At 35.2% G+C, this 144179-nt stretch overlaps 1 protein-coding gene across 1 annotated transcript; it reads right to left on the bottom strand.

The window, feature by feature from the left end:
* Positions 1–25339: 25339 nt before the first annotated feature.
* On the bottom strand, positions 25340–124728 carry LOC142230156 (uncharacterized). The gene is made up of 2 exons (XM_075300785.1): positions 124143–124728; positions 25340–26492 (listed from the first exon to the last, which is right to left on the bottom strand). The coding sequence occupies exons 1-2, from the start codon at positions 124297–124299 to the stop codon at positions 25651–25653; spliced, it is 999 nt and encodes a 332-aa protein (XP_075156900.1). The 5' UTR covers positions 124300–124728; the 3' UTR covers positions 25340–25650.
* Between the last annotated feature and the right edge of the window lie 19451 nt (positions 124729–144179).

Genomic DNA, 144179 nt, shown 5'->3' with positions numbered 1-144179 from the left:
CACTCGAGCCAAAAATAATCTACCAAAATTTTATTTTTATAGAAAACATTGTCAAAATGTTATTTCTATAGAAAATTTTGTCAAGATTTTATTTCTATAGAAAACTTTGTCAAATTTTATTTTTTTCAAATTTCAAATTTTATTTCTATAGAAAATTTTGTCAAAATTTTATTTCTATAGAAAATGTTGTCAAAATTTTATTTCTATAGAAAATTTTTTCCAAATTTTATTTCTATAGAAATTTTTTTCTCCAAATTTTACTTCTATAGAAAATGTTGTCAAAATTTTATTTTGTCAAAATTTTATTTCTATAGAAACTTTAAACTTAATTGTATACGTATTTAATCGGCCTTTTTAGTTTAATATTTAGCACGTATGGACTATGTGGTATATATTACGGTGTTAGGAAGTTTTAAGATACCTTCACTGGTAGAAAAAGTTTCGTTATATTAATGAAATGTGTCATTAAAATTGAGCCAATGAAACAAATTCATTGATATAACGAAATTTTTCGTTATTATAACGAATTTTCTGTTAGTCAACGAAACGTTTCGTACTATTAACGAACATTTTCATTGTCTTAATGAAAATTTTTCGTTGTATCAATGAAAAATTTTCGTTGGCTCAATTTTAATGAAATTTTCTTTGTGTGTTGCCATCGTCAAGTGTTACCGCAACCCAAGTAATTCGATTGTGGATGACAGTCTTCAGTAGAAGTTTCTACGCAATCCATGGTGGATGGTACATAAGCTTCGGCCTGGCCGAACTTACGGCCGTATATACTTGTTTTACATCACTTACTATGCGTTTCACATACACGGACGAAAAAGACTGTTTTTCATATGTTTGGGTGTAAAAATTATATGTTTGGAACTCAATTTTTTTAACACAATATTTAGAAAGAGAGACCTAGAGAGTATACTGCAAGTAAAATAATGGAAGTAACCAATTGGCGCCTTAAAAATATATCCACACAAAGAAAATTTCATTAAAATTTTGTTCTACCAGTGTATGCCCTAAGGTGAAACAAAATATGTTTGAATAATACAAACAATATTTTGTTAGGACCAATCCTGAAAATATATATACTTGAAGCAAAATCTGTTTGGGGTGTATGTTTCAGAAGCGATTTTTTTTGAGGGTGTATACATAAATATATTTTTAATAAACATAATAGTTAGACTGACTGTCCAATGATTAACATTTATTGATTAATTAATGCTAAACAGTTTGAACAAAAGTGTACAATAGCAGATAGCGACCACAGAAGCCAACTAATCGCTTGATTCGCTTGAATTAATTAAATATTTACAGTAAATAGCAAAATGACTATTAAATTGAGTATGAAAACAAATAAATCATTTATGAGTTATTCATAAATCATTGAATAAAATCATAAAACTTTTCCTCCTATATTGACATTTGCCTTTAATGAAATTTTTAAATTGAAAAACTTCATTGAATAATAGTTGAATCTGAAATATGATGAATTTAAAAGTGATAGAGCCATATTAAATTCTATAAAATGTGGGAGCTATATAATTTCATTAGAAAATCATACGTTTAGGCAGCATTAATTTGCGACAATCACCAAGGAACAAGGTACACTGACGTACATTAGACTGAGGACAAGTCAACCCCACGAGCAATATTGACAGAAATGCTATCCATTTTGACCAATTTTTAATCAAAAAGTCAATAATACGTTCTTAAGATTTTGGTCCCGCAAGTGGCGATTTTTCACATCAAAGATTTTACAGTATTTTTAGTACAATGGAAAAATTAATGAAAATGCCTCTGAAATGATGAGTGATTTGGATTGAGTGCATCGAATGTTACTATATGGTCCCTTTTTTAGGTAGTCCAGAATTTTATGATACGCGAATTGAACTCGTCGGGTTCAAGAGAAAAAAATTAAACAAGCGAAGATTTCGTTGGTTACCAAAAATATTTCTTTAAAAGCAAATAAAGAAGAAGAGGCAATTGTTGAAATGCTTGTCATATCTATGGGCTTGTTTTGCTCCCAAAAATACTGCAAGAAAAAGGAGAATTTTGTTTGTCTAAAATTTTGTTCCGGAAAATGCACCCAGAGAAGGAATATGATCACCTCAAACATGTTTCAAGAGCAAAATCTTATTTTTGGATGGTGACCATGTAACATGTTTGTCGCATAAATGTTGTTTTCTCGTCAAAGATAACATGCTTTCCGAAAACCGATACATAATTTCTGAGAAAATAACATGGTTGCAGTGAACATGTTATATGGTCACCATCCAAGAATAACATTTTGCTCTTGCAACATGTTTGAGGTGATCATATTCCTTCTCTGGGTGTGCTTTTTATGGTGCGATTCTGCATAGAATAATTGGGAATTGTGAAATCGAAAAATAACTACAAGTCCATAGAGTGTGGCTGACTTCGAAACTGCGCGTCTGACTGTTGACAGATTTATTCCAGTGATGCTTCATTTTATTGTTCATTAGTTTACAAAAACATTTTGATCTATTGCATTTATAATTATAGTTATTCGTGATTGTATTTAAGCGTGATATTTTGATTGATTTATATTTGACTGAAAAATGGCGAGTGGATTTCGTTAGAGTTTGATATCGTGAAACTATATTGTAACATCAGGTCTACACCGAAAAAAAGTAAACTGTTTTTATAGGAAGAATAAACTAACTCATACGAAAATTGAACTAAATTTTACTTCACATTTTAAGATTTCCACAAAGCGTTGTTAAAACCAGGAAAATTTAATGCCCCGTTGTACTTTTTAACTGCAGTTCTCGAAATTACACCCTCTCATAGAAGAAGAAATTAACTAAAATTAAAGAAGAAAATCATTGGTGCCAAATCATAACCATTTTAACCATACAGTAGTTCATTCTCACTATTTTTGGTACGAAATCGTACGAAAATTTTCGTACGAAAATTTTCATTTGCTTTAGTTCATATTGAACTTATGTGTACGGTCATTGAACTTTATACTCACGTTTAGTTTTTAAAATGTTTGAGACATACTTAAAAAACGAAATTTTCATTGGGCTGTGGAAAATTTTGCAAAAAATAATAAAATTTAACTACAAACATATAATTTTTCTGCAATAAAAATAAGTTTAAATTAGCGTTAGTTTACGGAAATTATTTTCTGTGTAGAAATTGGACAAAAAAACGGTTACAACACCAGAAATGATCCGAAAAGTGAAGGCCAGATTTGAGCAAAATCCACTCCGAAGTGATAGAAAACTAGCTCGTGAACTGAACGTATCGCGAGAATGGATCTCAAGACGGCGCTTCACGGGTAAGGGACCAAAATACCAAAGACCCACTTTTGTGTAGCGTGTGATAGCTTTGTTTGTTATTTAAGGTATAAATTTCAAACATTTCTAAACGGATTCTAAAATTTGATGTTATTTCCGACATTGTTTCTTTTAAACAATCTGCTTTTTTAGAAAGCCAAAAATTCTTGCCTTAAAAGAAACCATCCCAACAAGATAACCTACCGATAGGGCTGATTTGAAGCAGGTTCTATAACCACTTTTATTATCATGCAAATAAAAAGAAATCATTCATATAAAATTAGGTATATCTCAATCTTTCATAAAGGTATACAAATAATATTGCTAATGCACTAATCGAACATCTTCATATATTGGCCCTAAGTTTTCATTAAATCATATTCCCGAAATGGCTACGCTTAAATATGCGAATAGTTGAAAAATAATGAAACTTTACAATACATTCGTAATAGCCTTTTGATTTAAGCTTTAATATAATAATATAAAAAATCCTACGCATTTAGTATTTTCTCACACTTCTTAGTTTCAAGCAAACGATAATATCACTTCCTTCATTGTTCGTCAATGCTAAATAAGATAAAAATGGTTAATTGATGTTTGCTGTTTAATGTTTTTTGAATTTTCTATATACGCGACTAATTAGAAAAAAAAAAGTATATACGGCCGTAAGTTCGGCCAGGCCGAAGCTTATGTACCCTTCACCATGGACATAGAAACTTCTTCCAAGGTATCTCAAAACCTGCTAACATCGTCTTCTAAATTGCAAATAAGTCATACGTATTATATATTAAATTAAAAAAGACCGATTAAATATGTATATAATTCAGTTTGACAAAATTTTCTATAGAAATAAAATTTTGACAAAATTTTCTATAGAAACAAAATTTCATTTTGTTTGTTATTGTTGGCTTCTCTTCAATCGTTATTGTTGTTTTTATACCCTAAACCACATAGTGGTCAGGGTATAATAAGTTTGATCGGCCAAAAAATGTGCCTACCAGAAATATTGATTTTAGACCCCATAAAATATATACCGATCGACTCAGAATCACCTCCTGAGTCGATCTAGCGCTTGGTGTCCGTCCGTCCGTCCGTCTGTCCATGTATTTGTTGTTCACAGGATTCCGGTCGCAATTATTAACCGATTTTGATAAAATTTGGTACAGGGAGGTTTTTGGGCATAAGGACAAACGCTATTGAATTTGGAAGAAATCGGATCGAATTTAGATATAGCTCCCATATATATGTATCGCCCGATTTCGACAAATGGGGCACGTTGCGCTTTTTTTTCAAACGGATCGTCACCAAATTTGGCAAAAGGTAATCTTTTCCATCGCCCTTCAAGGCTGCAAAATTTCATCCACATCGGTTCAGATTTAGATATAGCTCTCATATATATGTATCGCCCGATTTTCCCAAATTTGGCCACAAAACCTTTATTTATCAACCGATCTTATTCAAAGTTGGCTAAATATAATCTTCTATAGCACTAACTATATGTGCACAAAATCATCGAAATCGGTTCAGATTTAGCTATAGCTCCCACATATATGTACCGCCCGATTTTTCTACATTTGGCCATAAACCCCTTATTTATCAACCGATCTTACCCAAATTTGGCTAAATGTAGTCTTCTATACCACTAACTATATGTGCAAAAAATCATCGAAATCGGTTCAGATTTAGATATAGCTCCCATATATATGTACCGCCCGATTTTTCTAAATTTGGCCATAAAACCCTTATTTATCAACCGATCTTACCCAAATTTGGCTTAATGTAGTCTTCTATAGCACTAACTATATGTGCACAAAATCATCGAAATAGCTTCAGATTTAGATATAGCTCCCATATATGTATAACCCAATTTTGAAAAATTCGCCCCCAATAACTTTATGTTTGACCATACAGGCCTCATTTCTTAACTAATCTTACTCAAATCTTGCACAAGGTAACCTTTTGTGGTATTAATCAAAACCACAAAATATTATGCAAATTGATTCAGATTTAGATATAGCTTCCATATATATGTATCGCTCTATTTTCCCAAATTTGGACATAGTACTCTTATTTATTAATCAATGTCACTCAAATTTCAAATTTTGATGTACTAGCCGATAGTATTTATACGTACTTGTAGCTCTTACATAAGAATATTCCTCGATTTTTACAAATTTACCCACACTAATTGAACGATTTTCTCTTTTTTAATAATGGGTTCAATATTAGTGGCCTACTAACTCCGTAGGTGCAATATCAACACAGCCAGTGTTGCTAGAAGTAGGGTAAATTCACTATATGTAGGGTTTTTATAAAATTTAGCGTTTTGTAGGGACGTAGGGCCACAATGTAGGACATTTTCACTCAACACAATTTGTAATAATTTTTACATTTTGGTGGCTCTAGAGGAGGAAATTAGAAGCCGGCAAGGCTTGATCTTTAACAATGTGTGGTAAACTTTATTCCTGAAGAAAATTTTGTCAAAATTTTATTTCTATAGAACATTTTGTCAAAATTGTATTTCTATAGAAATTTTTTTCAAAATATTATTTCTATCAAAAATTTTCTCAAAATTTTATTTCTGTGGAATTTTTTCTCAAAATTTTATTTCTATAGAATTTATTGTCAAAATGTTATTTCTATAGAAAAATTTCTCACAAAAATTTGTTTATAGAAACTTTTTCCAAAATTTTATTTTTATAGAGATTTAACATAAAAGATTACTAATTTGGGTAGAATTCTACCAAGTGTGGCAAACGTGGTAGTAATACAAATTTATATTCCAAGTTATATACGTTGCATATTCATGTTTTAAGATAACAAAGTACTTAGAACCATTTTTGTTTTGTATTTTTTTTTTTAAATTTAACGAAAAATATAGTAGGGAAATTGTTTGGGAATGTATGGGAAAGTAGGGAACTTTTTTTGTCCTTGTAGGGTAAACCGAACATTTTCCCTGGCAACATTGACTATGAGCTATAGTCAGATTGACACAAAGCACCAATAGACATGTACCACATAATTTTCTTAAATATGCAACTGCGGTTTATCTCCCAGACCTATATGTTACCCCACAAATGCTTATGATTACTAATTCTGTAATGGTCGTTTAGGGTATGATATAGTCGGCCCCGCCCGACTTTCTACTTTACTTACTTGTTTTGATCTCAGCTTAAAGCCATGCATTGACTAAACTACAAGTGTAGCTTAACCAACAGAGGAAAAGTATACTTGTCAAATTTATTTGGGCAAAGCCCTATAGACTGCAAGATGGTTGGATGTACAGCTGTTTCGGAATTACCACATTCCTCATCAGCATCCTCTACTTGCAGCAATACTATCAACCAATTATCAGAATAAATTCGGGTAATTCACTTCACCAAAAGTGAACTACACTTGAACCTCCCGAAAAAGGGTTTGATAGTCGGCTACTGCCTAAACAAATTTGCCAGCATATCTCTTTTCCTTTGCCAAACTCAAATCATCGATTTGAATGTATTTGGCTGGGTTTGTTTTTGAGCGTGCTTCCTCTATCTTCATTCGTTTTGTTTGTTATTGTTGGCTTCTCTTCAATCGTTATTGTTCAAAACTATCAACCAATTATCAGAATAAATTCGGGTAATTCACTCAACCCGAAGTGAACTACACTTGAACCTCCCGAAATAGGGTTTGATAGCCGGCTATTGCCTAAACAAATAAAAAAATTTTGGTAGATTATGTTTGGCTCGAGTGGCAACCATGATTATGAACCGATATGGACCAATTTTTGTGTGATTGGGAGCGACCATATACTAACACCACGTTCCAAATTTGAACCGGACCGGATGTTAGAGACCATATACCAACACCATGTACCAAATTTCAACCGGATCGGATGAAATATGCTTCTCGTAGAGGCTGAACGATAAATGCAGCATTTTTTAGGCGGAGATATTTGCTATTGCAAAAGCTTCAGAACTTCTATCGATGAGGCCGTTATTTAGATGCGATATCGGCATTTTCATCGATAATCAGACAGCTATAAAGACCGTGGGCAATGCGAACGTAAGGTCCAACGTAGTCAGCCGCTGTCGTAGAGAGCTTACGGTTCTCACTGAACAGCATAATGTAACTCTGTGCTGGGTACCTGGACATTATGGAATAACTGGAAATGAAGAGGCAGATGTACTGGCTAAGGAAGACGCAGGTGGCACAGATAATGTCATCTCGAACGTTTTTCCTCCGCTTCCTTTGTTTATTTACTGGATCAATAGCAAATATGAAGATGTATGGAAAAGACGATGGCTTCTTCTGTGGGCTGTGAACAAACGAAACTAATATGGGACGAAAATAATATTAGGAACTCAACCGTCGAACGGAACGGACGTGTTTTTTAATAGCGGATAAAATCATCGTAATAAGTACCTACTACGAATTTCAAGTGTGGTGGGATATTAGGCCACCATGCAGAGAAATTCAAAGACATCCACTGGGTTGCTAACTTCAGGGCCCAGTGGACGGGTATCGACTGAAGTTATAAATTTGGGCAATGACCAAGAGTTAGGCCCAATTAGTCGACCTGTAGACGGGTCGACAGGTGGCGACAATTTGACAAGTCGGACCTTTTCCAAGGTAACGGCATCAAAAGGAGGTAATCCCTCACGAAAGAGATTCAAAGAACGCAGAAATGCTTTGTTTATCCTAAAGAAATTAGGATCAGTCGACCCAAGCACGTTGTCGGCTAAACAAAGCGATTCCTTAAAATGGGCTCAAGGAATTCTTGAGGCTGGAAAAAGGGAACGATCACCGGATGAGCTGCCATCCTCCAAAAGGGATCAACGATCGTTTGCCTCAGTTGCTAAAGACAGCCTTGTGATGGCTATCATAAATAAAGGAGCATTGGACGGTATGGTTCCAAAGCAAAAATGGGGGGAAATTGAGAATGCTTTGTCTGGCGTCTACTCACAGGTGCTGGAAAAGTTTCCCGGCCCAGATCCTCGACACCAAGAGGCTGGTTGGTATCAAGGACGATTTAAGCTAGTCGCATTTGAGGACCAGAGGTCTATAGAATGTTTTAAAGCTGCTCTGATATTAATTGGTGAAGTTTGGGAAGGAGCTGCTCTAGAGTTAGTCGAGAAGAAAGACATACCGGCTAGACCAAGAGCACATGCGTGGATACCTGCAAACCCTCCTGACCCTGAATCTATTTTAAATAGACTGAAACAATGCAATCCAGATCTTCCAACAGCTGATTGGAAGGTTGGCCGTTTGGATGAAGTGGATGGGCCAAGACGGCATGCAGTGTTTATATTGAACACTCAGTCTTTGCCACATCTAGCAAAGTCCCAGGGCCGTGTATGTTATGGCTTTCATTATATCCAAATGAAGGTGTATAAAAACGATCAGCTAAAGGATTCAGAAATGAACAAGCCTCTGTCTGAATCAGAAGTAAGCGGATCCTCTTGCGAAGTCGAGGGGGATACCAAGACATTTGAAGACATGGATAGATACCGTATACGTGAGGAGGCTTCTACTGCCTCAGAACTCACCAAAGTTGAACCTATGGTTATTGCGAGAGTCACCGATATCTCTGAAGAGGACATTCTTGATGACTCGATTGAAGCGGCTGATGTGACGGTTGTTGAAAATCTCGATGGTCCTACGGATCCTCCAGATAAATCTTCATCATTGTAAGGCTGCATGTGCTGCCTTAAAAGTTCTCCTGATGAAAGGGGACATAGATATAGTTCTTATTCAAGAACCATATGTTTATAAAAACAAAATATGTGAATTAAGTACTCCGGGGTTCAAACTATTGCAGTATACTGGTAATGATATAAATCGAGCCTGTATAATTGCTAAAAACGAGCTCAATTTGTTTCTGCTTCCTTCAATGTGCAATACAGACACTGTCGTTGCAAGTTTAGAAATAGCCAAATGCAAATATTGGGTATCTTCGGTCTACATGGGACATGACAGGGAGATGCCTCCATATGCCGTTAAGACCTTAGTGGAGGAGTCACTGAAAACAAAGACGAAACTCATTATGGGATGCGATGCGAATGCACATCATAGTATATGGGGAAGTAGTGATACTAATGCAAGGGGAGAGTCGCTAATAGAGTTTATTTTGCGTACTAATCTGGTAGTTTGCAACAAGGGAGATGTCCCAACCTTTGTCACTAAAAACAGGCAAGAGGTTTTGGACATCACCTTGGCCTCGCAAGAACTGAATGAAATGATATCTGAGTGGCAGGTTTTAAGTGAACACAGCTTCTCAGATCATCGCTACATCAGTTTCAAATTTGATGTTCATATCACCAAGATCATATTTCCGCCAAATGTTAGGAAAGCTGACTGGAATAGGTATAGGGAATCGTTCAATATGATGATACCGGAAATAACAGAGACAAATATGAGAAATGTGCAAGATATCGAACACGCAGTGGAGCGGATTACTAAGGCCTTCAACATCTCACTGAAAGCTGCATGCCCTAGAGGAAAGCCAAGGGGGAAACATCGACCACCATGGTGGTCTACGGAATTAAGTAATATGAGGAAATCCTGCAGGAAGCTCTTTAACAAGGCAAAGTCCACCAGAGCCCCTGAGGACTGGGACGCTTACAAGAAGAATCTGAGAGGATACAAGCGAGAACTGAGAAAGGCTCAGCATAACTCTTGGAATGCTTACTGCAGCAGTATTGAGAATACGTCCGAGGCTTCCAGACTACGGAAGGTTCTAGCATCCACCAACTCCGCTCCAGGTTTCATTAAAACATCGGAGGGCAATTGGACAACGTCCAGTGAGGAGACGCTGGAGGTACTATTGGACACACATTTTCCTGGAAATCAGACGGTTGAACCATGTACTGGCGGTGCCACAGTTGCTCAGCGGTCGTTTCCTGTCGAGGAAATTGTATCGGAAACTAGAATAAGATGGGCGCTAAATAGCTTTGGACCATTCAAATCCCCTGGACCTGATGGAATTACTCCGGCGGAGTTACAAGCTGTAACTGACAAAATTATCCCCTGGTTGTCGGTGATATATAAAGGATGTATCAACTTATCATATATCCCAGGAAAGTGGAGGGAAACAAAAGTCGTTTTCATACCTAAAGCGGGAAAAGCCTCTCACTCGAGGGCGAAGGATTTCCGACCAATCAGCTTATCCTCATTCCTACTTAAGACTCTGGAGAGGATGATAGATATTTATCTTAGAACTAGCATCGATTCAAGTTTGTTTTCGAAACGACAGCATGCATACTCGAAGGGCAGGTCTACTGAGACCGCACTACATGAACTAGTCAGCTTTATTGGAAGCTCACTATCTGTCAAAGAATACACAATCGTGGCGTTTCTAGACATCGAAGGGGCGTTCAATAATGTCCATCCGAGCTCGATATTAAATGGACTGACAACTCTGAATGTTGATCCATGTATACTCAGGCTGTTAGACGAACTGCTAATGAAGAGACGTATTTCAGCCACACTAGGACAAGCAAACATACAAAAGTATGTGAACAGAGGCACTCCTCAAGGAGGAGTTCTATCACCTCTTCTTTGGAATGTTGCTATAAACGACCTTCTGGTTTCCCTAGAAAAAGAAAGGATACAAGTGGTGGCATACGCAGATGATGTGGCGATAGCAGTCAGGGGAAAATTCCCATCAACAATTAGAGATATTATACAGAGAGCCCTCCGGATGACTGAGAAATGGGCGAAAGATAATGGTCTTGGGGTAAATCCTGCAAAGACAGAAATAGTCATGTACTGCAAAGATCGCAAAACTCCCACGGTTAGGCCCATTTCCTTAGGGGGTATTGAAATTCCCTTTAGGGAGTGTGCAAAATACCTTGGCGTTATTTTGGACAGGAAGCTGAACTTTAAGCTTAATATTGAAGAAAGGGCGAGGAAAGCAACGGTAGCTTTATACTCGTGCAAAAAGGCAATAGGGAAAAAGTGGGGACTAAAACCAAAAATTGTACATTGGCTATACACGGCAGTGGTTAGACCTATAATGCTATATGGTGTTGTAGTCTGGTGGCCGGCACTTCACCAGCCGACAAGTTTAGACAAAGTTCAGCGTATGGCGTGCTTGTGTATCTCAGGTGCATTCAGCAAGACAGGAACAAACTCCCTTAATGTCATACTGCATCTATTGCCTTTAGACATTTTGGCCAAACAGTCAGCTGCAACAATGGCTGTGCGGTTGCGCGAGCTATCGCTGTGGTCGCAAAAAAGTTACGGTCACAGTTCGGTCCTCAAAATAATGCCAGATGTGCCTAACGTAGTGGATTACACTTTGGCGAGCCCACTTTTCGACAAAAAGTTTGAGACTCTAATTCCCAACAGTGAGGCGTGGTGTACACGGACCCCGGGGAATAAAAGATATATAGATTTCTACACTGATGGCTCCAAATTGGATGGCCAAGTGGGTTTCGGAGTATATTCTAAAGATCTGGAACTTCGAATAGCGAAAAGATTACCTGATCACTGTAGTGTTTTTCAGGCTGAAATATTAGCAATAAGAGAGGTGGCGAATTGGCTGAGAAGTAATGTTCCAAAAAATGTGGGCATTAATATATACTCAGACAGTCAACCTGCAATAAAATCCTTGGACTCTGTGTTCCTCAACTCAAAAACGGCCATCGATTGCCGCAAATCTCTCAATGAGATGGCTGAGCAGTACAATATTCACCTAACACGGATCTGGAAAACGTTAACTTAAGCAGTCTGCTAATATTTTTGGAACAATCTAGTTGGTTCAACAAAGAAAAATAATCAAGAAGGTTCAGCGGTTAAAACTAGAAGTGCCCATATGTAATAGGTACTTTTAGTTAATGTGGTATCACAATGGACTGAATAGTCTAAGTGAGCCTGAATCTTAATCGGGCTGCCACTTTAACCTAACCTAACCTAACTCTGAAATCCTGTCATTGCAAAGAGAGGAGTAATGGGGTGGAGGACCTGGGCGCATCCGAAGGACGCACTATCATAGGATGGACTCATTCCGGCTGGAGTGAGTCATACTCGAAGAGGAAGATGGAAAGACGTTTGAGGAACCGCAATGGATCAACTATGGTCTAAGTGGACACAATTCCGCTTGCTCGGATTAGTGTCATACTCGATAACCTAACCTAACCATGTTGACCTTCGTCAAACAAGATTTTCTTTCGTGTAAAGATACCCATTTTTAAGTCGAGTTACTTAATTTTAAAGATAAAACAATTTCATTGAAATGTTTATTGTCTTTTCGACAGCTAAAAAACTTTATACCAGAGAAATGCATCTTCTATGCCAAGTAAAATTCGCATTTGTATTTTAAAGACACGAAATCTTTGGCTTCGCGATCATATTTGTTTCAGTGTGCGGGCATTGAATATACCCACGTTTATAAAATGTCAGCGATAAGGAAAATTGCATTGGGCTCCGGAGAATTGCTAAGCATACCAAAAGTAGAAAAAAGAAACCCCCAAATCCATCTAAATTAAATTTTGTAATCTTTGAACCACCACACCTTTTTATATGTAAACCATTGCAATAGATCGAATAAAAACATGATTTTCAATGGATAGTTTAATAAAGACTAAGTAATAGCATAAATTTAAATACTTAGAAAAGATAATTGAAATATCATTATTTGTATTATAATTCATACATATGATATATTTATAATTAAAGCAAATACTTGGCTCCCATTGTAAATTTATGGGCATAGCAGTCTATCTCAATTGTCGTTTATGGTGATCTCATTATTATACAAAACATGGTCTTAAATTGATTTATATCATTACCGCGCATGCGCATATATTTTAATTATGGGTTCTTGTGCTGGCAGGCATTAAATTATTAATTTATCTTAGATCTACGCATAATTTGCGTTAGTTACACTATCCACGATGTCTGGAATATGGCTTTGAGGGGGATAACATATGCTAATAGCTGATAAACAAGAGATAAAAGTGGACACCATTTAACTGTGATTAAATTTCAATATGTTATTATTAATTAGAGCTCTGACCATAATACAGTGGCATAGATATTTAAAGGAGATAATTGATTAAAATGTAAATTAAAACCACAGGAACTAAAAACAAGCATTTTGGGGCGTTACAATTATGGCCTGCAATTATGGCATATAGTAAAAAAAATTAGTAATTACAATTTAATTATAGAATTGTTTAAGAATTGCAATAGGTACGATATATTATTAGCATGAAAGTTTCGACGATATGTTGATATTCCATATCGAAATATTGCAGTCAAAAAAAGCATTGGAATTTATTTGACAAACATTTATTTTTAAGTGTATCTAGCGATCTTCTATTAATTTTTTCCATTGCCGGTGGAATTCTTTGGGAAAAGTCTTAGGGTACACTCACACTAGCAAATATTTAAACCGTTAGAAAATACGATATTTTGCAAGTAAATAGAATTTCAGGTGGATTTGATGACAGATCCTCTGCCAAATAGATCGTTACTCGAATGAGAACGAGATTTAAAATCGGGAAATTTTGCTTCTAGTTTCATGTAATTTGGATAGTCTGTGCGGCTTTTTTACCCTCAAGAAGTTAAATCGGGAGACCAGTGTATATAAGGATTATATCAAACCCTTACCGATATAAACCAAATTTGACATATATTTTATTATTCTAGCATACCTCAGCAAAAAAAGCGTCGCCAAAGAAGTTGTGAAAATGTTCTCTTTGGATCCGGAAGTGGTGCAAAATTGACGCAGAAGCGATAAATTTAACATGGGCTTGTCATAGGACGGATGTCCACGATTTCAACATCCGCTGCACTGAATTTGCATCACTTCTTAAGGTGTGAGGCGAACCTATTTGTGGACCTACGGTACCTCTACGTTTTGAAAACGGACGCTCAGATTTGGCTTGCGGAGCCTCTTGGGGGAGGAAAATTCATCAGATTCGGTTGAAATTTGATACATGGTGTTAGTATATGGTCTCTAACAACCATGCAAAAATTGGTCCATATCGGTCCATAATAATATATAGCATCGGTCTATAGTTATATATAGCCGATCCCCAAAAACAATCTACCAAAATTTTATTTCTATAGAAAATTTTGTCAAAATTTTGTTTCTATAGAAAATTTTGTCAAAATTTTATTGATATGGAAAATTTTGTTAAAATTTTATTTCTATAGGAAAATTTTTCAAAATTTTATTTCTATAGAAAATTTTGTCAAACTGAATTATATACGTACTTATTCGGCCTTTTTTTTTGTTTTGTTTAATATGGACTAACAATTGAGAAGGCGGTGTTTAGAAGTTTTAAGGTACCTTGCCATTGGCTAGTGTTACCGCAACCCAAGTAATTCGATTGTGGATGACAGTCTGTAGTAGAAGTTTCTACGCAATCCATGGTGGAACTTACGGCCGTATATACTTGTTTTTTATACCCACCACCATAGAATGGTGACTGGGGTATAATAAGTTTGTCATTCCGTTTGTAGCACATCGAAATATCGATTTCCGACTATATAAAGTATATATATTCTTGATCGGGGAGAAATTCTAAGACGATATAAGCATGTCCGTCTGTCTGTCTGTTGTAATCACGATGCAGCCTTCAATAATGGCGCTATTGTCCTGAAATTTGGCACAGATTCGTGTTTTGTTTGCAGGCAGGTCAAGTTCGAAGATGGCCTATATCGATCCAAGTTTTGATATAGTCCCCATATAAACCGACCTCCCGATTTTGCGTTTTGGGCTTTTAAAACCCGTAGTTTTTATCCAATTTGCCTGAAATTGGAAATCTAGAGGTGTTTTAGGACCATCAAAGAGTGTGCCGAAAATTGTGCCTATCGGTCCATGTTTTGGTATAGCCCCCATATAGACCGATTTCCGGATTTTGTTTCTTGGGCATCCAGAAACTGTATTTTTTATCCAATTTGCCTGAAATTGAAAATCTAGAGGTATTTTAGGACCAAAGATTGGTGTGTCGAAAATGGGGTGTATCGGTCCATGTTTTGGTATAGACACCATATAGACCAATCTCCCGATTTTATTTCTTGGGCGTCTAGAAACTGTTTTTACAACCCGATTTGCCTGAAATTGGAAATCTAAAGGTGTTTTGGAATCATAAAGAGGTGTGTCGAAACTGGTTCGTATTGATCCATGTATTGGTATAGCCCCCATATAGACCGATCTACCGATATTACTTCTTGGGCGTATAGATACTGTATTTTCTATCCGATTTGCTTGAAATTGAAAATCTAGAGGTATTTTAAGAATAGGTGTGTCGAAAATGGGGAGTATCGGTCCAAGTTTTGATATATCTCCCATATAAACCGATCCCCCAATTTGGGGTTTTGAGCTTCTAAAAACCGACGGTTTTATTCGATTTGCCTAAAAATGGAAATCGAGATGTATTTTAGAACCACAAATAGGTGTGCAGAAAATGGGGTGTATTGGTCCATGTTTCGTTGTAGCCCCCATATAGACCGATCTCCCAAATTTACTTCTTGGACTTATAGAATCCGTAGTTTTATCCAGTTTTCCAGAAAATTGCCTGAAAATATAAATATACTGGTATTTTAGATCCTCAATAATTTGTATCGCATTTATTTCTACCGGTCCATTATGTAAGACATTGATCGATCGACCTATTTCACTTCTTGAGGATATAGCGGGAGCACTGATCATATAAATTGCTTGAAACTAAAAGTAAAATTTCCAGATTTTACTCCTCGTTATTATTTAAATAATTGCAGTAAAAATCTACGAATTTAAGATTTCAAATCAAGGCTTTTTCATCATTTACACGATGTATTTATGATTTCGCTAAAATTCAAACAAACTTGGTTCTTATAAATCCAGAATCTGATCTAGTCTTCATAGGTAGAATCTTTAAATTTATTTTCGGGATGTGTACTGGTTGAATTGATCTGCTTGGGAGAATATCTGTCATCAAACCCCCTTAAATCCTACATATATTATCATGATACCCGCACCGACGAAGAATTTTCAAAGGAAACTATTATATTTGGTGGTGGGTATTTAAGATTCGGCCCGGCCGAACTTACTATAGTATATACATGTCTTTATACCCACCACCATAGGATGGGGGGTATATTAACTTTGTCATTCCGTTTGTAACACATCGAAATATTGCTCTAAGACCCCATAAAGTATATATATTCTGGGTCGTGGTGAAATTCTGAGTCGATCTGAGCATGTCCGTCCGTCCGTCCGTCCGTCCGTCCGTCCGTCCGTCCGTCCGTCTGTTGAAATCACGCTAACTTCCGAACGAAACAAGCTATCGACTTGAAACTTGGCACAAGTAGTTGTTATTGATGTAGGTCGGATGGTATTGCAAATGGGCCATATCGGTCCACTTTTACGTATAGCCCCCATATAAACGGACCCCAAAATTTGGCTTGCGAGGCCTCTAATAGAAGTAAATTTCATCCGATCCGGCTGAAATTTGGTACATGGTGTTGGTATATGGTATCTAACAACCATGCAAAAATTGGTCCACATCGGTCCATAATTATATATAGCCCCCATATAAAACGATCCCCCGATTTGGCTTGCGAGGCCCCTAAGAGAAGCAAATTTCATCCGATCCGGCTGAAATTTGGTACATGGTGTCAGTATATGGTCTTTCAGAACCGTGCAAAAATTGGTCGACATCGGTCCATAATTATATATAGCCCCCATATAAACCGATCCCCCGATTTGGCTTGCGAGGCCTCTAAGAGAAGCAAATTTCATCCGATCCGGCTGAAATTTGGCACATATTGTTAGTATATGGTATCTAACAACCATGCAAAAATTGGTCCACATCGGTCCATAATTATATATAGCCCCCATATAAACCGATCCCCCGATTTGGCTTGCGAGGCCTCTAAGGGAAGCAAATTTCATCCGATCCGGCTGAAATTTGGTACGTGATGTTAGTATATGGTCTCTAACAACCATGCAAAAATTGGCCCACATCGGTTCATAATTATATATAGCCCCCATATAAACCGATCACCAGATTTGATCTCCAGAACCTCTTGGAAGACCAAAATTCATCTGATTCAGTTGAAATTTGGTACGTGGTGTTAATATATGGCCTCAAACTCCCATGCAAAAATTGGTCGATATCGGTCCATAATTATATATAGGCCCCATATAAACCGATCCCCAGATTTGACCTCCAGAGCCCCTTGGAAGAGCAAAATTCTTCCCATTCGGTTGGAATTTGGTACGTGATGTTAGTAAATGGTATCCACCAACCATGCAGGAATTGGTTCCTATCAGTCCATAATTATATATAGCTCCCATATAAACCGATGCCCAGATTTGACCTCCGGTGCCTTTTGGAGAAGCAAAATTCATCCGATCTGCTTGAAATTTGGTACGTGGTGGTAGTATATGATATTTAACAACTATGCCAAAAGTGGTCCATATCAGTCCATAATCGTACATAGCCCCATATAAACCGATCCCGAGATTCATCCGAGTGAGTTGAAATTTGGTACATTGTGCTAATATATGGTCGTTAACAACCATATCGGTCTATAGTTATATATGGCCCTCAGATAAATCGATCCCCAATCACACAAAAATAAGCGACCCCCATATTTCAATTCTGGCTCTCTACGTACAAAAAGTCCATATCGATTCGTAATTATTTGTAGACTTAACTATACATAACTTTTTTTGTCTAATATATACCATGTATGGACTAAATCACAATTTTGAAAACGATGTTAAGAAGTTTTAAGATACCACAACCCAAGTAATTCGATTGTGGATGATAGTCTTTCGTAGAAGTTTCTACGCAATCCATGGTGGTGGGTACTTAAGATTCGGCCTGGCCGAACTTGCGGCCGTATATACTTGTTTTTTTATATAATTATGGTCCAATATGGACCAATGTCTGCATGATTGCACTAACGCCACGAACCAAATTCCAGCCGGATTGGATAAAATTTTCTCCTTCACAAGCCACTAGAACCATGCAATATTTGCATGGTGTTTAGAAGCCCTATACTAACATCACGTACCAAATTTCAAACGGATCGGATGAAATTTTCTCGTCCAATTTTTGCATCGTTGTTAGATTTTTAACCAGATCGTATGAAATTTGTTCCTGCAAGAGGCTCCGCATACCAAATCTGGGGCCGCTTTATATGAGGTTCGATATGGCCCATTGCAATACCATCTTACCTACATCAAGCACAACTACCTAAAGTAAATTTCAAGTCGGTTCGAACCCTATCGGAATGGAAAAGTATAATCTACGAATACTCAGAATACGGCAGGATCTGTAAACGTAAAGCAAATGAACTGGGGATAAGGGCTAAGGCACTTAGGGAAGTGAATTTAGAGAACGCAAAGAGGCAATGCGGGCCAACTTGGATGAATGGGATGAATGGGAATGGGACACGGGAGACACATAAAGCTATGATGACCAATGCAACGAAATTAGTATGTTATTTTTGAGGTGACCCAGACCAGAAAAAGACTGCCGAACTACTCAAGGAGATTAAGACGATAGTCAGGAGGCCGTGACAATAATGACCGGGCACCTAGAATTAAGAGCACATCTGTACCGAATAGGAGCAGCATAAGATGGTGCATGTATGACGTATTTGAAGAATGATGATGTAGGACGTATTTTATGGATGATGATCTTTGCCATTTCCTTGCCTTTACTAAACAAAACGTTAAACATATCGATGAAGAGGTGATTCGAAACCTGACCCAGTAAATAAATGGGAATTTGTTAAGGACAGAGTTCCTTATAATAAAAGGAGGGTACGATGGAAAAAAGAAGTTATAGCGCACATCTATCCATATACTGGCTTGGGTGTATGTCAAACAGGGATGGAAAATACAATTCTTAAGAAAGTACAAAAAAGATATTTTTTGAGCGAAAAAGTAATTTTTACTAAATTTCAACAAAAAATCCATTAGAAAATTATTATCGAGAGCGCCTTTAGACTGAGTTTTTATGAAAATAAAATTTTGTTTTTCCTCAATTTTAAATATTTTTTTTTATACCCTGCGCCACACTGTGGAACAGGGTATTATAAGTTAGTGCATATGTTTGTAACACCCAGAAGGAGACGAGATAGACACATGGTGTCTTTGGAAATAATGCTCAGGATGGGTCCCTGAGTCGATATAACCATGTCCGTCTGTCCGTCCGTCCGTCCGTCTGTCTGTGAACACATTTTTGTGATCAAAGTCTAGGTCGCAATTTAAGTCCAATCGCCTTCAAATTTGGCACATGTTCCTAATTTGGGTCAGAATAGAACCCTATTGATTTTGGAAGAAATCGGTTCAGATTTAGATATAGCTCCCATATATATCTTTCGCCCGATATGCTAATATGGACCCAGCAGCCAGAGTTTTATACCGATTTGCTTGAAATTTTGTACAAACATTACACTTAGTCGTATAGTCAAGTGTGCAAAATTTGATTGAAATCGGTTCAGATTTAGATATAGCTCCCATATATATATTTCGCCCGATATGGACTTATATGGCTCCAGAAGCCAGATTTTTGGCCGAATTTGGTTGAAATTTTGCACTAGGAGTACAATTAGTAGTATAGGCAAGTGTGCAAAATTTGATTGAAATCGGTTCAGATTTAGATATAGCTCCCATATATATCTTTCGCCCGATATGGACTAATATGGTCCTAAAAGCCAGAGTTTTGGCCCACTTTGGTTGAATTTTGCACAGGGAGTAGATTTAGCATTGTAGCTATGCGTGCCATATTTGGTTGAAATCGATTCAGATATGCACTTATATGGACCCAGAAGCCAGAGTTTTATCCCGATTAGCTTGAAATTTTAAACAAGGAGTACAATTGGTAGTATAGTTATTTGTGCCAAATTTGATTGAAATCGGTTCAGATTTAGACATAGCTTCCATATATATTTTTCGCCCGATATGCACTTATATGGCCCTAGAAGCCAAAGTTTTCGCCCAATTTGGTTGAAATTTTGCACTAGGAGTACAATTAGTAATATAGTCATGTGTGCCAAATTTGATTGAAATCGGTTCAGATTTAGATATAGCTTCCATATATATGTTTTTCTGATTTCGACAAAAATGGTCAAAATACCAACATTTTCCTTGTTAAATCGCCATTGCTTAGTCGAAAAGTTGTAAAAATGACTCTAATTTTCAGCGTTGCCAATTTAGCTTTTTTCCCGCTAGATTTGGCTTTTTTTGAAGACGTTTAGCGGGAAAAAAATGCATTTAGCTTTTAGCTTTTTTTCTGGCTTTTTTCATGACCCTTTTAGCTATTTTTGGCTTTTTTTATTTTCGACATGTTTCTATTGAAATATGGATAAATCGGCGTTTTTATCTAAGCCTTGCTGCAAGTATAAGGGTTTCCACATATTTCAAAGCTCAGTTGAAACATTAATAATGAGTCCAGCCATTATGCGGGCATTCTTGTAGCAAATACACCTTGTAAAGTTTTTTCATTATATACATAAAAGTTATCGTAAACTTTAAATCTACTATTACCATACAAATTTGTTAGATAAACTGTCAGCAAATTATTGGGAATATTATCATTTGACTCGTTTATCCTTTTTATGTTATTATAATATTCTAAAGTTATTACGATATTACTAAATTAAAATAGTAGATGTGAATAGCTTTGTGCACTGAAAAAATACGAACGCGAATTTTGGTTATAATAGCATTTGTGAATTTCTTTTATATAAACTGTTTTCCTTGTCCAAAAGACGATAAAGTCGTTTTGTCCTTATAATTAAGTGATTCAACTTAAAAATGGGTATGTTTTCATGAAAGAAGGAAGAATTAATGAAATAGTCTTTAAATGTGAGGAGTTTTTGCATCTTAACCACAAACCAAAATAGCGTTCAAAAAGAGAAGATGTTTTTCAACACTTTATTTTAAAAACGTATACATACAATAATTTCTAATTGAAGTCGAGTCTGAATTTGGAAATTTAAGTTGGCGTTAGCACGTTTTTAAAGCACTTTGATTGCTCATGAAGAAAAGGAAAATGTTTTTACTGGGAAATGTAAACTATAGGTATTTTCTACAATTTAAATAAAAATAATGTAATTCGAATTTTTCACAATTTCAAAACCAAACTAAAATTTTATTTCAAAAAATGACAAATCATTTTTTTACCAAATCCAAAGCATGCTTAGATCATTTAATATTTTAAAATAACAAGTAAATAAAATAGAGGTGTTGGGAAGGTAGCTCCCACAAAACGAAGGACTTCCAGTAAAAAATTTGTGATAGTAATCAAAATGTATCGAATACGCAAACAGAGCTAAATGCCTTAGATATTGTTACAGTCCCACAGAAGTGAAATTAAAATGAAAATAATATGCATTGTAAGTGAAATAAAGCATTTAAGTTTGTTAAATTTCAATCAAAAATGTGACTTTTGATACAAAAAAATGTAGCTTTTTTTCTAGCTATTTTTTTTAGCATTTTTTAGCTTTTTTTTAGCTATTTTTTGGGCAAATCTAGCGGTTTTTGGTGAAACAATTCTGGCAACGCTGCTAATTTTCCTAAACTTCTAATACATATATATCGAGTGATAAATCATAAATAAACTTTAGCGAAGTTTCCTTAAAATTGCTTCAGATTTAAATGTTTCCCATATTTATACCCTGCGCCACAATGTGGAACAGGGTATTATAAGTTAGTGCATATGTTTGTAACACCCAGAAGGAGACGAGATAGACACATGGTGTCTTTGGCAATAATGCTCAGGGTGGGTCCCTGAGTCGATATAACCATGTCCGTCTGTCTGTCCGTCCGTCCATCCGTCGGTCCATTCGTCCGTCCGTCTGTCTGTGAACACATTTTTGTGATCAAAGTCTAGGTCGCAATTTAAGTCCAATCGCCTTCAAATTTGGCATATGTTCCTAATTTGGGTCAGAATAGAACCCTATTGATTTTGGAAGAAATCGGTTCAGATTTAGATATTGCTCCCATATATATCTTTCGCCCGATATGCACTAATATGGACCCAGCAGTCAGAGTTTTATACCGATTTGCTTGAAATTTTGTACAAACATAACACTTAGTCGTATAGTCAAGTGTGCAAAATTTGATTGCAATCGATTCAGATTTAGATATAGCTCCCATATATGTCTTTCGCCCGATATGGACTTATATGGCCCCAGAAGCCCGACTTTTGGCTGAATTTGGTTGAAATTTTGCACTAGGAGTACAATTAGTAGTATAGTCAAGTGTGCAAAATTTGTTTGAAATCAGTTCAGATTTAGATATAGCTCCCATATATATCTTTCGCCCGTTATGGACTAATATGGTCCTAAAAGCCAGAGTTTTGGCCCAATTTGGTTGAAATTTTGCATAGGGATTAGATTTAGCATTGTTGCTACGCGTGCCAAATTTGGTTGAAATCGGTCCAGATTTAGATATTGCTTCCATATATATTTTTCGCCCGATATGGACTTATATGGCCCCAGAAGCCAGAGTTTTGGCCCAATTTGGTTGAAATTTTGCACTAGGAGTACAATTAGTAATATAGTCATATGTGCCAAATTTGATTGAAATCGGTTCAAATTTAGATAAAGCTCCCATATATATGTTTTTCTGATTTCGACAAAAATGGTCAAAATACCAACATTTTCCTTGTTAAATCGCCATTGCTTAGTCGAAAAGTTGTAGAAATGACTCTAATTTTCCTAAACTTCTAATACATATATATCGAGCGATAAATCATAAATAAACTTTTGCGAAGTTTCCTTAAAATTGCTTCAGATTTAAATGTTTCCCATATATTTTTACTAAAATTGTGTTCCACCCTAGTGCATTAGCCAACTTAAATTTTGAGTCTATAGATTTTGTAAAAGTCTGTGAAATTCTGTCCAAATCGATTGATATTTAAATGTATGTATTTGGGACAAACCTTTATATATAGCCCCCAACACATTTGACGGATGCGATATGGTATCGAAAATTTAGATCTACAAAGTGGTGCAGGGTATAATATAGTCGGCCCCGCCCGACTTTAGACTTTCCTTACTTGTTTTTTTTTTGGTTTTATATCCGTTTACAAAGACTATCGTAGTAATGTAACCACGGTTGCCACAGTTAGTAGAATTCTACTGTTTGTGGATTGGTAGAAGTCATGGTACTTCATAAATTTTTTGTAGATAAATAAAAATACATTTTTGACAAAATTTTCTTTATATACAATTTTAACAAATTTTTCTACAGAAATAAAATTTTGACAAAAAATCGTGTAAATGATGAAAAACCAGTACACTTCCCGAAAATAAATTTAAAGATTCTACCTATGAAGACTAGATCAGATTCTGGATTTATAAGAACCAAGTTTGTTTGAATTTTAGAGAAATCATAAATACATCGTGTAAATGATGAAAAAGCCTTGATTTGAAATCTTAAATTCGTAGATTTTTACTGCAATTATTTAAATAATAACAAGAAGTAAAATCTGGAAATTTTACTTTTAGTTTCAAGCAATTTATATGATCAGTGCTCCCGCTATATCCTCAAGAAGTGAAATAGGTCGATCGATCAATGTCTTTCATAATGGACCGGTAGAAATAAATGCGATACAAATTATTGAGGATCTAAAATACCAGTATATTTATATTTTCAGGCAATTTTCTGGAAAACGGGATAAAACTACGGATTCTATAAGTCCAAGAAATAAATTTGGGAGATCGGTCTATATGGGGGCTACAACGAAACATGGACCAATACACCCCATTTTCTGCATCCCTATTTGTGGTTCTAAAATACATCTCGATTTCCATTTTTAGGCAAATCGAATAAAAACGTCGGAATGATGATGTAGGACGTATTTTATAGATGATGATCTTTGCCATTTCCTTGCCTTTACTAAACAAAACGTTAAACATATCGATGAAGAGGTGATTCGAAACCTGACCCAGTAAATAAATGGGAATTTGTTAAGGACAGAGTTCCTTATAATAAAAGGAGGGTACGATGGAAAAAAGAAGTTATAGCGCACATCTATCCATATACTGGCTTGGGTGTATGTCAGACAGGGATGGAAAATACAATTCTTAAGAAAGTACAAAAAAGATATTTTTTGAGCGAAAAAGTAATTTTTACTAAATTTCAACAAAAAATCCATTAGAAAATTATTATCGAGAGCGCCTTTAGACTGAGTTTTTATGAAAATAAAATTTTGTTTTTCCTCAATTTTAAATATTTTTTTTTGGTTTTATATCCGTTTACAAAGACTATCGTAGTAATGTAACCACGGTTGCCACAGTTGGTAGAATTCTACTGTTTGTGGATTGGTAGAAGTAAAGGTACTTCATAAATTTTTTGTAGGTAAATAAAAATACATTTTTACAAAATTTTCTTTATATACAATTTTGACAAATTTTTCTACAGAAATAAAATTTTGACAAAATTTTCTATAGAAATAAAATTTTGACAAAATTTTCCATAGAAATAAAATTTTGACAAAATTTTCTATAGAAATAAAATTTATAGAAATAAAGTTTTGACAAAAAAAAATAAAATAAAATTTTGACACAATTTTCCAAAAGAAAAAAATTTTGACAAATTTTTCTGTAGAAATAAAATGTTGACAAAACTTTTTGAAGAAGTAATTTTTTGCGAACTAATATTTTTTTGGTAAGATTTTCTCCGTGAATGTAATGATTCGCATTATTTTAGTACGCGATCGATAACATCTCATCTAGAAAGTATTCGTGTGGAAGCGTAATATAGAAACACATGCTTTATAAAATCGTGTTTTCGACTATGACTTTTACTGTTGTCTGTTTTGTCAAATTTGTATAAGACTATTAGCAAATAAGTTTGTTAAAGACTTTCTTAAAACATGAAAATATTTTGTCTAAACTATTGTACCATAAATCTGATATCGACTCAAAAATGTCTAAACAAAAGGTACTAAATCTGAACAGGATGAAAAAGTATTGAAAAAAGTACTATAGTACTGCATTTTCCATCCCTGATGTTAGACGGCATAAGTAAGGGCAACTTTAATCCTCTTTTCACCCTAACCTATCACATTTATATATAAAACAAAAAGGCGTTTAGAGTAGTACAGATCAAATTCATTTATTATCTCAAATTTCTTTAGCAAATTCGATTCATTAAAAATGTCGATCTTCATATTTACATAACATTGTAAACTTTACATTTGGCAGTACAAATTAAATAGTGAAATGAAAATGTTTTTTTTTTTTTTTTTGATTTAGTGAGAAACATAAAAATGATAAAATGCATAAAATGGCTGAATGAGTTTTATGGATTTCCGGTGAAATATTTAAAAAACGAAAAAAAAAAATGAATTTCGAAATTCTTCTGCTAAAATCCTTCGGATTTGCTTTACATTCCCAAATTCTAACTTAACGCCAGAAGTGGATCTTCTTCAATAACTTTAGATCGTTTTGGATTCCATTTCTTTTTTATGATTTTCGTTTTGACCAATTTCAATTTCTTTTTACTTAAACCAGAGCCATGGTTATTGGCATTTCCAGTCTTCTCCTTCTTCTTTAACTTTCGCTCCCTCTCTTCGGCTGCCTTTTCTTCATCGATTTGTTGCAATTGTTCGAAAATATTCTTAGGTCCCTTAATATCTTCCTCTGCTCGTGTAGAATTCTTGGCTGCATACACTACAACATATTGAGAAAAATCAGCCTCTGAAGGTGTATTCAAATCGGCGAAATCGCGAAAATGTTCAAACTGCTCTTCGGGGTATGTGTATTTTTGTATGAATCCTTCAGTAGCAGGCCCACTATGAGAATTACTAGCTTCACCAAAATAAAACTCTCCATGTTCATCGGGCTGGAAACTGGTTTGATCTTCACCCGAATAGAAAGTACCTCCACGCAAAATACCAAAATCTCCTGATCCCAATATACTGGAATCATATTGGCTATACGATTGCTGTCTGGCTTGGGGCGCGAAATTGTTTTGATGTTGTTGTTGAAGGAATTTTCTAAAAAATGGTTCTTCCGTTGGCTGATAAAATGGCCGTGAATGTCCTAAAGGTTGTATGCTCGGTTGAAAAAATGTGGAGAAATAATTTTGAGCAGCCGGTGTTAATGAATCCACGGATGAAGAGGTACTATGATCACGAGAATTTTGAAAACCTCGAGGCTTCAAAGTTGTCAGAATATTTGTATGTTTTGCCCTACGCTCTGTTGATGATGGCAAGGAATCAGATAAGCTGCTTGTGGATTCTGAAAGTAGAAAATATAAGAAAATAATATTTTATATTTGCTATATCAAAGGAAATGTGATATCAAGTATGCACTATAGGTGGGTGGTTCTACATGTTATTAGCTTCAACATGTGATATAAGTTTAATTTCCCAGCAAAACACTTTGAAGTTCTTCCGAAGTCATTCTTTTAACATAATTATGCGCAAAAATGCTCTTCTAGAGCTTTCTAGAGACTTCAGTTGCACTTCACTCATACCACCACTAAGTGTTGCTAGTATTTTTCTGACTCTTGTCCTCAAATCAGGACGTTCTCATCTCCAAAAATACCCAATTTAATTTTAAATTCCTCATGAAAATCCCCAATGAATTTTTAATTTGAAAAAAAGCAAATCAGTAAAAATTTAAAAATTGACAAAAATATAAAATTTTAGTCATACCAGTTAGCGAGCTACAATAAGATTAAGATTTGGAAACAAAACATCAGAAGTCCGGTGATCGTCTTCCAAATGCTCGAGAAAAGACAAGTATATACGGCCGTAAGTTCGGCCAGGCCGAATGTCATGTACCCTCCACAATGGATTGCGTAGAAACTTCTACGAAAAACTGTCATCCACAATCGAATTACTTGGGTTGTGGTAATACTTACCGATGGCAAGGCTTCTTACAACTTTTTAACATCGTTTTCTAAATTGTGAGTTAGTCCATACGTGGTATATATTAGACAAAAAAGGTGTGTATCGGTAAGTCTACAAATAATTACGAATCCAAAACCAAATCTCGGGATCGGTTTATATGGGGCTATATATGATTATGGACTGATATGGACCACTTTTGGCATGGTTGTTAAATATCATATACTACCACCACGTACTAAATTTCAACCAGATCGAATGAATTTTGCTTCTCCAAAAGGCACCGGAGGTCAAATCTGGGGATCGGTTTATATGGCGGCTATATATAATTATTGACTGATATGAACCAATTCCTGCATGGTTGATGGATACCATATACTAACATCACGTACCAAATTTCAACCGAATCGGATGAATTTTGCTCTTCCAAGGGGCTCCGGAGGTCAAATCTGGTGATTATGGACCGATGTGGACCATTTTTTGCATGGTCATTAGAGACCATATACTAACACCATGTACCAAATTTCAGCCGGATCGGATGAAATTTGCTTCTCTTAGAGGCTACGAAAGCCAAATCGGGGGATCGGTTTATATGGAGGCTATATATAACTATGGACGGGTGTGGACCAATTTTTGCATGGTTGTTAGAGACCATATACTAACATAATGTACCAAATTTCAGCCGGATCGGATGAAATTTGCTTCTCTTGGAGGCTCCGAAAGCCAAATCGGGGGATCGGTTTATATGGGGCCTATATATATTTATTGACCGATGTGGACCCATTTTGGCATGGTTGTTAGAGACCGTATACTAACACCATATACCACATTTCAGCCGGATCGGATGAAATTTGCTTCTCTTAGAAGGTCTGCGAGCCAAATTTGGGGGTCCATTTATATGGGGGCTATACGTAAAAGTGGACCGATATGGCCGATTTGCAATACCATCCGACCTACATCAATAACAACTACTTATGCCAAGTTTCAAGTCGATAGCTTGTTTCGTTCGGAAGTTAGCGTGATTTCAACAGACGGACGGACATGCTCAGATCGACTCAGATCGACCCCCCTGGGTCGTGGTGAAACTCTAACACATTGAAATATTGCTCTATGGGGTCTTAGAGCAATATTTTGATGTGTTACAAACGGAATGACAAAGTTAATATACCCCCATCCTATGGTGGAGGGTATAATATGTTATATAACGGTAATTCTAATGATTTTTCCGTTAAGGAATGTTCTTCACGAATATTTCATAATTATTGTGTTTTAAACTAATTACATTACCATATTATGTTTTAAATAAATGCTTATTATACCTCATTCACATTACACTTTCAAAACCGACTTCACTACACCGAAAAAAAGGTAAACTGTTCTACAGGAAGAATAAACTAACTCGTATGAAAATTGAACTAAATTTTACTTCACATTTTGAGATTTCCCCAAAGCGTTGTTAAAACCAGGAAAATTTAATGCACTGTTGTACTTTTTAACTGTAGTTCACGAAATTATACACTTTTATAGAAGAAGAAATGAACTAAAATTTAAGAAGAAAATCATTGGCGCCAAATCATGACCATTTTAACCATACAGTAGTTCATTTCATTATTTTTGGGAATCGTACGAAAATTTTCATTTGTTTTAGTTCATAGTGAACTTATGTGTACGGTCATCGAACTTTATACTCGCGTTTAGTTCATAAAATATTTGAGACGTACTTAAAAACACGAAAATTTCATTGGTCTGTGGAAAATTTCGCAAAAAATAATAAAATTTAACTGCTAACAAATATTTTTTTACAATAAAAATAAGTTAAATTTAGCGTAAAGACGTTACGGACATTTTTTTCTGTGTAGATTCAACTGTCATTTGCCTTATAAAAAGGGATATATAAAATCCACTTATAGTAGATTTCCAACATAATGTGAATGGGCTACTACCCAGCAAAAAAATTGGAAGTTCTTCTCAAGGCACAACTTTAAAAGAACTTCCCAAAATGCCCTCCCAAAGATGTTCTTTATTTTAACTGCACAGGAAGTTCATTTGAGAAAATTTTTTATAATCCGCTTTTTTCATATTTTTAATGGGATTTTTTTTTTGTTTCAAATCAGTTAAAAACATATTAAGAATTAATAAAATGGTACAAATTATTTAAATTTAGCCGAAGAAAATGAAAAATCCTTTATAGAAAAATTACGAATTTTTCAAAATATCTGATGCCAAACGTTCTAGATAAGCTTTATAATGCATTAAAAATCATAAAAAAATTAAAAATTATTTATTTGTCAAAATATCACAAAAATTGTTAATTCACATCCAAAACACTAAATTCACCTCACACCTTAAGAAGTGATGCAAATTCAGTGCAGCGGCTGTTGAAATGATGGACAAGCCTATGACAAGCCCATGTTAAAGTCATCGCTTCTGCGTCAATTTGGCATCACTTCCGGATCCAAAAAGAACATTTTCACTACTTTTTGGCGACGCTTTTTTTGCTGGGTAGATATATTATAATGTAATTCACGAATCCAACTCCCTTAAACAACATTTATTTCTATTTTAAATGTGAAATGAATTTGCGTGTAATCTTATTTAGATGATTTGTTGCATTTTTGATTATTTATACAATATTCGTTTCTATTCAAGTTATGTTCATATTACAGCATTACTCGCCATATTTTGATCCATTGTAATCGGCTAGAGATGTCAATATTTTCGAGATTTGGTTGCCTAAGACAGTAAGTGGCTTTTTTGCAAACCTTGGTATATCTACGAATAGAAGATTACACCCTCAAAAAAATCGCTTCTCTATCATATGTTCCAAACATATTTTGCAGGAAGCACATATATTATTGGATACTGCCGATACATTAATATGTTTGTTATATGAGAACATATTATATGTTTGGAAGCGTTTGAACCCAAAAATATTATATGCTTGGAAGAATTTTCCCCAAAGAAGATTGTGCTCATTCCCTAACATAATTTTCACTTCCACGAAATTTTTAGTTCTTGGTACCTTTTTCTGTAATACAAATAATGTTGAAGAAATTATTCAATCTTATAATTTTTTTAAATTTTACCTTTCGCCTGGACGGAGAATTGAACCGAGGACCAAACAGTTTGTAAGCCAACACACTATCCACTGGGCTACGTAGCAGTTATAGTCACCAGTAGACAATTATCGTTATAAGCATAGTTTGCAGCGCCCACGAGCCCATGCAAACATAACATTATTTAAAAGAAACATACATGTGTTGGAATCGTGGATCAGTGGTTAGCATGTCTGCCTTGCATGCAAAGGGTCGTGGGTTCAATTCCTGCTCCGACCGAACCAATTTTATTTTTTTTTTTTTTGTAATTTACAAATTTATACTATATTAAATTTTTATAATGAAACTTCGAATTGTGGGTTATTAAAAATTTACAGTCAGAAACAGTGCTTGATATAAACGAAATGGACTGAGCTTTTGAATAAAATATTATTATTTTTTTTGCAAAAACAACAATTTTATAACAAAAAACTGTTTTTGGTATAAAAGTTTGAAATTTTGGAAGAAAATCAAAAACTCTAACAAAAAAAGTGTATAAACATACATAAATAATTTTATAATGTACACATATATTTATTTTGGCGTAAACCGTTTTTTACTAGCATTTAATACCATTTTAAATGCCTTTAAAACTTATCGTGTTTTGTACTTAATTTCATTTTTACCTTTAAGGCCGTTAAAAAATGTGTGTCCATAATGCAAAAATGATAAACAAAACACTTGTCCACACATACATAAAATTCTCCTCTCAAGGCGAAAACACATGCTCAAATCTCTATGCTCTTGGTTCCGAATGTCTATTCTCTTTACTCCGAATACTCATTCTAATATTCAAATTAAATAATATTTAGACTTAAGCATATCAAATTGTTGTCCTTATCATAAAGCAGCTTTCCGAAACAACATACAACCGTTTCACAGAAATTGTAAACATATATATGTTTACTCGAAATTTATATACGTTTACATTCACACATATTATTTTTATAAAACATTCATGCCCCAAACATAATATATTTTAACATATTAACATATGTGTCTCAAACATTTAGTGTTAGTTTAGGAACATTACATGTTGGCACTTAAATATATTGTGTTTAAAAATTGTGCCCGAAACACATCTTGTTTATATCGGAACATATGAAAAACATATTTTTCTAATAGTGAATATGGGTCAATTTTTGCATGGTTGTTAGAGACCATATACTAACACAACGTACTCAATTTCAACTAGATCGAATGAATTTTGCTCCTCCAAGAGGCTCCGGAGGTCAAATCTGGGGATCGGTTGATATGGGGTCTATATATAATTATGGACCGATATGAACCAATTTTTGCATGGTTATCAGAGTCCATATACTAACACGACGTACCAAATTTCAACTAGATCGGATGAAGTTTGCTCCTCCAGAGGCTCCGGACGTCAAATCTGGGGATCCGTTTATATGGGGACCAGGGCTGTGGAGTCGAGTCAATTTTGCTCGACTCCGACTCCGGCATTTCTTAGTAGCCTCGACTCCGACTCCGGAGTCCACTCCAGGTGGTGTACCTAAACCTCATTTTAACAGTTTTCCAATTGTAATTTTAAGGTGTAGTGTTCCAAAAATAGACCGATTTAAGTATTTTAGCATTTTAGGGGTGTAAAGAACTCTACATTGTAATTTCGGGCCAATAAATTAAAATCCGACACAAAGTTATATAGAGACCACATCAAAATATGGGTAACAACAATCTCCAGAATATGAAGTTATAAAAACAAAAAAATTCAAAAAATAATTAATCTTCAAGAAGTTTAAGAAGTAAAATCCTGGTATTGGTCAATATAGGCATTTTATAAAAAAAAATAAATCTATATAAAAAAGAAAAATACACAAACATCAAAATGTCGGGCTATTCAGACAAAAAGTTTAGATGTTAAAAAATATAATGTGCCGGATATATAAAACAAACATAAAATGCCATAACTTAGGACGGGCAGAATTTTAAATAACCACTACCATACAACACACGCAGAGAAGAAACATGATTGTCACAATCATATTCGAAGAGCAAAATAATATGATAGGAGCTATTTTTGCGGCGACCATGTAACATTTTAACCTGCAACCATGTTGGATCAGTGAGCATGGTTCTAAGAAAAATATAATTGTCCTCATCTAAAATGTTATTATATTGATAAAAAGAATTTTGTTTGAATGAAAAGACAATGGTCACGATTTAAAATGTTATGGTATTCATTCAAAATGTTTTTCTTCTAGTTAAAAGAACATGGATGGCCACAACCTAAAATGTTTTGATCTTTATGAAAAAACTTTTTTCATCGTCGGATGCCAAAGGACGCCACTTGAGAAAAGAAAACACAAAATTAACTTTATTTATTTGTTTTTATTTATTTATAAACTAATTCATTGTTTATTTGTATTTATAATGCCGTTCAAGCAAACATCATATATTTTTACACATTCTATTTTATTTCAATTTCAACAATAAGTAATTATTCCATATTTACATCGTGCGCATCAAATGTACAAACGCAGACACCATGTAACTGCAAATAAAAATAAATGATCCATATAGCAAAATGCAGAACAGAAAACAGGTACATTTTTCAATTACACTTTCCTTTTTTGTGTTCACATAAAACCACGTGCCACTTATGAATAAATAAATTAACACAAAACACAGTAAATCCGTATTCTCCGTCCATTCCAAGAAACAATCAACACACGACTGACGCGCAAAATGAAAATCGTGTGTACCTGCGCAATGTTTTTATAAAATTCTTTTCGCTGCAAAAAAGTTAAAAAATTAAATGGTCACGAAAAAAATGTAATGGTCTTTATGGCCATGTAATGGATCTAGACATATCTATACTTAACCTATAAAAATACTTTTTTCCCTGTAAAAAGTAAAAAAAAATGAATGGTCAGGTACATGATTTTCCCGACCATTTAATGGTCTCAAATTCTATCATTTAAATGATAGAATATGTTTGTGGTATTTGATAACCATTCAAATGCTTATTGCCACCATACATTTTTTTCCGCTCGAAAACTATTTTTACAAAGACAAAATACATGGTTTTCGCGGCAATTACATGCTCTAGATAAGCATTAAATGGATGCGGCAACCATGTCCAAACATGGTTTTTCTGTGCGTGCAGATGACAGTTACGAATATTGTTTCTATAGAAGTAAAATGGTGAAACATCGATTTATAAATGGTCTACTAGTTATGGACATTAGAGGCCATCAATTTAATGTAAAGAATTTCGAGGGGCTTTGATGAAACAAACTTTCTCCCAAAAGACCGGCTCAGATGGCAGTTTGGTAGAGGTTTAATTTAAAATTATAGCTGCCAAGGACATCGGGTGTATATGGAGATTTCTCAAGTAATTATCTCCATATACAAAATATGGGCCGACAGGAATTTTCCGCATTTGTTTATGGATCTCAAATAAACTCTAAATTCAAAATTTCTGACAAATCTTATGAAAATTTTAGACTGGGAAAAAATTGTCCGGTATGACCCATCTTCGAACTCGACATGCCTGCAAAAAAAAAGAAGGTTAGGTTCTTCTGCTATATTGCCTTAAAATTGTACCTTTATCAAGATTATATATAGGGTCATAAATCTGTAGTTTAATATGATAAAAATGGACAATACAATTGATCATTTCATCATCGTGCAATTTCACCCACACCCAGAGAAGGAATATGATCACCTCAAACATGTTTTAAGAGCAAAATGTTATTTTTGGGTGGTGACCATGTAACATGGTTTTCGCAACCATGTTATTTCCTCGGAAATCATGTATCTGATTTCGGCAAGCAGGTTATATTTGACGAGAAAATAACATTTTAGTGACAAACATGTTACATGGTCACCATACAAAAATAACATTTTGCTCTTGAAACAGGTTTGAGGTGATCATATTCCTTCTCTGCGTGCATATAAATACACTTTGAATGGCCTGAAATCCAGTACTTCGTTTTTCGTTGTTCGATTAAAAACCCTAATGGAATCTAATTTGTGATGTTTTAAGGTTCATTTAACAGAAAAATTTAATTCGGAGAAACTGAAAAAATGTTACAGCTGTTCAAAGCTGCTTTCAATATTTTTCATTGGTGGCTGGAATGATATTATTCCCTTTCTAAAAAGAAAAAAAAAACAAATCAAAATATAACAGATCGATTATAAATGCGTGTAACAAAATACTCAGAGAATGCATATTGAAGTCTATTCAAACTCCATTCCACACTTATCGAAGTCATTTTTTGTAGTTAACCCCTTTGTCTATAGATAAAAGTGACGGAAATGTTTAAGCCAACGATTGCATTGCATTTTTTTATGACCAGCAAACTGTTTACGCTGACATCTGATGCAATTTACTTCAGTCACAACATCCAAATTGATTCATAATGTTCAGTAAATACTTTGAGAGAAGAGTTTTTATACAACCCCCATGGACAATCTTTTCCTCGAATCATTAAACTTTTTGCCATAAAAAATGATCATTATCTCTGTTGAAGTTTAATCTTTTTCGAAAATCTCTGCATAGCTGCATCTTGTGTTGCAAACGTCAAATGCTACAGTTGCACAAAACTACCGATGACTTTTAGTGATCGCACTGATCCATACCGATTGATATCATAACTTTAAGAGTCTCATTGAAGTTAAACATTGGTTTCAAGCCGTCTGACAGTTTTTCCTCCTCCATGATTACAGGTGAACCCTACTCTAGGTTAAGTGGTGTATTGAAATTGAATTCGTGGAAAGCATAAATGCGAACTATGATTATATTTTTGAGGGCAGAAAAAAAGCAAAACTGGGAGTACTTACATCAATTACAGTAACTAACACAAGATCAAAGTTAATTCCATTGTAGGAAGAGAGGTCATAACTGTCCCACAATCGACATTAAGAGACGGCATAAAGTCTCGAATGGTACACAGAAAAAAATGCCGTAATTAAACTAACTCAAATTTTAACTTTTTTTCTTGCAAAAAAATTGCAAAATTTTCCACAGCCCAGCAATTTTCCACTTTTTAAGCATGTCGCAAATATTTTATGAACTAAACGTGGGTATAAAGTTCAACGACCGTACATATAAGTTCAATTTGAACTAAACCAAAAGAACAATTTCGTACGATTCCCAAAAATTGTAGGAATGAACTACACTATAGATAAAATGGTCATGATTTGGCGCCAATGATTTTTGTTCTCTACTTTTAGTTTATTTTTTCTTTTTAATTTCATGAACTGAAGTTAAAAAGTACACCTGGTTTTAACAACGCTTTGTGAAAATCTCCAAATGTGGAGTAAAATTTAGTTCAATTTTCGCACGAGGTTGTTTGTTCATTCTTCCTAGAAAGCAGTTTTTTTTTTCTGTGTAAGAAGTATAATTCAGTTCATACTAAGAAAATGTGTAACGTGGATAAATGGCTTAAATGGGAAATGTCTGTCCGCACTGTCTGCTTGCTTTCCATGACAATTCTCTAGAGAGTTGACCAATTGCCCAGCAAAAAAAGAGCTTCCAAAAAAGTAGTTTGGATCCCCAATCTGTGATCCGGAAGTAGTGCAAACTTGGATCATCTCCAATGAATTTTACATGGGCTTGTCATAGGACGGAAGTACTCCCTTTTTGGATCCTTTGCATTGCTTTAGAAGTTGTGTCCTGGAAGTTAATTTGAATGAAGAAATTTAAAACGCAAAAAAAAAAAATTCAACCAATTTCTTTTTTTTTTTTCAACCATATTTTTTATTACACTAATATTTTCCTATTATCTAATTTTTTACAATTTGAAAAACTTTTTCGCTCCGACCAGGGGTTGAACCTGGGTTTGATGGCACCATAACAGAACGCCTTAGCACACTCGGCCACAAACGCCATTGAACATAAAGCGTCGAAAGGTCAATTCAAATGTTTGTGATATGATCGTAATACGACACCAAAGAATAACATTATAATTGCTTCTCGAGATGTTCTTTATTAGTATGAACGAAAAAATAAGAAACGCAGGTTCAAATCTCACCAGAGGCAATTTTTTTATTAAATATTTTTCTAAACAAATATTTTTTTATGTTTTGCATCGTTTTTATTTTCGGCATATTTTTTCTATTAAAAATCAAAATATTAAAAATCCTCGTAATTTGCAAACTCTTCTCAAAAGAACTTCCATGGAAGCGAAAAAGTCAAACGGCACAGGTTCAAATCCCAGCGGGGATGCAATTTATTTTTTTATTATTATTTTTTTACTTTTTTATTAATTATACCCTGCGCCACACTGTGGAACTGGTCCGTCTGTCTGTGAACACATTTTTGTGATCAAAGTCTAGGTCGCAATTTAAGTCCAATCGCCTTCAAAGAACCCTATTGATTTTGGAAGAAATCGGTTCAGATTTAGATATAGCTCCCATATATATCTTTCGCCCGATATGCACTAATATGGACCCAGCAGCCAATGTTTTATACCGATTTGCTTGAAATTTTGTACAAACATAACACTTTGTCGTATTGTCAAGTGTGCAAAATTTGATTGAAATCGGTTCAGATTTAGATATAGCTCCCATATATATCTTTCGTCCGATTTAGACTCATATGACCACAGAGACCAAAGTTTACTACCGATTTTCGTGAAATTTTGCGTAGAGAGCAGTATTGGTATTCTACCAATGCTTGGTAAATTTTATTTAAATCGGTTCAGATTTAGATATAGCTCCCATATATATCTTTCGCTCGATGTGGACTAATATGGTTCTAATAGCCAGAGTTTTGGCCCAATTTGGTTAAAATTTTGCACAGGGAGTAGATTTAGCATTGTAGCTGTGCGTGCCAAATTTGATTGAAATCGGTTAAGATTTGGATATAGCTTCCATATATATTTTTCGCCTGATATGGACTTATATGGCCCCAGAGGCCAGAGTTTTGGCCCAATCTGGTTAAAATTTTGCACTATTAGTAATATAGTCATGTGTGCCAAATTTGATTGAAATCGGTTCAGATTTAGATATAGCTCCCATATATATGTTTTTCTGATTTCGACAAAAATGTTCAAAATACCAACATTTTCCTTGTTAAATCGCCACTGCTTAGTCGAAAAGATGTAAAAATGACTCTAATTTTCCTAAACTTCTAATACATATATATCGAGCGATAAATCATAAATAAACTTTTTCGAAGTTTCCTTAAAATTGCTTCAGATTTAAATGTTTCCCATATTTATACCCTTCACCACTACTGTGGTACAGGGTATAATAAGTTTGTGCATTTCTATGTAACGCCAAGAAGGAAAAGTCTGAGACCCATCGTTTAGTATACCGATCGTCTTAGAATTAAATTCTGAGTCGATATAGCGATGTCCGTCTGTCTGTCTGACCGTCCGTCTGTCTGTCTGTTCATGTATTTTTGTGCGCAAAGTACAGGTCGCAGTTTAAGTCCGATCGTCCTCAAATTTGGCATAGGGTCGTTTATTGGGACAAAGACAATCGCTATTGATTTTGGAAAAAATCGGTTCAGATTTAGATATAGGTGCCATATATATTTATACCCGATCTGGTTATAATTGGCGTGTTTATCAACCGATGTTCTTCAAATTCCGTACATCCGAATATTTTATGAGTCTCAAAAAACTTGCAAAATATCAGCCAAATCGGTTCAGATTTAGATATAGCTCCCATCTATATCTTTCGTCCGATTTAGACTCATATGACCACAGAGACCAAAGTTTACTACCGATTTTCGTGAAATTTTGCGTAGAGAGCAGTATTGGTATTCTACCAATGCTTGGTAAATTTTATTTAAATCGGTTCAGATTTAGATATAGCTCCCATATATATCTTTCGTCCGATTTGAATTTATATGGCCTCAAAAGCCAGAGTTTTGCCCTGATATGCTTCAAATCTTGCACAAGGAGTACGTTTAATAGTATCGGTAAGTGTACCAAATTTGGCTGAAATCGGTTCAGATTTAGATATAGCTCCCATATATATCTTTCGTCCGATTTGAACTTCTATGGCCTCAAAAGCCAGAGTTTTGCCGTGATTTGGTTCAAATTTTGCACAAGGAGTACGTTTAATAGTATAGGTAAGTGTACCAAATTTGGCTGAAATCGGTTCAGATTTAAATATAGCTCCCATATATATCTTTCGTCCGATTTGAACTTATATGGCCTCAAAAGCCAGAGTTTTGCAGTGATTTCCTTAATATTTTGACCGAGAGGTACGTTTAATGATATCGTTATGTGTGCTAAATCTGGTTAAAATCGGTTCAGATTTAGATATAGCTCCCATATATATGTACACCAGAGGTGGGAAAATATGGTAGACTATTTCATATTTTGGACCCATTGTCAATGGGATTTTCCTCCAATTGACGGGATAGTTTCCACAGAGAATATATTTAATATGATATTTAAGTGTGTCAAGTTTGATCTAATTTGGTTCAGATTTAGATAAAACCTCCATATATTCGTTCTTCCGGTTTATACAAATAAAGCCAAATTCCCACACTTTACACAAAATTCTGTGATGATTTCCCCATATCATTGTCATATCTTACACACTGTAATGCCAGACTTCCCACAGAACGGTTGAGTTTTAAATAAGGCTCCAATTCGCCCGACTTGACCAAATAATAATATATCACAATCCACACTTGACCACATATCTTGGCAAGATCTAACCAATATCCTTGTAAAATCGTCACTGCTGAGTAGCAAAAATTGTAAATGTTACTCAAAATGTCCTATATCTCGAATACATAAGTATCGCGTGATAAATCATAAATGCTCTTTTGTATAATTGCTTTAAAATTTCTCTTGCTTCATATTTCCCATATTTTTTACTAACATTGTGTTTCATTCCAGGGCGTTAGCCGATTTCAATTTTAATTCTACAGACGTACAAAAAATTGTCTCCATTATAAGTATTTTATCTGGAAATGCAAACCTTTATATAGCTCCCAGCAGATTTGAAGTACTTGAGATGGTAACATAAATGTTGGTCTACATAATGGTGAAGGGTATAATATAGTCGGTCCCGCCCGACTTTAGACTTTACTTACTTGTTTTTAATTTTAATTTTTTTTTTAATTTTCTATTTTGTTTTTGTGAAATTTAATTGTCCAAATTTACACTTAAAATAGCCTGCTTGCGTACTTTCTAATACTTGTCCACAAGGACTGCATCGGAAGTAGAAAAAAATCATTGGGGATCCCAAGATGCGCTTTAGAAGAAATGATTGTGGACTTGTCCAAAAGGACTGCATCGGGAGTGGAAAAAATCATTAGAGGATCCCACGATGCGCTTTAGAAGAAATGTTTGTGGACTTGTCCAAAAGGACTGCATCGGATGTTTAAAAAAATCGATGGGGGATTGTGGTTGGTTGTGGATGGTTTTTAAAAGAAATGTTTGTGGAACAACTTCCATTTTTTGTTGCTGGGCCAAGCAAAAAAAAAGCGTCGCCAAAAAAGTAATGAAAATTTTCTTTTTGTATCCGGAAGTGGTGCAAAATTGACGCAAAAGCGATGAATTTAAAATGGGCTTGTCATAGGCCGGGTGTCCACCATTTTAACAGCCGTTGCATTGGATTTGCACCACTTCTTTAGGTGTGATCCGAATTCAATGTTTTGGATGTAAATTAAAAAATTCTGTAATATTTTGTCAAATAAATAAATTTTATATTTTTTTATAATTTTTAATGGATTCTAACGCATGCCGGAAACGTTTGACCTCAAATATTTTTCAAAATTCACAAATATTTCACATTGGATTTAGCATTATTTTCAACAAAATTTAAATGATTTGTTTTATGAATTCTTACTATATTTTTAACCTATTTGAAGCAAAAAAATTTAAATTACACATTGAAAGTATGAAAAAACCAAGTTATAAAAAATTGAATTAAAAGAACTTTCTGGGTAGTTAAAACAAAGAACATCATTGGGAGTGCATCTTCTGGAAGTGCTTTTAAAGTTGTGCCTTTGGAAGAACTTCCAAATTTTTTTCCTGGGTAGTTGATGGTCCAACACAGACATCCATACTCCCTGACGAACGATATTTCATTTTCAGCCCAAAAGGTTCATTTTGATCGAAACCCTAGATCTATGAATTGCTTATGACTTAGCGATATTTTGCAATTTCTTTTTCTGTGATGATCTCTTCATGATCTTATCGTCAATCAATGGTTGGTTTTTTGTATTGTTTTTTCCACTTCAATCACTTTTGTCATATCATTTCCTGCTAAGGTGTGTAAATTATGTTTCAGTTGTTGCTGCTGCTGCTGCCACTATACCCTTTGTAATTTCCAATGCTTGATGGAAGTTGAATGTAACTCTTTGAATATTTGTTTAAACATACAATTGTTTAAAGTATGTACTTTGTTACAACAATAGCATTAGTGTACAAATCAAAATGTCATTGGATTGAAAAAATATTTTAAACCCCTCCAAAAAAGTGCTCCGTACCTCTTTGCTGAGGAATGTCTTTGGCTTGGGATGTCGCAATTTGTCTAAATGCCATACAATTAATTTCAAATACAAATATGCACTCCCATAACAAATGTAGGAAGATTGACATATTCATGCTGTAATGGAAATCAAGTTGATGGAGGAATAATTACAGATATTTATGTTAGGTTAGGTTATGGTGGCAGCACACTTTGAGAAGCAGTTTATTGTGACATAAAATTAATTAAAATACAACCTAATTGAACCCTTACTAAATGTCTCAGAGCACATAACCACTTAGCTTTAGTTGACTTTCGGCGATCATTCCCTTTTGCCGGCTTCAATAATTTCTTATATCAGGAGCTGCTTTGTTACTCTAAAGGGCTTTGGTCAATCAATCATAATTGAAAAACAAGTAAGGAAAGTCTAAAGTCGGGCGGGGCCGACTATATTATACCCTGCACCACTTTGTAGATCTAAATTTTCGATACCATATCACATCCGTCAAATGTGTTGGGGGCTATATATAAAGGTTTGTCCCAAATACATACATTTAAATATCACTCGATCTGGACCAAATTAGATAGACTTCTACAAAATCTATAGACTCAAAATTTAAGTCGGCTAATGCACTAGGGTGAAACAAGTAAGGAAAGTCCAAAGTCGGGCGGAGCCGACTATATTATACCCTGCACCACTTTGTAGATCTAAATTTTCGATACCATATCACATCCGTCAAGTGTGTTGGGGGCTATATATAAAGGTTTGTCCCAAATACATACATTTAAATATCACTCGATCTGGACCGAATTAGATAGACTTCTACAAAATCTATAGACTCAAAATTTAAGTCGGCTAATGCACTAGGGTGGAACACAATGTTAGTAAAAAAATATGGGAAACATTTAAATCTGAAGCAATTTTAGGGAAACTTTGCAAAAGTTTATTTATGATTTATCGCTCGATATATATGTATTAGAAGTTTAGAAAAATTCATTTTTACAACTTTTCGACTAAGCAGTGGCGATTTTACAAGGAAATTGTTGGTATTTTGACCATTTTTGTCGAAATTTTGTCGAAACCGATTTCAACCAAATTTGGCACGCATAGCAACAATGTTAATTCTACTCTCTGTGCAAAATTTCAACTAAATCGGAGCAAAAAATTGGCCTCTGTGGTCATATGAGTGTAAATCGGGCGAAAGCTATATATGGGAGATATATCCAAATCTGAACCGACTTCAACCAAATTTAGCACGCACAGTTACAATGCTAATTCTACTCCCTGTGGAAAATTTCAACTAAATGGGAGTTAAAAATTGGCCTCTGTGGTCATATGAGTGTAAATCGGGCGAAAGCTATATATGGGAGATATATCCAAATATGAACCGATTTCAACCAAATTTGACACGCATAGTTACAATGCTAATTCTACTCCCTGTGCAAAATTTCAACTAAATCGGAGTTAAAAATTGGCCTCTGTGGGCAAATGAGTGTAAATCGGGCGAAAGCTATATATGGGAGATATATCTAAATCTGAACCGATTTGGCTGATATTTTGCAAGTTTTTCGAGACCCATAAAATATTCGGATGTACGGAATTTGAGGAAGATCGGTTGATATACACGCCAATTATGACCAGATCGGTGAAAAATATATATGGCAGCTATATCTAAATCTGAGCCGATTTTTTCCAAAATCAAAAGGGATCGTCTTTGAGCCGAAACAGGACCCTTTACCAAATTTTAGGACAATCGGGCTAAAACTGCGAGCTGTACTTTGCACACAAAAATACATCAACAGACAGACGGACAGACAGACAGACAGACGGACATCGCTAAATCGACTCAGAATTTAATTCTAAGCCGATCCGTATACTAAAAGGTTGGTCTATGATTACTCCTTCTTGGCGTTACATACAAATGCACAAACTTATTATACCCTGTACCACAGTAGTGGTGAAGGGTATAACAAGTAAGTAAAGTAGAAAGTCGGGTGGGGCCGACTATATCATACCCTAAACCAACCCTTTACTGAATTAGTAATCATAAGCATTTGTGGGGTAACATTGATATAGGTCTGAGAGATAAACCGTGGTTGCATATTTAAGAAAATTAAGCGGTACATGTTTATGGGTGCTTTGTCTCAATCTGACTATAGCTCATAGTCTGTGTTGCCAGGGAAAATATTCGGTTTACCCTACAAGGACAAAAAAAGTTCCCTACTTTCCCATACATTCCCAAACAATTTTCCCTACAATATTTTTCGTTAAATTTAAACAAATTTTACAAAACAAAATGGTTCTAAGTACTTTATTATCTTAAAACATGAAAATGCACCGTATATAACCTAGAAAATAAATTTGTATTACCACCACGGTTGCCACAGTTGGTAGAATTCAAATAGTATTATTTTGTTAAATCTCCATAGAAATAAAATTTTGAGAAAAACAAATTCCATAGAAATAAAATTTTGAGAAAAACAAATTCCATAGAAATAAAATTTTGAGAAATTTTTTTATAGAAATAATATTTTGAAAAAAATTTCTATAGAAATACAATTTTGGCAAAATTTTCTATAGAAATAAAATGTTGACAAAATTTTCTACAGGAATAAAGTTTTAACAAAAATTTCTATAGAAATATCTGTTTGGTAGATTTGTGGTAATCTTCAAATTTTGTTAGATTTTTTTTCGGCACGAGTGGTAACTGTTGTTACCACACATTGTTAAAGATCAAGCCATGCCGGCTTCGAATTTCCTCCTCTAGAGCCACCAAAATGTAAAAATTATTACAAATTGTTTTGAGTGAAAATGTCCCTACATTGTGGCCCTACGCTAAATATTAGAAACAAACCTACATATAGGGAATTTCCCCTAGTTCTAGCAACACTGGCTGTAGTTGATATTGCACCTATGGAGTTAGTATGCCGCTAATATTGAGCCCATTATAAAAACAGAGAAAATCTCTCAATTAGAAATCCAAAATCCAAATTTGTAAATATCCAGCAATATTCTTATGTAAGAGCTACAAGTACATATAAATACGATCGGCTAGTACATCAAAATTCGAAATTTGACTAACATTGGTTAATAAATAAGAGTATTATGGCCAAATTTGGGAAAAATGAAGCGATGCATATATATGGAAGCTATATGTAAATCTGAACCAATTTGCATAATATTTTGCGGGTTTGATTAATACCATAAAAGGTTACCTTGTGCAAAATTTGAGTAAAATCAGTTAAGAAATGAGGCCTCTATGGTCAAACATAAGGTTATTAGGGGCAAATTTTTCAAAATCGGGCGATACATATATGGGAACTATATCTACATCTGAACCGATTTCTATGAAATTTTGCCCATACCGTTAGTACTATAAAGGACTGGATCTAGCCAACTTTGAGTAAGATCGGACAATAAATAAGGGTTCTATGGCCAAATTTGGGAAAATCGGGCTATACATATATATGACAGCTAGATCTCAATCTGAATCGATTTCGATGATTTTTTGCACATATAGTTAGTGCTATAGAAGATTACATTTAGCCAACTTTGAGTAAGATCGGTTGATAAATAAGGGTTTTATGGCCAAATTTAGAAAAATCCGGCGGTACATATAAAGGGTGGTTAAATTTTCAAGGGCCGATGTTGATTTTGAATAAAACACAAACTATTTAGGAAATTATTGTAATTTTATTTTATTATGATATATTGGTATTACTCAATTATGTATGGAACAAAACATCGACCAAATGGGCGCCGCGACTTCCAAATTTTCGATGACGCTGAGGCATAATGGAGGTTCTATGCCGTTAATGTGCCGAATTATCTCATCCTTTAGCTCTTGAATTGTTGCTGGCTTATCGACGTACACCTTTTCTTTCAAATAACCCCAATGAAAAAAGTCCAACGGTGTCAAATCACATGATCTTGGCGGCCAATTGCCATCGCCATTACGTGAGATAACACGGCCATTGAATTTGTTGAGCAAAAGAGCCGTTGTTTCGTTAGCTGCGTGGCAAGTGGCACCGTCCTTCCGAAACCACATATCGTCCACATCCATATCTTCCAATTCGGGCCATAAAAAGTTCGTTATCATCTCACGATAGCGAACACCATTCACAGTAACTGCCTGACCGGCCTCATTTTGGAAAAAATACGGCCCGATGATGCCGCCAGCCCATAAACCGGACCAAACAGTCACTCTTTTTGGGTGCATTGGTTTTTCGACAATCACTCTTGGATTCTCATTCGCCCAAATGAGGCAATACTGTTTATTGACGAATCCACTGAGGTGAAAATGTGCCTCATCACTGAAGATGATTTTCTTCGAAAATTGATCATCCACTGTTGCCATTTCTTGGAACCATTGGAACATTATTGGATTGTGTATCTCTCCATGGTTCAAATTGAGTAAGTCTGCAATAGAGAAATGTCAAATAAAATTCGGAAAAAACTTGGCGTTTAGGTGTGGTTCACATTCAACATCGGCCCTTACAATTTAACCACCCTTTATATAGGAGCTATAGCTATATCTGAACCGATTTCAATGAAATTTTGCAGACTTCAAGGGTGATCCAGAAGATTATTTTGTGCTAAATTTGACGATGATCGGTTAGTAAAAAAGAGCAACGCGACCACATTTGTCGAAATCGGACGATACATATATATGGGAGCTATATCTAAATTTGATCCGATTTCTTCTAAATTCAATATCGTTCGTCCTTGTGTCCAAACAACTCCCTGTACCAATTTCATCAAAATCGATTAATAATTGCGACCGGAATCCTGTGAACAACAAATGCATGGATAGACGGACGGACGGACGGACATTAAGCGCTAGATCGACTCAGGAGGTGATTCTGAATCGATCGATATTTTATGGGGTCTAAAATCAATATTTCTGGTAGGCACATTTTTTGGCAGATCAAACTTATTATACCCTGAAAACTATGTGGTTTAGTGTATAAAAAAGGCTGACTTGCCAAAGTGATGTCCAAGTCTGTCGGCTTGTTCGTAGGTCATTGTTTTCTACCAGTATCGCCCGAATGCCAAAAAAAATTTCAGCGATAGTTTATATTCACTTAGTAATGCAGATGAGTTTTTCATAGCTTCCATACATGATTTCATTGTTAAAATTCGGAAGGTCTGTATCATCAAACCAAAATATATATGACGATTTTTTGGTAGGAAATTAAAATGGAACGCAGAAAAAGTAAAATATTTTAAAGGAAGAATAAACTACCTCGTGCAAAACTTGAACTAAATTGTATTCCACATTTTGAGATTTTCACAAAGCGTTGTTAAAACCAGGAAAATATAATGTCCTGGTGTACTGTTTAACTGCACTTCTGTGTAGATCGTTTGTAAGAAAGCGATATGTCGATGTGTTCCAAATGGAGGGGCATATTTATTGTACTCCCTTCTATGGTAGTGGGTCTGGTTGGAAATGGAATTATTACCATCGACGAACCCATTCTATGTACCTTCCAGCTGAATTTTTTTTCTTCATTTCAGATTTTATTTGAAACAGAGAGCGTTTTCACAATACGAAAGCCCGCAATTCGTATGATTGACAGATAATGGCACGAGTTTTAATTGCGTTAGATTTCCTACAAATCCCCCTCTGCTCTCGTTCTCTCTCCCCATCCCCGTGATTCTTATAATGATTTATAACAAATGGTTACAAAATTGTACATAAACTAAAGTCAATCGTTATCGCAATTTCCTTTAAATGCTAAGAGACCATATTAGCCACGAAGAAAACTGTGACCAAACAAATGATTGACTATAACAGCGTAATTAATGCAATACTGATGCGAGTTCAACGAAGCAATTAAAGAAACTTTTGCTGCTATAATCAACCCGCTTTTAGATCAACTTCGCAGAGCAGGCTCACAAATGGATGGTAAACATACCGCGCTAATATGGCAAAGCTACAAAGTCACGACCATGATCTTTGAATTGGTCCAGCTCGATTTGGAATAGTAATGAAAAGACAGCAGACAAGACGAATAAAACCTTAACATTAAATGACTTTTTCAACTTGGCACATTGTTACACAAATATTTTCGAAAATAAAAACTGATTCCAATTTCATAATCACACAAAAAAAAAAAAATATTTACAGATAAACATGTGAATTGAGATTTTGTTGCAATTGTAGTAAAGCTGACTTAAACTCCATGCATAGCTAGACTAAGTGGCAACAATCAATCTCGAGTGTTAAATATGGCATGAAAGAAAAAACACACTAAGCGAGAATTATTGCCTGACCACAAAACGATTGATTAGCCAACTAAATAATAAATAGACAATAATTGTAGATAATCGTCAATACAAATGTGGAATATAAGACACATATCTGCATAATGCAGTCTAATGATGTACTTAAAAACAATCACATTTAATTATAATAATTAAAAGTCGAAGGCTTATCAATAGCTCATGTGAAAGGACTGAGTTAGTCTAAGTTGGCGTGTATTACAAACAAGGCAGTTTCTTTTCATGAAATATGAATGGCAATGTGGTGGAAAGTTAGATTTCCCGTTTCACATAAAACAGGGTCATGGATTGAATCTACACATTTTTCCCGGGGTGATACCAAAACATCTAACGATACACACCATCTACGTTTTGTGGACCTATTTAAAATATTTCTAGATTTCCAATTTCAGACAGATCGGATAAAACTTGCATTGTATATATATAGGGCGTGTATACACGCCCTAGAAGTCAAATCGGGAGATTAAGCTATATGAGGCTGATACAAACATTTTTACAGACCAGTCACGCGAACACCTCTAAGAGCGCGTGACTGAAATTTCACTCACATTTACGAAGTATAATTTTTATTCACGCACGATGCGTGTGGTAGCCAATTCCACTCACGCACATTCACGAAATGAAAACCAGTACTCACGCACGCTCACGCGCGAACTACTTTTAAAGACTCATGCCCACGCACGATTCACGACAATTCACGTGATTCACGACATTTTCCAAACGGAAATCAGCAAAGGTTACAAAATTCAAATCTTGTTTTTTCTTTTGTGAGCGTGATTTTGAGAAATTTTATTCATGCACATTCACGAACCGATTTTATTTCTCACGCACGCTCAAGCACGACATATTTATTTTAGTCCCATTCACGCACATTCAAGAGAGTTACTTGGGATTTTATTCAAGACTCACGTGATTCATCCGTGTCACGAGAATTTCGTGTCACGCGCACAACTCTACCTGAAACGGCAGACAAATCGGATAATAATTGGAATGTCTGAACGATCAAGAATCCAGCAAACAAAGTTGAAAGTTGTTCCTCAAACATCCACTTCAGATGCATTCCTTTTGGACAAGTCCACAAACATTTCTTTTAAAGCGCATCCCGGGATCCCCCATCGAGTTTTTCCTCTTCCGATACAGCTCTTTTGGAGAAGTATTGGAAAATACACAATTAGGCTATTTTAAGTGAAGACTTAATTTTTTGGCTTTTAAATTTCACAAAAAATAGATAACTAATAAAAAACAAGTATATACGGCCGTAAGTTCGGCCAGGCCGAATCTTATGTACCCTCCACCATGGATTGCATAGAAACTTGTACTAAAGACTGTCATCCACAATCGAATTACTTGGGTTGTGGTATCTTAAAACTTCTTAACATCGTTTTCTAAATTGTGAGTTAGTCCATACGTGCTAGAGAGCCAGCATTGAAATATGGGGGTCGCTTATATGACGGCTATATACAATTATGAACTTTAGATATAGACCAATATTTGTTTGATTGGGGATCGATTTATCTGAGGGCTATATATAATTATAGACCGATATGGACCTAGTTAGGCATGGTTGTTAACGGCCACATACTAGCACAATGTACCAAATTTCAACTGACTCGGATGAAATTTGCTCCTCCAAGAGGCTCCAAAACCAAATCTCGGGATCGGTTTATATGGGGGCTATATATGGTTATGGAATGATATGGACCACTTTTGGCATGGCTGTTAAATATCATATACTACCATCACGTACCAAATTTTAACCAGATCGGATGAATTTTGCTTCTCCAAAAAGCACCGGAGGTCAAATCTGGGGATCGGTATATATGGGGGCTATATATAATTATGGACTGATATGAACCAATTCCTGCATGGTTGTAGGATACCATATACTAACATCATCTACCAAATTTCAACCGAATCGGATGAATTTTGCTCATCCAAGGGGCTCCGGAGGTCAAATCTGGGGATCGGTTTATATGGGGGCTTTATATAATTATTGACCGATGTGGACCATTCTTTGCATGGTCGTTAGAGACCATATACTAACAACATGTACCAAATTTTAGCTGGATCGGATGAAATTTGCTTCTCTTAGAATCCCCGCAAGCCAAATTTGGGGGTCCGTTTATATGGGGGCTATACGTAAAAGTGGACCGATATGACCCATTTGCAATACCATCCGCAACCTCCTACATCAATAACAACTACTTGTGCCAAGTTTCAAGTCGATAGCTTGTTTCGTTATAAATTTGGGCAGCGACCAAGAGTCAGGTCCAATTAGTCGACCTGTAGACGGGTCGACTGGCGGTGACACTTTGGCAAGTCGAACCTTTTCTAAGGTGACGACATCAAAAGGAGGCAATCCCTCCCGAAAGAGATTCAAGGAACGAAGAAATGCTTTGTTTATCCTAAAGAAATTAGGATCAGTCGACCCAAGCACGTTGTCGGCTAAGCAAAGCGATTCCTTAAAATGGGCTCAAGGAATTCTTGAAGCTGGAAAAAGGGAACGATCACCGGATGAGCTGCCATCCTCTAAACGGGATCAAAGATCGTTTGCCTCAGTTGCAAAAGACAGCCTTGTGATGGCTATTATTAATAAAGGAGCATTGGACGGTATGATTCCAAGGCAAAAATGGGGGAAATTGAGAACGCGATGTCTGGTGTCTACTCAGAGGTGCGAAAAAAGTTTCCCGGACCAAGTCCTCGACAGCAAGATGCTGGATGGTATCAAGGACGATATAAGTTAATAGCTTTTGCAGACCAGAGGTCTATGGATTGCTTTAAAGCTGCATTGGTGCTAATTGGTGAAGTTTGGGAAGGAGCCGCTTTGGAGTTAGTCGATAAAAAAGACATACCGGCTAAACCTAGAGCACATGCATGGATATCGGCAAACCCTCCTGATCCTGAGTCAATACTAGAGAGACTAAAAGAATGTAACCCAGATCTTCCAACCGCCGATTGGAAGGTTGGTCGTTTGGATGAGGTGGATGGACCAAGACGACATGCGGTGTTTATATTAAACATAGAGTCGCTGCCACATCTAGCCCAGACCCAAGGACGCGTAAGTTATGGCTTTCATGATATCCATATGAAGGTATACAAAAGCGATCAGCCAAAGGATACCGAAACGGACAAGCCTCCGGTAGAGTCAGCAGTGAAAAAATCTCCTAGCGAAGCCGAAGGAGACATAAAACCTGCAGACTATGGCGAAAATCATATGCGGGAAGTTTCTACAGGCTCAAGCCTCACCAAAGCTGAACCGCGGATTGTTGCGAGAGTCACCGAGATCTGTGAAGAGGAAGTCCTTGATGACTCAATTGAAGCGGCTGATGTGACGGTGGTTGAAAATTTGGATGGTTCTACGGTTCCTCCAGATAAATCTTCACCATTGTAAGGCCGCTTGTGCTGCCTTAAAAGTTCTCCTGATGAAAGGAGACATAGATATAGTTCTTATTCAAGAACCATACATATATAAGAACAAGATCTGTGAATTAAGCACTCCGGGTTTCAAACTTTTGCATAATACCGGTAACGATATAAATCGAGCATGTATAATTGCTAAACACGAACTAAACTTGTTTCTGCTTCCTTCATTGAGCAATGCAGACACTGTCGTAGCCAGTCTAGAGATATCCAAATGCAAATATTGGGTATCTTCGGTCTACATGGGACATGATAGGGAGATGCCACCCTGTGCCGTTAAGACCTTAGTTGAGGAGTCACTAAAAACAAAGAAAAAACTCATTATGGGATGCGATGCAAATGCACATCATAGTATTTGGGGAAGTGGTGATACTAATGCAAGGGGAGAGTCGCTAATAGAGTTTATTTTGCGTACTAACCTGGTAGTTTGCAATAAGGGAGATGCACCAACCTTCGTCACCAGGAACAGACAAGAGGTTTTGGACGTAACGTTGACCTCTCCGGAACTGAATGATAAGATATCTGAGTGGCAAGTTTTGAGGGAACATAGCTTCTCAGATCATCGCTACATCAGTTTCAGATTGGCTGTTCGTACTTCAAAGACCATATTTCCGCCAAATGTTAGGAAAGCTGATTGGAAAAGGTATAGGGAATCGTTCAATTTGATGATACCGGAAGTGCCGGAGACAAATATGAGCACTGTGCAAGATATCGAACACGCAGTGGAGCGGATTACTAAGGCCTTCAATATTTCACTGAAAGCTGCATGCCCTAGAGGAAAGCCAAGGGGAAAAAATCGGCCGCCATGGTGGACTACGGAGTTAAGTAATATGAGGAAATCCTGCAGGAAGCTCTTTAACAAAGCAAAGTCCACAAGAGCTCCGGAGGATTGGGACACTTACAAGATGAATCTGAGAGAATATAAACGAGAACTGAGAAGGTCTCAACAAAACTCTTGGGATGATTACTGTAGCAGTATTGAAAATACGTCAGTGGCTTCCAGACTACGGATGGTACTAGCATCCACTAACACCGCTCCAGGTTTCATTAAAACATCGGAGGGAAATTGGACAACGTCCAGTGAGGAGACGTTGGAGGTACTTTTGGACACACACTTCCCTGGATCAATCAGACGGTTGAACCATGTTCCGGCGGTGTAACAGAGGCTCAGCGATCATTTCCTATCGAGGAAATTGTGTCGGAATCTAGAATAAAATGGGCTTTAAATAGCTTTGGACCATTCAAATCCCCCGGACCTGATGGAATTACTCCGGCGGAGTTACAGGCAGTGGCTGAAAGAATTAGCCCCTGGTTGACGGTGATATATAAACAATGTGTAAACTTAGCATATATTCCAGAAAAGTGGAGGGAAACAAAAGTCGTCTTCATACCTAAAGCAGGAAAAGCCTCTCACTCGAGTGCGAAGGATTTCCGACCAATCAGCTTATCCTCATTCCTACTTAAGACCCTGGAGAGGATGATAGACATGTATCTTAGAACTAGCGTGGATTCAAGTTTGCTCTCGAAACGACAGCATGCATACTCGAAGGGCAGGTCTACTGAGACCGCATTGCATGAACTGGTCAGCTTTATTGAAAGCTCACTATCTGTCAAAGAATACACAATCGTGGCGTTTCTAGACATCGAAGGGGCGTTCAATAATGTCCATCCGAGCTCGATATTAAATGGACTGACAACTCTGAATGTTGATCCAGGTATACTTAGGCTGTTAGACGAACTTCTAATAAAGAGACGTATTTCAGCCACACTAGGGCAAGCAAACATACAAAGGCATGTGAACAGGGGCACTCCCCAAGGAGGAGTTCTATCACCTCTTCTTTAGAATGTTGCTATAAACAACCTTCTGGTTTCTCTAGAAAAAGAAAGAATAAAAGTGGTGGCATACGCAGATGATGTGGCGCTAGCAGTCAGGGGAAAATTCCCATCCACAATCAGAGATATTATACAGAGAGCTCTCCGGATGACTGAGAAATGGGCGAAAGATAATGGCCTTGGTGTAAATCCAGCAGACAGAAATAGTCATGTACTGCAAAGATCGCAAAACTCCCACGGTTAGGCCCATTTCCTTAGGGGGTACTGAAATTCCCTTTGGTGAGTGTGCAAAATACCTTGGCGTTATTTTGGACAGGAAGCTGAATTTTAGGCTTAATATTGAAGAGAGGGCGAGAAAAGCCACGGTAGCTTTGTACTCGTGCAAAAAGGCAATAGGGAAAAAGTGGGGACTAAGACCAAAAATTGTGCATTGGCTATACACGGCAGTGGTTAGACCTATAATGCTGTATGGTGTTGTAGTCTGGTGGCCCGCACTTCAGAAACCGACTTGTTTAAAGTTCAGCGTATGGCGAGCTTATGTATCTCAGGCGCATTTAGTAAGACTGGAACAGAGTCCCTTAATGTCATGCTACATCTATTGCCTTTAGACATTTTGGCCAAACAGTCAGCTGCAACAACGGCTGTGCGGTTGCGCGAGCTATCGCTGTGGTCGGAAAAAATGTACGGTCATAGTTCGGTCCTCAAAGTAATGCCAGATGTGCCTAACGTAGTGGATTATACCCTGGCAAAACCACTTTTTGACAAAAAGTTTGAAACTCTAATTCCCAACAGTGAGGCGTGGTGTACACAGACCCCGGGGAATAAAAGATATATAGATTTCTATACTGATGGCTCCAAATTGAATGGACAAGTGGGGTTCGGAGTATATTCTAAAGATCTGGAAATTCGAATAGCGAAAAGATTACCTAATCACTGTAGTGTTTTTCAGGCTGAAATATTAGCAATAAGAGAGGTGGCGAATTGGCTGAGAAGTAATGTTCCAACAAATATTGGCATTAATATAAACTCAGACAGTCAACCTGCAATAAAATCCTTGGACTCTGTGTTACTTAACTTAAAAACGGCCATAAACTGCCGCAAATCTCTCAACGAGATGGCTGAGCAGTACAATATTCACCTAATATGGGTGCCTGGTCATAGGAACATACCGGGGAACTGTGAAGCAGACGTGTTAGCAAGGCTAGGAACTACCTTACATATTCCAGGGGAACTAGAATCTGTTGGTATGTCTCTGGCCACCTGCAAGCTCTTACTGCGTGAGAAGGCTGTTATGATGGCCAATATTCGATGGGAAAATTGCAAGGGTTGTAACGACACCAAGCAAATATGGCCCCATTTAAACTTAAACCGCACACTAGATATGCTAGTGTTCTCAAGGCGTCAGATAGCACTCCTGATATCTGCTATAACGGGTCGCTGCCTGATAGGCGAATTTGCAAAAACTATAGGTGCGAAGTATAATGACTATTGTATAAGCTGTCATGACGTGGAGGAAAAGGAATCAATTAAACACCTCTTGTGTGAGTGTCCTGCTTTTTGTGTAAGGCGTAAGCGAATTTTAGGAACATATAGCTTTAGATTACTGGCTGACCTGGAAAACGTTAACTTAAGCAGTTTGTTAATGTTTTTGGATCAATCTGGTTGGTTCCACAAAAGTGAATAATAGAGAAGGTTCAGTGGTTAAGACTAGAAGTGCCCATATGTAATAGGTACTTTTTGTTAAATGTGGTATCACAATGGACTGAATAGTCTAAGTGAGCCTGAAATTTAATCGGGCTGCCACTTTAACCTAACCTAACCTTGTTTCGTTCGGAAGTTAGCGTGATTTCAACAGACGGACGGACGGACGGACATGCTCAGATCGACTCAGAATTTCACCACGACCCAGAATATATATACTTTATGGGATCTTAGAGCAATATTTCGATGTGTTACAAACGGAACGACATCTTATGGTGGAGTGTATAAAAATAATACTAAGAAAATATTAAATTTCATCCCCGCTGGGATTTGAACCCGTGCCGTTTGTCTTCTTCACTTCTATGGAAGTTCTTTTGAGGTGTTGAAAATTACGATAGCTTTTAATTTTTTGTTGATTTCTAATGGAAAAAAAGATTTATACAAATATAGGCTGACTTATTTTGAAGATTTAGCGTCTTTGGTTAAAATTTTTTTAGAATTAAGAAAACATTTTTTACTTTAAAGTATAAGTTATAATTTGTATTTTTAAACTGAGATTTGTTTGTACGTGAGTACCTTTATTAATAAACCGCGAAAAGAGAATGAAAATTTGATAAATGAGATCTGTATCCTAATTTTAGTTTTATTGACCCAAGATTTAAAGTCATGTAGGTCGATAAAAAATTTCCTTATTTTAAAGAAGCCGCATCTTTGGCTCGGAATCAATACCAAAATTCTTAAGGAAAGATCAAAATCTTTGGATCCAAGTAAACTTTTTTTGAGTGCATATTTACAAAAAATACAAACTTTCAACTGAATCGGATAAAAATTGTTCCTCCAAAACTAAATCTGGGGATTGGTTTATATGAGGGCTATATATTCCCAGCACAAAAATTTAGAAGTTCTTCCAAAGGCACAACTTTAAAAGCACTTCCAGAAGATGCACTCCCAATGATGTTCTTTATTTTAACTACCCAGGAAGTTCTTTTAATTCAATTTTTAATAACTTGGTTTTTTCATACTTTTAATGGATAATTTTAACTTTGTTTGTTTCAAACAGTTTAAAAACAGAGTAAGAATTCATAAAATAATACAAAAAAATTGTGAATTTTTGAAAATATTTGAGGTCGAACCTTTCCGAAAAGAAGCGTTAGAATCCATTAAAAAGTATAAAAATTAATTATTTGACAAAATACCACAGAATTTTTTAATTTACATCCAAAATATTGAATTCAGGTCACACCTAACGAAGTGATGCATATTCAGTGCAACGGCTGTTGAAATGGAGGACTTCCGTCCTATGACAAGCCCATGTTAAATGCATCGCTTCTGCGTCAATTTTGCACCACTTCCGGATCCAAAAAGAACATTTTCATTACTTTTTTGGCGACGCTTTTTTTGCTGGGTTATTATGGGCCGATATGGACCAATTTTTGCATGGTTGTTAGTGTCCATATACTAACACCACGTACCAAATTTCAATCGAATCGGATGAATTTTTGCTTCTCCAAGAGGACCCGGAGGTCAAATCTGGGGATCGGTTTATATAGGGGCTTTATATACTTATGGACCGATATGGACCAATCTTTGCATGGTTGTTAAATACCATATACTAACACTATATACTAAATTTCAACCAGATCGGCTGAATTTTGATCTGCCAAGAGGCTCCGGAGATCAAATCTGGTGATCGTTTATATAGGGACTTTATATAATTAAAGACCTATATGGACCAATTTTTGCTTGGCTGTTAAAAAAACATAACTAACACTATGTACCAAATTTCAACCGGATCGGATGAAATGTGCTTCTCTAAGAGGCTCCGCAAACCAAATCTGGGGGTCGGTTTATATGCACTGAAAAAAAGCATACTCGGTTCCAAAGATTTTGTTTTTACTTTAAAAAATTTGGTATTGATTCCGAGCCAAAGAAGCGGAGAATACAAGTAAGGATACTTTTAAGACACAATTCTCTTTTAAATTTAGGTTTTGTGTACTTGCTTCGGAAGCAAATTTTAATTTTTTGCTTTCTCAGCTTTTTTTCTTCATATGCTATCAAAGTCCTTTAAAAACGAGTTAACGGCAACTTTATTTTCCAAATTAGGACTCGACTTCCAGTAGAAATTATGCTATGTTTGAAGTAAAAAACTTCTTTAAAATAAAGTTTTGAAAAACATGTCCTATATTTGAACGATTTTTTGCTTTGTAGTCAAGATGCAAAAAGACAACAAATTTAAAGACAATTTCATTCAATTTAAAGAATTTTTCTGAATTATTAAAGTCAAGTTGACCTTAGCCTATAGATGTTTTCTTTCATGTTAAGATACCCATTTTTAAGTCAAATCACTTAATTATAAAGACAATACGACTTCATTGAAAAGTTGATCGACTTTTGGACAAGGAAAATAACTTTATTTTAGAGAAATGCGTCTTCTATGCTAAGCAAAATTTGTATTCGTATTTTAAAGACTTGAAATCTTTGACCTCACGACAATATTTTTTTCAGTGTGGAGGCTATAGGCGGGCATGCTAACCATGGCACCACGGTGGCTTGCTACATTGTCGTAACACGTTTGCTATATTAACGCATTAAAATTAACTTCTGATAACTTGACACTTACCAGGTCTGGACAAAATTTAGGCGACCGTGAGTGTCCATCTCTGAGAGGCTTCACTGTATATATTTTGAACAATAGTTCTTTAAAATCTTATTTTTTTTTTCTTCGGACATAAATTATTTGAGTCAGTGAAAATTGTTTTTGCATCAATCAATAACTTAATTGACGTATGATTAATCATGAATTTAATCGAATGTCTTGTTTTTTCTTTGTGTATATGTGATATTTGAACTTTAACTCACAGAATGCCAATGCTGGCCCAAAAATAAAATTACAGGCCATAGATAATCTTAATGTATGATGTCGTGTCGAAAATTCCATGACTATTGAAACTCAGTTAAATACTATCCTCTCAATAACATTATAACTAAATATGCCATTTAGGAGTGTCTTGGCCAAAAAGTTTAAGTCACGCGTCTTTAAGATATATAAACTAAAACTACATTACCAAAAAAATGAATGCCAAAGGCGGCAGAATACGTGACTCAACCTTAAAAATGCAATATATTTATTTTTCGTTACATTCGTTAAATTATTTGACATTTATTAGCTGAAGATCCCTCGTTAAGTTTTATGATGATTACAAGCCAACATTCAACCAAAAGTCCAAGACCGTGACAAAGACAATAAAATTTTAAGAATTAGAAAAAATCAAAACATCTAGCAAGCATTTATCTCACGAAAGGGGTATGTGAACAAGTTTTACGAATGTTTATTTAACAAAAATAAAAATAAATAAATAAAATGAATATGAAAAAATCTGTGTGTACAAGATCATCGCATATGTTAGAAGCTGCATGGATTTTGCCTCTATGCTATTTAATGATCAATTATCAAGGTAATGATGCCTCATCCTCCTCCTTGAATGAAGATGCTGGTGTGACTGGGGGCAATGGCTCATTTTGGTAATGACAGTGGCAAGTTGCTGCCAACTGATCATGATTTTCAAATCTTGTTTTTCCCACTAACGATTCAAAATTCTTTGTTTCAATACCCGCTTCAAATGTTCTAAAATCATTAGAATTTTTTTGTTATTTTTCCACTTTTTTTATGAATTCTTAAATTGAAAAATTTTAAGAAAATCGTGGCCATAGTTTAATGATAATGTGAAGCGAAGCTTCTTATTATAAATATTGACTGGTATGCCGGTCAGTTTCAATGATTTTTTTCAAATGACTCTGAGGTCACAACTATGTTCACATAAAACAATTTCATAAATTATTTGAAGACGAGGGTAGAGATATCACCATTAAATGGTTGTATACATGAGACTAATGAAATGTTCAATGAATGAATACAACTAAATTAATATTTAATTATATTTGATCATTTTGCTTATCATAATGTTTCAATAACTTTAAATTATGTTGCAGGTATCTCCAATTTTATACTATTCAAATATGCTACAAAATATACTAAACTACACGGACGAAAAATACTGTTTTTCATATGTTTAGGTGTAAAAATTATATGTTTGGAACTCAAATTTGTTAACACAATATTTTTTAGTGCTAGCTATAATTTTCATAAACTAGCATAACATGTTTGGGACATATATGTTAATATGTTACAACATATTATGTTTGAAACATAAAATGCTAGTAAATATAAAATGATTGGATGCAAACATATATTAATTTAGAAATTGCCTATAAACATATATGTGTTTAGAAAGAGAGACCAAGAGAGTATGCTGCAAGTAAAATAATGGAAGTAACCAATTGGCGCCTTAAAAATATATCCACACAAAGAAAATTTCATTAAATTTCTACTAAATTTCTACCAGTGTATGTCAAAAGTGAAACATAATATGTTTGAACAATACAAACAATATTTTGTTTGGACCAATCCTGAAAATATATATGCTTGAAGCAAAATGTGTTTTTTGGGTATATGTTACAGAAGCGATTTTTTTAGAGTATGGTGGCAGCTAGGTATGGTGGCAGCCATTGTGATATCACAGCTGTTGAATTTTCTCTTATCAATGAAGGCTGTCCCATTCTACATTTACCTCAATGACAGAGAACCTCCTTTTTATAGCCAAACGGCGTTTAACATTACGGTGAAACCACTTAGAGAAGCTTTGAAGCGCTCTGAAATTTCATCAGCATTACTAAAAGGGAAAAATCCACAGCGGATAAACTTTTTGGTCGAAACTGGGATTCAACCTACGACCCTTTGTATGCAAGACGTACACGTTACCTTCCACCATAGGATGGGGATATATTAACTTTGTCTTTCCGTTTGTAACACATCGAAATATTGCTCTAAGACCCCATAAAGTATATATATTCCAGACGCAAAGAAAAAAAAGTTTGGAAAACGTGTTCCAAAGACGTTTTTCTTTAATTAGAGTTTTTTGAATTTCTTCGAAAATTTTAAACTTTTATCACCAAAAAAAAATCGTTTGTTACAAATTTTTTATTTTTTCAATCAAAAAAATATTTTTGAACCAACAACACAGTCCATTTCGTTTATATAAAGCACTGTTCACACACATTTTACAGTTCATAGTAAAAATTTAATATAGTAGTATGTAATGTTGAACATTTTTTCGGAATCTTTCGAACATATCTGGAATATATGTAAAAAAAACAACAAAAAATTTTTGGAGTTCGTTCGAAGCAGGCCCCAAACCCACGACCCTTGGCATGCAAGGCGGACGTAGCAACCACCATTAGCGTAGCTGGACAATTTTCCTAGGGGGGGGGGGGGGGGGGTGCTATAGCCCCCCTAGCTAAAAATTTATAGACTGAACTTATAGGTTCAAGTATTGTTTTATTTCATAAAAAAGAATAAAAAATAGACATAAAAATAATATATAATATATAATAAAGCAACTAAAAGTAGTTCCACACTTTTCCCAGCAAAAAAATTGGGATTTGTTTTAAAGGCACAACTTTAAAAGCACTTCCAAAAATGTCCTCACAAAGAAGTTAATTATATTAGGAAGTTTTTTACTTCAGTTTTTTCATATTTTAGTGCGTAATTTTTGTTTTCTTTTTTCAAATAGTTTAAAAAAGAGTAAGAATAAATAAAATGGTAAAAATTATTCAAATTTTGCCACAAGAATGCTAAATTCATTATAGAAAAATCGATCATTTTTGAAAATATTCAAACAAGCGTTAGAATACATTAAAAATCATAAAAAAAATATATAAAAATTATTATAAATTAATGTTTCTTGAAGCTAGAGGTCTTTATAAATATTTATATAATTCTAACAAAAGATCGACCAAAAATCAAATAAAAAACGAATAAATAAAAATTATTTATTTGGGAAAATATCACACAATTTTTTAATTCACATTCAAAACTCTGAATTCGGATCACACCGTAAGAAGTGATGCAAATTTATTGCAACGGCTGTTGAAACGGTGGACATTCGTTCTATGACGAGTTCCTATTACATTCATCGCTTCTCCGCCAATTTTGCATCACTTCCAGACCCGAAAAGAACATTTTCACTTCTTTTTTGGCGACGCTTTTTTGCAGCATTATTAAGATATTAATTTATGAAAGATTAGTTTTAATACCAATTACTATTTTTTAATTAAGATGACTAAACCAGACTAAACAATATAATAAAGGAGCTTTACAGCCTGTTTCTGTATGTCGAATGAGCTCTGTCGATCGACTAAAATGGAAACAAACAGCTGAATTTATAACCAAAAAACAGCTGTTTCTATGCATTTCAGTCGATCGATTGAACTCGTTCGACATACAGAAACAGGCTGTTAGTTATTCAACTAAACCATAAGTTCAATCACAGCTCTATTTCATAAATATCAGACTTCAAACATTGCCATCGGCAACTGCTACCACAACCCAAGTAATTCGATTGTGCATGAAAGTCTTTAGCGGAACTTTGTGCGGTTGTATATACTTGTTTAATTTTTATAAAAATGTAAAATCATAAATAGGTTTTCAAATTCTGGGGGGGCTAAACATTTTCTGGGGGGTCTAAGCCCCCTCCCCAGAGGCCTTCCTACGCTTATGGCAACCACTGCTCCACGGTGCCCCACTAAATGTTTGTTTCTGTTAAATAAAGTTTGTTTAATATAATATTAATATAACTTATATGGATAGTTAGCTATTGATGACAATAACAGCTACGTAGCTCAGTGGATAGTGTGCTGGCCTACAAATTGCATGGTCGGTGGTTCGATTCTCCGTCCAGGCGAAAGGTAACATTTTAAAAATTTATAAAATCGTATAATTTCTTCTACATTGTTTGTATTACAGAAAAAGGCGCTGAGAACTAAAAAACCTCGCGGATGTGAGAAAGATGTGAGGGAAAATACAATTAGCCAGAAAAGATTGTTTTTTGAGTAAGTCTTTATGTAATTGTTTTTACATCCTAGAAAAGAGTAAAGGTTTGTCACAAACAGTATATACTTTTCTTCCAAATAAACTTCCTTACAGCGAAAAGCAAATTAGAAACGACTTTGTTTGTCTAAAATTTCGTTTGGGAGGAAAGAATTATTTTTTTGCGTGTGGGTCGTGGTGAAATTCTTAGTCGATCTAAGCATGTCCGTCCGTCCGTCCGTTGAAATCACGCTAACTTCCGAACGAAACAAGCTATCGACTTGAAACTTGGCACAAGTAGTTGTTATTGATGTAGGTCGTATGGTATTGCAAATGGGCCATATCGGTCCACTTTTACGTATAGCCCCCAGATTTGGCTTGCGGATCCTCTAAGAGAAGCAAATTTCATCCTATCCAACTGAAATTTGGTACATGGTGTTGATATATGGTCTCTAACAACCATGCAAAAATTGGTCCACATCGGTCCATAATTTTATATATAGCTCCCATATAAACCGATCCCCCGATTTGGCTTGCGGAGCCTCTTGGAAAACCAAAATTAATTTGATTCAGTTGAAATTTGGTACGTGGTTTTAATATATGGCCTCAAACACTCACGCAAAAATTGGTCGAAATCGGTCCATAATTATATATAGCCCCCATATAAACCGATCCCCAGATTTGACCTCCGGAGCCCCTGATTCGGTTGAAATTTGGTACGTGATGTTAGTATATGGTATCCAACAACCATGCAGGAATTGGTTCATATCAGTCCATAATTATATAGCCCCCATATAAACCGATCCCGAGATTTGGGTTTGGAGAAGCAAAATTCATCCGATCTGGTTGAAATTTGGTACGTGGTGTTAGTATATGATATTGAACAACCATACCAAAAGTGGTCCATATCAGTCCATAATAATATATAGCCCCCATATAAACCGATCCCGAGATTTGGTTTTGGAGTCTCGTGGAGGAGCAAATTTCATCCGAGTCAGTTGAAATTTTGTACATTGTGCTAGTATATGGCCGTTAACAACCATGCCTAACTAGGTCCATATCGGTCAATAGTTATATATAGCCCTCAGATAAATCGATCCCCAATCGCACAAAAATTGGTCGATATCAAGTTCATAATTGTACACGCAAAGAAAAAAAACGTTTGGAAAACGTGTACCGAAAACGTTTTTCTTTTGTTAGAGTTTTTTGAATTGCTTCGAAAATTTTAAACTTTTATCACCAAAAAAATTCGTTTGTTATAAAATTTTTATTTTTTCAATAAAAAAAGTTATTTTTGAAACAACAACACAGTCCATTTCGTTTATATCAAACACTGCTCTTGTCCGACTTTAGGTCTTTAATAAGACACAGTTTACAGTTCAAAATTTAATATACTACAATGTAATGTTGAACATTTTTTCGGAATCTTCCGAACATATCTGGAATATATGTAAAAAAAAAAACAAAAAAAAACGTTGGTCGAAGCGGGGATCGAACCCACGACCCTTGGCATGCAAGTCGGACGTAGCCACCACTGCTCCACGGTGCCAAACTAAATGTTTGTTTCTGTTAAATAAACTTTGTTTATTCGGTTCGTGGGCGCCGCAGGCTATGCTATATAAATATAACTTATATGGATATTTATCTATTGATGACCATAACAGGTACATAGCTCAGTGGTTAGTGTGTTGGCTTACAAAGTGCATGGTCCGCGGTTCGATTCTCCGTCCAGGCGAAAGGTAAAAAAATTTTAAAAATTTATAAAATCGTATAATTTCTTCTACATTGTTGGTATTACAGAAAAAGGTGCTAAGAACTTAAAAACTTCGTGGAAGTGAGAAAGATGTGAGGAAAATGCAATTAGCCAGAAAAAAATTTTTTTTGGGTTAGTCTTTATGAAATTGTTTTTACATCCTGGAAAAGAATAAACGTTTATCACAAAAAGTATATACTTTTCTTCCAAATGCACTTCCTTTCAACGAAAAGCAAATGAGAAACGAACTTTGTTTGTCTAAAATTTCGTTTGGGAGGAAAGAATTATTTTTTTGCGTGTGGGTCGTGGTGAAATTCTTAGTCGATTTAAACATGTCCGTCCGTCCGTCCGTTGAAATCACGCTAACTTCCGAACGAAACAAGCTATCGACTTGAAACTTGGCACAAGTAGTTGTTATTGATGTAGGTCGGATGGTATTGCAAATGGGCCATATCGGTCCACTTTTACGTATAGCCCCCAGATTTGGCTTGCGGATCCTCTAAGAGAAGCAAATTTCATCCGATCAAACTGAAATTTGGTACATGGTGTTGATATATGGTCTCTAACAACCATGCAAAAATTGGTCCACATCGGTCCATAATTTTATATATAGCTCCTATATAAACCGATCCCCCGATTTGGCTTGCGGAGCTTTTAAGAGAAGCAAATTTCATCCGATCCGGCTGAAATTTGCTACATGGTGTAAGTATATGGTCTCTAATGACCATGCAAAATTGGTCCACATCGGTCCATAATTATATACAGCCCCCATATAAACCGATCTCCAGGTTTGACCTCCGGAGCCTCTTGGAAAACCAAAATTAATTTGATTCAGTTGAAATTTGGTACGTGGTTTTAATATATGGCCTCAAACACTCACGCAAAAATTGGTCGAAATCGGTCCATAATTATATATAGCCCCCATATAAACCGATCCCCAGATTTGACCTCCGGAGCCCCTTGGAAGAGCAAAATTCATCCGATTCGGTTGAAATTTAGTACGTGATGTGAGTATATGGTATTCAACAACCAAGCAGGAATTGGTTCATATCAGTCCATAATTATAATTTGGTTTTGGAGCCTCTGGGAGAAGCAAAATTCATCCGATCTGGTTGAAATTTGGTACGTGGTGTTAGTATATGATATTGAACAACCATACCAAAAGTGGTCCATATCAGTCCATAATCATATATAGCCCCCATATAAACCGATCCCGAGATTTGGTTTTGGAGCCACTTGGAAGAGCAAATTTCATCCGAGTCAGTTGAAATTTGGTACATTGTGCTAGTATATGGCCGCTAACAACCATGCCTAACTAGGTCCATATCGGTCTATAGTTATATATAGCCCTCAGATAAATCGATCCCCAATCGCACAAAAATTGGTCGATATCAAGTTCATAATTGTATATAGCCCCATATAAGCGACCCCCATATTTCAATTCTAGCTCTCTACGTATCGTGCAAAAGTCCATATCGATTCGTAAGTATTTATAGACTTACCTATACATACCTTTTTTGTCTAATATATACCACGTATGCACTAACTCATGATTTAGAAAACGATGTTAAGAAGTTTTAAGATACCTTGTCATCGGTAAGTATTACCACAACCCATGTAATTCGATTGTGGATGACAGTCTTTCGTATAAGTTTCTACGCAATTCATGGTGGAGGATACATAAGATTCGGCCTGGCCGAACTTACGGCCGTATATACTTGTTCGTTTTAATATCAGGAAAATTTAATGCCCTGGTGTAGTTTTTAACTACAACTCACGAAATTACACCCCCTCATAGAAGAAAAAATGAACTAAAAGCAAAGAAAAAAATCATTGGCGCCAAATCATGACCATTTTATTCATACTGTAGTTCATGCTTACTAGTTTTGGGAATCTTTAGCGTTAGTTCATATTGAACTGATGTGTATGGTCATTGAACTTTATACCCATGTTTAGTTCATAAAATGTTTGAAACATACTTAAAAAAAGGAAAATTTCATTGAGCTATGGGAAATTTAGAAAAAATTAATTAAATTTAACTACAAACATATAATTTTTTTACAATAAAAATAAGTTAAATGTAGCATTAATTTAACTACGGAATTTTTCTCTGTGTAAATAAGCTGCAAATACTATATTGCAATGTTGATTACATTAATTACATATTTAATATTGATCGAAATAAACCATGTTGAAGTTAGAAATCTAGACAATCGTACCAGGTGGGTGGTGCCATTATATCTGATTGAATATATCATTGTCGTACGTATCGATAACATATCCAATGGCGTTGCAATCTAGCTCTTTATTATTTTATTTAATACAATAAGACAAATACTAAATAGATATATTCGTATATTTTCACTTTATATGTTAATTGGTTTTCTATGTACCCATATGTTATTGTTTTATTAGAAAATCATGACCCGGAAGATATTTCCAATGACAAAATCACCCCAGGGCATTTTCTGAAAAGAAAACAACGGCGTAAATATTTCAAGGTGTACGCTATAAACGGAGTAAAATGAAACATGAAACAAGAAAAATCATTTGTATTGTTTTTTTTTTTTTTTCTTTTTTCTTTCGTTCAAAAACGTTTTGCGCGAAAGCTTGGTAACCAACATTTTACAAAAGCAGATCAATTGTGTCAGTACTTCATCGCATTAATGTGACCACTTTTATATGTGCTGGCGTACCAAGGTATTACTGTCGATCCGCGATCTGACATTGCATCCATCTTTGATGTGGAGTTGCAGGCATTGACAATGATCGTTAAAATACCAAACGTTTTGTGGTCATTCTTTTCACATGTCCGTAATAATAACAATAATCATCGATTGTTAGATGGGGACACATTCTTTCAAGATGGAAAATCCAGTCATTTAGTAACTAATAACATATATCCAAGAAATTGATTACTTTCCAATACGCAAAAATAAATATTTTACTGCAAAATATAATTTCCCAATATATCTCAGATCCCTCTTGAGTTGAGCACAATTCTTTACACAGAGAAAACAGATCGAGTGTGACAACCGAATTTTCGTCTTTTGACAGTTGGATAATGTGGCATCCGACTAATTCACAAATTAACTTATAATATCTGTTGGAAGATTTCCTATTGTATCTATTCCCAAGACAGTCTACCTGGGATCAAGAACTGAACTTCATCTATGATAATCATCTCGGGTATGCGATTATAAGTGCATTCGCCGCTTCTCTTACTATTTCCAATGAATATCCAATGATAGTTCATCACGTTTCACACTTCCATGCAATCTCTTATCACCTTCTCCCATCATCTTATGGCTCCCATGGCTATAAGACAATACATGTAATTATAAATTATATTTATACTAGCGTCGACATCGAAAATCATGTACCCTGCATAAATTTAATCACATTCTCCAAATTTCAACTAAACCGGAGAAGGTTAGATTTTGCTCTATTTTTTGTAAAGGGACGTCACTTTCTCTGCAAATTCCAATAAAATCTGTAAACTTTCCTTCAAGTTTCATAGTATGGGGCAAGGAGTAGGTTCTCGCCCAAATACCCAAAAATCAAGTACACCATATTGATTTCATAACCTTCCCCTACGGCTTTGTAAATTTCAAGTAAACTTGAGGATTCTAGTTTTTTTCAGTTTTAGAGGAGGCCTCCCTCTCCGTCCCAATATCGAAAATGATATAGCGTATATTGTGTAGACGTCCCAGAAAATCGCAAGCAAATTAAAACCCCATTTTTTAAATTGTCCTGCAAAAAGGGGGAGGCCCCTCTTCCCTTCCGAATATCACGTCCTCTGTACATTTCAAGTAAAGGGTGATACGGTCAAAATTTGGTCAATATAAACTTGACGTATTTCTTTCAATTTTGCATTTAAAAAACCTGAACACCCCTCATTTTGAAGGTGTGTGTATGTAGAATGTTGCTCCTATTTTGATTTTGCAACTATTTGAAATTTTGCTCGCGCATCGCGAAAATCCGAGCTACTCGCACGCACAGCTGGCAAAATCGCTAAAAGTTCCAAATCAAAAAAAGACCAAATCAACCGTTACAAATGCAATTAAAGTTTTTGGGGAACGTTTGTCGACAGCCAGGAAGTCTGGATCGGGGGGAAATCGGAAACCGGAAGCCGCTGAGACGACAAAGAGAGTTGCCGGTAGTTTCAAGCGAAACCCTAACCTCTCTCTCCGAGATGCCGCAAATAAGCTGGGTGTATCGTCTACAACCGTGCATCGAGCCAAAAAACGAGCCGGACTATCGACTTACAAGAAGGTAGTGACTCCAAATCGCGATGATAAACAAAATACGACGGCCAAAGCGCGATCCCGGAGGCTGTACACGACGATGCTGACGAAGTTTGACTGCGTGGTAATGGACGACGAAACCTACGTCAAAGCCGACTACAAGCAGCTTCCGGGACAGGAGTTTTATACGGCAAAAGGAAGGGGAAAGGTAGCAGATATTTTCAAGCACATAAAACTGTCAAAGTTCGCAAAGAAATATCTGGTTTGGCAAGCCGTCTGTACCTGTGGCTTGAAAAGCAGCATTTTCATAGCTTCCGGGACTGTCAACCAAGAAATTTACGCGAAGGAGTGTTTGAATAAACGTCTGCTGCCTTTCCTGAAGAAACACGGTTGTTCCGTACTGTTTTGGCAGGATTTGGCATCTTGCCATTACGGTAAAAAGGCCATGGAGTGGTACGCCGCCAACAACGTGCAGGTGGTTCCCAAGGACAAGAACCCTCCCAACACGCCAGAGCTCCGCCCAATTGAGAAACACTGGGCTATTGTCAAGCGGAACCTAAAGAAGACCAAAAAAAACTGCTAAGGACGAGCAGCAGTTCAAGGCAAACTGGCTTTCTGCGGCGAAGAAGGTGGACAAGGTGGCTGTACAAAATCTGATGGCAGGTGTCAAGCGTGAGGCCCGGCAATTCGGATTTGGAAAAGCGAAAGCCTAACTGAATATTTTTCCTGAATTTTATACTAATTGAACTTGAAAAAGAAATTTAATTTGATTTTTTAAATAAACGATTTCATCGATTTACACGCGTTTTCCCTTGACCAAATTTTGACCGTATCACCCTTTAAAGTGGAAAAGTTTAATTGTTTCACGGTATGCCCTTGATAAGAAAGGAGGTCCCTTGCGCCCTTTTATTTTTCCCCGACCAAATATTCAAAAATCATATACCTCATATAAATTTCATAATCTCACCCAAGTTCTCCGTACATTTTAGTTTTTTTTCACTGTACTTTAAAAAAAGTAGGACCTCGACCAAATATCGAAAACTAAAGTAGTTGTTCTTTGCCTAGACGCCTCCTTCAACCTTGCCTGAAAATTTCAATTTCGGATAATGTTGTTCCAATTTTCAAAACACCGGGAAAGGGGAGGTCCCCCTTCCCGTCCAAATATTAAAAAATTGTGTACCCCATAATAAGTTCATAACCTCATGGCGTGTTCTCTGTAAATCTCAAGTAAATCAGAACATTTTTGGTTTTTTCCTGTACTTTAAACAAAAATCGTTTAAAGGAGTGGTCCACCTCCGATCAAATACGTATATAATTAAGTTTGACAAAATTTTCTATACAAAATTTTCTATAGAAATAAAATTTTGACAAAATGTTCTATAGAAATAAAATTTTGACAAATTTTTCTATAGAAATAAAATTTTGGCAAAATTTTCTATAGAAATAAAATTTTGCCAACATTTTCTATAGAAATAAAATTTGACAAAATTTTCTATTGGGATAAAATTTTGACAAAATTTTCTATAGAAATAAACCTTTGACAAAAGTTTCTATAGAAATAAAATTTTGAGAAATTTTTCTATAGAAATAAAATTTTGACAAAATTGACAAAATTTCTGTAAAAATAAAATTTTGCCAAAATTTTCTACAGAAATAAAATTTTGACAAAATTTTCTATAGAAATACAATTTTGACAAAACTTTCTATAGAATTAAATTTTGGTAGATTATTTTTGGCTCGAGTGGCAACCATGATTATGAACCGATATGGACCAATTTTTGATTGGGGATCGGCTATATATTAATATAGACCGATATGGATCAATTTTGGCATGGTTGTTAGAGACCATATACTATAACCACGTACCAAATTTGAACCGAATCGGATGAATTTTGCTCCTCCAAGAGGTTCCGGAGGTCAACTCTGGGAATCGATTTATATGGGGGCTATATATAATTATGGACCGATATGGACCAATTCCTGCGTGTTTGTTAGAGACCACATACTAACACCACGTTCCAAATTTCAACCGGATCGGTTGAATTATGCTCCTGCACAAGGCTTCGGAGGTGAAATCTGGGGATCGGTTTATGTGGGGCCTATATATAATTATGGACCCATATGGACCAATTTTAGCATGGTTGTTAAAGAACATATACCAACACCACATATACCATATACTAACACCATATACCAAATTGCAACCGGATTCGATGAAATTTGCTTCTCTTAGAGGCTCCACAAGCCAAATCTGCGGATCGGTTTATATGGGGGCTATATATAATTATAGACCGATATGGACCAATTTTTGCATGGTTGTTAGAGATCATATACTTACACCACGTACTAAATTTCAATCGGATCGGATGAATTTTGCTCTTCCACGAGGCTGCGGAGGTCAAATCTGGGGATCGGTTTATATGGGGGTTATACGTAAAAGTGGTCCGATATGGCCATTTTCAATACCATTCGACCTACATCAATAACAACTACTTGTGCCAAGTTTCAAGCCGATAGCTTGTTTCATTCGGAAGTTAGCGTGAATTCAACAGACGAACGGACGGACATGCTTAGATCGACTCAGAATTTCACCACGACCCAGAATATATATACTTTATGTGGTCTTAGAGCAATATTTCGATGTGTTAGGTGGAGGGTATAAAAGAGATTTCCCGCTTTTCCGTTGAATTGAATTTCTATAAACCTCACGGAGCCCGAGACCTTTCCAACGATAGCAAAACCGTAGAAATCGGTTGGTGCGTTCTTGAGTTATTGCGTCAGGAACGAAAACCCTACACACAAAGAAAATTTCATTAAAATTGAGCCAATGAAAATTTTTCATTGATACAACGAAACATTTTCATTAAGACAATGAAAATATTCGTTAATAGTACGAAACGTTTCGTTAACTAACAGAAAATTCGTTATAATAACGAAAAATGTTGTTATATCAATGAATTTGTTTCATTGGCTCAATTTTAATGTCACATTTCATTAACATAAGGAAACTTTTTCTACCAGTGTACTTATTTTTATATAGTAGATTACAGTGGTGGCATATAAATTTCGGCCGGATCGAACTCTCGGCTGCGTATTCTTGTTTTAAGAAAAACAATGGGGACAAAATAATGGAATATGATATACATTCATGCGAAAATTAAACTAAATTGTACTCCGTAATCGTAAATTGTACTCCGTAATCGTACGAAAATGTTCTCCTGATTTAGTTCATATTGAACGTATGTGTACGGTCATTGATCTTTATACCCATGCTTTGTTCATAAAATCTTTGAGAGATACTTAAAATATTTTTTTTTCAATAAAAATAAGTTAATAGAGTTGGTTTAACTAAAGATGTGTTTCAGTGTAGCTATGCCAAAAATAGAACAAGTATATACGGCCGTAAGTTCGGCCAGGCCGAATCTTATGTACCCTCCACCATGGATTGCGTAGGAACTTCTACTAAAGGCTGTCATCCACAATCGAATTACTTGGGTTGTGATAACACTTGCCGATGGCAAGGTATCGTAAAACTTTTTAACACTGTCTTCTAAATTGTAAGTTGGTCCATAAAGGGTATATATTAAACAAAAAAAGGCCGATTAAATACGTATATAATTCAGTTTGACAAAATAAAATGTTGACAAAATGTTCTATAGAAATAAAATGTTGACAAAATTTTCTACAGAAATAAATTTTTTACAAAATTTTCTATAGAAATAAAATTTTGACAAAATTTTCTATAGAAATAAAATGTTGGCAAACATTGTTATAGAAATAAACTTTTTACAAAACTTTCTATAGAAATGAAATTTTGACAAAACTTTCTATAGTAATAAAATTTGACAATTTTTACATGGCTGTTAGAGGCCATATACTAACGAAATGTACCAAATTTCAACCGCATCGGATGACTTTTGCTCCTCCAAGAGGCTCCGGAGGTCAAATCTGGGGATCGGTTTATATGGGAGCTATATATAATTATGGACCGATATGGACCAATTTTTGCATGCTGGTTAGAGACCATATACTAACATCAGGTACCCAATTTCAAACGGATCGGATGAATTTTGCCCCTCCAAGAGGCTCCGGAGGTCAAATCTGGGGATCGGTTTATATGGGAGCTATATATAATTATGGACCGATATGGACCAATTTTTGCATGGTTGTTAGAGACCATATACTAACACCACGTACTAAATTTCAATTGGATCGGACGAATTTTGCTCATCCAAGAGGCTCCAGAGATCAAATCTGGGGATCGGTTTATATGGGAGCTATATATAATTATGGACCGATATGGACCAATTTTTGCATGCTTGTTAGAGACCGTATACTAACATCAGGTACCCAATTTCAAACGGATCGGATGAATTTTGCCCCTCCAAGAGGCTCCGGAGGTCAAATCTGGGGATCGGTTTATATGGGAGCTATATATAATTATGGACCGATATGGACCAGTTTTTGCATGGTTGTTAGAGACCATATACTAACACCACGTACCAAATTTCAATCGGGTAGGATGAAGTTTGCTCCTCCAAGAGGCTCCGGAGGTCAAATCTGGGGATCGGTTTATATGGGAGCTATATATATTTATGGACCGATATGGACCAATTTTTGCATGGTTGTTAGAGACCGTATACTAACATCAGGTACCAAATTTCAACCGGATCGGATGAATTTTGCTGCTCCGGAAGGCTCCGCAAGCCAAATTTGGGGATCGGTTTATATGGGGGCTATACGTAAACGTGGGCCGATATGGCCCATTTTCAATACCATCCGACCTACATCAATAACAACTACTTGTGCCAAGTTTCAAGTCGATAGCTAGTTTCGTTCGGAAGTTAGCGTGATTTCCACAGACGGACGGACAGCCGGACAGACGGACAGACGGACAGACGGACAGACGGACGGACGGACGGACATGCTTAGATCGACTCAGAATTTCACCACGACCCAGAATATATATACTTTATGGGGTCTTAGAGCAATATTTCGATGTGTTACAAACGGAATGACAAAGTTAATATACCCCCATCCTATGGTGGAGGGTATAAAAAAATAGAAATTTAAATAATTCGGGTACATGCGAAATTTCTGAATTTTTCAATTTTGTCCAGCAATTTTATTGTACCCCGAATACCCCCACATTTTACCCCCGAGATTCGAAAGAGACTTTAGTCCAATTCACTTGATATTTTACACTTTCGTTCTATGTACACTCATATGACCACATAGGCCACAATTTTACTCCGAAATTTTGCACAGGGAGTAGAATTAACTTCTAGGTATGAATACCAAATTTTGTTGAAATCATTTCAGATTTAGATATAGATCCCCTATATATATTTTTCGCCCGATTTAGATTCATATGACCCCAGAGAGTACAATAAATATTTTAGCAATGTGTGCCAAATTTGGTCAAAATCGGTTCCGATTTAAATATAGCCCCCATATAAATGTAAAATAAATGTTTTCTCGATTAGGAAAATATGGCTACACTCAAAAAAACAATGACCCCTCCAGGAAGGAACATTTTGGTTAATTTTAGAAAAATTAGGTTAATTTTAGAAAATTTTAGCTAAACTGCTGTAATGCAAACGTAGATGTCATGCCGATTTCACAAAAAATAAGTAAATACTTTGCGAAAAGTTCAAGAAAATTTATTAGAAATAATTATTATTTCAATGAGTTTTTCATAGTGTATTTTCTCAGATTACAAAAAAAAAATTAATTTATATGCAAAACATTATCATATTATAAGTAACCTTTTAATAATTAAGTAGAAAAGTCCCAGCAAAAAAGCGTCGCCAAAAAAGTAATGAAAATGTTCTTTTTGGATCCGGAAGTGGTGCAAAATTGACACAGAAGCGATGAATTTAACATGGGCTTGTCATAGGACGGAAGTCCTCCATTTCAACAGCTGTGATCCGAATTCAATGTTTTGGATGTAAATTAAAAAATTCTGTGATATTTTGTCAAATAAGTAATTTTTATAATTTTTTATAATTTTTAATGGATTCTAATGCTTGTCGGAAACGTTTGACTTCAAACATTTTCAAAAATTCACAATTTTTTCATATTGAATTTAGCATTTTTTTCAACAAAATTTAAATGTTTTGTCCAATTTTATGAATTCTTACTCTATTTTTAACCTATTTGAAATAAAAAGAGTTAAAATTACCCATTCAAAGTATGAAAAACCCAAGTTATAAAAAAATTAACTAAAAGAACTTCTTGGGTAGTTAAAATAAAGAACATCATTGAGAGTGCATCTTCTGGAAGTGATTTTAAAGTTGTCCCTTTGGAAGAACTTCCAAATTTTTTTGCTGGGGTATTATAGTTCTTAAACTCTTTTTTACAAATAAAAAAATATTTGTAAAAATTTTAAATAAAGACATACTTCAAATATGAAATATGATTATTTTTTCCACTTGTTAAAGAAAATTCCATAGTAAGATGGAAAAAATAGAGTTCAAATTGCAAAAAATGTTTTTGGAGCCATACTAAGTTCAAGATGAGCGCATTATTGGTAAAATTTACAAATCCTAAAAATTCTGAACTATTTTGTGAGAGACACGAATTTAGTAAATCTCTATGCTTCATTTGTGTATAATGCTTTTTTAGTTAATTTAACTAACGTACGCAAAAAATTATTAAAGTCTAGAAATATTTCTCAAAACATAATAATTCCATGAACTAGAATAGAGTTAAATTGGCTTTAGTGACCTATAGGGTTCAATTTTTGTGAGTGGAGAATATCCACATTTTACCCTATATGTGGACATGATAACTTCATATTCAATTATGTAATTAAGAACAAACACATAAACCTAGCAATCGCCCTTTACCCACTCTTATATCTATCCATATCGTATTGTACGCCTGCGCAATAGCAACATTGTTTTATTGCCTTTTTCGTTTTTACATGATTTTAAAAGTCATTATTTTTCTACAGTTTTCGTTACGGTTGTTAATTGTCTTTTAATATTTAAACATAAAACACGGTAACTAGAAAAACAAAAAAACGCCCGTCAATGCGGCAATAAAGCAAAAGTGATGCATTACCGTGGTCAACGCAAATGCGGCTGGAACAAGGTGCCAGTTAAGTATCATGGCTAGAGTTCATAAACAGATCCAGTTTATGCCTAATACTCCACATTATGGACACATGAGGTTTTCATCGAGTTTTTAATGGTTAGTTAAACGCTCCTAAATGGTATAATTACGCCTTCTATTAAAAATACATTTACGCTTATAACAGGGTCACATAGGCCTTCCTCATTAAGACGAAAACAAATATTTCCAATTGTATTAAAATTAATTATTTAGGTGATGTAAAGATATTATAAGTTTCTTAAGAATTTCCCCAGCTCATGCCGAGAGTAAGGAGCAATATTTTCATTTCAGTTTATTTAGAGTTATTGAAATATCGTAGTGTGCAAAACCGCATGTTTTTTCATTTTTTTAATTTTTAACAAGAAAGAAGTCTAAAGTCGGGCGGGGCCGACTATATTATACCATGCACCACTTTATGGATCTACATTTTCGATATTATATCAACTCCGTCAAATGTGTTAGGTGCCATTTATAAATGAGTATGTTCCCATATACATATGTCATATTTAAATCTGACCCGATTTGGACAAAATTTGTTAGACTTCTACAAAACCTATAGACTTCAAATTTAAGTCGGCTAATGCCCTTGGGTGGAACACAATGTTAGTGAAAAACAAGTAAGGAAAGTCCAAAGTCGGGCGGGACCGACTACATTATACCCTGCACCACTTGTAGATCCACATTTTCGATACCATATCAAATCCGTCAAATGTGTTGGGTGCTATATGTAAACTTTATGTTCCCATATACATATATTTAAATCTGACTCGATCTGGACAAAATTTGTTAGACTTATGTATACTTAAAATTTAAGTCGGCTAATGCCCTGGGGTGAAATGAAATGTTAGTAAAAAATATGGGAAACATTTAAATCTGAAGCAATTTTTAGGCAACTTTGCAAAAGTGTATTTGTGATTTATCGGTCGATAGATACACAGTCTTACACAAGTTTACATACGACTTAAGAAATTGTATTTTCTTTAATTAATAAAATATAATAAAATATGCATATATATGCTTTAGATTTTGTAAATTAATTTAAAAAACAAAGTATTTGTCAATTTTCAAGAAGATTTTTTTAGTCTGGATTATAAACAACAACAAGAAACATGTTTAGTTATAAGGTAAAAACCTCAAGGGTATGTAAACTTATGTGAGACTGTGTATGTATTAGACGTATAGGAAAATTGGAGCCATTTTTACATGTTTTCGACATAGCAGTGTCGTTTTTACAAGGAAATTTTGTGGGTATTTTGGCCAATTTTGCCGAAATCACAAAAAAACATATATGTGGGAGTTATATCCAAATCTGAATCGATTTCAAACAAATTTGGCGTGCAAAGCTACAAAGTTAATTCTACTCCCTGTGCAAAATTTACCTTTAATCGGAGTACAACTTTGACCTCTGTTGTCATGTGAATGAAAATCGTGGGAAAGGTATATATGGGAGCTATATATAAATCTGACCCGATTTCAACCAAATTTGGCACACATAGCTACAATATAAATTCTACTTCCTGTGCAAAATGTAAAGTAAATAAGGGCAAAACTCTGGCTTCTGGGCACTTATAACATAAGTGTATATCGGGCGAAAGATATATATAGGAGCTATATCTAAATCTGAACCGATTTAAACCAAATTTGGCATGCATGGCTACAATATTAATTCTACTCCCTGTGTAAAATTTGAAGCAAATTAGGGCAAAACTCTGGCTTCTGGGGCCTTATAAGTTCATATCGGGCGAAAGATATATATAGGAGCTATATCTAGATCTGAACCGATTTAAACCAAATTCGGCACACTTTACGAAACTTTTGCACTTCTTGTGCAAAATTTAAAGTAAATCACGCTGAAATTCTGGCTTCTGAGCCATATTAGTAGATATCGGGCGAAAGATATGTAAAGGGTGATACGGTCAAAATTTGGTCAAGGCAAAACGCGTGTAAATCGGTGAAATCGTTTATTTAAAAAATCAAATTATATTTCTTTTTCAAGTTCAATTAGTATAAAATTCAGGAAAAATATTCAGTTAGGCTTTCGCTTTTCAAAATCCGAATTGCCGGGCCTCACGCTTGACACCTGCCATCAGATTTTGTACAGCCACCTTGTCCACCTTCTTCGCCGCAGAAAGCCAGTTTGCCTTGAACTGCTGCTCGTCCTTAGCAGTTTTTTTGGTCTTCTTTAGGTTCCGCTTGAAAATAGCCCAGTATTTCTCAATTAGGCGGAGCTCTGACGTGTTGGGAGGGTTCTTGTCCTTGGGAACCACCTGCACGTTGTTGGCGGCGTACCACTCCATGTCCTTTTTACCGTAATGGCAAGATGCCACATGCGGCCAAAACAGTACGGATCAACCGTGTTTCTTCAGGAAAGGCAGCAGACGTTTATTCAAACACTCTTTCACGTAAATTTCTTGGTTGACAGTCCCGGAAGCTATGAAAATGCTGCTTTTCAAGCCACAGGTACAGATGGCTTGCCAAACCAGATATTTCTTTGCGAACTTTGACAGGTTTATGTGCTTGAATATATCTGCTACCTTTCCCCTTCCTTTTGCCGTATAAAACTCCTGTCCCGGAAGCTGCTTGTAGTCGGCTTTGACGTAGGTTTCGTCGTCCATTACCACACAGTCAAACTTCGTCAGCATCGTCGTGTACACGCAAAGAAAAAAAACGTTTGGAAAACGTGTACCGAAAACGTTTTTCTTTTGTTAGAGTTTTTTGAATTGCTTCGAAAAGTATACACTTTTATCACCAAAAAAATTCGTTTGTTACACAATTTTTATTTTTTCAATAAAAAGAGTTATTTTTGAACCAACAACACAGTCCATTTCGTTTATATCAAACACTGTTCTTTTCTGACTTTAGGTCTTTAATAAGACACATTTTACAGTTCATAGTAAAAATTTAATATAGTAGAATGTAATGTTGAAAATTTTTTCGGAATCTTCCGACCATATCTGGAATATATGTAAAAAAAAAAAAAAAAAAAAAAAAAAAAAAAAAACTTTGGTCGAAGCAGGGATCGAACCCACGACCCTTGGCATGCAAGTCAGACGTAGCAACCACTGCTCCACGGTCCCAAACTAAATGTATTTTTCTGTTAAATAAACTTTGTTTAATCGGCTCGTGGGCGCCGCAAGCTATGCTATATTAATATAACTTATATGGATAATTAGCTATTGATGACAATAACAGCTACGTGGCTCAGTGGATAGTGTGCTGCCTTACAAATTGCATGGTCCGCGGTTCGATTCTCAGTCCAGGCGAAAGGTAAAAAAAATTTTAAAATGTATAAAATCGTATAATTTCTCCTACATTGTTTGTATTACAGAAAAAGGTGCTAAGAACTAAAAAACTTCGTGGAAGTGAGAAAGATGTGAGGGAAAATGCAATTAGCCAGAAAAAAAATTTTTTGAGTTGGTCTTTATGAAATTGCTTTTACATCCTGGAAAAGAATAAACGTTTATCACAAAAAGTATATACTTTTCTTCCAAATGCACTTCCTTTCAACGAAAAGCAAATGAGAAACGAACTTTGTTTGTCTAAAATTTCGTTTGGGAGGAAAGAATTATTTTTTTGCGTGTACAGCCTCCGGGATCGGGTCGTATTTTGTTTATCATCGCGATTTGGAGTCACTACCTTCTTGTAAGTCGATAGTCCGGCTCGTTTTTTTGCTCGATGCACGGTTGTAGACGATACACCCAGCTTATTTGCGGCATCTCGGAGAGAGAGGTTAGGGTTTCGCTTGAAACTACAGGCAACTCTCTTTGTCGTCTCAGCGGCTTCCGGTTTTCGATTTCCCCCCGATCCAGACATCCTGGCTGTCGACAAATGTTCCCCAAACATTTTAGTTACATTTGTAACGGTTGATTTGGCAACTTTTAGCGATTTTGCCAGCTTTGCGTGCGAGTAGCTCGGATTTTCGCGATGCGCGAGCAAAATTTTGATACGCTGCTCTTCTTGCTTGGACGCCATTTTGACAAATGAAGAGTGAATTCCAAAATCTAAATAGGAGATACATTCTACACACACACCTTCAAAATGAGGGGTGTTCAGGGTTTTTAATTGAAAAATTGAAAGAAATACATCAAGTTTACATTGACCAAATTTTGACCAATCACCCTTTATGGGAGCTATATCTAAATCTAAACCCTTATGGACCAATTTTTATGTGATTGAGGATCGGGTTATCTGTTGGACCACGTTCGTCATGGTTGTTAGCGGCCATATACTAACACAAAATACAAAATTTCAACTGATTCGGATGAAATTTGCTCCTCCAAGAAGCTCCAAAACCAAATCTGGGGTCGGTATATATGGGGCCTATATATGATTAAGGACCGATATGAGCCAATTTTTGCATGGTTGTTAGATACCACATACTAACATCTCGTACCAAATTTCAACCGGATCGGATGAATTTTGCTCCTCCAAAAGCCTCCGGAAGTCAAATATGGGGATTGGTTTATAAGGGGGCTATATATAATGATGGACCGATATGGGTAAATTATTGTATGGTTGTTAGAGATATACTAACACCATGTATCAAATTTCAACCGTATCGGATGAATTTTTGTTTTTCCAAGAGGCTCCGGAGGTCAAATCAGGGGATCGGTTTATATGGGGGCTATACGCAAAAGAGATCAGATATGGCATTTGCAATACCATCTGACCTGCATCAATAATAACTACTTGTGCTAAGTTTCAAGTCGATAGCTTATTTCGTTCGGAAGTTAGCTTGATTTCAACTGACGGACCGACGGACGTGGCTAGATCGACTCAGAATTTTACCACGACCGATAATACTTTATGAGATCTTGGAGCTATATTTCAATGTGTTTCAAACGGAATGACAAAGTTAATATATACCAATCCTACGGTGGAAGTTATAAAAATCATTAAAGAAATTCCTTATGAATTAATTAACTGATAGCTAATCTATATCCGATGGCTTTCAGCCATAAAAAGTAATAATATTTTAGTTATAGAGCCTCAACATAATGCAAACACTGTTGAAATGAAAATTTATTTTGTGATTGTTATAGCGACATTTATCACCAAAGCTATCACATAACGGAAAATATATGTTTTTATTTTTTTAAAATTAGTTTATGGTAATTTTATTAATAAATATGCATATTCAAAAGACTTTCGTGTTGACAGTTAGTCCCCATAAAATGTAGATCTTTGGCATCTAGTAGTAAAAGACGGCTTTGTGCCTGTAAACGCATAAAATCATGAGTGGGGGCGCTAATCAATTCATATAGCTACAGATATTTCATGGAAAAAGTTAATAGCGGTACATTGTTATCCATGCATTTTTATGTAAATTTTACGATGGATTTTGTTACAAATATTTGGGCTCAAATTAATAGAAAACAATTTGTCAAACCCCCCCCCCAAAAAAGTATCTCAAATCAAATATGTAATAAAGCGACTCGGATAAAAAAGTCACATAATTATATAGAAATTTATTCTAAATAATGGCTTAGTTTAGTTTCGTTACATAATATAAAATTAAATAGATAAATATAAATAGTCGAAGGTTAGGCTAGGCCGAATCTTATGTACCATACACCATGAATTGTCTACAAAATTCTTCTAAAGACTGGTGTTCTATTTACAGTTGTCGACGACAAGGTAGAGTTTTATTTCTTAGCATTGTCTTCTAAATTTTAAGTTAGTCCACACTGAAAAAAATATCCACCACCATGAGTTGTGTACAAAATTCTGTTAAAGACTGGGGTTCTATTCACAGTTATCGACGACAAGGTAGAGTTTTATTTCTTAGCATTATCTTTTAAATTGTAAATTAGTTCTTACTGAAGAAAAATTATTGACGTAAAATGAAAGATTATGCAACCTTAATTTGGGGCATGTAATTTTCATACTATTAAGGACAAATTTCTTTAAAATAATAAAATTTTAATTAAAAGAAAGTTTATAATCTTTACTTCAAAATTTTTTTATTATTAGGATTTTGCATCTTTGCTTTAGAGTTTTTGCTTTGTTGCTGTTTTTTTTTTTTTAATTAATACAATATTTTTATACCCTGCGCCACACTGCAATACCCAGAAGGAGACGAGATAGACATATGGTGTCTTTGGGAGTATTGTTCAGGGTCGGCCTCTGAGTCGATCTAGCCATGTCCATCTGTCCGTCCGTCCGTCTGTTCGTCCGTCTGTGAACACATTTTTGTAATCAAAGTCTAGGTCGCAATTTAACCCTCTACTGCCCCAATTTTTTTACCACCTCATTAAATATTCAATGTTAACGATACAAAAGCAAGGAAACTAAACAAGAAAAATTTAGATGGTAAAATTCAGTATATGCTGCAAGGCCTAATGAACAGTTTTAACTTAGTTTTCATTTTATTTTACCCATTTTTGTTGTCTTAAGGTGTATTTTACTGATTGGGCATTAGAGGGTTAAGTCCAATCGACTTCAAATTTGCACAAGTATGTATTTTGGGTCAGAATAGAAGCCAGAAATTCAGCCTAATTTACTTTAAATTTTGCACAAGAAGTGCAATTGATAGAGTCGTAAAGTGTGCCGAATTTGTTTGAAATCGGTTCAGCTTTAGATATAGCTCCCAATGGGAGCTATATCTAAATCATGTGAATGAAAATTGGGCGAAAGACATATATGAGAGCCTCCCATATATGTCTTTCGCCCGATATACAGTTATAAGGCCCCAGAAGCCAGAGTTTTGCCCTAATTTACTTTAAATTTTACACAGGGAGTAGAATTAATATTGTAGCTATGCAGATTTAGATATAGCTTCTATATATATCTTTCGCCGGTATGCACTTATATGGCCCTAGAAGCCACAGTTTTTCCCTAATTTACTTTAAATTTTGCACAGGAAGTAGAATTTATATTGTAGCTATGTGTGCCAAATTTGGTTGAAATCGGGTCAGATTTATATATAGCTCCCATATATATCTTTCCCCCAATTTTCATTCACATGACAAGAGAGGTCAATGTTGTAATCCGATTTAAGTGAAATTTTGCACAGGTAGTAGAATTAACATTGTAGCTTTCCACGCCAAATTTTGTTGAAATCGGTTCAGATTAAGATATAACTCCCATATATATATTTTTTGTGATTTCGGCAAAATTGGCCAAAATTCCCACATTTTCCTTGTAAAAACGGCACTGCTAGGTCGAAAACTTGTAAAAATTACTCCAATTTTCCTATACGTCTAATACATATCTATCGACCGATAAATCATAAATACACTTTTGCAAAGTTGCCTAAAAATTGCTTCAGATTTAAATGTTTCCCATATTTATACCCTGCGCCACACTGTGGAACAGGGTATTATAAGTTATTGCATATGTTTGCAACACGCAGAAGGAGACGAGATAGACACATGATGTCTTTGGCAAAAATGCTCAGGGTAGGCTGCCGAGTCTATATAGCCATGTCCGTCTGTCCGTGAACACATTTTTGTAATCAAAGTCTAGGTCACAGTTTTAGTTTAATACGGTCCCAGAAGCCAGAGTTTTACCGCAATTTGGTTGAAATTTTGCACTAGAGAGTAGAATTAGCATTGTAGCTATGTGTGCCAAATTTGGTTGAAATCGGTTCAGATTTAGATACAGCTCCCATATATAAGTTTTTTGATTTCGACAAAAATGGTCAAAATACCAACATTTTCCTTGTAAAATCGCCACTGCTTAGTCGAAAAGTTGTAAAAGTGACTCTAATTTTCCTAAACTTCTAATACATATATATCGAGCGATAAATCATATATAAACTTTCCTTGAAATTACTTCAGGTTTAAATGTCTCCCACATTTTTTTTTACTAACATTGTGTATTTCCACCCTAGTGCATTAGCCGACTTAAATTTTAAGTCTATAGAGTTTGTAGAAGTCTATCAAATTCTGTCCAGATCGAGTGATATTTAAATGTATGTATTTGGGACAAACCTTTATATATAGCCCCAACACATTTGACGGATGTGATATGGTATCGAAAATTTATATCTACAAAGTGGTGCAAGGTATAATATAGTCGGCCCCGCCCGACTTTAGACTTTCCTTACTTGTTTTGTTTTAAATAAGTTAAAAAAACACAGCATAGACCACATAATTAATACAATAAAAACGACACTGCTATGTCGAAAACATGTAAAAATGGCTCCAATTTTCCTATACGTCTAATATATATCTATCGACCGATAAATCACAAATACACTTTTGCAAAGTTGCCTAAAAATTGCTTCAGATTTAAATGTTTCCCATATTTTTTACTAACATTTCATTTCACCCCAGGGCATTAGCCGACTTAAATTTTAAGTATACATAAGTCTAACAAATTTAGTCCAGATCGAGTCAGATTTAAATATATGTATATGGGAACATAAAGTTTATATATAGCACCCAACACATTTGACGGATTTGGAAAATGTGGATCTACAAGTGGTGCAGGGTATAATATAGTCGGCCCCGCCCGACTTTAGACTTTCCTTACTTGTTTACTTTAAAGTATCTGTTATAATTTTGGATTTTTAAAATAGAACGAAAATTTGGCAAATGAACTCTGTACACTCAAAAAAAGTGAAATCTCTATTTCACTTAAGCCAATGTAACATTATTTTAGTTCATGGAATTATTATGTTTGGAAAAAGTTTCCTTTACTCTAATATTTTTTTGCGTACGTTAGTTAAATGAACTAAAAAATGAGAAAACATTATACACAAATGAAGCATAAAGGATTACTAAATTCGTACTTCTCATTAAATAGTTCGTTATTTCTTTAAATTTGTAAATTTTACTAAAAATTCTCACATCTTGAACTTCGTATGACACTAAAGACATTCTTGCTATTTTTAACTCCATTTTTTTCCTTCAAACTACAAAATTTTCTTTACCAAGTGAAAAAAAATTAATTAAGTCTAAAAAATTATCTTGAATTAGTCGAAAAATATTTAGTTATTTTTGTGATATCGGAGGGATGTCAGCGTTTGTAATACTGTTTAGTTAAAATATCTAAAAATTATCTAAATTTTCTAAAATTAACCAAATTCTCTTCCTGGTGGGTTCACTCTTTTTTACATTGTATCATAATTTTAATTTTATTGATCATTGATTTACAGCTCGATAGGTCCCTAAAAATGTCTCAGAATCAATACCCAAATACTTAAGGAAGGTCAAAATCTTTGGATCAAAGTAAACTTTTTGAGTGCATATGAAGCCAATGTTAGATAAAAAGTTATATTAAGTACTTATATAAGTACTTATACTTATCGTATGGTCAAAGATTTCATGTCTTTAAAATACGAATGCAAATTTTGCTTAGCATAGAAGACGCATTTCTCTAAAATAAAGTCTTTTTCCTTGTCCAAAAGTCGATAAAATTTTCAATGAAGTCGTATTGTCCTTATAATTAAGTGATTTGACTTAAAAATGGATATCATAACATGGAAGCAAAAAATTGGGCTAAGGTTAACTTGACTTTAATAATTCATAAAAATTCTTTAAATTTAATGAAATTGTCTTTAAATTTGTTGTCTTTTTGCATCTTGACTACAAGCAAAATTTCGTTCAAAATTAGGACATGTTTTTCAACACTTTATTTTAAGGACATTTTTTACTTGAAACATAGAATAATTTCTACTGGAAGTCGAGTCTGAATTTTGAAAATACAGTTGTCGTTAACTCGTTTTAAAGGACTTTGATATTATATGAAGGAAAAAAGCTGAAAAGCGAAAAATTACAATTTGCTTCCTAGAAGCAAGTACACAAAACCTAAATTTAAAAGAGAATTGTGTGTTAAAAGTATCCTTACTTGTATTCTCCGCTTCTTGGGTCGGAATCAATACCAAAATTTTTAAAGTAAAGACAAAATCTTTGGAAGCGGGCATGCTATTTTTTAGTGCAAGAGCCGATATCGACCAATTATTTGCAAATTTGTTCCATGACATATTCTAACATTGCTTAACAATTTTCAACTGGATCGGATGAAATTTGCTCCTCCAATGACTCCGAAGGTCAAATCTGGATATCTGTTTATATGGGGATATATAATTATGGACCGATAAGGACCAATTTTTGCATGGTTGCTAGACACCATATCCATACATCGCGTACAAAATATCAACCGAATTTGACAAAACTTGCTCATCCAAGGGCCTCCGCAAGTGAAATATGGGGTCAGTTATGTCTAATGTTATACCTAAAAGTGACCTATTTGCAATACCGTGTAACCTACATCAATAACAACTACTAGTACCAAATTTATTTAAAAAAGAAAAAAAACTCTCTACCAAATGAATTAGAAACTCTCAATTCGGTGGTTTTCAAACGAAAAATGAACGTCGATTTTTCCATATTTTGAAAAATAGAAACACGAAATGAAGACTTGTGCAAAATTTTCAAAATTCGAAAAGATAAAACTTTTTGATACTTTTAAAGTCGATAAGGCGAATAAGATGAAAATATTTCCATGGTAACTCTGAGGGCATCCATAGACGATTTGTGTTAAGCCCATTTTATAAGGCGAAAAATTTGATTTTTCACAATTTTCATAAAGTCAAAAATTTGAGTCAACAGATTCCAAATTTTGAAAGTGTCAAAAAGTCAATTTTTTTCAAAAATTTAATAATAATCAATTTTTTTAGGCTGATTGTAATTTCTAGTCGGAATGATATTTTGAATTGCTTATCAATTTCGACCAGTAGTTTACCAATACAATTGGAACCATTTTTGTGGAATTCGAACTTCCCTCATGGGTATCCAATGTGCGACCAAATTGAAACTCATTAAACCATTTTTCTAAGGATTCTCTCGATTTCACAAACGTCTTTGATTTCACAATTCGATGTATCCTTTAAAATCTTCGCCCCAAAAAAATGTTTACTTCGATTCAAAGATTTTGGCATTCTCTTAGGGATTTTGGTAATAATTCCTATTCAAAGATGAGGCTTCTTTAAATTAAATACATTTGTTGGAAGATATCTAGCTTTCAATCCAGGCTTCATAAAACTAAAATTAGGAAATGGAGCTTACTCAGCGATTTTTCATTCTGTTTTTGCGATATATTACCAAAGCGTTTTATGTACAAAATCGTCAGTTAAAAAATCAAAATTATAACATATATTTCAATTTAAAAAATGCCTTTCTGTAAGCCAAAGATGCAAAATCCTCAAAAGTAGTCTTCGCCTACATAAAATTCAACTTATTTTTATTGGAAAAAATATTTATTATTTATTATGTATTATTTTTTACGAAATTTTCCATAGCCCAATGAAATTTCCTTTTGTAAGTAAAAATTTTTTGAATTAAACGTAGTCATACAGTTCAATTACCAAGAATGTAAATTCAATATAAACTAAAGTGGAAGAAAATTTCCGTAGGATTCTCAAAAATAGTAAGAATGAACTACTGTGTGGTTCAAATGTTCAAGATTTGGCGCCATGTTTAACAAAACAGAAAATGAAACCTCAATATTTCATAGTAAATGCTGACCAATGTAATCTGGGCTAACAAACTAGTGCAAATAACCATAAATGCTGGATTATAACGAAAGTTGTTTCGAAAAACACAACAAATTACTTTCCAAATAAATGAATGTAGGTTGATAATTAAAGAAGCCGCTTTAGCTTTCATCTCTTTCTCTCTGTCTCTCTCGTCATCTCCCACATAAATTAATTCAGATTGCTTCCGTATTATAAAATTAATTGTTGGTTATGCCAAACAAAACCCTCAATAAACAAAAGAGGTAACATATTTTATGGGCTCAGTTGGGTTGTTTGCTGTGAACGGTGTGAATGCGTCTTGCCTTGCCATTATGAATTGTGTCATTGTGTCAGAGGAACATCTTCAACTAAATTGTGTCTGAAAACTGAAAATGTGTTGGAAAGTTATTGCCGATAGTGAAGATATACGAGTATCACGTACTGACACGTACACGCAAAGAAAAAAAACGTTTGGAAAACGTGTACCGAAAACGTTTTTCTTTTGTTAGAGTTTTTTGAATTGCTTCGAAACTTTTAAACTTTTATCACCAAAAAAATTCGTTTGTTACAAAATTTTTATTTTTTCAATAAAAAAAGTTATTTTTGAAACAACAACGCAGTCCATTTCGTTTATATCAAACACTGTTCTATTCTGACTTTTAGTCTTTAATAAGACACATTTTACAGTTCAAAATTTAATATACTACAATGTAATAATGAACATTTTTTCGGAATCTTCCGAACATATCTGGAATATATGTAAAAAAAAAAAAACAAAACAAAAAAAAAACTTTGGTCGAAGCAGGGATCGAACCCACGACCCTTGGCATGCAAGTCGGACGTAGCAACCACTGCTCCACGGTGCCAAACTAAATGTTTGGTTCTGTTAAATAAACTTTGTTTATTTGATTCGTGGGCGCCGCAAGCTATGCTATATAAATATAACTTATATGGATATTTATCTATTGATGACCATAACAGGTACATAGCTCAGTGGTTAGTGTGTTGGCTTACAAAGTGCATGGTCCGCGGTTCGATTCTCCGTCCAGGCGAAAGGTAAAAAAAATTTAAAAATTTATAAATTCGTATAATTTCTTCTACATTGTTGGTATTACAGGAAAAGGTGTTAAGAACTAAAAAAACTCGTGGATGTGAGAAAGATGTGAGGGAAAATGCAATTAGCAAGAAAACAATGTTTTTTTTGAGTTTGTCTTTATGAAATCCTGGAAAAGAATAAACGTTTATCACAAAAAGTATATACTTTTCTTCCAAATACACTTCCTTACAGCGAAAAGCAAATGAGAAACGAACTTTGTTTGTCTAAAATTTCGTTTGGGAGGAAAGAATTATTTTTTTGCGTGTATATGGAATGATGAAAACAAGCCATTGTCTTGCCTTTTTGTTTTCTTCTGTGACGAGATTGCACAGGCAATGATTTGTATAGTTGAAAATGAGTTACAACGATGATAATTGTAGGTTGAAATTTTTGTTTTTTTTAGAAAGGGAAAGAGCTCCCCATTTTATTTGAAAGAAATTTTCAAACAAATTATTAAATTACCATATAATTAGATAAATAATTACCGGCCATTTCTTGTCCTCTATATGCCATGCATGGTAAATCGTTTTCAACAGAACAAGTAAGGAAAGTCTACAGTCGGGTGGGGCCGACTATATTATACCCTGCACCACTTTGTAGATCAAAATTTTCGATATCATATCACATCCGTCAAATGTCTTTGGTGCTATAAATATATAAAGGTTTGTCCCAAATACATACATTTAAATATCAATCGATCTGGGACAGAATTTGATCAACTTCTACAAAATCAATAGACTCAAAATTTAAGTCGGCTAATGCACTAGGGTGGAACACAATTTTAGTAAAAAAAAATATGGGAAACATTTAAATCTGAAGCAATTTTAAGGAAATATATGTATTAGAAGTTTAGGAAAATTAGAGTGATTTTTACAACTTTTCGACTAAGCAGTGGCGATTTAACAAGGAAAATGTTGGTATTTTGTCGAAATCAGAAAAACATATATATGGGAGCTATATCTAAATCTGAACCGATTTCAATTAAATTTGGCACACATGACTATACTACCAATTGTACTCCTTGTGCAAAATTTCAAGCTAATCGGGATACAACTCTGGCTTCTGGGTCCATATAAGTGTATATCGGGCGAAAGATATATATGGGAGCTATATCTAAATCTGAATCGATTTCAACCAAATTTGGCACGCACAGCTACAATGCTAAATCTACTCTCCATGCAAAATTTCAACAAAATTGGGTCAAAACTCTGGCTATTAGAAGCATATTAGTCCATATCGGGCGAAAGATATATATGGGAGCTATATCTAAATCTGAACCGATTTCAATCAAATTTTGCACACTTAACTGCACTACTAATTGTACTCCTACTGCAAAATTTCAAACAAATTGGGCCAAAACTCTGGCTTTTAGGACCATATTAGTCCATATCGGGCGAAAGATATATATGGGAGCTATATCTAAATCTGAACCGATTTCAATCAAATTTTGCACACTTGACTATACGACTAAGTTTTATATTTGTACAAAATTTCAAGCAAATCGGTATAAAACTCTGGCTGCTGGGTCCATATTAGTGCATATCGGGCGAAAGATATATATGGGAGCTATATCTAAATCTGAACCGATTTCTTCCAAAATCAATAGGGTTCTATTCTGACCCAAATTAGGAACATGTGCCAAATTTGAAGGCGATTGGACTTAAATTGTGACCTAGACTTTGATCACAAAAATGTGTTCATAGACAGACGGACGGACGGACGGACAGACGGACATGGTTATATCGACTCAGGGACACACCCTGAGCATTATTGCCAAAGACACCATGTGTCTATCTCGTCTCCTTCTGGGTGTTACAAACATATGCACTAACTTATAATACCCTGTTCCACAGTGTGGCGCAGGGTATAAAAAGCCTGATTTCCGTAATCATTTTCGGATGGTAAAATAATTTTTTCACTATATTTAATGGATGGTAAAATAATTTTTTCACTATATAAAAAATTATATCACTGTATAAAGTTTATGACTTCAAATAAAGCATATTTTGACCTGTTTAAAAGACAACAATAATTGTTTATATCTGGTCGGGAAGGGACACCTCTCCCTGCCCGACTATTTAGAATGTGGATCAAAGCTCTCCGCTTTGCTTGAATTTCAGGGAAGGTTTGGAGTGGCATCTAGACAAAGATCCACCTATTTCTATTTTGATATATTGTTGGGGAGGGAGGCCCTCTTATGTGATTTACTTGAAATTTACAAAGGAAATGGGCTAGGTAGTGAAATTAATATGGAGTATGGTATATTAAATTCGTCATTCCGTTTGTAACACATCGAAATATTGCTCTAAGACCCCATAAAGTATATATATTCTGTGTAGTGATGAAATTCTGAGTCGTCCGTCTATTGAAATCAAGCTAACTTCCGAATGAAAGAAGCTATCGACTTGAAGCTTGGCACAAGTAGTTGTTATTGATGTAGGTCGGATGATATTGCAAATGGGCCATATTGAACCACCTTTACGTATAGCCCCATATAAACCGACCCCCAGATTCGGCTTGCGGAGCCTCTTAGAGAAACAAATTTCATCCCATCTGGTTGAAATTTGGTACGTGGTATTAGTATATGGTCTCTAACAATCAAGCAAAAATTAGTTTATATCGGTCCATAATTATATATAGTCTCCATATAAACCGATCTCCAGATTTGGCTTGCGGAGCCTCTAAGAGAAGCAAAATTCATCCGATCCGGTTAAACTTGGTACGTGGTGTTAGGATATGGTATTTAACAACCATGCAAAAATTAGTCCATATCGGTTCATAATTACGAGGGTGATTCGGAAACTTTTTAGACTATCAATGAAAAAGAATAGAATAGTTAGTTTTTCAAAAATATTTTTATTTTTCAATATAATCTCCTGAAACTTCAATACACTTAGTCCAACGCTTTTCTAGCAATTCTATCCCTTGATGTAAATAGTTTTCCTCAAGGTCTTCAAAATAGCGGTTTACAATTATAATTGCATCTTCATTTGAGGTAAAACGCTTGTCAGCTAGGAATTTTTTTAGATTTGGGAACAAGTAAAAGTTACTGGGAGCTTTTTTCGTTGATTTTAGCCATTGTTAAAACACTCTTGTGGGTTGGTGCGTTGTCTTGATGAAAAAGGTTTTTTTTTTTGTGTTGTAAGCCAGGACGTTTTTCCCGAATTTGCATTTAATTGATCCAAAAGGTTGCAATAGTACTCTGAATTTATTGTTTTACCCTTTTGCAGATAGTCAATCAATAAAATACCTTTGAAGTCCCAAAAAACCATTGCCATAACCTTACCAGCCGATTGAATTGTTTTTGCCTTCTTTGGGGCACTTCCTCCAGCTTCAGTCCATTGTTTGGATTGTTCTTTTGTCTCTGGAGTACAGTGTTGGATCCATGTTTCATCAACAGTTATGAAACGACGTTTAAAATCCGTTTTATTTCGCTTAAAACGATCCAAACAAGCTTGAGAAATGTTCATTCTTATGCGTTTTTGATCGACTGTTACCAAAAAGCTTTTTCATCTGTAGTTCTTCATGCAAAATTAAATGGACTCGATTATTTGAGATGTCCATGATATTAGCAATTTCACGCACTTTTATTCGTCGATCATTTAATACAATTTGGTTACAATTTTTGTTGTTGCTGCAGTTTTTGGATTTCCACTACGTGGTTCATCTTCAATGCTTGTACGACCACGTTTAATTTCAGTAACCCAATTTTTTACTGTTGCATATGAAAGAGCACTTTCAGCTAATACATTCACCATATCATTATGAATTTCTTGTCCCGATAAACCTTTTTTATGTAAATATTTAATGACAGCACACATTTCTAATTTTTCCATTGTAAAAAAAATTGTAAAAAGTTGCCAGATCGAAACCAAATTTAACATGTGTTCACAACAGAGATGGAAGTTTCCAAAACACTTAACTTTTACTGTTTATACCACCCTTTTGTGCTAGACTAAGAAGTTTCCGAACTGCCCTCGTATATACAGCCCCCATATAGACCGACCCCAGATTTGAACTCCGGAACCCCTTGGAGGAACTCCGGAACCCCTTGGAATTCATCCGATCCGGTTGAAATTTGGTACGTGGGGTTAGTATATGGTCTTTAACAACCATGCCAAAATTGGTCCATATCGGCCCATAATCATCTATATCTCCCATATAAAACGATCCCCAGATTTGGTTTTGGAGCCTCTTGGATCAGCTAATTTCACCCGATTCAGTTAAAATATGGTACAATGTGCTAGTATATGACCGCTAACAACCATTCCCAACTAGGTCCATATCAGTCTATAAAATTAATTGTATCAATTAATTTCACGATTGAATCAAACAATTTTTTTTCGTGTAGGGTTCACTTTTTTTAGTGCAGTAGCCTTGTGCAAAAAGGAAATAGGGAAAAAAGCCGTTAATTGTACATTGGCGGTGGCAGTGGTTAGACCTATAATACCATATGTGGTCTGGTGACCGGCTCATCAGCAGTTGACAAATTTAGATAAGGTTCAGCGAACGACGTTTTTGTATATCGCAGGCGCATTTAGGAAAGCAGTAAGGGATTCCCGCAGTATCGTGCTGCATCTATTGGCTTTAGACATATTAGTCAAACGGTCAGCAGCAACAATGACTGTACGATCGCGCGAAATATCGCTATGGTCAGAGAAAAAGCACGGTCACAATTCAGTTCTCAAAACAATGTCAAATATGGCAAACGTAGTGGATAACAAATCTGCCAAAATGGATTTTCCACTCACTATGCAACCATCCTCGTACTATCTTGATTTCAATACATCAGGTTGGCGTTACCAAGAGGTAACTTGATGGTGATGGAGTGCCAACTTTCCAACTACTACAAAAAAAAAAAAAAACTTTAATAATATGGTATTACAAAACTTGCAATTTTCTTTTATGCGCAAAGTAATTATCTATTGTCTATGATGTCTGCAACACCACTTTTAGCTTGAAAAAATATTCAAAAAATTTACTACTTCTCTAGCTCTCGAAGTCAATCATTTGCTTATTGTTGTATAAATAAAAGCCCATCTTTGTTTGAATTTTGTGCATAATTACACCCACTTCAGTCATGACGAATGTGGAAAAAACGTGCTGTCGTCTTAATTTTGCGTTTCAAGCGACAATTTTGTGAGCCATGGCCTAACTATATTCAGGCTCATTTGTTGCCGATGAGGCTGGCTGTTGTAATTGATGATTATTATTTGTAAATTTTTCATAATTATTCATCATCAGCAGCAGCTACAGCTACATCAACCACATTGAATCGACTCTTGTGTTTTATTATTGGATGGTTTGCCACATAAAATTTTCTTTCGTCTTTCATTCATGTAGGTTTTTACCTCTACAAAAAATAGTATTATTTTATTGTATAAAATTTCATTTATTGCACAGTGGGAGATTTTTGTGTTATGTATATGATTGAAATGAAGATATGTTTATATTAAAAAGAGTTAAAGATAACTTAGCCCTTTGGATGTACTGTTTGTTGTACAACTAACGTTTCAATTTGATTTTCTTTTATATCTGATTTACAAACAGACAAAGGGGCATAAAAAGATAATCTTAAGTATTTTCGTGATCAAGATATTATATGCTTTATATACACACAAAGAAAATTTTACTTGGATCCCAAGATTTTGATCTTCCTTTAAGGGTTTTGGTATTGGTTCCGAGCCAAAAATGCTGCTTCTTTAAAATAAAGAAATTTTTGGGCAACCTATCTGGCTTTAACTCTAGGACCAATAAAATTAAAATTAGAATACAGATCTCATTTATGAAATTGTAATTCTCTTTTCGCGGTTTATAATAAAGGTACTCAGGTACAAACAAATGCCAGTTTAAAAATCCAAATTATAATGCCAGTTAAAAAATCCAAGTTATAACGGATACTTCAAAGTAAAAAAGGTTTTCTTTGTTCCAAAAAAAAAAAAACTTTAAACCAAAGATGCTAAATCCTCAAAATAAATCTTAACATATATTTGAAGCGTCTTAAATCTAAAGATTCAATATTTCAGTTAATTTAAGGACGATTTCTTTATATCAAAAATGTGTTTCTTTATTCTTAGGAAAATTTCCATTAGTTCAAAGACATGCGACTTTAACGGAAGGGCACAAATTTACAAAATTTGTGTCCCAAATTTAATGAAAAAAATTTGAAGCAAAGATTATAAACTTTATGTTAATTAAAATTTCATTGGTTCAAAGAAATTTCTCCTTAATATTTTGTAAAGTGCGCATCCTAAAATTTAGGTTGCGTAATCTTTAATATCACGTAAATATTTTTTTCAGTGTACTTGGGATTTTTAAAAACACACTTTTTTTGTCAAAATTCGTTTTTATTATTCAACATAGTTCCCTTCAAGAGCGATACAACGATTATAACGACCTTCCAATTTTTTGATACCATTTTGGTAGTACTCCTTCGGTTTTGCCTCAAAATAGGCCTCAACTTCGGCGATCACCTCTTCATTGCCGCCCTGCGAACATCCTTTTGAGGTCTGAGAACAATAAAAAGTCGCTGGGGGCCAGATCTGGAGAATACGGTGGGTGGGGAAGCAACAGCGTTGCCAATTTAGCTTCTTTCCAGCTAGATTTGGCTTTTTTTGAAGACATTTAGCGGGAAAAAATGCATTTAGCTTTTAGCTTTTTTTCTGGCTTTTTTTCATGACCCTTTTAGCTATTTTTTTTTTTATTTTCGACTTGTTCCTATTGAAATATGGATAAAACTAAGTCTTGCTGCCAGAATAAGGGTTTCCACATATTTCAAAGCTCAATTGAAGCCTTAATAATTATTCCAGCCATTATGCGGGCATTTTTGCAGCAAATACACCTTGTTGTAAAGTTTTTTCCTCGTATTCATAAAAGTTATCGTAAACTTTAAATCTACTATTACCACACAAATTCCTTATATAAACTGTCAGTAAATTATTAGAAATAATAGCATTTGACTCGTTTATCCTTTTTATGTTATTGTAATACGTATTGTAAAGTTATTATGATATTACTAAATTAAAATAGTAGATGTGAATTGCTTTGTACACTCAAAAAATATTGTCGTGAGGCCAATAGCATTTGTGAATAGCATTTGTGAATTTCTCTTATATAAACTCTTTCCATTGTCCAAAAGCCGATAAAATCGTTTTGTCCTTATAGTTAAGTGATTCAACTTCTAAAAAATTCTTCAAATTAATTAAATAGTCTTTAAATTTGTGGAGTTTTTGTATCTTGACCACAAACCAAAAAAGCGTTCAAAAATAGAAGAGGTTTTTCAACATTTTATTTTAAAAACGTATACACATAATAATTTCTACTTAAAGTCGAGTCTGAATTTGGAAATTTAAGTTGTCGTTAGCCCGTTTTTAAAACACTGTGATAGCTCATGAAGAAAAAGCTGAAAAAACGAATAAATTAAAATTTGACTCGGAATCAATACCAAACTCATTAGTGTACAAAATCTTTGGAACCGAACATAGAAATAATTAAGGACATAAAGTTTTGAATGTGGTATTATTTTTTAACATCAAAAACATGCAATAAAAAAATCATCTGCTATTTATTCATGGAATGGATTTACATTTACGAAAATTGGACAACAATAGATTTGTATGGGAAATTTTCGAATAATGAATTTATCATTAATTCGAAATACATTGAATTTTCTAATGCATTTCTATGTGACATTGGACTTGTTGATGATTAACCAGCTGATAATTGCAAGTTTACTAGGAAATATAAATGAAGGACTTCCAGTAAAAATTTGTGATAGTAATCAAAATGTATTTTCTTACAGTCTCACAGAAATGGAAATAAAATGAATACAATTAAAATAATATGCATTTTAAGTGAAATAAAGCCTTTAAGTTTGTTAAATTTCAATCAAAAATGTGACTTTTGATACAAAAAAATTCAGTTGTTTTGCTATTTTTAAACATTTTTTAGCTTTTTTTTGGCTAGTTTTTTGGACAAATCTAGCGGTGTTTGGTGAAACAATTCTGGCAACGCTCGGAAGCAATTCGAAGCCCAATTCATGAATTTTTGCCATCGTTCTCAATGACTTGTGGCACGGTGCGTTGTCTTGGTGGAACAACACTTTTTTCTTTTTCATATGCGGCCAATTTGCGATTTCGACCTTCAAACGCTCCAATAATGCCATATAATAGTCACTGTTGATGGTTTTTCCCTTCTCAAGATAATCGATAAAAATTATTCCATGCGCATCCCAAAAAAACAGAGGCCATTACTTTGCCAGCGGACTTTTGAGTCTTTCCACGCTTCGGAGACGGTTCACCGGTCGCTGTCCACTCAGCCGACTGTCGATTGGACTCAGGAGTGTAGTGATGGAGCCATGTTTCATCCATTGTCACATATCCACGGAAAAACTCGGGTGTATTACGAGTTAACAGCTGCAAACACCGCTCAGAATCATCAACATGTTGTTGTTTTTGGTCAAATGTGAGCTCGCGCGCCACCCATTTTGCACAGAGCTTCCGCATATCCAAATATTGATGAATGATATCTTTAAGGCCTCTGTTATTTCGATCAACTTCATTTTACGGTCATCAAAATCATTTTGTGGATTTTTTTGATGTTTTCGTCGGTCACCACCTCTTTCGGGCGTCCACTGCGTTCACCATCCTCCGTGCTCATTTCACCACCATGAATTTTGCATACCAAGCAATTATTGTTGATTTCCCTGGGGCAGAGTCCGGAAACTCATTATCAAGCCAAGTTTTTGCTTCCACCGTATTTTTCCCCTTCAGAAAACATTATTTTATCAAAACACGAAATTCCTTTTTTTCCATTTTTTTTCACAATAACAAAAGTTGTTTCACAAAAGACGCTCTAACTCACAAACTAATTGACTTACAGACGTCAAATTTTGACACGAATCATTTCAAGGTTGGTACTATATAAAAACAAGTATATACAGCACTAAGTTCGGCCGGGCCGAATCTTAAATACCCACCCCCATGAACCAAATATTAGGGTTTCCTTTGAAATTTCAGGAGCGATTGAGGACTTAAGGACACTTCCCGAAGATAAATTTAAAGATTTCACCTTGTTTGAGTTTTAGAGGAATCATTAACATCTCTTGTAAGTGTGCAAGAAAATTATAAAATAACGTCTTGATTTGAAATCTTAAATCTGTAGAAGTAAAATCTGGCAATTTGACATTGAGTTTCAAGCAATTTTCATGATCAGTGCGCCTTCTACACCCTCAAGAAGTGAAGTCGGTCTATATGGAGGCATTGCCAAATGGACCGATAAAAGCATAATCCGATACACGTTTTTGTGAGCCTAAAATACCAGAATATTTACAATTTCAGGCAAATCAGATAAAAACTAAGGTTTCTAGAAACCCAAGGAGTTAAATCGGGAGATCGTTCTTATGGGGGCTATACTAAAATATGGACCGATACTCACTGTTTTCGGCACACCTCTTTATGACCCGAAAATACCACTAGATTTCCAATTTCAGGCAAATAGGATAAAAACTTCGGATTCTAGAAGCCCAAGAAGTAAAATCGGGAAATAGGTCTATATGGGGGCTATACCAAAATATGGACCGATACTCACCATTTTCGGCACACCTCTTTATGGTCCTAAAATACCTCTAGATTTCCAATTTCAGACAAATTGGATAAAAACTACGGTTTCTAAGCCCAAGACCCCAAATCGGGAGGTCGTTTTATATGGGGACCATACCAAAACATGGACCGATACTCACAATTCTTGGCACACGTATTTGTGGTCCTACAATACCTCTAGATTCCCAATTTCAGGTAAATTGAATAAAAACTGCGGTTTCTATAAGCCCAAGAAGTAAAATCGGTAGATCGGTCTATATGGGGGCTATACCAAAATATGGACCGATATTCACAATTTTAAGCACACGTATTTGTGGTCCTACAATACCTTTAGATTCCCAATTTCAGGTAAATTGAATAAAAACTGCGGTTTCTATAAGCCCAAGAAATCAAATCGGGAGATCGGTCTATGTGGGGGCTATACCAAAACATGGACCGATACTCACCATTTTTGGCACACCTCTTTATGGTCCTAAAATACCTCTAGATTTCAAATTTCACACAAATTGAATATAAACTACGGTTTCTATAAGCCCAAGACCCCAAATCGGGAGGTGGTTAATATGGGGACCATATCAAAACATGGACCAATACTCACAATTTTTAGCACACGTATTTGTGGTCCTACAATACCTCTAGATTCCCAATTTCAGGTAAATTGAATAAAAACTGCGGTTTCTATAAGCCCAAGAAGTCAAATCGGGAGATCGGTCTATATGGGGGCTATACCAAAACATGGACCGATACTCACAATTTTTGGCACACGTATTTGTGGTCCTACAATACCTCTAGATTTCCAATTTCAGGTAAATTGAATAAAAACTGCGGTTTCTATAAGCCCAAGAAGTCAAATCGGGAGATCGGTCTATATGGACCGATACTCACCATTTTTGGCACACCTCTTTATGGTCATAAAATACCTCTAGATTTCAAATTTCAGGCAAATTGGATAAAAACTACGATTTCTATAAGCCCAAGACCCCAAATCGAGAGGTCGGTTTATATGGGGACTATATGAAAACCTGGACCGATATAGCCCATCTTCGAACTTGACCTGCCTGCAGACAAAAGACGAGTTTGTGCAAAATTTCAGCACGATTGCTTCATTATTGAAGACTGTAGCGTGATTACAACAGACAGACAGACAGACGGACGGACGGACAGACGGACATCGTTATATCGTCTTAGAATTTCTCCCTGATCAAGAATATATATACTTTATATAGTCGGAAATCGATATTTCGATGTGTTACAAACGGAATGACAAACTTATTATACCCCCGTCACCATTCTATGGTGGTGGGTATAATAATATGCATTTACTACCAGCGACGCCATCTATGTGTCAGACCGGGGACTTATCAGTCAACATAATTCCATTGACGCATTGTGTTACAGTCTGAATAATTTTACCAAATATAAAACATTTCCCCCCAGTGTTTATTGATGACAGTCGGTGAACTCCCAACAATGTTGCTTGTAAGACGAAATGAAGGTTTTTTGCTGCTGTCCACAGATTCGTAAGCTCGTTTGCTTAAGCTTAACCAGGCGTGTGAATGAAAGCTAAGCCAGTCATACATAGCTCATGCTGCAGTCGCTGCTGCACATGCGCATAAAAAACGCGTTTATATGGAAGATTTTTTCACACCACTCTTGCCATATGGATAGATATTTTGAAAATAGGTGGAGGTGGCTGTGTCGGTGATGGTGGCTTGTGGAATGACTCAACTGATGTGCCTTGGAACTTTGTTTTTCGTTTCATGTGATTTTGTAAATACTGGCTGTGTTGTCTTGCCACATGACAACGACGACGATAATGTTTCTCTCTAGAGAGGTTTTCGCATTACGAAAATTAACAATTGCTCCATTCCATTGAATTTTCTTCTACATACATACATACTTTGTTGTTGTGATTATTCACAATGCAGGCGGTGATTCTTTTGTTGTTTGTCTTTGGTAAAAATTTGTTTGTGGAATATTCAAATGATTATGTGTAAATGACACAGTGGGGTGAAGTGTGGGAGGGGTTATAGATTTCAAAGAATTTAATTTCAATTAAGCATGAGTTGCTTATTTAGAGCATTGCTATTTAGAGACTAAAATCATATCGAAATTGACCCTATTAAAAAACCCCTAAATCTTATGCATATTGCACTCAAAAAAAGTTAACTCGAATTCAAAGATTTTGACATTCCCTTAAAGATGTTGGTATTGATATTGATCTTTAAAATAAAACATTTTTATTTAGTTATAACAGATACTTCAAAGCAAACGAAGTTTTCTTAACTAAAACAAATAAATACAGCCGAAAGTCTTCACAAGGCAAATCTCGGGATCGGTTTATATGGGAGAATTACCTAATAGTGGTCAGTTATGGTCTATTTGCAATACCTTCTGACCTACAGTGATAACAACTACTTGTGTCAAGTTTCAAGCCGATACGATGTTTCGTTCAAATGTTACCAACAGAGCCACCGTGGTGCAATGGTTAGCATGCCCGCCTCGCATACACAAGGTCGTGGGTTCGATTTCTGCTTCGACCGAACACCAAAAAGTTTTTCAGCAGTGGATTATCCCAACTCAGTAATGCTGGTGACATTGCTGAATGCTTCAAAGCTCCCTGCAATGTAGAACGCCGTTTGGACTCGGATATAAAAGGAAGGACCCTTGTCATTGAGCTTAACATGGAATGGGGCAGCACTCAGTGATAAGAGAGAAGCTCACCAATGTGGTATCAGAATGGACTGAATAGTCTAAGCGAGCCTGATACATCGGGCTGCCACCAAACCAAGCAACAGACGGGCGGACATCGATAGATCGGCTTTATGGGGTCTGAGACCAATATGTCGATGTGTTACAAACGGAAAGACAAATCTATTATACCACCCATTCTATGGTGGAGGGTATAAAAATACCACGTTTTTGTGTAGTACCCAATATATGAAGGCCTTCAGAGTCCTCTATTTAAAGTTAAAAGTTTAAAGATAGAACAAATCAGTCTTATTTCGATTTTCAGCTTAAGCTATTTATTTTAAATTTAAGGACATTATTATGGTCCACAAAATTCCCACAGTTAATCGCATTTCCTTAGGTGGTATTGAAATTAGGTGGACAGAATAGTCTAAGTGGGCCACATGTGGTCATATTTTAAAAACTGCCAAAAAAATGTGCCTACCAGAAAAATTGATTTAAGACCCCATAAACGATATTCCGATCGACTCAGAAGGTGTCCGTCCGTCTGTCCATGTATTTGTTGTTCACAGGATCCCGGTCGCAAATATTAACCGACTTTGATGAAATTTGTTACAGGGAGTTTTTTGGGCACAAGGACGAACGCTACTGAATAAGAAATCGGATCAAATTCAGATATAACTCTGATATATGTATCGCCCGATTTCGATAAATGGGTCATGTTGCACTAACCGATCGTCGTCAAATTTGGCACAAAGTAATCTTTTTCATCACCCTTCAGGTCTGCAAAATGTCATCGAAATCAGTTCAAATTTAGATATAGCTCTCGTATATATATTTACGACATTTTTGACCATAAAAGCCTTATTTATTAACTTTCGAACGAAACAACCTATCGACTTGAAACTTGGCACAAGTAGTTGTTATTGATGTAGGTCGGATGGTATTGCAAATGGGCCATATCGGACCACTTTTACGTATAGCCCCCATATAAACCGACGCTCAGATTTGACTTGAGGAGCCTTTTGGAGGAGTAAAATTCATCTGCTCCGTTTGAAATTTGTTGCATGGTGTTAGTATATGGTCTCTCATAACCATGCAAAAATTGGTCCAAATCGGTCCATAATTATATATAGCCCCCATATAAACCGATCCCCAGATTTGGCTTGCGGAGCCTCCAAGAGAAGCAATTTTCACCCGATCCGGCTGAAATTATGTACATGGTGTTAGTATATGGACTCTAACAACCATGCAAACTTTGGTTCACATCGGTCCATAATATATATAGCCCTCATATAAACCGAACCCCAGATTTGATCTCCGGAGCCTCATGGATGAGCAAAATTCATCCGATTCGGTTGAAATTTGGTACGTGGTGTAAGTATATGGTCTCTAACAAGTATGCACAAATTGGTCCACATCGGTCCATAATTATATAAAGCCCCCATATAAACCGATCCCCCGATTCGGCTTGCGGAGCCTCTAAGAGAAGCAAATTTCATCCGATCCGGCTGAAATTTGGTACATGATGTTAGCATATGGCCTCAAACACCCATGCAAAAATTGGTCGAAATCGGTCCATAATTATATATAGCACCCATATAAACCGATCCCCAGATTTGACCTCCGGTGCCTTTTGGAGAAGTAATATTCATCCGATATAAACCGATCCCGAGATTTGGTTTTGGAACCTCTTGGAGGAGTACATTTCATCCGAGTCAGTTGAAATTTGGTACATTGTGCTAGTATATGGCCGTTAACAACCATGCCTAACTAGGTCCATATCGGTCTATAGTTACACGCTCACAAAAAATCGCTTCTGTAACATATACTCCCAAACATATTTTGCTTCAAGCATATACATTTTTGGCTATTGCCCAAACATTTATATGTTTGATCTCTTCCAATATATAATATGTTTGAAAGCATATTGGTCTAAACAATATATGTTTGGGTAGTCAATTTCCAAACATTTTGTATTTTTGCATCCAAATTCAATAATGTTGTCTTCCAAAAAACAATATGTTATTATGTGAACATATAATATGTTTGGAAGCATTTTCCACCCAAAAATATTATATGCTTAAAAAAAATTCTCCCAAACAATATTGTGCTCAAAATTTTATTTATTTATTTATATATTTACAATCATAATGAATTATGAAAATAAACAGGTAATATAGGTTCTAACAACATAGGTTTTTGACCTGAATGCTCAAAATTTTGTTTCTGCCTAATTGTATATTCCCCCACATCTTTCTCACTTCCACGAGATTTTTTAGTTCTTAGCACCTTTTTCTGTAATACAAACATTGTAGAAGAAATTATTCAATGGTATGATTATTTTTTATTTTAATTTTACCTTTTGCCGGACGGGGATTCGAACAGCGGACCACACAGTTTGTAAGGATCAAAGAAGTAGCTGATCAATTGCCCAAGGAAAAATAAAATGTTAATTTTGTAATAACAAGCAACAACCACCAACTTAATTCAATATCGCTCCCTGTTAAATAGCGCTCCAAGCTACTAAACACATATATGTTTATAGGCTATTTCTAAATTAATATATGTTTGCATCCAAGCATATTATATTTAAAAACATTTTATGTCCCAAACATAATATGTTCTAACATATTAACATATATGTTCCAAACATGTTATGCTAGTTTATGAACATTATATGCTTGCACTCAAAAATATTGTGTTTAAAAATTTGTGTTCCAAACATATAATGTTTATAGCCAAACATATGAAAAACAGTCTTTTTCATCCGTGTATATATAGCCCTCAGATAAATCGATCCCCAATCACACAAAAATTGGTCAAATATTCAAGTTCATAATTGTATATAGCCCCCATATAAGCGACCCCCATATTTCAATTCTGGCTCCCTATGTACCGTGCAAAAGTCCATATCGATTCGTAATTATTTGTAGACTTAACGTACCTACACATACCTTTTTTGTCTAATATATACCACGTATGGACTAACTCACAATTTAGAAAACGATTTAAGATACCACAACTTAAGTACTTCGATTGTGGATGTCTTTCGTAGAAGTTTCTACGCAATCCATGGTGGAGGGTACATAAGATTCGGCCTGGCCGAACTTTATTTTATTTACTTGTTAATAATGCCCTTCAAAAGAGCCGAATACCATAAATTGCGTAGTGTTGGTTTGTAGTCAAGCCCTTCTGGCTCAACTTTACATATTTTTCATATGCACTTCATTTTTTGTTGCTACGGGTACTTTCAAATTCTCCTACTGTTCCATTTACAACCTCAACTACTAAATAATCAAATCTCCTACAATAATATTCCTTTAGCTGATGTATCACCAAGTCGCCATCATTGATGCTTCTCATGCCACCTTACTATCAATTCATTAGAGGAATATGAACTCTGTACCTAATGGTCATGTCAGCGACATTTTGAAATTTAAGCCTGTTCCATACGATTTGATATTTACGAACAAATTTCTTAATTGCTTCGACAGTCGTCTTATGAAACTCAATATTTATGAGATCTGTTATAGATTGATTAACATCCCGTAGATTACGTTATTAACTATATGAAGAGGGAAATACATATTTATGGGGTATTCCACGGTAAATTTGTAACAAACGTTCCACTTTTAAGATAAGATTATTTACAATACAAAAAATTTCCATCGAAACTTTTCTGAAAGATGATTTTTTCTGAGGAACGAAATTTTAGACAAACATACATCTAAATTTGAAATTTGAGTAACATTGGTTAATAATATTATGTCAAAATTTTAGAAAATCGTGGGATACATACATATGGGAGCCATATCTAAATCTCCACCGATTTCGATAATTCTTTGCAAATATAGTTAGTACTAGTGAAGATTAGATCAAGTCGACTTTGAATAAGACTGCACTGAAAAAAATATTTAAGTGACACCATTTGTCGAAATCGGGTGATACGTATATATGGGAGCTATATCCAAATCTGATTCGATTTCTTCCAAATTCCATAGCGTTCGTCCATGTGCCCACAAACACCTTGTACCAAATTTTATCAAAATTTATTTAATAATTGTGACCGGAATCTTGCGAATAATAAATACATGGACAGACGGATGGACGCCAAGCGCTAGATCGTCCCAGGAAGTGGTTCTGAGTCGATCGGTATATATTTTATGGAGTCTTAGATCAGATCAAAGTTATTATACCCTGACCACTATGTGTTTTAGGGTATAAAAAGTGGAATTTATTTTGTCTAAAATTTCGTTTTGGAGAAAAATATTTTTTTCTTTGCGTGTATAAATCTCTTATGATTTCTTATATCTTGGCCATAAAGATAAAAAATATTAAAAAAATGCTATTTATTTCAGTGTTTTATCTTAAAGCCCTTTTTACTTGAAACAGAGAAAATCAAAACAGATTTGCCATTCTGGGCGAACTAAAGTTCGAAGAAGAGTCACTTCCAAAGATAGATTCAAGATTGTCAACCGAACGAATTAGAATCCTAAAACCGAAGAACAATTTAGACGTTTGTCTTTTGTACTAAGTGTTCATTAGACCACTTTCACAGAAAAAAATTTCCGTAGTTAAACTAACGCTAAATTTAACTAAATTTTATTGCAAAAAAAAATTATTTGTTAGTAGTTAAATTTTATTACTTTTTGCGAAATTTTCCACAGCCCAATGAAATTTTCGTTTTTTTAAGTATGTCTCAAATATTTTATGAACTAAACGTGAGTACAAATTTCAATGGCCGTACACATAAATTCAATATGAACTAAAGCAAATGAAAATTTCCGTACGATTCCCAAAAATAGTAAGAATGAACTACTGTATGGGAGCCACCGTGGTGCAATGGTTAGCATGTTAGGTTAGGTTAGGTTATGTGGCAGCCCGATGTATCAGGCTCACTTAGACTATTCAGTCCATTGTGATACCACAGTGGTGAACTTCTCTCTTATCACTGAGTGCTGCCCGATTCCATGTTAAGCTCAATGACAAGGGACCTCCTTTTTATAGCCGAGTCCGAACGGCGTTCCACATTCCAGTGAAACCACTTAGAGAAGCTTTGAAATCCTCAGAAATGTCAACAGCATTACTGAGGTGGGATAATCCACCGCTGAAAAACTTTTTGGTGTTCGGTCGTAGCAGGAATCGAACCCACGACCTTGTGTATGCAAGGCGGGCATGCTAACCATTGTACCACGGTGGCATGGTTAGCATGCCCGCCTTGCATACACAAGGTCGTGGGTTCGATTCCTGCTTCGACCGAACAACAAAAAGTTTTTCAGCGGTGGATTATCCTACCTCATTAATGCTGGTGACATTTCTGAGGGTTTCAAAGCTTCTCTAAGTGGTTTCACTAGAATGTGGAACGCCGTTCGGACTCGGCTATAAAAGGAGGTCCCTTGTCATTGAGTTTAACATGGAAGCGGGCAGCACTCAGTGATAAGAGAGAAGTTCACCACTGTGGTATCACAATAGACTGAATAGTCTAAGTGAGCATGATACATCGGGCTGCCGCCTAACCTAACCTAACTATTGTATGGTTAAAATGGTCAAGATTTGGTGTTAATGATTTTCTTCTTAACTTTTAGTTAATATTTTCTTCTATTAGAGGGTGTAATTTCGTGAACTGTAGTTAATAAGTACAACAGGGCATAACATTTTCCTGGTTTTAACCAGGGCTGTGGAGTCGATCCCATTTTGCTCGACCCCGACTCCAGCATTTTTCATCAGGTCGACTCCGACTCCGGAGTCGACTCCGGGTAATATAACTAAATCTCATTTTAATACCACTAATTTGTAGTTCTATTGTGGGGGTACTTATTTATGTGTGCAAAAAAAGGTCTTAATTTCACATTAGATGCCAATTAAACTCTATACGTCAAATTTAGGGCAATGTTTAATAAATGAAATAACGCATAATATGAGAAGATACCAACAGTATATGTATTTGTGGACCAAAATTATTGATACTATCTCAAAGCCTTTAAATTTGTCGCGAGCTATATAAAGGTTTATATTCCCATATGCATGAATTTGAATCTGAATCGATTTAGACAAAATTGTATATACTTCTACTAAATCTATGTACTTTAAATTTAAATCTAACGTTATGGGACGTAACACAATTTTAACAAAAAATAAAAATGCAAGGAAAGTCTAAAGTCGGGCGATTATAATATACTCTGCACAACTTTGTATTTAAATCTACATTTTGATAAAATCTCAAATCAGACTTCTACAAAATCTCGGGCAATATTTCGGAAATATTTATAATTGTTTAGACACTTAGCAGTGAGCATCAATGAGCATACAATTTTGGAAAAATTTTTGTCTAGTAATAAAACAAAATTTTGACTAATTTTCTATAGAAATAAAATTTTGGCAAAATTTTTTATAGAAATCAAATTTTGACCAAATATATAGAAATAAAATTTTGAATAAAATTTTTATAGAAATAAAAGTTTGAAAAAGTTATCAATAGAAATACAATTTAAAAACAAGTATATACGGCCGTAAGTTCGGCCAGGCCGAATCTTATGTACCCTCCACCATGGATTGCGTAGGAACTTCTACTAAAGGCTGTCATCCACAATCGAATTACTTGGGTTGTGATAACACTTGCCGATGGCAAGGTATCGTAAAACTTTTTAACACTGTCTTCTAAATTGTAAGTTGGTCCATAAAGGGTATATATTAAACAAAAAAAGGCCGATTAAATACGTATATAATTCAGTTTGACAAAATAAAATGTTGACAAAATGTTCTATAGAAATAAAATGTTGACAAAATTTTCTACAGAAATAAATTTTTTACAAAATTTTCTATAGAAATAAAATTTTGACAAAATTTTCTATAGAAATAAAATGTTGGCAAACATTGTTATAGAAATAAACTTTTTACAAAACTTTCTATAGAAATGAAATTTTGACAAAACTTTCTATAGTAATAAAATTTGACAATTTTTACATGGCTGTTAGAGGCCATATACTAACGAAATGTACCAAATTTCAAACGCATCGGATGACTTTTGCTCCTCCAAGAGGCTCCGGAGGTCAAATCTGGGGATCGGTTTATATGGGAGCTATATATAATTATGGACCGATATGGACCAATTTTTGCATGCTGGTTAGAGACCATATACTAACATCAGGTACCCAATTTCAAACGGATCGGATGAATTTTGCCCCTCCAAGAGGCTCCGGAGGTCAAATCTGGGGATCGGTTTATATGGGAGCTATATATAATTATGGACCGATATGGACCAATTTTTGCATGGTTGTTAGAGACCATATACTAACACCACGTACTAAATTTCAATTGGATCGGACGAATTTTGCTCATCCAAGAGGCTCCAGAGATCAAATCTGGGGATCGGTTTATATGGGAGCTATATATAATTATGGACCGATATGGACCAATTTTTGCATGCTTGTTAGAGACCGTATACTAACATCAGGTACCCAATTTCAAACGGATCGGATGAATTTTGCCCCTCCAAGAGGCTCCGGAGGTCAAATCTGGGGATCGGTTTATATGGGAGCTATATATAATTATGGACCGATATGGACCAGTTTTTGCATGGTTGTTAGAGACCATATACTAACACCACGTACCAAATTTCAATCGGGTAGGATGAAGTTTGCTCCTCCAAGAGGCTCCGGAGGTCAAATCTGGGGATCGGTTTATATGGGAGCTATATATATTTATGGACCGATATGGACCAATTTTTGCATGGTTGTTAGAGACCGTATACTAACATCAGGTACCAAATTTCAACCGGATCGGATGAATTTTGCTGCTCCGGAAGGCTCCGCAAGCCAAATTTGGGGATCGGTTTATATGGGGGCTATACGTAAACGTGGGCCGATATGGCCCATTTTCAATACCATCCGACCTACATCAATAACAACTACTTGTGCCAAGTTTCAAGTCGATAGCTAGTTTCGTTCGGAAGTTAGCGTGATTTCCACAGACGGACGGACAGCCGGACAGACGGACAGACGGACAGACGGACAGACGGACAGACGGACGGACGGACGGACATGCTTAGATCGACTCAGAATTTCACCACGACCCAGAATATATATACTTTATGGGGTCTTAGAGCAATATTTCGATGTGTTACAAACGGAATGACAAAGTTAATATACCCCCATCCTATGGTGGAGGGTATAAAAAATGTGTAGCAAACAAAATCTTGCAAAATTTTCTATAGAAATAAAATTTTGAAAATAACATTTTCTATAGAAACAAAATTTTGACTCAATTTTCTATAGAAATAAAATTAAGACTAAAATTTCTATAGAAAAAAATATTTCTATAGTAATAAAATGTTGAATAAATTTTTTATAGAAATAAAATTTTGACAAAATTTGCTATAGAAATAAAATTTTGACAAAACTTTTTATAGAAATAACATTTTGACAAATTTTTCTATAAAAACAACTTTGAAAAAATTTTCTGTCAATATTCCACATATGTAAAAAAAATAATTTCGGGTATTAAAATGGATCGATCCAGCCCATCTGCTAGTCTAACATTCTAGGAAACATCAAAAGATAGCCGTAATTGGAAGATGATCTTTCATTTACAATCATGTTGTACATTGATCGAATGAATAACGCAATGGAAACTAATTTGCGTAAAAACTTGCTAAGTTACAAAAATGTGAAGTGTTTTAAAAAATTTGGTTTAGCCGGAGTCGGAGTCGAGCAAAATTTTTACGACTCCGACTCCATCAAAATCTTCAGACTCCGACTCCACAGCCCTCGTTTTAACAACGCTTTGGGGGAATCTCAAAATGTGTAGCAAAATTTATTTCAATTTTCGTACGAATTAGTTTATTCTTCCTATAAAACAGTTTACTTTTTTTCGGTGTTTGCAGATATGACGTTTGAAGTCTTTTATAATCACGTCTCAGTCTTCAATAATGAAGCTTTCATGTTGAAATTTTACACAGATTCGTTTTTTTTTTTTGTCTACAAACAGGTTAAGTTCAAAGATGCACTCAAAAAAAAGTGAACTCTCTATTTCACTAAAGCCATATTAACTTTATATTAGTTCAGAGAATCATTATGTTTGGAAAAAGTTTATTTTAGTCAAATAATTTTTTGCGTATGTTAGTTAAATGAACTAAAAAACGGGGAAAAGTTATACACAAATAAAGCATAAAGATTTCCTAATTTCGTATTTCTTACAAAATAGTTTATTATTTCTTTAAATTTGTAAATTTTACCAAAAATGTGTCCATCGTGAACTTCGTATGTCACTAAAGACATTCTTGCAATTTTGAACTCCAAGATTTCTCTTAAAACTATAAAATTTTCTTTAACTACTGAAAAAATTTAGTTATGTCTAATAAATTTTCTTGAATTAGTCGAAAAATATTTACTTATTTTTGCCATATCGGAGTGATGCCAGCGCTTGTAATACCGTTTAGTTAAAATTTTCTAAAAAAGTTCCAAATTTTCTAAAATTAATCGAAAGTTATCTTTCCTGGTGGGTTCACTGTTTTTTCAGTGTGGGCTAGATCGGTTCATATTTCGATATAGCCCCCATATAGACCTTGGAGAGCAATTTGAACAACAACAAAATTTTATTAAAAATCTAAAATCTAATGTAATAAATTTAAAATTTATAATCCATTACGACTGGATGGTCGTAGGTATTTAAGATTCGGTCCAGTCGAACTTTTGGCCGTATAACATATACTTGCGTTTGTACACTGTTAGAAAAATATGTTTTTCATATGTTCCGATATAAACAAAATGTGTTTCGGGCACGATTTTAAACCACAATATATTTAAGTGCGAACATGTAATTTTCCTAAGCTAACACTAAATGTTTGGGACATCTATGTTAATATGTTAGAATATATTATGTTTGGGGCATGAATGTTTCATAAAAATCATATGTGTGAATACAAACATATATAAATTTACAAATTTCAATTAAACATACATATGTTGTGATATTTTATTCAAAGCGACAGAGAGAGTATAGAGAGAAATAGAGATGGAAACCGGGAGAGTTGACGAAAGATATCAATATAACACAGCAAAAGAGTCAAAAGAGAACAATTTCTGTGAAACCGCTTGTATGTTGTTTCGGAAAACTGTTTTATGATAAGGCCAAAAATTTGATATGTTTAAGTCTAAATATTATTTAATTTGAATAAAGAGAATATACATTCTGAACCAAGAGAATAGACATTTGAAAAACAAACAGCTTATGTTTTCGCCTTGAGAGCAGCATTTTATGTATGTGTGGACATATGTTTTGTTTATCATTTTGGCATTATTTTTTTCTTGGTTCGTTAAAAGAAATCAGGGGTCTTCATAAAAATAACGAAAGGGCACTATACTCTTTTTAGAGTCGGGACGGTAAAATGAAATAAGGAGGAAATAGTGAAAAATTACACAGTAAAATGTAAAAAAACAAAGTTTAGTTTCTCTTTATTAAAAAGTAGTCCACGAGGAGTTGACGGACACCCATTAGCGTAACTAGGCAATTTTCCTAGGGGGGGCTATAGCCCCCCTAGCTAAAAATTTATAGACTGAACTTATAGGTTCAATTAATGTTTTATTTCATAAAATTGAATAAAAAACAAGTATATACGGCCGTAAGTTCGGCCAGGCCGAATCTTATGTACCCTCCACCATGGATTGCCTAGGAACTTCTACTAAAGGCTGTCATCCACAATCGAATTACTTGGGTTGCGATAACACTTGCCGATGGCAAGGAATCGTAAAACTTTTTAACACTGTCTTCTAAATTGTAAGTTAGCCCATACGGGGTATATATTAAACAAAAAAAGGCCGATTAAATACGTTTATAATATAGTTTGACAAAATTTTCTATAGAAATGAAAACTTGACAAAATTTTCTATAGAAATAAAATTTTGACAAAATTTTCTATAGAAATAAAAACTTGACAAAATTTTCTATAGAAATAAAATGTTGACAAAATTTTCTATGGAAGTAAAATGTTGACAAAATTTTCTATAGAAATAAAATGTTGACAAAATTTTCTACAGAAATAAATTTTTTACAAAATTTTCTTTAAAAATAAAATTTTGACAAAACTTTCTATGGAAATAAAATTTTGACACAACTTTCTATAGTAAAAAAATTTGACAAAATTTTCTATGGAAATAAAGTTTTGGTAGATTATTTTTGGCGATATGGACCAATTTTTGTGTAATAAGTCATCGGCTATATATAACTAAAGACTGATATTGGCCAATTTTTACATGGCTGTTAGAGGCCATATATTGACAAAATGTACCAAATTTCAGCCGGATCGGATGACTTTTGCTATATATAATTATGGACCGATATGGACCAATTTTTGCATGGTTGTTAGATACCATATACTAACACCATGTACCAAATTTCAACTGGATCGGATGAATTTCGCTCCTCCAAGAGGCTCCTGAGGTCAAATCTGGGGATCGGTTTATATGGGAGCTATATATAATTATGAACCGATATGGACCAATTTTTGCATGGTTGTTAGAGACTATATACTAACACCACGTACTAAATTTCAATTGGATCGGATGAATTTTGCTCCTCCAAGAGGCTCCGGAGTTCAAATCTGGGGATCGGTTTATATGGGAGCTATATATAATTATGAACCGATATGGACCAATTTTTGCATGGTTGTTAGAGGCCGTATACTAACATCAGGTACCAAATTTCAACAGGATCGGATGAATTTTGCCCCTCCAAGAGGCTCCGGAGGTCAAATCTGGGGATCGGTTTATATGGGGGCTATATATAATTATGGACCGATATGGACCAATTTTTGCATGGTTGTTAGAGACCGTATACTAACATCCGGTACCACATTTCAACCGGATCGGATGAATTTTTCCCCTCCAAGAGGCTCCGGAGGTCAAATCTGGGGATCGGTTTATATGGGGGCTATATATAATTATGGACCGACATGGACCAATTTTTGCATGGGTGTTAGAGACCGTATACTAAGACCACGTACTAAATTTCAACCGGATCGGATGAATTTTGCTCCTCCAAGAGGCTCCGGTGGTCAAATCTGGGGATCGGTTTATATGGGAGCTATATATAATTATGGACCGATATGGACCAATTTTTTCATGGTTGTTAGAGGCCATATACTAACATCAGGTACCAAATTTCAACCGGATCGGATGAATTTTGCTGCTCCGGGAGGCTCCCCAAGCCAAATTTGGGGATCGGTTTATATGGGGGCCGATATGGCCGATTTTCAATACCATCCGACCTACATCAATAACAACTACTTGTGCCAAGTTTCAAGTCGATAGCTTGTTTCGTTCGGAAGTTAGCGTGATTTCCACAGACGGACGGACAGCCGGACAGACGGACAGACGGACAGACGGACAGACGGACGGACGGACGGACATGCTTAGATCGACTCAGAATTTCACCACGACCCAGAATATATATACTTTATGGGGTCTTAGAGCAATATTTCGATGTGTTACAAACGGAATGACAAAGTTAATATACCCCCATCCTATGGTGGAGGGTATAATTAGACATCAAAATAACTCGACAATTAATTTATAATAAAGCAACTAAAAGTAGTTCCACACTTTTCCCAGCAAAAAAATTGTGAGTTGTTCTAAAGGCACAACTTTAAAAGCATTTCCAAAAATGTCCTCAATTATTTTAACTACACAGGAAGTTTTTTTACTTCATTTTTTTCATATTTTAATGTGTAATTTTTTGTTTTCTATTTTTTTAAATAGTTTAAAAAAAGAGTAAGAATAAATAAATTGGTACAAATTATTCAAATTTTGCCATAAAACTGCTAAATCCATTATAGAAAAATCGATACTTTTGGAAATTATTCGAAGAAAAACGTTCCAAACAAGCGTCAGAATGCATTAAAAATCATAAAAACAATAAAAAAATTATTTATTTGGGAAAATATCACAAAATTTTTTAATTCACATTCAAAACACTGAATTCGGATCTCACCTTAAAAAGTGATGCAAATTCATTGCAACGGCTGTTGAAACGGTGGACATTTGTCCTATGACAAGCTCATATTACATTCATTGCTTCTCCGCCAATTTTGCACCACTTCTACACCCAAAAAGAACATTTCACTACTTTTTTGGCGACGCTTTTTCGCAGCATTATTAAGATATCAATTTATGAAAGAATAGTTTTAATATCAATTACTATTTTTTTAATTAAATTGACTAAACTAAATCAATCAAAAGGTCAACCACAGCTTTATTTCAGAAATATCTGACTTCAAACATTGTCATCGGCAACTGCTACCACAACCCAAGTAATTCGATTGTTCATGAAAGTCTTTAGCGGAACTTTGGGCGATTGTATATACTTGTTTAGTTGTTAAAAAAATTAAAAAAAAAACTATTGACATTTATTGAAAAATGGAAAATCATAAATAGAGTTTCAAATTCTGGGGGGGGGGCTAAAATTTTTCTGGGGGGGTCTAAGCCCCCTCCCCAGAGGCCTTCCTATGCTTATGCGGACACCATCAAATATAAAAGCGGGCATTAAGTTCGACTTTTACAGCTAAAACAATTTAAAAAGTTTATTTTCTTTAAAATGAATTATTAAAGAAAAATAAAAGGAATTTTAGAGCGATGGTGTTAAATGCTAGTAAAAAACTGTTCACTCCTAAATAAATTTATGTTTATATTATAAAATTATGTATGTATGTTTATACTCGACTCCACGTTCTTCTTTTGTTAGTTTTTGAATTCCTTCCAAATTTTAAAGTTTTGTACAAAAACAGTTTTTTATTACAAGATTGTTATTTTTGCAATAAAAAATAATATTTTATCCAAAAATCATTCAATTTCGTTTATATCAAGCACTGTTACTGACTATAAATCTTTAATAACGCACATTTCGATGTTTCATTTAAAAAAATTAATATAGTATAAATATAAATGTGTAAATTAAAAAACAAAAAAAAAACAAACAAAAAAAAAATGTTCGGTCGGAGCAGGGATTGAACCCACGACCCTTTGCATGCAAGGCAGACATGCTAACCACTGCTCCACGTGGCAAACAAATGTATGTTTCTGTTAAATAATGTTATGTTTGCATGGGCTCGTGGGCGCTGCAAACTATGCTATATAAATGTAACTTAAAACGATAATTATCTACTGGTGACTATAACAGCTACGTAGCCCAGTGGATAGTGTGTTGGCTTACAAACTGTATGGTCCTCGGTTCGATTCTCCGTGCAGGCGAAAGGTAAAATTTAGAAAATTTATAAAAGTGAATAATTTCTTCAACATTATTTGTATTACAGAGAAAGGTGCCAATAACTAAAAAATTTCGTGGAAGTGAAAATTACGAGTATGTTAGGGAATGAGCACAATCGTGTTTGGGAAAAATTCTTCCAAGCATATAATATTTTTGGCTCAAAATGCTTCCAAACATATAATATGTTCACATAAAACAAACATATTAATGTTTCGGCAGTATGCAATAATATATGTGCTTCCTGCAAAATATGTTTGGAACATATGTTAAAGAAGCGATTTTTTTTGAGGGTGTAGGAATACCCCATATAGTGTTCAAAACGCCATATCACAATCATCAAATGATGTTAAAAACAAACACCAATCTTTAAATAAACGGAAAACATGAAACATCATTGCGAAGATCATTTTCTTTTTGGTGGTTTCGGAGCGGGGTGGTGGTCACATGAAAACTGGAAGCTCTCATGCTGCCATCTATGGTCGATACATCAATTACGACGTTCAACACATTCAATATCCAAATACTACTCAAATTATCGCAGAAATCTCTGTAAAAACCGGTAGGTTTATACGCGGATGTCTATGAAATGTACAATAATATGTTGTCGTACATGTAATCTTAAGTTTTCAACGAAGTTGTTGGGACAAGTTTATGTTTGGAATCATCCAGCTTATGGTCCGTTTTTCTCCACCACTTTCTCCGGATTTCCACTATGATCACATGAAACTATACATTGCAACCAAAGATGCAAGATATTCCATATCTTCTCTTCATAAATATCTCAGAGTATGCAATAAATTTCCCCTTTCTGTCATTATGGGTTTCTTTTAGATTCGTTGAAATCAATCACAAATCGTTGATGCAGAATCAAACACAAATGACATGAAACAGAGTTCATTGGCATCGATTTATGGTAGATTTACTGCCAATGGTTTTTGGGGGAAATAGTTTTTTTTTTTAAGCATTTACATAATGGTCATTGAGGAAGTCATAAATATTAAAGTATAGCATTTTGATTTATATATGGGCATTCGATTGATTGAACACTTAAAAGTCACCACAGAACCTTTAAAAGTTTTAAAAAGTCTCAGTCGATCTAGCGATGTCCGCCCTTCCATTTGTTGACATCATGGTTGACACAAGTAGTTGTTACTGATGTAGGATATCGGACGGACCATATGGGACCATTTTTAGGTATAGCTTCATGTAACTGGTCCCCATATCCCAGCAAAAAAAAAGAAAAAAACTTCCAAAAAAGTAGTTTGGATCCCCAATTTGTTATCCGGAAGTAGTGCAAACTTCTATCACCTCCAATTAATTCTACATGGGCTTGTCATAGGACGGAAGTACTCCGTTTTTGGATCCTTTGCATTGCTTCAGAAGTTGTGTTCATTTGGACGGAGAAATTTAAAAAACTAAAAAAACAAAAATCTTTTTTCCAATTTCCAATTTCAAATTTTTATTTTTATCAATATTGTTTGTTACACTTTTATTTTTATACCCTCCATCATAGGATGGGGGTATATTAACTTTGTCATTCCGTTTGTAACACATAGAAATATTGCTCTAAGACCCCATAAAGTATATATATTCTGGGTCGTGGTATAGCCCCCATATAAAGGGACCCTCAGGATTGGCTTGTGGAGCCTCTAACAGAAGCATATTTCATCCGATCCTGCTGAAATTTAGTATATGGTGTTGGTATATGGTCTCTAACAACCATGCAAAAATTGGTTCACATCGGTCCATAATTATATATAGCCCCCATATAAACCCATCCCCAGATTTGGCTTGCGGAGCCTCAAAGAGAAGAAAATTTCATCCGATCCGGCTGAAATTTGATACATGATGTTGGTATATGGTCTCTAACAACCATGCAAAAATTGGTCCATATCGGTCCATAATTATATATAGCCCCCATATAAACCGATCCCCAGATTTGGCTTGCGAAGTCTCCAAGAGAAGCAAATTTCATCCAATCCGGTTGTAATTTGGAACATGGTGTTAGTATATGATCTTTAACAACCGTGCCAGAATTGGTCCATATCGGTCCATAATTATATATAGCCCTCATATAAAACGTTCTCCAGATTTGACCTCCGGAGCCTCTTGGAAGAGCAAAATTCATCCGATCCGGTTCAAATTAGGAACGTGGTGTCAGTATATGGTCGCTAACAACCATATCAAAATTGGTCCAATCACACAAAAATTGGTCCATATCGGTTCATAATCATGGTTGCCACTAGAGCCAAAAATAATCTACCAAAATTTTATTTCTAGAGAAAATTTTGTTAAAATTTTATTGAATTCATAATAAAATTTTCATCATTGTCAAAAATTTTTTTTATAGAAAATTTTGTCATAATTTTATTTCTCTAGAAAATTTTGTTCAAATTTTATTCGGTTTATAATCATGGTTGCCACTCGAGCCAAAAATAATCTACCAAGATTTTATTTCTATACAAAATTTTGTTAAAAGTTCATTTCTATAGAAAATTTTGTTAAAATTTTATTTCTGTAGAAATTTTTGTCAAAATTTTCTTTCTATAGAAAATTTTGTCAAAATTTTTATTTCTATAGAAAATTTTGTGAAAATTTTATTTCTATAGAAAATTTTGTTAAAATTTTATTTCTGTAGAAAATTTTGTCAAAATTTTATGTCTACTTTCTCAAACTGAATTATATACGTATTGGATCGATCTTTTTTAATTTAATATATACCACGTATGGACTTACATACAATTTAGAAGATGGTGTTAGGAGGTTTTAAGATACCTTGCCATCGGCAAGCGTTACCGCAACTTAAGTAATTCGATGGCAGTGTTTAGAAGAAGTTTCTACGCAATCCATGATGGAGGGTACATAAGCTTCGGCCTGGCCGAACTTACGGCCGTATATACTTGTTCTATTATCTAATTCCTACAAATTGAAAAACTTCTTCGCTTCAACCGGGGGTTGCACCTGCGTCTGTTGAAACCATAACAGAGCGCTTTCGTACACTCAGCCACAAACGCCATTGAACACGATGCATCAAAACGTCAATTCAAGTGTTTGTGATATGAACCTAATACGACACCTCGGCATGACATTCTAACTACTTCCTGAGATGTTTTTATACCCTCCACCATAGGATGGAGGGTGTATTAACTTTGTCATTCCGTTTATAACACATCGAAGTATTGCTCTAAGACCCCAGAAAGTATATATATTCTGGATCGTGGTGAAATTCTGAGTCGATCTGAGCATGTCCGTCCGTCTGTTGAAATCACGCTAACTTCCGAACAAAACAAGCTATCGACTTGAGACTTGACACAAGTAGTTTTTATTGATGTAGGTCGGATGGTATTGCAAATGGGCCATATCGGTCCACTTTTACGTATAGCTTCCATATAAACGGATCCCCAAATTTGGCTTTCGGAGCCTCTAAGAGAAGCAAATTTCATCCCATCCGGCTGAAATTTGGTACAAGGTGCTAGTATATGGTCTCTAACAACCATGCAAAAATTGGCCCACATCGGTCCATAATTATATATAGGCCCCATATAAACCAATCCCAAGATTTGGCTTGCGGAGCCTCTAAGAGAAGAAAATTTCATCAGATCCGGCTGAAATTTGGTACATGGTGTTACCATATGGTATCTAACAACCATGCAAAAATTTGTCCACATCGGTCCATAATTATATATAGCCCCCATATAAACCGATCCCCCGATTTGCCCTGCGGAGCCTCTAAGAGAAGCAAATTTCAACCGATCCGGCTGAAATTTGGTACATGATGTAAGTATATGATCTCTAATGACCATGCAAAAATTGGTCAACATCGGTCCATAATTATATATAGCCGCCATATAAACCGATCGCCAGATATGACCTCCGGAGCCTCTTGGAAGACCAAAATTCATCTGATTCAGTTCAAATTTGGTACGTGGTGTTAATATATGGCCTCAAACACCCATGCAAAAATTGGTCGAAATAGGTCCATAATTATATATAGGCCCCATATAAACCGATTCCCAAATTTGACCTCCGGAGCCCATTGGAAGAGCAAAATTCATCCGATTCTGTTGAAATTTGGTACGTGATGTTAGTATATTGTATCCAAGAACCATGCAGGAATTGGTTCATATCAGTTCATAATTATATATAGCTCCCATATAAACCGATCCCCAGATTTAGCTTGCTGAGCCTCTAAGAAAAGCAAATTTCATCCGATTCGGTTGAAATTTGGTACATTGTGCTAGTATATGGCCGTTAACAACCATGCCTAACTAGGTCCATATCGGTCTATAGTTATATATATTCCTCAGATAAATCGATCCCCAATCACACAAAAATTGGTCCATATCAAGTTCATAATTGTATATAGCCCCCACATAAGCGACCCCCATATTTCAATTCTGGCTCTCTACGTATCGTGCAAAAAGTCCATATCGATTCGTAATTATTTGTAGACTTACCTATACATAACTTTTTTGTCTAATATATACCACGTATAGACTAACTCACAATTTAGAAAACGATGTTAAGAAGTTACCACAACCCAAGTAATTCGATTGTGGATGACGTTCTTTCGTAGAAGTTTCTACGCAATCCATGGTGGAGGGTACATATGATTCGGCCTGGCCGAACTTACGGCCGTATATACTTTTTTTTTTTTTACTTTTTATACCCTCCACCATAGGATGGGGGTATATTAACTTTGTTATTCCGTTTGTAACATATCGAAATATTACTCTAAGACACCATAAAGTAAAGGGTGATTCTTTTGAGGTTAGGATTTTCATGCATTAGTATTTGACAGATCACGTGGGATTTCAGACATGGTGTCAAAGAGAAAGATGCTCAGTATGCTTTGACATTTCATCATGAATAGACTTACTAACGAGCAACGCTTGCAAATCATTGAATTTTATTACCAAAATCAGTGTTCGGTTCGAAATGTGTTTCGCGCTTTACGTCCGACAAATTTTGTTCAGCGATGAGGCTCATTTCTGGTTGAATGGCTACGTAAATAAGCAAAATTGCCGCATTTGGAGTGAAGAGCAACCAGAAGCCGTTCAAGAACTGCCCATGCATCCCGAAAAATGCACTGTTTGGTGTGGTTTGTACGCTGGTGGAATCATTGGACCGTATTTTTTCAAAGATGCTGTTGGACGCAACGTTACGGTGAATGGCGATCGCTATCGTTCGATGCTAACAAACTTTTTGTTGCCAAAAATGGAAGAACTGAACTTGGTTGACATGTGGTTTCAACAAGATGGCGCTACATGCCACACAGCTCGCGATTCTATGGCCATTTTGAGGGAAAACTTCGGAGAACAATTCATCTCAAGAAATGGACCGGTAAGTTGGCCACCAAGATCATGCGATTTGACGCCTTTAGACTATTTTTTGTGGGGCTACGTCAAGTCTAAAGTCTACAGAAATAAGCCAGCAACTATTCCAGCTTTGGAAGACAACATTTCCGAAGAAATTCGGGCTATTCCGGCCGAAATGCTCGAAAAAGTTGCCCAAAATTGGACTTTCCGAATGGACCACCTAAGACGCAGCCGCGGTCAACATTTAAATGAAATTATCTTCAAAAAGTAAATGTCATGGACCAATCTAACGTTTCAAATAAAGAACCGATGAGATTTTGCAAATTTTATGCGTTTTTTTTTTTTTAAGTTATCAAGCTCTTAACAAATCACCCTTTATATAGGCGATCCCCAATCACACAAAAATTGGTCCTTATCGGTTCATAATCATGGTTGCCTCTCGAGCCATAAATAATCTACCAAAATTTTATTTTTATAGAAAACATTGTCAAAATGTTATTTCTATAGAAAATTTTGTCAAAATTTTATTTCTATAGAAAATTTTGTCAAAATTTTATTTCTATAGAACATTTTGTCAAAATTTTATTTCTATGGAAAATTTTGTCAGAATTTTATTTCTATAGAAAATTTTATCCAAATTTTATTTCTATAGAAAATTTTTTCCAAATTTTACTTCTATAGAAAATGTTGTCAAAATTTTATTTTGTCAAAATTTTATTTCTATAGAAACTGCCTGAATTTATTCTGATAATTGGTTGATAGTTTTGCTGCAAGTAGAGGATGCTGATGAGGAATGTGGTAATTCCGAAACGTGCGTCCATCCAACCATCTTGCAGTCTATAGGGCTTTGCCCAAATAAATTTGACAAACATTCTTTTCCTCTGTTGGTTAAGCTACTCTTGTAGTTTAATCAATGTATGGTTTTAAGCTGAAATAAAAAACAACAACAAATTTTATTTCTATAGAAAATTTTGTCAAAATTTTATTGCTATGGAAAATTTTGTCAAAATTTTATTGCTATAGAAAATTTTGTCAAAATTTTATTTCTATAGAAAATTTTGTCAAACTGAATTATATACGTAACATATTTAATCGGCTTTTTTTTTTGTTTAATACCCCGTATGGACTAACTTACAATTGAGAAGACGGTGTTAAGAAGTTTTAAGATACCTTTCCATCGGCAAGTGTTACAGCAACACAAGTAATTTGATTGTGGATGACGGTCTTTAGTACAAGATTCTATGCAATCCATGGTGGAGGTTACATAAGATTCGGCCTGGCCGAACTTACGGCCGTACACAGAAAAAAATTTCCGTAGTTAAACTAACACTGAATTTAACTTATTTTTATTGGAAAAAAATTATTTGCTAGTAGTTAAATTTTATTATTTTTTCGAAATTTTCCACAGCTTAATGAAATTTTGCTTTTTTTAAGTATGTCTCAAAAATTTTATGAACTAAACGTGGGTATAAAGTTCAATGACCGCACACATAAGTTCAATATGAACTAAAGCAAAAGAAGATTTTCGTACGATTCCCAAAAATAGTAAGAATGAACTACTGTATGGTTAAAATGGTCATGGTTTGGCGCCAATGATTTTCTTCTTTGCTTTTAGTTAATTTTTTCTTCTATAAGAGGATGTAATTTCGAGAATTGCAGTTAAAAAGTACAACAGTGCATTAAATTTTCCCGGTTTTAACAACGCTTTGTGTAAATCTCAAAATGGGAGTAAAATTTAGTTCAATTTTCGTGCGAGGTAGTTCATTCTTCCTATAAAAAAGTTTACTTTTCATCGGTGTATATACTTGTTTGTAATAAAAATATTTTAAAAATAAAATGACATTTTTTAATTGTCCTTACAAATTCGAAATTTTACAAAACATATTCCTAATAGAAAGAATTTTCTTTTATTCATACGTATGCTTAAAAGCAATTTTTTTCCTACACTCAGAGAAGAGTGAACCCATTAGCGAGTTATTTTTAACTAACCAGTGTTAATATTGAACTTCGTATGTCACTAAAGAAGCATATACCCATAGTAAGTTCAACATTTTCCTATAGGTTAGTACGTTGTTTTAACTTTTGTCAAGTTTAAATTTAACTTTTCAGAAGTAAAAAATTAACCAAATAATACATTTTTTGAAAACAAAAAAAATTATTGTTCGGGATTTCCTAGACCATCTGGTGACTTGCAGCAAGGAGACCTCAAGGGGGAGGATCCCAATTTCTACATGTTATATTATATTTAGTACAAACCACTTACTCTTCTGTAGTACAAATCTTCTAGAATCCTTTATTAGATTTTATTTTTATCATTTTATAAAAATTTACCTTTTGTCCGGACGGAGGATCGAACCGCGTACCATCAGTTTTCTAACTAAACACACTATCCACTGGGCCACTTAGCTCTTACACTCATCAACAACCAAATGTTACTTTGTTTATTCTTTTCTTGCTTGGCTGCATGTATTCATTAACACATACAGTCAAGGGTGTCTATTTTTAGAAACACCACACCAGCACATGTTTCGGAGACGAACTATCGCCTAGAAGTAGATTCACTCAACGGTTGTTAGAATTGACATTCATCGTTAGTTTATTTATACTAAAAATGGAAATTTCGTGTCCAACTAGACTTCGTAATATTGCACAGTAAAAGTTCAGTAACGCTGAGAAACTTCTTCGTATGTTGGAGAAAATACGTACTCGCTATTATTATATTTGCTTCAGTCCATTTACGAACCCATTGGGAGTTCTTAACCATTTTGCTGGTAATGGCCGTAAGTTCAATTTACTTCCACTGAGTTAATTTTGTTCATCAATAGTTAAATTTAACTAACTGTGAGTAAAATTTTGAACTACTCAATATTATGAAATTTACTTGTAGTTACGACGTTAAATTTTCTGAGTGTATAAGCAAAACGTATATAAGAAAACAAGTTGTGTTTTTTTTCTGACATTCTTATATCGGTTAACAAAATGTAATTGTAATGGGGTACCTTCTTCAGCACATATAAGCAGACAAATTTAGGTTTCCTAGAAAGAAGACATCACGACCTTTCTAACGATGTATATAAGTCTACCAATCCGTTCCAAGTTAGACAGTTCTACTGAAGACAATATAGAACAAACATTAAACTTAGCAAACAAATATGCATTATCCAATCTTCGTTATGAAAGTACAAACCCTGACCTGCATTTTTATACCCACCACCATAGAATGGTGATGGGGGTATAATAAGTTTGTCATTCCGTTTGTAACACATCGAAATATCGATTTCCGACTATATAAAGTATATATATTCTTGATCAGGGAGAAATTCTAAGACGATATAACGATGTCCGTCTGTCCGTCTGTCTGTCTGTCTGTTGTAATCACGCTACAGTCTTCAATAATAAAGCAATCGTGCTGAAAATTTGCACAATCTCGTCTTTTGTCTGCAGGCAGGTCAAGTTCGAAGATGGGTTATATCGGTCCAGGTTTTGATATAGTCCCCATATAAACCGACCTCCCGATTTGGGGTCTTGGGCTTATAGAAATCGTAGTTTTTATCCAATTTGCCTGAAATTTGAAATCTGGACGTATTTTATGACCATAAAGAGGCGTGCCAAAAATGGTGAGTATCGGTCCATGTTTTGGTATAGCCCCCATATAGACCGATCTCCCGATTTTACTTCTTGGGCTTATAGAAACCGCAGTTTTTATTCAATTTACCTGAAATTGGAAATCTAGAGGTATTGTAGGACCACAAATACGTGTGCCAAAAATTGTAAGTATCGGTCCATATTTTGGTATAGCCCCCATATAGACCGATGTCCCGATTTTACTTCTTGGGCTTATAGAAACCGCAGTTTTTATTTAGTTTACCTGAAATTGGAAATCTAGAGGTATTGTAGAACCACAAATACGTGTGCCAAAAATTGTGAGTATCGGTCCATGTTTTGGTATGGTCCCCATATAAAACGACCTCCCGATTTGGGGTCTTGGGCTTATATAAACCGTAGTTTTTATCCAATTTGTCTGAAATTGGAAATCTAGGGGTATTTTCGGACCATACAGAGGTGTGCTGAAAATGGTGAGTATCGGTCCATATTTTGGTATAGCCCCCATATAGACCGATTTCCCGATTTTACTTCTTGGGCTTCTAGAATCCGAAGTTTTTATCCTATTTGCCTGAAATTGGGAATCTAGAGGTATTTTCGGGTCATAAAGAGGTGTGCCGGAAACGGTGAGTATCGGTCCATGTTTTAGTATAGCCCCCATAAGAACGATCTCCCGATTTAACTCCTTGGGTTTCTAGAAACGTAATTTTTATCTGATTTGCCTGAAATTGTAAATATTCTGGTATTTTAGGCTCGGTCCATTTGGTAATGCTTCCATATAGACCGACTTCACTTGAATTGCTTGAAACTCAATGTAAAATTTCCAGATTTTACTTCTACAGATTTAAGATCTCAAATCAAGACGTTATTTTATAATTTTCTTGCACACTTACAAGAGATGTTAATGATTCCTCTAAAACTCAAACAAAAATGGTTCTTATAAATCCAGAATCTGATATAGTCCTCATAGGTGAAATCTTTAAATTTATCTTCGGGAAGTGTCCTCAAGCCCTCCTAAAATTTCAAAGGAAACCCTAATATTTGGTTCATGGTGGTGGGTATTTAAGGTTCGGCCCGGCCGAACTTAGTGCTGTATATACTTGTTCATTTTAAATTAAGTTTATAACTTTTTTCTTACGAGCACATTCTCTAAAGCACTTTGCTGAACTATACATTCAAGAAAAAATTCAATAACAAAGAGTTTTTTTGTATCACCAAGAGTTTTTTGTATCAAGTTTACAATTTTCACAAGTTCAAAAATTGATTTTATGCGTCAGATTTCGGTCATTTGGCCGAAATAGTGCAGCTATCAAAACTGTTCAAAACTGCAGCGATCAAAACTGTTCAATATGAATTGAAACTGTGAATCAATATTTTTTTATTTGGAAATGTAAAAAATATCAATTATTTTTTAAATGGGTTGATTAAATAATTCATTGAATCCGATTCCAAATTCAATTAAGTGTTTTATGTAGAAAAAATTTTGTGCGTACGTGATGATACTATATTTCTACTAACAATCATGAAAAACTGGCCTATAATTATATAAAGCCCCATATAAGCCAATCCGAAAATTTTCATTTTCTGAAGGAAGCTAAAATTTTCCTCCATGTTCCGATATTCGGAATCTCAAATTGTAAGAATTTAGTTTTCTTATTAAGAAAAAAATGAGATACTATTGCACTTAAAATCAATTTGTATTTCAACTTGTTATCAAAGAGAACTATGCTAAAATTAAAATTTTTATGTTTTAGGGTTAAGAAAATATCGCCAAACGAAAATCTTGCGATTTTCGATTACGAATGTCGGAACATACCCCATAGTTGTAATAAAGAAAATTTCATTGGGCTGGGAAAAATGTATTAAAAATTTTTAAAAATACACTTAAACAAAATATTTTTTTTCTTTAAATAAAAATAAATTAAGTTAACAACGGACCTTTTTCTATGCATACATATATCGATAATTTGTTATTAAGAGTGTGTGTGTTTTCGTCGATCATCATATAAATACCATCAATATAATTGAAGCCTCTAATTGAAGTTGTGATCAATATTAAAGAAAGGACCACAAGGAGATGGACTATATGATCCATCTATAAACTCTTTTCAAATTGCCTAAAAATGGTATATTAGTGGTCTAGGAACTCCTCTGTACAGCCTAAATCACATCAACAATATTGGAAATATTTTGCATTAATGTTCGTCACTTCAAGCTTACCATTAATTTTTCGTGATATGTTGGTGGACAATGCAGCATCATGTTTTAAGTGATAGTTGCTTAAATCCCTTGTTGCTGGTGACATCATAACCACGGTGATATAAAGCAGGAAGTTGTTGATGATAATTAAATTTAAATGGAATTTCATGGTTGGCATTTTTATTAATATTTAAATTTTGTATAATAAAGATTTCAACACAGCTTATTTATAATAACTTTTTTTTTTCACAAAATGTGTAATTGCTTTTCTCTTTTTATTTCTCTATTTTCAAATGCTTATTAAAATTTCCGCTTTTTTTTACTACCGGACACCACAAAAATGTAACATCCTGATTTGCAACTTTTGTTTTCTTTTCGTTTTGGTATAGCGAATTATATTTGTGGTCTTCCAAAAACACCTAGACACGATACCGGATTGCGGCTTAAGCTGAGGAAAATCCTCCGCTGGCGTTTATAACTCGAAGCATTTGCAAGCAGTAATTTCGAACGATTGTTTTGCAATGAAAAGTGAAAACTTGTTACTCGTCACTCACTCACTTTTGTACTTGAAGCCAAAGCCAGCACTCATTTGTACGACTGTCTGGGTTCTAATGGATAAAAATAGTTTTATATGTACGTGTTTGATGAGACGACGATGGGAGACGAACCGAAAGTTGTGCTAGCTCATTGTAATTACATTTGTAATAGAGTCAACAACTATTGAGGGCGCCAAAATCACAAAGAGAACCGAAAGTGTGTTTGTATGCCATACATATATAAGAGAATATAGAAATACAATGGTTAAACTCTTTAAAATGAACACTGAGGTTCATTTTACTTTTAAGGAAGAGAGAACGTGCGAAGAGAATCTCTACAAATGTGCTTGTAAGAGCATAGCCATTGAATTTTATGAATGAAATTTGTATCTCGTATTGTACACTTTCAGTTTCATTTGCCGGAAACAGCTGTTTGTAGTTTCAATGCGCCAACAACCGGTTGCACTGTATGTAGTTTCATTTCATTTTGTGATTTCTAGTAATAGAGGTTAAGTAAATGTTTCTTTGTAATGGGTTGTAAATTTTAGTTTATGAGAATTATCACTTTTAATTATTGTGTTATTACCTTTATTTGAAGTATATGTTGTGGATAGTATGTGGACCATTACATTGAAGAATCATATCTATACAACCCAGGGAACAAACTTCTAGCTGACTTCATTGTTAAGCATTATGAGGTTCAAGTACCTTGCTGATTTCGAGAGGACTTGGGAGTTCTTTTGGATTCCAAACTAAAGGGTGATACGATCAAAATTTGGTCAATATAAACTTGACGTATTTATTTCAATTTTGCATTTAAAAACCCTGAACACCCTTCATTTTGAAGGTGTGTGTGTAGAATGTTGCTCCTATTTTGATTTTGGAATTCACTCTTTTCACTTTTTGTCAAAATGCCGTCCAAGCCAGAGGAGCAGCGAATCAAAATTTTGCTCGCGCATCTCGAAAATCCGAGCTACTCGCACGCAAAACTGGCAAAATCGCTAAAAGTTGCCAAATCAACCGTTATAAATGTAATTAAAGTGTTTGGGGAACGTTTGTCGACAGCCAGGAAGTCTGGATCGGGGGGAAATCGAAAACCGGAAGCCGCTGAGACGACAATGAGAGTTGCCGGTAGTCAAGCGAAACCCTAACCTCTCTCTCCGAGATGCCGCAAATAAGCTAGGTGTATCGTCTACAACCGTGCATTGAGCCAAAAAACGAGCCGGACTATCGACTTACAAGAAGGTAGTGACTCCAAATCGCGATGATAAACAAAATACGACGGCCAAAGCGCGATCCCGGAGGCTGTACACGACGATGCTGACGAAGTTTGACTTCGTGGTAATGGACGACGTCAAAGCCGACTACAAGCAGCTTCCGGGACAGGAGTTTTATACGGCAAAAGGAAGGGGACAGGTAGCAGATATTTTCAAGCACATAAAACTGTCAAAGTTCGCAAAGAAATATCTGGTTTGGCAAGCCATCTGTACCTGTGGCTTGAAAAGCAGCATTTTCATAGCTTCCGGGACTGTCAACTAAGAAATTTACGTGAAAGAGTGTTTGAATAAACGTCTGCTGCCTTTCCTGAAGAAACACGGTTGTTCCGTACTGTTTTGGCCGGATTTGGCATCTTGCCACTACGGTAAAAAGGCCATGGAGTGATACGCCGCCAACAACGTGCAGGTGGTTCCCAAGGACAAGAACCCTCCCAACACGCCAGAGCTCCGCCCAATTGAGAAATACTGGGCTATTGTCAAGCGGAACCTAAAGAAGACCAAAAAAACTGCTAAGGACGAGCAGCAATTCAAGGCAAACTGGCTTTCTGCGGCGAAGAAGGTGGACAAGGTGGCTGTACAAAATCTGATGGCAGGTGTCAAGCGTGAGGCCCGGCAATTCGGATTTGGAAAAGCGAAAGCCTAACTGAATATTTTTCCTGAATTTAATACTAATTGAACTTGAAAAAGAAATTTAATTTGATTTTTTAAATAAACGATTTCACCGATTTACACGCGTTTTCCCTTGACCAAATTTTGACCGTATCATCCTTTAAATTGGATGGAGAATACAGCGGATCGCATAAAGAGGCTCTATGCGGCATTATACTCGTGCCAGAAATGGGTCGGGCAAAGATTGCGAATGAGGCCTTCTCTTTTTGGCTGGCTTTATACCGCGGTTGTAAGACCTGTGGCCACATGTGGTTGTCATGTTTGATGGACAACCGTGAGATACCAAAATCATATGTCGAAAATAAATAGGAATGCACTTATTTATATGACAGGCGCTATGAGGACCACAGTCACTGCCACTTTGGAGGTACTGATGGGAGTTATCCCACTCGATTCACACGTAAGGAAGAAAGTAGAGCTGACACTTCTGAGACTTAAGAGTTTGAACACGCTGGAGAGGACTGTCTTGCAGGCATACTGAAATTCTTGCCGGGCTGTATAGAGAAACGGACCATATGGCCACGGAACATGTTTATCATCACAAACCGGCACAATTTATACCAAGTATAGGGGAGTGGGAAGACAGGATGATACCCTTCGGAACCCTGAACATGTATACGGACAGATCAAAGATGGAGGAAGGAACGGGCAGTGGAATCTATTGTAGTGAACTGCGAATAAGGGAATCTTACACGCTGGATAGTGATGGCAGTATTTTTCAGGCTGAGATTTCTGGGATCACATAGGCTGCTCAGTCGTCGTTATTCAGAAGCGATATCAGCTTCTTCATCGACAGTTAGGCAGCATTAAAAGCATTGTGCAGTGCTGACATAAGGTTTTCACAAAAAAGCATAATATAACTCTCTGCTGGGTACCTGGGTACTGTGGGATAATAGGAAATGAGGAAGCGGATGTGCTGGCTAAGGAGGGCGCTCATGGAACGAATAATATCCTAGCGGATGTTTTTCCTCCACTATCTTCTTATCATTACAGGATAGAGGTCAAATATGATGAACTATGGCGAAGACGCAGGGTCTTTTCGGATAGTTGCAAGCACAGCACAATTTTAATATCAATGCGGCCATTGATTGACATCATAACATGACATAACACACTTGGGAAACAAATGGTAAGAGTAGGCCTTAAAGATGATATCTGTAGATGGTGCCTGGACCCGGAAGTTACGAAGGACTCGTACCACTACCTGTGCCAGTGTCCAGCTTTATCCTTTAGAAGAAACAAGATACTGGGGTCCCTTTTCTTTCAGGTTCTCACTGATCAGAGGGAGTGCAGCTTAAGGAACATACTTCACTTCATCAGGGCCTCTGGTTGGTTGTTCTAAGATTTCTTTGATACTTTTTGAGAGTGGACTTTTTCATGAATCTATGGAAATACCTTCAATTTGGTCTACAATTCAATCATGAATATGTTACTCTTACAACTCTTGCAAATTATTGAATTCGAAAATTTGTATTCAGCAACAAAACTCATTTTTGTTTTGCTCAATGGATACGTAAATAAACAGAATTGTTGATTTTGGAGTGAAGATCAGCAAGAAGCATTGCAAAATTTACCAATGCATCCAGAAAAAGTCGCTGTTTATTTTGTGGCAACATTGGACGGTACTTCTTCAAAGATGATGTAATTTGCTAGTTTTTGATGAAAATTTTTATTAAGAAAATTGTTCAAAATTTGATAAAGTTTTGCATTGATACTTTGAATTTCTTTATTTCGTATTTGATAAAAAAAAAGTTTGGATTTCAACGACGAAATGTATGATTATTTTATCAATTACATTTGAAAATACTTTCTGATTAAAAAAAGTTGAGATATCAACGACCAAATGTACGAGTAATTTATTAAAGAAGTTTGTAAATATTTCTGATAAAAATATATTTCTTTTGATAAATAACAGGTTGGCTGATAAGTCCCCGGTCTAACAAAGAAAAACACATTTTTTTTTGTCAAAATTCGTTTTTATTATTCAACATTGTTCCCTTCAAGAGCGATACAACGATTATAACGACCTTCCAATTTTTTCATATCATTTTGGTAGTATTCCTTCGGTTTTGTCTCAAAATAGGCCTCAGTTTCGGCGATCACCTCTTCACTGCAGCCAATTTTTTCCCCTGCGAGCATCCTTTGAGGTCTGAGAACAAGAAAACGTCGCTGGGGGCCAGATCTGGAGAATACGGTGGGTGGGGAAGCAATTCGAAGCCCAATTCATGAATTTGTGCCATCGTTCTCAATGACTTGTGGCACGGTGCGTTGTCTTGGTGGAACAACACTTTTTTCTTCTTCATATGTGGCCGTTTTGCCGCGATTTCGATCTTCAAACGCTCCAATAACGCCATATAATAGTCACTGTTCATGGTTTTTCCCTTCTCAAGATAATCGACAAAAATTATTCCATGCGCATCCCAAAAAACAGAGGCCATTACTTTGCCAGCGGACTTTTGAGTCTTTCCACGCTTCGGAGACGGTTCACCTGTCGCTGTCCACTCAGCCGACTGTCGATTGGACTCAGGAGTGTAGTGATGGAGCCATGTTTCATCCATTGTCACATATCGGGTGTATTACGAGTTAACAGCTGCACTCATTTTTCACAGAGCTTCCGCATATCCAAATATTGATGAATGATATGACCAACACGTTCCTTTGATATCTTTAAGGCCTCTGCTATCTCGATCAACTTCATTTTACGGTCATTCAAATCATTTTATGGATTTTTTTGATGTTTTCTTCGGTAACCACCTCTTTCGGGCGTCCACTGCGTATACCGTCCTCCGTGCTCATTTCACCACGATTGAATTTTGCATACCAATCATATTGATTTCCCTGCGGCAGAGTCCGAAAACTCATTATCAAGCCAAGTTTTTGCTTCCACCGTATTTTTTCCCTTCAGAAAACAGTATTTTATCAAACCACGAAATTCCTTTTTTTCCCATTTTTTTCACAATAACAAAAGTTGCTTCACAAAAGACGCTCTATCTCACAAACTAATTGACATACAGACGTCAAATTTTGACACGAATCATTTGAAGGTTGGTACTATATAAAAATAATATGCATTTAATACTAACGACCTGTTAATGCGAATTCAGTGTTTTGGATGTGAATTAAGAAATTTTGTAATATTTTTACAAATAAATAACTTTTAGATTTTTTTTATGATTTTTAATGTATTCTAATGTTTGTCTGGAACGTTTGACATCAAATATTTTCAAAAATTCGCAATTTTTCTAGAATGGAAAAAAATTAATTTCCTATTAAAATATGAAAAAAGCGAGATATAAAAAAAATTGGCTCAAATGGACTTCCAGTGCAGTTCAAATAAAGAACATCTTTGAGAGGACATTTCTGGAAGTGCTTTTAAAGTTGTGCCTTTAGAAGAACTCCAAAATTTTTTTGCTGGGGGCTACGTATCTGTTATTGTCATCAATAGACAAATATCGTTATAAGTTATATTTATATCGCATAGTTTGATTTAACAAATTTTATTTAAAGGAAACATACATTTAGTTGGGCATCGTGGATTAGTACGTCCGCCTTGCATACCAAGGGTCGTGGGTTCGATCCCTGTTTTGACCGAATACCAACAAGTTTTTTTGTTTATTTTTTTTACATGTATTACCGACATGTTCGGAAGATTGCGAAAAGATGTTCAACATTACATACTTCTATATTAAATTTTTACTATGAAAATGTGTCTTATTAAAGACTTAAAGAACCCAGCAAAAAAGAGCTTCCAAAAAAGTAGTTTGGATCCCAAATCTGAGATCCGGAAGTAGTGCAAATTTGGATCATCTCCAATGAATTTTACATGGGCTTGTCATAGGTCGGAAGTACTCCCTTTTTGGATCCTTTGCATTGCTTTAGAAGTTGTGCCCTGGAAGTTAATTTGAAGGAAGAAATTTAAAAAGCGAAAAAAAAATTTTTTGCCAATTTCACTTTTTTTCATCAATATGTTTTATTACACAATTATTTTCCTATTATCTAATTTTTACAATTTGAAAAACTTTTTCGCTTCGACCAGGGGTTGAACCTGGGTTTGCTGGCACCATAACAGAACGCCTTAGCACACTCAGCCATAAACGCTATTGAACATAAAGCGTCGAAAGGTCAATTCAAATGTTTGTGATATGATCGTAATACGACACCAAGGAATAACATTCTAATTGGTTCTCGAGATGTTCTTTATTAGTATGAACGAAAAAATAAGAAACGCAGGTTCAAATCTCACCAGCGGATTTTTTTTTTTTTTGATATATATTTTGCTAAAAAAATAATTTTTTTTATGTCATGCATCGTTTTTATTTTTTATTTTCGGCATATATTTTCGTATAAATATATTTTTTTCCATTAAAAATCAACAAAAAAAATTAAAAATTCTAGTAATTTGCAAAACCTTCTCAAAAGAACTTCCATGGAGGCGAAAACGTCAAACGGCACAGGTTCAAATCCCAGCGGGGATGAAATTTATTTTTTTTTTCTTATTTTTGTTTACTTTTTTATTAATTTCTATTTTTTTTTTAGTTTTCTATTTTTTTGTAAAATTTAATTATACAAAATTTGCACTTAAAATAGCCTGATTACGTTCTTTCTAATACTTGTCCACAAGGACTGCGGCGGAAGTAGAAAAAAAATCATTGGGGGATCCCAAGATGCGCTTTAGAAGAAATGTTTGTGCACTTGTCCAAAAGGACTGCATCGGAAGTGGAAAAAAATTATTGGGGGATCCCACGATGCGCTTTAGAAGAAATGTTTGTGGACTTGTCCAAAAGGACTGCATCGGAAGTTGAAAAAACTCGATGGGGGATTCTGGGATGGGCTTTAAAAGAAATGTTTGTGGAACAACTTCCAATTTTTTTTTGCTGCGAAGTCAAAAAAACAGTGCTTGATATAAACGAAATGGACTGTGTTCTTGGTTCAAAAAAAATTTTATATACGTTTTCCAAACTTTTTTTCTTTGCGTGCACTGTGTGGTTTAGGGTATAAAAATTACTGTTTCTACATGTCAAATCGGGAGATCGCTCTATATGGGGATAAACTCAAAAAAAAAAAAACAAGAATACACGGCCGTAAGTACGGGCAGGCCGAGTCTTATGTACCCTCCACCATGCGTAGAAACATCTACTAAAGAGGTCATCCACAATTAAATTATTTGCTTCATAAAACACTTTGACAAAATTTTCTACAGTAATAAAATTCTGACAAAATTTTCTATAGAAATAAAATTTTTATTGTTTTTTTTTTTTATCTCAGCTTAAAGCCATGCATTGACTAAACTACAAGTGTAGCTTAACCAACAGAGGAAAAGTATGCTTGTCAAATTTATTTGGGCAAAGCCCTATAGACTGCAAGATGGTTGGATGTACGGTTGTTTCGGAATTACCACATTCCTCATCAGCATCCTCTACTTGCAGCAAAACTATCAACCAATTATCAGAATAAATTCGGGTAATTCACTCAACCCAACGTGAACTACACTTGAACCTCCCGAAAAAGGGTTTGATAGTCGGCTACTGCCTAAACAAATTTTCCAGCATATCTCTTTTCCTTTGCCAAACTCAAATCATCGATTTGTATGTATTTGGCTGGGTTTGTTTTTGAGCGTGCTTCCTCTATCTTCATTCGTTTTGTTTGTTATTGTTGGCTTCTCTTCAATCTTTATTGTTTTTTTTTTTTTTTATTTTATCTCAGCTTAAAGCCATGCATTGACTAAACTACAAGTGTAGCTTAACCAACAGAGGAAAAGTATGCTTGTCAAATTTATTTGGGCAAAGCCCTATAGACTGCAAGATGGTTGGATGTACGGTTGTTTCGGAATTACCACATTCCTCATCAGCATCCTCTACTTGCAGCAAAACTATCAACCAATTATCAGAATAAATTCGGGTAATTCACTCAACCCAACGTGAACTACACTTGAACCTCCCGAAAAAGGGTTTGATAGTCGGCTACTGCCTAAACAAATTTTCCAGCATATCTCTTTTCCTTTGCCAAACTCAAATCATCGATTTGTATGTATTTGGCTGGGTTTGTTTTTGAGCGTGCTTCCTCTATCTTCATTCGTTTTGTTTGTTATTGTTGGCTTCTCTTCAATCTTTATTGTTTTTTTTTTTTTTTTATCTCAGCTTAAAGCCATGCATTGACTAAACTACAAGTGTAGCTTAACCAACAGAGGAAAAGTATGCTTGTCAAATTTATTTGGGCAAAGCCCTATAGACTGCAAGATGGTTGGATGTACGGTTGTTTCGGAATTACCACATTCCTCATCAGCATCCTCTACTTGCAGCAAAACTATCAACCAATTATCAGAATAAATTCGGGTAATTCACTCAACCCAACGTGAACTACACTTGAACCTCCCGAAAAAGGGTTTGATAGTCGGCTACTGCCTAAACAAATTTTCCAGCATATCTCTTTTCCTTTGCCAAACTCAAATCATCGATTTGTATGTATTTGGCTGGGTTTGTTTTTGAGCGTGCTTCCTCTATCTTCATTCGTTTTGTTTGTTATTGTTGGCTTCTCTTCAATCTTTATTGTTTTTTTTTTTTTATCTCAGCTTAAAGCCATGCATTGACTAAACTACAAGTGTAGCTTAACCAACAGAGGAAAAGTATGCTTGTCAAATTTATTTGGGCAAAGCCCTATAGACTGCAAGATGGTTGGATGTACGGTTGTTTCGGAATTACCACATTCCTCATCAGCATCCTCTACTTGCAGCAAAACTATCAACCAATTATCAGAATAAATTCGGGTAATTCACTCAACCCAACGTGAACTACACTTGAACCTCCCGAAAAAGGGTTTGATAGTCGGCTACTGCCTAAACAAATTTTCCAGCATATCTCTTTTCCTTTGCCAAACTCAAATCATCGATTTGTATGTATTTGGCTGGGTTTGTTTTTGAGCGTGCTTCCTCTATCTTCATTCGTTTTGTTTGTTATTGTTGGCTTCTCTTCAATCTTTATTGTTTTTTTTTTTTTTTATTTTATCTCAGCTTAAAGCCATGCATTGACTAAACTACAAGTGTAGCTTAACCAACAGAGGAAAAGTATGCTTGTCAAATTTATTTGGGCAAAGCCCTATAGACTGCAAGATGGTTGGATGTACGGTTGTTTCGGAATTACCACATTCCTCATCAGCATCCTCTACTTGCAGCAAAACTATCAACCAATTATCAGAATAAATTCGGGTAATTCACTCAACCCAACGTGAACTACACTTGAACCTCCCGAAAAAGGGTTTGATAGTCGGCTACTGCCTAAACAAATTTTCCAGCATATCTCTTTTCCTTTGCCAAACTCAAATCATCGATTTGTATGTATTTGGCTGGGTTTGTTTTTGAGCGTGCTTCCTCTATCTTCATTCGTTTTGTTTGTTATTGTTGGCTTCTCTTCAATCTTTATTGTTTTTTTTTTTTTATCTCAGCTTAAAGCCATGCATTGACTAAACTACAAGTGTAGCTTAACCAACAGAGGAAAAGTATGCTTGTCAAATTTATTTGGGCAAAGCCCTATAGACTGCAAGATGGTTGGATGTACGGTTGTTTCGGAATTACCACATTCCTCATCAGCATCCTCTACTTGCAGCAAAACTATCAACCAATTATCAGAATAAATTCGGGTAATTCACTCAACCCAACGTGAACTACACTTGAACCTCCCGAAAAAGGGTTTGATAGTCGGCTACTGCCTAAACAAATTTTCCAGCATATCTCTTTTCCTTTGCCAAACTCAAATCATCGATTTGTATGTATTTGGCTGGGTTTGTTTTTGAGCGTGCTTCCTCTATCTTCATTCGTTTTGTTTGTTATTGTTGGCTTCTCTTCAATCTTTATTGTTTTTTTTTTTTTATCTCAGCTTAAAGCCATGCATTGACTAAACTACAAGTGTAGCTTAACCAACAGAGGAAAAGTATGCTTGTCAAATTTATTTGGGCAAAGCCCTATAGACTGCAAGATGGTTGGATGTACGGTTGTTTCGGAATTACCACATTCCTCATCAGCATCCTCTACTTGCAGCAAAACTATCAACCAATTATCAGAATAAATTCGGGTAATCTTGCAGTCTATAGGGCTTTGCCCAAATAAATTTGACAAGCATACTTTTCCTCTGTTGGTTAAGCTACACTTGTAGTTTAGTCAATGCATGGCTTTAAGCTGAGATAAAATAAAAAAAAAAAAAAACAATAAAGATTGAAGAGAAGCCAACAATAACAAACAAAACGAATGAAGATAGAGGAAGCACGCTCAAAAACAAACCCAGCCAAATACATACAAATCGATGATTTGAGTTTGGCAAAGGAAAAGAGATATGCTGGAAAATTTGTTTAGGCAGTAGCCGACTATCAAACCCTTTTTCGGGAGGTTCAAGTGTAGTTCACGTTGGGTTGAGTGAATTACCCGAATTTATTCTGATAATTGGTTGATAGTTTTGCTGCAAGTAGAGGATGCTGATGAGGAATGTGGTAATTCCGAAACAACCGTACATCCAACCATCTTGCAGTCTATAGGGCTTTGCCCAAATAAATTTGACAAGCATACTTTTCCTCTGTTGGTTAAGCTACACTTGTAGTTTAGTCAATGCATGGCTTTAAGCTGAGATAAAAAAAAAAAAACAATAAAGATTGAAGAGAAGCCAACAATAACAAACAAAACGAATGAAGATAGAGGAAGCACGCTCAAAAACAAACCCAGCCAAATACATACAAATCGATGATTTGAGTTTGGCAAAGGAAAAGAGATATGCTGGAAAATTTGTTTAGGCAGTAGCCGACTATCAAACCCTTTTTCGGGAGGTTCAAGTGTAGTTCACGTTGGGTTGAGTGAATTACCCGAATTTATTCTGATAATTGGTTGATAGTTTTGCTGCAAGTAGAGGATGCTGATGAGGAATGTGGTAATTCCGAAACAACCGTACATCCAACCATCTTGCAGTCTATAGGGCTTTGCCCAAATAAATTTGACAAGCATACTTTTCCTCTGTTGGTTAAGCTACACTTGTAGTTTAGTCAATGCATGGCTTTAAGCTGAGATAAAAAAAAAAAAAAACAATAAAGATTGAAGAGAAGCCAACAATAACAAACAAAACGAATGAAGATAGAGGAAGCACGCTCAAAAACAAACCCAGCCAAATACATACAAATCGATGATTTGAGTTTGGCAAAGGAAAAGAGATATGCTGGAAAATTTGTTTAGGCAGTAGCCGACTATCAAACCCTTTTTCGGGAGGTTCAAGTGTAGTTCACGTTGGGTTGAGTGAATTACCCGAATTTATTCTGATAATTGGTTGATAGTTTTGCTGCAAGTAGAGGATGCTGATGAGGAATGTGGTAATTCCGAAACAACCGTACATCCAACCATCTTGCAGTCTATAGGGCTTTGCCCAAATAAATTTGACAAGCATACTTTTCCCCTGTTGGTTAAGCTACACTTGTAGTTTAGTCAATGCATGGCTTTAAGCTGAGATAAAAAAAAAAAAAAAAAAAAACAATAAAGATTGAAGAGAAGCCAACAATAACAAACAAAACGAATGAAGATAGAGGAAGCACGCTCAAAAACAAACCCAGCCAAATACATACAAATCGATGATTTGAGTTTGGCAAAGGAAAAGAGATATGCTGGAAAATTTGTTTAGGCAGTAGCCGACTATCAAACCCTTTTTCGGGAGGTTCAAGTGTAGTTCACGTTGGGTTGAGTGAATTACCCGAATTTATTCTGATAATTGGTTGATAGTTTTGCTGCAAGTAGAGGATGCTGATGAGGAATGTGGTAATTCCGAAACAACCGTACATCCAACCATCTTGCAGTCTATAGGGCTTTGCCCAAATAAATTTGACAAGCATACTTTTCCTCTGTTGGTTAAGCTACACTTGTAGTTTAGTCAATGCATGGCTTTAAGCTGAGATAAAAAAAAAAAAACAATAAAGATTGAAGAGAAGCCAACAATAACAAACAAAACGAATGAAGATAGAGGAAGCACGCTCAAAAACAAACCCAGCCAAATACATACAAATCGATGATTTGAGTTTGGCAAAGGAAAAGAGATATGCTGGAAAATTTGTTTAGGCAGTAGCCGACTATCAAACCCTTTTTCGGGAGGTTCAAGTGTAGTTCACGTTGGGTTGAGTGAATTACCCGAATTTATTCTGATAATTGGTTGATAGTTTTGCTGCAAGTAGAGGATGCTGATGAGGAATGTGGTAATTCCGAAACAACCGTACATCCAACCATCTTGCAGTCTATAGGGCTTTGCCCAAATAAATTTGACAAGCATACTTTTCCTCTGTTGGTTAAGCTACACTTGTAGTTTAGTCAATGCATGGCTTTAAGCTGAGATAAAAAAAAAAAAAAAAAAAAACAATAAAGATTGAAGAGAAGCCAACAATAACAAACAAAACGAATGAAGATAGAGGAAGCACGCTCAAAAACAAACCCAGCCAAATACATACAAATCGATGATTTGAGTTTGGCAAAGGAAAAGAGATATGCTGGAAAATTTGTTTAGGCAGTAGCCGACTATCAAACCCTTTTTCGGGAGGTTCAAGTGTAGTTCACGTTGGGTTGAGTGAATTACCCGAATTTATTCTGATAATTGGTTGATAGTTTTGCTGCAAGTAGAGGATGCTGATGAGGAATGTGGTAATTCCGAAACAACCGTACATCCAACCATCTTGCAGTCTATAGGGCTTTGCCCAAATAAATTTGACAAGCATACTTTTCCTCTGTTGGTTAAGCTACACTTGTAGTTTAGTCAATGCATGGCTTTAAGCTGAGATAAAAAAAAAAAAACAATAAAGATTGAAGAGAAGCCAACAATAACAAACAAAACGAATGAAGATAGAGGAAGCACGCTCAAAAACAAACCCAGCCAAATACATACAAATCGATGATTTGAGTTTGGCAAAGGAAAAGAGATATGCTGGAAAATTTGTTTAGGCAGTAGCCGACTATCAAACCCTTTTTCGGGAGGTTCAAGTGTAGTTCACGTTGGGTTGAGTGAATTACCCGAATTTATTCTGATAATTGGTTGATAGTTTTGCTGCAAGTAGAGGATGCTGATGAGGAATGTGGTAATTCCGAAACAACCGTACATCCAACCATCTTGCAGTCTATAGGGCTTTGCCCAAATAAATTTGACAAGCATACTTTTCCTCTGTTGGTTAAGCTACACTTGTAGTTTAGTCAATGCATGGCTTTAAGCTGAGATAAAAAAAAAAAAAAACAATAAAGATTGAAGAGAAGCCAACAATAACAAACAAAACGAATGAAGATAGAGGAAGCACGCTCAAAAACAAACCCAGCCAAATACATACAAATCGATGATTTGAGTTTGGCAAAGGAAAAGAGATATGCTGAAAAAAAAAAAAAAAAAAAAAAAATTTGTTTAGGCAGTAGCCGACTATCAAACCCTTTTTCGGGAGGTTCAAGTGTAGTTCACGTTGGGTTGAGTGAATTACCCGAATTTATTCTGATAATTGGTTGATAGTTTTGCTGCAAGTAGAGGATGCTGATGAGGAATGTGGTAATTCCGAAACAACCGTACATCCAACCATCTTGCAGTCTATAGGGCTTTGCCCAAATAAATTTGACAAGCATACTTTTCCTCTGTTGGTTAAGCTACACTTGTAGTTTAGTCAATGCATGGCTTTAAGCTGAGATAAAAAAAAAAAAACAATAAAGATTGAAGAGAAGCCAACAATAACAAACAAAACAAATAAAATTTTGACAAAATTTTCTATAGAAATCAATTTTTGACAAAATTTTGTATGAAATTTTATTTTGACAAAATTTCGTAAAGACATAAAATGTTGACAAAATTTTCTATAGAAATATAAAATTTTGACAAAATTTTCTATAGAAATATAAAATTTTGACAAAATTTTCTATAGAAATATAAAATTTTGACAAAATTTTCTATGGCAATAAAATTTTGGTAGATTATTTTTGCAACTGGCAATCGTGATTTTTTTGTAATTGGGGATCGATTTATTTGGGGGCTTTACGTCGATCGATACGGACCAATTTTGGCATGGTTGTTATCGGCCATACACTAGCGAAATGTACTAAATTTCAACCGGATCGGATGAATTTTGCTCCGTCAAGAGGCTCCGGAGGTCAAATATGGGGATCGGTTTATATGGGGCTATATATAATTATGAACCGATATGGACCAATTCTGGCATGGTTGTTAGAGACCTTATACTAACACCATGTACCAAATTTCAGCCGGATCGGATGAAATTTGCTTTATTTTGAGGCTCCGCAAGTTAAATATGGGGATCGGTTTATATGGGGACTATATATAACATAACTATAGACCGATGTGGACCAATTTTTGCATGGTTATTAGATACCATATTTCAACACCATGTACCAAATTTCAGCCAGATCGGATAAAATAAGCGTCTCTTAGAGGCTCCGCAAGCCAAATCTGGCGGTCCGTTTACATGGGGGCTATACTTAAAAGTGAGCCGATATGGCCTATTTGCAATACCATCCCACCAACATCAATAACAACTACTTGTGCCAAGTTTCAAGCCATATTTCAACACCATGTACCAAATTTCAGCCAGATCGGATAAAATAAGCGTCTCTTATAGGCTCCGCAAGCCAAATCTGGCGGTCCGTTTACATGGGGGCTATACTTAAAAGTGAGCCGATATGGCCCATTTGCAATACCATCCCACCAACATCAACAACAACTACTTGTGACAAGTTTCAAGTCCACAGCTTGTTTCGTTCGGAAGTTAGCGTGATTTCAACAGACGGATGGACGGACATGCTTAGATCGACTCAGAATTTCACCACGACCCAGAATATATATACTTTATGGGGTCTTAGAGCAATATTTCGATGTGCCACAAACGGAATGACAAAGTTAATATACCCCCCATCCTATGGTGAAGGGTATAAAAATACTTTCCGAAGACAAACGACATTCCCTTTTGTTATAAATTATTTTCTTAAAGAGCAAAAAACCCGAATTTGTGACAAGTGTTGCAACGATTTTATTCAATGAATTTTATTTACTTCAATAGAAATATTTTTAGCACCAAAAGAAAACTTACTTTGCGGCAAAAATGTTGTTTTCTCTCCATCCAAAAATAATATTTTGCTCTAGAAGGTGATCATATTCCTTCTGTGCGTGTAGTCTTAGAATTTCTTCCTGATCATGAATATATTAACTTTATATAGTCGGAAATCGATATTTCGATGTGTTACAAACGGAATGGCAAACTTATTACTATGTCCCCAAGTAATGAAATTATATGTACGTTCAATTATCTATAAAATAAAGCTTCAAATATAATTTCCTCGATTTAAAAGTTTTTTCGCAATAAAAAATATTAAATGATAAATTCGTTCTGTTTTGCATTGTATTTCATTTCGTAGAATTGCACTTTTGTTTACCTATACATAAGTTACTTTAGTACGCGTATAAAATACTCACAAAAAACGTGATGGACCATTTTTATCCTAATGTCAAAACAAATCATTTCTATATGGAAATCTTCCTCATAATATTATATTTACTGATCATAATTAATTGTATAATGATTAAAATAAATTACCATCACCTATGACACTTGCTTGTAGAGCTTGTTCACTTAGCAATTATATTTTTTTATAATATTTTCAAAGTACTTTTGCAAATTTCAATCCAATCAGCCAAATCCAATCGACAAATGAAATAAAACTGAGAAGAAAAAAAAAACAACAGCTCAGATATGAAAGATCAAAAGAAACAAATTTGTTAAAGACCATATTTTACAAAACAAATTACAAATATATGATTTTCTTTTTTCCAATTTGTTTTTTGTAAAAATCTAACAAACACCAGCATCAAGCTATGGCCACCGTCATCAGTCTGGGTCTCTTATGGCCACTGCAAATCTCAGTAGTCGAACAAATGTTTTCAGTCATCCAAACAGACAACAAACGACATGCAATGTTCGATGCGTAACGCATTTCTCGCTTTTGCTGGTTGTCTGTCTAACTTCTACATATTTGCAGTTAAAGATTCGAAATTACTTGATGTTGTTTGAATAGTCGTTATCGACGTATGGTATGGCCAATAATCTTCTAGGGGAGAGTAACATTTGATGTTAGAAAGATATATTTTAATGCTTAATTAATAAAAAAATAATTAAATTTCCATAGAATTTGTTTATTTTCATACAAGTAATAAATATAATATAAGCACTACCAAAAGCAATTGATGAAAAAAAAACATGCCCAATCCCAATGATTTTGTTTTTACACTGATGATTTTGATATTGATCATAATAAGGATAATTTTATGATACAATACTATTTTAATACTCTTTAAGGTTTTTGTACTTGATTCCAGGAAACAAATTCAGACTCGACTTCAAATGGAAATTATGCTAGGTAGTCAAAAACATATCCTATTTTTAAACTTTTTTTATACCCACCACCATAGAATGGTGATGGGGGTATAAAAACTTTGTCATTCCGTTTGTAACACATCGAAATATCGATTTCCGACTATATAAAGTATATATATTCTTGATCAGGTAGAAATACTAAGACGATATAGCGATGTCCGTCTGTCTGTCTGTTGTAATCACGCTACAGCCTTCAATAATAAAGCTATCTTGCTTAATTTTTGCACAAACTCGTTTTTTGTCTCCAAGCAGGTCAAGTTCGAAGAAGGGCTATAGCGGTCCATGTTTTGGTATAGCCCCCATATATACCTACCCCCACCCAATATGGGGTCTTGGGCTTCTAGAAATCGTATTTTCTATCCAATTTGCCTGAAATTGGAAACCTAGAGGTATTTTTGGACCATAAATAAGTGTGCCGAAAATGGCGCCTATAGGTCTATGTTTATAAACCGACCCCCCGATTTTGGTTTTTGTGCTTCTAGAAATCATATTTTCTGTTAAATTTCAAACCTTAAATTTGTCATGTTTATACCCTAAACCACATAGTGGTCAGGGTATAATAAGTTTGATCGGCCAAAAATGTGCCTACCAGAAATATATACCGATCGACTCAGAATCACCTCCTGAGTCGATCTAGCGCTTGGTGTCCGTCCGTCCGTCCGTCTGTCCATGTATTTGTTGTTCACAGGATTCCGGTCGCAATTATTAACCGATTTTGATGAAATTTGGTACAGGGAGTTTTTTGGGCACAAGGGCAAACGCTAATGAATTTGGAAGAAATCGGATCAAATTTAGATATAGCTCCCATATATATGTATCGCCCGATTTCGACAAATGGGGTCACGTTGCGCTTTTTTTTAAACGGATCGTCACCAAATTTGGCAATAGGTAATCTTTTCTATCGAACTCCAAGTCTGCAAAATTTCATCCAAATCAGTTCAGATTTAGATATAGCTCCCATATATATGTATCGCCCGATTTCGACAAATGGGGTCACGTTGCGCTTTTTTTCAAACGGATCGTCACCAAATTTGGCAATAGGTAATCTTTTCCATCGCCCTTCAAGTCTGCGAAATTTCATCCAAATCGGTTCAGATTTAGATATAGCTCTCATATATATGTATCGCCCGATTTTCCCAAAGATGGCCACAAAACCTTTATTTATCAACCGATCTTACTCAAAGTTGGATAAATATAATCTTCTATAGCACTAACTATATGTGCAAAAAATCATCGAAATCGGTTCAGATTTAGCTATAGCTCCCATATATATGTACCGCCCGATTTTTCTAAATTTGGCCATAGAACCCTTATTTATTAACCGATCTTACTAAAAGTTGGCTAGATCCAGTCCCCTATAGTACTAACTATATGTGCAAAATTTCATCGAAATCTGTTCAGATGTAGATATAGCTCCCATATATGTATCACCCGATTTTGAAAAAATCGCCCCTAATAACCTTATGTTTGACCATACAGGCCTCATTTCGTAACTGATATTACTCAAATCTTGCACAAGGTAACCTTTTGTGGTATTAATCAAACCCGCAAAATATTATGCAAATTGGTTCAGATTTAGATATAGCTTCCATATATATGCATCGCTCGATTTTCCCAAATTTGGCCATAGTACTCTTATTTATTAACCAATGTTACTCAAATTTCAAATTTTGATGTACTAGCCGATCGTTCTTATACGTACTTGTAGCCCTTACATAAGAATAATGGTCGATTTTTACAAATTTGTATTTATTACCCACACTAATTTAACGATTTTCTTTTTTAATAATGGGCTCAATATTAGTGGCATACTAACTCCGTAGGTACAATATCAACGCAGTGTTGCATGAGCAGTATTGCTAGAAGTAGGGGAAATTCCCTATATGCAGGGTTTTTCTAATATTTAGCGTTTTGTAGGGACGTAGGGCCACAATGTAGAACATTTTCACTCAACACAATTTGTAATAATTTTTACGTTTTGGTGGCTCCAGAGGAGGAAATTAGAAGCCGGCAAGGCTTGATCTTTAACAATGTGTGGTAAACTTTATTCCTGTAAAAAATTTTGTCAACATTTTACTTCTATGGAACATTTTGTGAAAATTGTATTTCTTTAGATTTTTTTTTTTCAAAATATTATTTCTATAAAAAATTTTCTCAAAATTTTATTTCTGTGGAATTTTTTCTCAAAAGTTTATTTCTATAGAATTTATTGTCAAGATTTTATTTCTATAGGAAAATTTCTCACAAAAATTTGTTTATAGAAACTTTTTCCAAAATTTTATTTTTATAAAGATTTAACAAAAAAAGATTACTAATTTGGGTAGAATTCTACCAACTGTGGCAACCGTGGTGGTAATACAAATTTATATTCTAAGTTATATACGTTGCATATTCATGTTTTAAGATAATTAAGTACTTAGAACCATTTTTGTTTTGTAAAATTTTTTAAATTTAACGAAAAATATAGTAGGAAAAATTGTTTGGGAATGTATAAGAAAGTAGGGAACTTTTTTTGTCCTTGCAGGGTAAACCGAACATTTTTCCTGGCAACATTGACTATGAGCTATAGTCAGATTGACACAAAGCACCAATAGACATGTACCACTTAATTTTCTTAAATATGCAACTGCGGTTTATCTCCCAGACCTATATGTTACCCCACAAATGCTTATGATTACTAATTCTGTAATGGTGGTTTAGGGTATGATATAGTCGGCCCCGCCCGACTTTCTACTTTACTTACTTGTTTTTTTTTTTCTATATTTGAATTTGTTTTATATAATTGTATTATTTAGTTATAAGATTTTAAAAATATGTAGGATTTTCTCCCCGTACTAGATGTAAATTATAAGAATATTGTATTCTTGTTGAGCGGATATTATTCAATAAATATTATTATTATTTAAAAAAATCGTATTTTCTATCTGATTTGCCTGAAATTGAAAATTTGGTATTTTAGGAGCATAAATGGCGCCTATCAATCCCCCATAAAGACCGATGTCCCAATTTTACTTCTTGGGCTTCTAGAAACCGTATTTCCAATCTGAAATTGGAAATTTATAGGTATATTAGGACCAAAAATAGGTGTGTCGAAAATGAGGTGTATCGGTCCTTGTTTTGGTATAACCCCCATATAAACCGACCACCCGATATGTGGT

The sequence above is a fragment of the Haematobia irritans genome, chromosome 3 (assembly GCF_050003625.1).
Source record: "Haematobia irritans isolate KBUSLIRL chromosome 3, ASM5000362v1, whole genome shotgun sequence".
Lineage (NCBI taxonomy): Eukaryota > Metazoa > Arthropoda > Insecta > Diptera > Muscidae > Haematobia > Haematobia irritans.
The sequence above is the reverse complement of the archived record's forward strand: the minus strand, read 5'-3'. Positions and strand labels throughout refer to the sequence as shown.

What these genes read in the sequence shown, in the direction of transcription:
- LOC142230156 (XM_075300785.1), bottom strand. Translation starts at nt 124,299, where the DNA reads ATGCCAACCATGAAATTCCATTTAAATTTAATTATCATCAACAACTTC. An exon ending in CATATCACGAAAAATTAATG is followed by an intron (nt 26,493 to 124,142) that starts GTAAGCTTGAAG and finishes TTCTACTTTCAG; the next exon opens with AATCCACAAGCAGCTTATCT.